Here is a 138,146-nt window from a genome sequence, read left to right on the forward strand (position 1 = left end):
CCTAAGTGTCTGTTGATGGGTGAATGGATAAAGAAATTATGATTACACAATGGAATATTATTCAGTCTTTAAAAAGAAAGTGATCCTGCGATTTGCAATAACATGGATGAACTTGAAGAACATTATGCTAAGTGGAAAAAGCCAAGCAGAAAGAAAAATTCTGTGTGATCTCATTCATATTGGGAATCTAAAGAAGTCGAATTCATAAAAATCATAGAGTAGAATGATGGTTACCAGGGCAAACAGTGGGGGACATGGGGACATGCTGGTCAAGGGTACAAAGTTGCAGTTAATTAGCCTGAATAGTTCTAAAGATCTAATGTATAGCATGGTGATTATCATCATCATATATATTAAAAGGAAAATATACAAATCGACCAAATGGTGGAAAGACCAGCCCCTACCCCACAGGGAGGGGGCCTAAGCCATCAGTCGGACATCCCCTGAGGGCTCCTGGACTGCAAAAGGCTGGGCTAAGGAAACTCCCCCTCCCCCAATGCATGAATGCTATGGAATAGTCCTCTAGTAGTTAATAATAGTATAGTGTATACTGGAAATTTGCTAAGAGAGTATATCTCATGTGCTCTTACCACACACACACACACACACACACACACTCACACACACACAAATGCCAATTATGTAGAGATGATTTTAAATTAGATTGACTCCAGTAATCATTTCACTATGTATATCAAAACATGTGTACACCTTAAATATATACCATTTTTATGTTACAAAAAAAGAACCAATTATGACATAATAGCACAGTCAAGTTGGCAGCCACTCTGTGATTCCATTTTGTAAGCTACAAAATTGTTTCTTTGAATTCCTTTTTAAACGGCTCCATTTCTTTGATGCAGCAAAGAGGCGAGAGAAAATAATTGCTTTCCAGTGGACTCGTGCCCATGACAACAAGCCCAAGTGTACTGCTGCTAAAAAGAACCCAGTCTGCCACACTTCCTATTTATTTGGCTTTGGAGAATTGGACAGAGCAGAGCTGGGGAAGGTGTGCCACCAGGCACTGACTCATCACCTAAGAGGCTTACCGTACTTCTTCACGAGCCCTCTGCGGGCGGCAGTGGGGGTCAGTGTTTGGGGTGGGGGCGGGGTGGTGAGGGTGTGTGCCCGACTCTCACACTTCCCCTTTAGTACACTTCCCCACAGAGGAAGGCGGTGTGATCACTTCCTCATTACATCGCCTGCCCACAAAGTTCATTTCTTGTTTAGGTTAGAAGCGAAAACAAAACCGGCCTCTGAATGCACAACCCTCGTTTGATTCCTGGCATTAAATCTGACTTCTCCTAAAAGGAATGTTTTGTTTGCCTGTCCAACTCCTCCTTCTTCCTTTCTTAACTGGGACAGCCCCTTACCTTCTTCCTTTAGAGATCTGCTCCTCCCGTTCTGTAGGAGTTGATTGAGGGGTTGGGGTGGGGTGGGGTGGCGAGAAAGGGCTGCCAATCACAGACTCCTGACCCCTGGCCACAAAGATGGTGCAGGACCTCCATCTGAACACTTGTAGAACCCCACCCCCCAGCCTTGGAGACTGAAAGAAGAACTGATAAAAGTTGAGCCCATCAGCTGAGACTTAAATCCAGTGAAGCTGGGGGAGGAGAGAGAAACCTCATTGCTCTGCTCAGCTGAGCTAAATAACGTAAGCCAGGAGCTTCTGGTGGCCATGCCTCATGGCGGCCAATAGGAGGACAGAGGAATTTGCTGCTCTGCCAGAGAAGTGAGTTTTTGCTGTCTCCGTCCAGTCATCTGGGGCGAGAACATGAGTGTGTTCACTAGGTGTCTCAACTATGACCTGATCAGACTATTGCTTTTCCAATGATTCAACGCATATTTATTGAGCACCTACAAAGTGACAGGTACTCTTCTAGATCCTAGGGATACAATTATGAAGAAAACCAACAACCAAAAACGACTTGTGACTTATAGAGTCATTCCCACACCAGGGAAATAGGACCACCATCCAGGCAACTGGCCAGGCCCCGAATCCCAGGAATCGTTCTCTCACAACTGAGGCCCTTCAGCAGGGCTCCTCCTAAAGTCTCACCAGGTCCCTGCCCCAGCCACAGCCCAGGGCATCAGCCCTTCTCAGCCAAATCCCCACAATCCTTCACTAGCTGGTCCACGCCGCCAGCATTGCCACCACAGCCCATTCAGCACAAAACAATAATCAGTCCATATACTTTTTGTCCTAACAGATCTGGAGAGAACAAACATGTAGACATTTGTACCTATCCCAGTAATAACATGAACCTTAGCAGTAGGAGGCGAGTTATGTGTTTGTGAGGCTCTCATTGTGTACAGGAAGAGTTAATGCTGGTTTTCTGTTTTCTGACAGTGAAAAATGTCATAATGATATATCCAATTATATAATTTGCTGCCTCAAAAATAAAACTAAACCAAAAATAGTTCATGTTTCTCTCCTGCCTAAACACCAGCCCCCCCCCCCCGCCCCCCAGGCATAAAATTCCGACCCCTTACTGTGGTCTAAAGAGGCCAGGTGATAAGCAGCTCTGCCCAGCCTTCCAGGTTTTCACCCCATTTACTCTTGCTCCAGCTCCTTTCTGCCACTTACACACACCAAGCAGCGTTGCACCTTGAGGCCTTTACATTTGCTGTTCCTCCTGCCTGGGATACTTTTCCCAGACCTGGCCAAGCCTCCCTGATTTAAAATTTTTATTTTTTATTTTTATTGATTTTAGAGAGGAAGGGAGAGGGGGAGAGGGGGAGAGAGGGAGTGAGGGAGAGAGGGAGTGAGGGAGAGAGAGAGAGAGAGAGAGAGAGAGAGAGAGAGAGAGAGAGAGAAATGTCAAAGATGAGAGAGAATCATTGATTGTCTGTCTCCTGCCCTCCTACATTGGGGCTCGAGCCCACAACCGAGCATGTACCCTTGACCAGAATCAAACCTGGGACCCTGCAGTCTACAGGCCGACACTCTATCCATTGAGCCAAACCGGCTATGGCGGCCTGCCTGATTTTCATTGTTCATAGGTAACAGGATGTTCAGTGGGGCTCTTCCTTGTTTGGGAATTCCAGCTAAAGCATGAGAGTTGTCCACCATGACACCAGAGTCCTCTCCTGGGGCCAATAAAAAAGTGTCAAAGTGTCCCTACCAGCCTCCCCTACCTCTTCTTCCTAATTTTCATGAGATGACTAAGAAAAAGAGGAAAGGGGGAGTTAGTCAAAATCATTTGCCTCGTGGGAGTGCAGTGTTCATGGTGAGAGGTGATCTTCTCCTTAAGTCAACTAGTGGGGAGGTTCTGAAGATTCAGACATAGAAAGGGGTCTCTGAGGGAAGGGGAATTTGGCATGCTGTCCCCAAGTTGGGTATCACTTTCCAATTTGTCTTGGACTTATCTGACTCAGGTAGAGGAGGATTGGCATCATTATTAGATGGGGATAGAGGCCCAAGGGGAGCTAGGTAAGTACATTCCTCCCCTTGCGTTGGCAAGAGTGGGAGAATTTCTAGTTAGGCTAAGTGGACATTCCTGAAGATAGTTGGGCTTGGGCCAGCTGCCTTCCATTGCCTTTGGCAGATGGGGGGTTGGGAAGCAGGAAAAATAAATGAATCAAGACATTTTTCTTTCACCTTCTTGGCCTCCAGGGCAGCTTCTGGCAGTGGGCTCTTCCCCCCTTATGTCTTCAGGTCCAGCACAGTCTAGTTGTTGTGGTTTGATCCTAGTCCCGGGCTCCGGTAACACAGCCTCTTTCATGTGCCCCTCTTTAGATAGTATCTGGAGAGTCTTACTGTGCCCTGTTCGGTTTCTCAGCTTTCCTAGCCCTGTGTAACTAATAGTCTGCATCCAATTCCCTCTGCTTGAAATACTCACAGTGTTTTTCGTCTTTTAGATGCATCTTAACTAATATAGTTCCTCACAGGATGATAAGGGTCTATGTTCCTAAGGGACTATGCTATAAATATAAGTATAGCATAGTCAGGGGTAGTATTTGTAAGAAATCAAATTGGTTTATGTTTATATTACATTAGTATATTAATATTAATGAAGACATCTCAATACAACAGTTTCAAATATCTCACTCCAAATGTCACCTTCTCAATAAAGTAGCTCAACGTTTCCCTCCACCAATCAAACCCCTTATTTTATGTTTGCCTTCTTTTAGCAATTTTCAATGTCCTAATTCACCTTACCTATTTATTTGTTTGCATGTTTATTATCCATTTCCCCTTCCACTAGAATATAAGATCCGTGAGGGCATTTGTTCTGTCTTTTTTTTTTTTTTTTGTACCCTTTTGTGCTCAAGAAATAACGACTGACTGACCAGCATCAGGCCCGTGAGGAATGGAATGCACACCATCCAGCAGCTGGATGTCCCTTTGGTTGACGAGTGCACTTTTATTGTATGTGAGTTAAATGAGTAGAATCTCCTTTCTGGGAAAATACAAGCAACCCAGGAAGGTAGAAGTATTGAAGAATATTGGAGGAAGAGAAGGACTGGATTTAGTGCTAATTTCACATCCAGGAGAGCAGGTTTGTAATTTATGTTTAAAGAAACAACAACCATGTGAGCCTATTTTATCAGCATAAGTTGGAAAAGTCTGGAACGTATTTTACAACCACATTATCAACAATTATTTAGTCAAATGTCCTCCCAAACTTATTCATTTGCCTACAATCTTAACCACATGCCATTTATACAATTAGTTATCTAATATTCCTCTTTAAACCAACATACTTTTAAAAACTTCAATATCTTCTTCAGCTTCAGATTGAATAAAAACAAATGTGAAGTTACTAATTTGGTGCTACCTCTATCTGAATATTTCTAGCACACATGAAAATAAGTATATAACTACTAGTGCCCCAGTGCATGGATTCATGCACATTAAAAGGAAATTAATTAGAAGGTGGCTGGTGGGGTGGGACTGGGTGAGAGGGGTGAGACATGCCTTGGAGCCAACCTTCTGTGGTCCCTCCCTGGCTGGCTGCACCTGGGGTGGTGCCACGGCTCAAAGGGTGTCTGCGGAGTGGGGTCCCTCCAACAGATGGAATCCCTTGGCCTGGCCAGTGGGGACCAGGCCGAAACCAACTCTCCAACATTCCGAGAGGGGTCCCAGATTGAGAGAGGGCAGTTCTTGGGTGACACACCCTGGAATTGGGCTCCCTCCTCTCTGGTTCCAGGGTGTGTCACTTAAGAATCTCTGCTGCCAAGTCATTGCAGCTTGGCAGCTCCTGCATTGAGTGTCTGCCCCCTGATGGAGAGTGTGTGTCATACCTACAGCCGCTTAGATAGTGGCTTAGCCTTTTATATATATAGATTAAAGCAAAAGCACCTCAAACCAAAAGTGGTACCTGTATTATACATTAGGAAACATTGATTAGACATAGCTATGTTATCCTGAATTATTTCTCATGAGATTTCTAAGATATTGCAAGCCCTCTACTCTGTAAGATATTAATTTTCTATTCACTTTTATTTGGTTATAATTATTTCACAAATTTTATTTCTCAGAAAGTGTACCTAATACTATAATTTGGAGTCTTGATATTTCTCTTTTGTTCTCAGTCTATCAGACTGAAAAATTTTAAGATTATAATTCTAAATCTATAAGATTATTTATACATTATCTTCTAATTTTTAATATTGCAAATGAGAATTCCAATGCTAGTCTGAATCTCCTTTTATATGAAAGTTTATAGGATTCTAACATCACTTGAAATGCAGAAATCTTACCTTTATGCTCTGGGGTAGATTTTTTTTTTTTTTTTTTTTTACAACAATTCTTCCCAGGATTATTTATAATCCATAGGTAATACTCTTTCAGCTCAGGAAATTTTCTTTCATTATTTTTTTAGTTGTTCACTTACATTCATTCTTTTTTTCCTATTCTGTGGTTCCTGTTAGATAAATATCAGGACATTATATATACCACCCTCTCTCTTTTTTTTTTAATCTCATGAATCTACTCTTTTGTCTGTGTTAGGAGAGGATCATATTAATTCTTATGAGTTTATCTGATAACTCACTATATCAGTTTTGAGAATATATATGCTGCAATTATATTTTATTTTGAGGTGCATAAAATCACATATTTCATTTTCAAGAATTGTTTCTTATTCTTCTCATATTTCAAGTCATGCTTCTTTGCCCTGACGTTTCACCAAAATACAAATTTGAACTTTTAAAAAGTTAGCTCTTGTTTTCTTCAATAATTCTTTTTAATACAAACCATTTGCTCAGATTGATCTGTTAGTTCCCTTTTTGAGACTGCTTAATCTCCTCAGATGACTGAGGAGGTTTGGCAAATCAAATGTTTGTTGATATTTATAAATATGAAAGTTTATACTGAAAAGGATTGATAGCTCCTTAGAGTGCTATTAGCATTGCATAAGTCACCACAAGCTTCCCCCAGTGTATCTCTGCCTCCAGTCCCTGCTGAGACAGTCATGTGGGTCCAGGAGATCTGATCCCATCTCTCACCTTTTAAAATCATCCCAGGTGCTACACCAATTGCAGGGTAAATTTCAAGCACCTTCTCCTAGACTTCAAGTCCAGTGTGCACCCACCTCTGTGTATCATTCCATCTCTAAACCTCCACACTCAGTCCTTTCCTGATACTGTGTGCTTGAATCCTTTTCTCTTTCTTTTTCAAGGGAAGAGAAAGAAAGGAAGAAAAGGAATGGAAGGGTAATGAGTAGGAAGAAGGATGAGGCGGAAGGCAGGAAGGAGGAAGGCGGCAGGAAGGAACGGAAGGATGGATAAGGAAGACGATCCGCGAGTGAGCAGGAGAGATGGAGAGGGAGTGGCTGAGGAGGAGGAGAGTGCGCGTATAGAGTGCGGAGGCGGGCCCTTCGGCCTGAGGACAAGCTAAACAATCATCCCTCCCGCCCCCTCCCTCCTCCCGACCTCCTACTCCTCCCCTCCGCCTCCTACTCCTCTTCTTCTTCTCTTTTCTTCTTTTTCTTCTTTCTCTCTCCTTTCTCTCTCTCTCCTCTCTCTCTCTCCTCTCCTCCTCCTCCCTCCCTCCCTCTCTCTCTCTCTTTTTCTTTCTTTCTTTCTTTCTTTCTTTCTTTCTTTCTTTCTTTCTTTCTTTCTTTCTTTCTTTCTTTCTTTCTTTCTTTCCTTTCTTTCTTTCTTTCTTTCTTTCGTGTTCTCAACCTCCTTAGGCCCCGTTTTCTGGTCATAGCAAACCTCGAATATTTTGAGTGGAGGAATTATTCCTTGTACACAATTTACCTTGGGAGGGGCTGCCAATCACTGTCATAGGCACACAACACATGTGAGACCAATTAGAGTCATTTCTAGGAATTAATGTAATCCCAGAGGGGAGAGGGAGTCTTCTCTCTTCTTTGTGGCTACTCTCTGGGGTGGTGGAGTAATGTAAGCCTGGAGCTGTCTGGGAAGAGGCCCTGCCACATGAAGGAATCTCGTACTCAGTTGGAGGGAAGGAAGCCACATACAGACAAAAGCAGAATCAAGATGAGAGAGAGAGAGAGAGAGAGAGAGAGAGAGAGAGAGAGAGAGAGAGAGAGAGAGAGAGAGAGAGAGAACACAAAGGGATGATGTCACTTGAGTCTCTTGCATCCTGCCCTTTAACTTGGTTTCATGAGCCAACATTTTTTTCTTCTTCTAATTTTTTTAATAAGCTGACTTGTGTTTTCCTTATTGACTAATATGCAGCTGTACTGGATTGCTGGCAGTTCCCTGAATTCCACACTGTTTCCTATTTGCACTCCCTACAGGTTCAAGCAACATAGTGCAAGCCCTATAAAACCCAGAGGGTGCAAGAAATCTGGGGTGGCTCTTGTCATTTTTCTTTAGGCACCACCACGTGGCCACATCCAGGTTGGCCGAAAGGATTGCCCTGGACCTTCTCCTTCAGTCCCTGTCTCCCCCACCCCCATCTCTCCTCAGTCCTTTGTGCCCTTTAAAGTTGGCCTCCTCCTGGGGCCTGGCTTTGATAGGGGCCATTACTTTTGTCCTTCTGATTCTGCCCTCGACAGGAGACCTTGGATGCTTCAGGCTTCAGACCTTGAGTTCCCACAATAAAGATTCAGCAAGGACCCAAAGACCATTCACACTGCAAAGACCAATTCCTTCTGGCATAGCTTTCCTCCCTTATTATGTCTGAGAGCACTCCTCTACTTCCCGGCCTTGAGGTCCGTCCATTCAGGAGGTGAGGGCCATTGTGTTTCAATAGTGTGACAAGATGCGGGTGTTACACACACAGCAGGTGATCAGAAGAGGAAGCATGACTAAAGCAGGCAGGTTCAGGGGAAAGGGTGAGGTCACAGATGAAGCAGAGTCTGCACTGGCTATCAACAAGAGAGCTAGGCTAGACTTAGAGTGGTTAGGGCTCTCCCAAGACAGGGCAGGGCATGAACAGCCCAGCAGAGGGGCCTATGTGGCTTGGGAAATGACAGGAAAGCAGAGTTCAGTGAAGGTCTTGAATGCCAGGCCCAGGACTTTAGCGGTCATTCTCGGAGTCTGAGCAGGGCTGGGATCGACACTGGGTCCCTTTTGGGAGGGCCATTGGTTATACCCTCCCTGGTGCACAAAGAGGACTGAGAAGTCAGGACATGAACATCACCACCACTTCCTGAGGTTAAAAAAGGGGTCTCTCTTAGTTTTGGCTCTCACAGACCCCCCAGCCTGCCTTGTCCCTCTGTGACCCAGGGCCATGTGGGCTCTGACCAAAATGGATGGCTTCCCTTCATGGCCTTGGAGCCTCATACTCTCCTTCCTCCACAGCTCCTGTCCATTCCGCACCCCAGCCCCCATCACTGCCTGGTCCTCAACAGTCCACCTCTTGGGCTTTCCAACCTATGTCTGTCTTCATTCCGTGACTCATTAGAGAGATTTGTATCACTCCTCTGTTTAGGAAGCCCCTAAGTGGAGGTTCTGGATATTTTTGGGGTCAATTTCCTTCCTATCTCAAGGACTATTCGTGTAGATTCACTTGGCTGAGTTTCTGAGCCAGGCCAGCTGAATGGGAGGAAATGTCCCGGCATGCCCTTTGCCCGATGATGCTGTTTCTTCTGCAGGGTCAAGGCAGGGAGTCCCAGTCTGGGAGCTGGGAAGGAGCGGATGGGCAGCTTTGTACGATGGCTCCTTGAAAAGATCTTGGCACTGGAATGAGACAGACTCTGAGTCTGAAACCAGCCCCATCCCTCAGCAGCTGTGTGACCTCCCGACCCTCAACCGTGTCTTTCTCATTTGTAAAGTGGAGATAGAAATGCCCACCTTACAGAGGTAATAGGAAAGGTAAACACCACTTTTAAGTCTGATGTATAACGACTGGCAGCTGATATTATGCTTATTTGATCCCAACCTTTTTGAGAGAAAAAAAACAAGCTTGTCCAAAGTTATGTGTTGAGACAGTCACAATTCATCCTGTTTCCCACACTGGGGTTCTTCAGCCCACCCTCACACTGCCCCCTCCAAGTGGGAGAGAATAAGCAGGAGCAGAAGAGCATGATGGGAAAATCTTCCTGTTTTCTGATCACCCCCGAGGACTACACAGGCGGCAGTGACAGGGTTAGTAGACCCACACGGGGGCTATTTCCACAACAGTGGTGGAGAATAAAGGAACTAGAGAGGGGGAAAATCAAACAAAAGAAAGCGCCTGGAAAAGATGTTTTTATGTTCACTTACATGGAAAAAAAGATCAAAGTATACAGCATGAAATATAGGTATCTCAGCAAATCCATCCTCATGAACCCATTTGTTCAATCGCAGTTATAATTCAAGAGTTGCCAAATGGAAATCATAAAATCAGGGTGTGGGGGGGGGGGGGGAAAGGACCACCAAGGGAAAGGTAGGAATTACGTGTTATTTCTTATCTAGTTTCAGATAACTGGGAGTTTAAACTTTTCCAGCAAGTCAGAGTGATATATAAACAGATGCCATACTAAAATATGATTGTAGCAAAAATATAAAACTCCTAAAGCATGAGGACAATATTTTAGAAAATAAAAACATTAAAATCTGATAATACCAGAAACTACAGATAGGATCATTTGAGCACTTCGGTATCTCAACCGAACAGCAGTTGCAAATGATGGGTGTATATTAAAGAATAAAGCACTGGGTCTGCACATAACTTAAAGAGGGGTAATATTTCTAAACACCGACTTTGTAAGAAAACATGAAGGACATCTTACACTCAACAACAATGGCTGAAAAGAGGAAATTACTTTCTGAAGGATGCAGTCGGGAGCATGCCAAGGCCTTTTGTCTACAACGTGCTCTCGGCCGCGTTGGGATGTGTTCGCACTGCCTGGGGTTTCCTGCGGAGTCTAGCACCAATATGTGGATCAGGTGTTTATCTTTGATCTGAGTTGTTGATGTCTTCAGTTTTGAGTGTGTTGAGGTATGTTTTCTTTGGTTGCTGTTGTGATGAATGTGTAATAACAAAAACCACCAATATTTACAACATTTAAAGGTTTTAGATTTCAGTGTCAACTCTTCACATAAGAAAAATTAGGGAACTCTTAAGGTCATGGGAAGGTCATTACTTCCTAGCGTCGGTCAAGAAACTGTTTTCGATACAGAGAACAATTAGCCTACTCGAGCAGCTATATGCTTTCTGGTCCAGAATCTTCCCCGTGCTCAGCGGGGAGGCCAATCCCGTGACTGCCGTGCTGGCGGTTCGCCATGCTTCACAGTACTGATCCTCCAGACGCACTCCGTGGGGGTTGGAGCCATGCCAAACAACCTTCTGGGGCCTGAAAAGTAATTTTGTCGTGTTATTTTTTTCTCTCTTCTTCATGGCATATTTCAGTGAACAAATTGGCATAAGTCTAGCAAATGAAGTCAAACCCCCTGAGCCCTCCCTGGATTGACCCCATGTCATCTCTCCATCCTCAATGCTCTTTCTAATTACTAGTAGCTGAACACGCTACGTTCCACCACACCCAGCTCATACATGTTCTCAAGTCATACCCTGTGCTATGTGAACCTGAACCTTCCCTCATGAGGTCCTTTTGTCTAAGCCAGCCTCTCTTTCATTCTCAGACCGGGTTTTCTTTCTCATCCTTCAAAGTCCATTAAATGCTTCCTCGTACAGAAGCCTTCTTGATTCTCACCCCCAAGTAATGGGTGAAATCCATTTTTCTACTGCGATGTTCTGGCTGGAATCACAGATAATCTGTGTCTCTCTTCCCCTGTAGGCTATGAGCCCTGTAAGGGTAGGGACCATGTAGATACTGTGCCTTCAGGCCTGGTATCAGGAGTGGCATAGAGTAGATGTTGAGGAAAGATTTGCTGAGTTGTTCTATTCTTTTTTTATTTTATATTTTATTGATTTTTTTACAGAGAGAAAGGGAGAGGGATAGAGAGTTAGAAACATCAACGAGAGAGAAACATTGATCAGCTGCCTCTTGCACACCCCCTACTGGGGATGTGCCCGCAACCAAGGACTGGAATCAAACCCAGGACCTTTCAGTCCACAGGCCAACACTCTGAGTTGTTCCATTCTTAATAGCATACATAGTTTTCAAAAGATTTGCGTGCAGCTCACAGCATAGGGTTGAAGGATCACCAAGAGTAGCATTGCTTACCACTTATTAAGTGCCTTACTATATTCTAGATGTTCTCACACTTATTCCATTTTCCCAACAACTCTATGGTATAGATATGATTACCTTGCCCATTCAACAGGTGAGGCAGCTGAGGCTCAGAGAGCAGAAGGGCCTTATCGAAGATCCCATATTAAGGTCTTGGACCCGGCTCCAAAGCCAGGACTCTCTCCATGGCCCTTAGCTACCTCCTTGAGGCTTTATGATGGCAAAGCCCCAGAGGGGCAGCTGACAAAAGCATCCCATGGTTAGAATGTCTCCTAAAACTGTCTATCATACCATATACTTTGAGGCTTCCACCCCTACTTACCAAGAAGGATCTGTCATCACGTCTCGGCCATCAAAGGAGTATATTGGAACATGTGTACTGAACTGACCTCCATGGCCAGAAAAAATTGAGTCCCAATTATTGAAAAGTACTTGGCCCTATGGAGACAAAAATGTCACATTAGAATCATTATACATCAGCCTGCAAGTGGACTAGTTATTTACTCATTCTTTTATTATTATTTTTTAATTTAAATATTTTTTATTGATTTTTTTTAAAGAGGGGAAAGAGGGAGAGAGAGAGAGAGACATCAATCGGCTGCCTCCTGAACACCCCCTAACAGGTAGTGAGCCTGCTACCTGGCCATGTTCCCTGACTAGAAATCAAACTGACAACCTTTCAGTGCAGGTATAATTCCCAACCAACTGAGCCACACTGGTTAGGACTATTTGCTCATTCTTTAAGGCCACATGTCACCTCACACTGAAAGCAACCTCAATCACAGAGGCAGAGTGGGGACTCAGGAAATATCTGTTGTTTGATTTTATCATCCATTCCTGAACCCTTTCAGTTTTACTATCTTATTTTTTTTAAACTATTTTTTCTTATGATATGTATACAAAGTCCTATCCTGTCAAAAGTATATTTTAGGTCTTTATTTCCTTATTGTTTTAAAGTATTTTATATGTATATGACAAGCTTCAAATTTGTGCCAATCCACATTATGGAGATAAATCTCTTACTCCTTTCTTCTGAAGGAGCCCTGCTCCCTTCAGCTATTTTTATTGCAAGCATACAAAAAATTTGGTCCCAAATTGAAGTACTAGGATCCCAAAGACCAAAGGGTGTCAAAGTACCTTTGAGATCTAGTGGGAGGTCAGGCCCCAGGGTGTGTGTGAGCAATAACAGAGGTGTACTTCTGCAGCTTTGAAAGAGTCAACTACTTCCGTGGTTAATTATATCACTGAAGGATCCTATGAGGCCCTCCCTTGCCTCCCAATGGGGGCAGAGAAATATCTCCCAGACTTTGGCAGCTTAGATGTGCCAAAGACTCAGAACCAGGTTGCAGGACAAGGTGTCTCTGCTCTGTGACCAGTGATTACCAACTATTCTCTGGTACCACTCAGCCGGTGCCCTACAGAAGGCATCTCAGGTGGAACCAAGAACCCCAGATTTGTGTGTTTGTGTGTGTGTGTGTTGGGGGAGGGGTGTCAAGGAAACTAATTCTAGATTGTAGTGACTTTGAGCAAACATCTTTCTCCTGAGCCTCAGTTTCCTCATCTGACAAAAGAATAACTTCCTTTTTTATTGAAGGTACGTATTAAAATAATGAATGTAAAGTACTCTGTAAACATTAGAAAACTATGTAAGTGAAAGAGGTCATTATTCCTGCCTCCTGTCTGCTCCATGAGTCATACCATCCAGGCAGGAAGGCTACTGTAAATATTAGAAAACTAAGGTTCTGAGAAAGAAAGGGACCCACCCAGAGTCACACAGCCAATCAGGGACAGGCTGGGCCTGGAACCAGCACACTTCAGATGATGTCAGAAAGTGGCAACTGCCTCCAGTCCCTGTGGAGACCAGTGCACCCAAGAGGCAATAGGGACAGTATTTATTTTTACCTTGAGATTTACTATTGGTAGGCTATATCGCTCTGCTTTCCTCACAATTGTGGAGAGATCTTGCAGATGGGTGGATAAGAATGCTCGGTAGGTGGACAACAGTCCTGCATCCCTGGCCTGCTGGAAGCACTGGAAATCAGCTCGAATGTCCCCAGAAAATGGCATGTTCAGAGCAATCAAATGCAGCTGCAAAAAAAGAAAAGAAAAGAAAAGAAAAGAAAAGAAAAGAGAGAGAGAGAGAGAGAGAGAGAGAGAGAGAGAGAGAGAGAGAGAGAGGAAGAATACAGTATGGTTAAAGAGTGAAAGGCAAACACCAAGTCCCATAACCATCTAATTTTCCTAATGAGATCGCAGACTTCTTAGAATGAGGGTGTCTTATTCATTCTCTACCTGGGGATCCTCAGGGTCCAATCTCTTCTCACTGTAGAGATTCTCTCTCAGGAATTCTACCACCCTGTCATCATTGCCATGGCTTGGCTAAAGACTCTAAGTCTAAATCTCCAGACCAGACCCACTGTGGTGTTTATATCTTCATATCCCTTTCCCTCCTGGAAGTCTCCACTCAGGTGTCCTTCAGGTGCCCAGGCTCACTAGGCCCACATGAACTCCTGCATGATGAAGACAGCATGATAGGGAACACGCTTCTGGTGTCTGCCAAACCCATCCCTTGTTCTTTGCTAAAATGTCCCCACAATTCTTGTTTTAAAAAGTGGTCTTAGGCCATGCATTCTTGGCTAGTTTTGATTTGTCTGGGAGTGGGCAATTGACCCAAGATGACCCATATAAACCGTCGCTCTCAAAACTCTGAATTGAGTCAGAAAGTATTGGGCTCTGCAGATGTAAGATCACATTGAACGAGGGCCAGGATCAGTGCATGGCCACCCAAAGTTGTGTGTAAGCTTTGAAGATATAACCTATGTCTATGTGTTGGGGTGGGGGATGGAAGGCAATTAGGAAGAAAGACCTTTGCAAAGCTTGATGATTTAGCCCATGCCCTTTGCAGACTGAATATCTCTTGAACTCTACTCCTTCAGCCAGACTGAAATGCTCAAAATTATGGAAATGTACAGCACCCTTGCCTCCTCTATTCCATATGCCCTCTGCCTGGAATTCCCACTCTCTTCCACACACCTCCACCTGGCTCTCTCCTGCTCTCAACTGCCGTTTAGGTCTTAGCTTAATAGGTCACCTCTTCTACAGAAGGCAGACTTCTTTGACCTTCCTTGCAAACCCCCCCAAACGACTTAGCACAATGTGCTGTAATTACCTATTTTTTTGATTGCCTCTCTTGCTAGTCTATTTGCACCTTGACAGTAGGAACTGTGGGCCCAGCATGGGACCTAGCACATAGCAAATACACATTCAGCATTTGCAGAGTAAGTGCATGAATTGTACTTACTTCAGGCTTCCCATAATTGACACTTGAAACAGGCATCAGTGGAGGTCGAAGCGGATGAGGCTATCATATAAAAAAAAAAAAAAAAAGAAAGAAAACAAACAGTTCTGACTATTTTCATTTCATTCAGTCTGTTCTTCAGAGGACATTGAGGTGCAAGTGCAAAGTTTCTGGAGAAGATACTTTAGTTTGTCATGGTCTTTGGGCCAGTCTTAATTGGGAATAAAAAAAATAATTCTCAGAAAGGAATGGAATATTCTCAGTCTTTAAGAAAGAGCACTAAGCCGATACTGGTTTGGCTCAGCGTATAGAGCATCGGCCTGCGGACTGAAAAGTCCCAGGTTCAATTCCGGTCAAGGGCATGTACCTTGGTTGTGGGCACATCCCCAGTAGGAGGTGTGCAAGAGGCAGCTGATCTATAATTCTCGCTCATCGATGTTTCTAACTTTCTATCCCTCTCTCTTCCTCTCTGTAAAAAATCAATAAAATATATATTCTTTTTTAAAAAAAGAGCACTGAGTCATGAGCAGAGGCCCATGTTTGACAGCTGACCCATTCCCTTAATAGAGCAAGTCACCTCTTCAGAGCCTGTTTCCTCATCTGCAAAATGGGATGATAGTACCTGTCTCGAAGGTGGCTGTAGGGTCAAGAAATGGACAATGTAAGTTGCCAATAAGTGTTAAATATTAAAGGGTTCTTTAAGATAACTTATGCCAATCATGATATCACAGATGAATAAACTGAGGCCAAGAGAGGGAAAGCCCCTTGCCCAGGAGGATTCAGCTATGACATGGACATCTCCAGCCTCTGGGTCCAGATCTCCTTCCTTTCGGTAGTGAGAACATTCCGTGGGCACCTGGTCATTCCTGGGCTTCCACCAGATGCCGAGCCATGCAGCACTGGCTGTCCAGAGTTTGGAGAGCTGGGTGTCAGGCACCAACGGGGACTCAGTAAATGCTGAGCAAGACGCAAGGCAGGAAAACCACTCACGTTGTTGCTGGAGAGCGCAGGGGGTGGAGGGCTGTCGGCAGGAATGGGGATCAGTTCTCCCAGCTTTAAGAAAAAACAGTACAGTGAAAATGAACCAACTGGAAACTGTTCACCTATTTTTAAAACAGAAAAAGAGCATTCACAGGAGTAGATGGTTACTTTTCAGGGGGTATTTGGAGGCAATTTATTTAAGAAAGTTGAAGAATTACCTGTAATTTTTTCCAACCATTTCTGACACGAATGAAAAACTCGGTGCTGTCCCTCAGGTAGATGAACGTCCCTTCTGTCACCAGATGTGCGTACTGCAGCATGTCAGCCATGCTGCTCAGGGCTGTAACCTGTCAGGCCGTTTAAAACCAAACACTGAGGTTATCCTGGGAGCAGTGGCACTCGGAAAGCTGGCCTCCTTGTCAATATAAACCCCCCCCCCCCCCCCGAATCAAGGAAAAAGCCTCTTGTGCCAGAGGGTGATACATAGCTTCCTCATAACCAAAGGACAATCTTTTTCATAAAACAAAAACATGAATTCCTTTGGAACACAACTCTAAGTTGCAATAGATGTATATGTTAAGAGAAAAGGCTGCAAGTATAAAGAATTTAAAAACTGGAGAGTTGCCTTTGTTGGGTGCTGGTATCAGCAAAGTGGTTGGTAAGCTTTGCCACTTCCATTTCTGTGAGCTGCTCAGTGGCACTGACGTGGCCACGTGTGTTGTCTCACCCTGCTGCATTCAGAACTTCAAATGTGTTTTCATTTGGAATAAGAAATGAAGCAAGCAAACAATTCTGCTTAGGCCTCGAATCTTTCTTCCGCACCAGGTAGTTACAATACTAACTACCTGGTAGAAAATGAGGCTCTGTCATTTCTCTGTCTAGAAAGCTGTCAAAGGGTTAAACCGTCATCTCGGCATATCCAAGAGCAGACAGAATGTCTGCAAATGTCTATCAAAAAGCACCAAGTCTCAAAGAAATATCAGCCAAGAGAGCTTTTACTTTTCATTTCCACTGAGCAGGATTATAAAAGATTAATTTTCACTTAGCCTTGAGGATAGTAACTGTGCCTCGAAATGGCTTAGAAATCCCCCAACGGCAGCAAATACCAACATTCCATTATCTGCTGGACTGTTCTTTCACTCGCAGCCCAATTTCCCAACTAAAAGCCTTCAAAGATCACAGAGCGTTCCTAGAACTCCTGACATCCTGGAGAGGTACCGCCCCCTGTTGGTGCATCATCAGAGCCCCTGGGCGCTCTGCCTGCTCCAGTGACCTGCAGCGCAATGATTGCACAAGAGACATCCTCTGGCGGAACAGAGGAGGCTAAGGAACCAGCACAGGGTCTGATGTGATATTGTTTACACTCTAGTGCTTCTGTTTTTGATGTCGTATGATTGGTTCTACTTAGTTTACTGAATTAAGGAATAAAAGGGCACAACTGAAATCATAGATGATTTTGTATTCAGAATCTTTTTCTTACAAAGTCATCTAAAGAGATAATGAATACCCTCTGTTTGTGGGATTGCACCAACACAACCGTCAGGTGTCATGGACACCTCATTCCAACATAATCGTGTCACAGCCCCTACATACTGTAGCCAAAGTGCTAAGTAAACCCATCGAAAGCAGAGGACGGATGCACACTGATCACTATACTGACCAGGTTTCTGGATCCGGGAAGCCCTGGCTGTCCTGGAGGACCAGGTGGGCCTGGCAGGGCCACAGCTATGACAAAGCAGAAGAGAGAAGTTAGAAAAAGTCACACTCTCTGGACAACACCTTGGTGTTAGCTGGTCATTAAGGGGAGCAGAACAAGCCCACCCACAGTGCTGCAAAGCATGGGCGCTTGCCTCTGGACCTTGGGCACTCTGGGCCCAGACCAGACTGAGCCACGTAGACTGGTTTGGGGAAGTTCTTGTTCCTCCTCCTTCCTCTTTTTACTGTCTAAAGTTTTACATATGTCTCCTTTTCCCCCTATTGACCTTCCCTGACCTCAGCCCTGTCTACCCTGGGCAAGCTGTCACTGCCCCAGTGTCTGTGTCCATTTGGGCTTCTTGATGATAGGCTGGATGAAGCCCTGCCCAGGACTTCTCCATTTTATACGTGAATACATCTTGGTTACTGTTGTTTGTATAAGTCAGTCTGGGTTGCATTTTCTGTCACTCACATTCAAAAACTACTGAACAGAGGAAGTGGGCTCTGAAAGAGGAAGAGAAGGTGCCAGGCTGCAGAAGGAGGGCAAATAGGTGAAGTGTCAGGAGCCTTGGGGCCAGAAGACTTGGCCGCAGGTCCCCGCTTTCAGCTGTGTGATCTTGGGGAAACAGCAAGCTCTCCCAACCCTAGTCTCTTTATCTGTGGAATGTAAGCAGGCATTTCTTCTTCACTGGGCTGCAATGAGAACTGAGAAAAATACAAACTAGACACATGCTTTGCAAATTGTACAGCATTCAATTTGCCAGAGGTTCTTGCTTCTGAAGAGTCACAGTGCACTTAATCAGATCAAGGCCATTGCCCTCTTCCCTAGAGAAATGCACTTGCACACACTCACGATTCTACATAAAATGTTAGTGGGATGACAGCTCCCTGGTGATCCTTGAATCCTCAAGGAGTTTATGGTTCTCCAACAAAACGGGCAAGCATAAAGAAATATTATGACAACTATTCTTTTCTTCTCTTTCTACCTTTCCAATCCCCATACTCCTCCCTCAAATCTGCAAGGCCCTTGCAGAGTTAAGGATGTTTTTACAAGACCCAGTAAAATTGCTGTATCGGGTTTTTCAGGTCATTGCCAGTAAAGTTTGCAGTTCTGACACAGGACTTGAAGATCCATACACAAGTGGTGAATGCCCAGTGGAAAGCAGGTAAGAGGACTGGGATTTAGCCATGCCTCTTACTAGTATTGCGACCTTGAGCAAATTTCTTAACCTCTCTGAATTTCAGTGTCTTCATGCATGGAATGAGTTTTATAGTAGTTTCCATTTCATCTCCCTCCCAAGGATGCTGTGAAAATTAAGTGGGATAATGAATCTGGGAGTGTTTTTTAAACTATGAATTGCTGTACATTATGTGAGTGACAATCTTTGTTCTATTGAGCAAGGAGTCCTGGAGCCCCAGATGTAGGGCTACTATGAACAACAGATTCTCTGCATCCTGTACTGTCCATGTAATGTCCCCCCTAGCGCCCCACCACCATCACCCTGCATCCTGACCTCCTATAATACCTGCTCATCACTCAAGACACTGATGGTTTTTCTATTCGGCACCTTCTTTCTTTGCAGGACCAGTACCTTCACCTTCTCTTGGGATCTTCCCCTTCACCTCTACAACCATTTGGTTCCAGAAGGAGCTGTCATATTCTCATGCAATCCTGCCTCCTGGCCACAGGTTGGGCACCTGGGTCCAAGTCAGGCCAATCAAAAGCCTTTCCCAAGACTTGCTCCGTCCCAAGACTTTTCAAACAAAAATTGAGGAGAAAGCCCAAAATCTCTAGCTGACAGTAGAAGCTGTAAGCTGTCAGTAACCTTATTTCCTTCCCACCACACAGAGGATGTGGTCTGTGGTGAAGAAGCATGAAGTGCGCATACAGAGAGGAGCTGAGACAAGAGACGCCAGAGGACCCTTGCAGGGGTTGGACCCCTGATTCTGGTTGGACCTGAGGTCCTGCTATACATCTGCCTCTCTCACACACCGACTGTTCGTCTCTCCTTCACAAGCTGTACGGTTCACTTCTGCTGGAACTAGTCTGAGTTAACCTTTCTGTCCCTTGTAGCCCAAAGACCCAAGACTCAGTCAAAGCCCCAGCCCCAGAGTCACCCATTATGTAAAGTTCTGCCTGGCACCCAGACACTGCAGATGTCTTCCTAGCTGTGCTTCTACCACACCTGGCTCATGCCAGCCCAAACCACAAAAAAACGATGCAGTCATGCTATTATTGCCACTACTATTATTTTTCCACCATGGACACAGCGAAAAGAACACAGGCTTTAGAGCTACACTGACCTGGGTCCTAACATGTTGGTGCCACTTATTAACTGTGTGATCTTGGAAAGGTTCCTAAATATCTCTGGCTCTCACTTTTCTCATCTGCTAGATGGGGATGCTGATACTTTCCTGGAAGGGCTTTGTGAGATTTTAATAAATTAATGTAGTGGAGTGACTAGCAGAGCTCCTGACATTTGGTAAATGGAGATTTTCTTCTGTTTCACCCATTTTCCATTTAAGGAAGTGAGGCACCAACAGGTGGAAGAATTTTTACAGAGAGAGTTAGAGTCAATGCTGGTCCTCAAGTTCAAGGCCCAGGGATAGGCAAAGCAGTCAAGAAGTTTCCACCCACACATGGAAAGACACCCAACACCAGTCATTTTTAGGGATATGCAAATCAGAACCACAGTGAGTATCACTTCACACACACTAGGATGACAAAAAAAAAAAATAATAATAATAACAAGCATTGATGAAGAGGAGATGTTGAAACGTTTTTAAAATCCTCATCCAAAGATATGTTTACTCTTTTGAAAGAGAGAGAGAGAGAGAGAGAGAGAGAGAGAGACAGAGACAGAGAGAGACAGAGAGAGAGACAGAGAGAGAGAGAGATGTGAGAGAGAAACATCCATTGGTTGCCTCATGTACATGCACTGGGATCAAATCTGCAACCTGGGAATGTTCCTTGACCAGGAATCAAACCTGCAACCTTTTGGTGCTCCAACTAACTGAGCCACCCAGCTAGGGCTGAAATGGAAACTTCTGTACACTGCTGGAGGGAATGCAAAATGGTGCAGCCACTTTGGAAAACACTGTGATAAGGTTCCTCAAAGAGTTAAATATGTATGACCCAACAATTCCACTCCTAGTTATATACCCAAGAGAGCTAAAAGCATACATCCACATAAAAACTTGTACACATATGTTCATGCAATACTATTCATAACAGTCAAAGAGTAGAAACAACTCAAATATCCATCAGCTTATGAATGGATAAACAAAACGTATCACTGGAATGTTAAGCAGCCATAAAAAGGAATGGAATTCTGGTACACACTGCAACGTGGACCCTTGAAAGCGCTGTGTTAAGTGAAAGAAGCGAAACACAAAAGGCCACATAATATGTGATTTCATTTATATGAAATGTCCAGAATAGGCAACTCTACAGTTATAGAAAGTATATCATGTTACCAGGTTTGGGGATGGGTGTAGAGGCGTGTTGCTAATTGGCACAGAGTTTCTTTTTGAGGTGATAAAACTGTACTGGAATTAGAGTGGAAATGGCTGCATAACCTTGTGAATATATGAATTGTACACGTTAAATGGGTGAATTTTATAAATTATCTCAATTTTTTTTAAAAAGGAAGGAAGAAAGGAAGGAAGGAAGGAAGGAAGGAAGGAAGGAAGGAAGGAAGGAAGGAAGCTAGTTCCATTCAGGAAGCAGTTCTTTGTCAGTGTAGTTGACATGCCATCAGATGGGGTGACCCTGAGCACAATAGCAGGGTACATGGGGCACCATCACAGTACTAACCTGCCCCTAGGATAGCTGGAGGTCCTGGTGGCCCTGGGGGTCCCGGTGGCCCAGGAGAACCAGGTCTTCCATAGCCAGGTGGCCCAGGGAGGCCAGGAACACCTGGGGGTCCCTGGGGCCCAACGATAGCCTCCCCTTTCTGACCCTGTGAAGGCAAGGGCAGAAGAACAGAAGAGAGAAAGCACCATTAATCACTAGGAATCCCCCTATTCTTTTTAAGGGACATTTGTAAGTAGTCAATAAATACTCTCTATTGTCATCATTATCCTTAATCTCGGGCACAACTCGAGTGGTGTACGCCCAGTCACTGTGCTGAATGACACTCCAAAGTACCCCAGAGAGCCCCAAACTAGAAGATCATCTAGTCTAGCCTTTTCAGTTCACAGATAAAGAAGCTGAGACCTAGACTTTACCAAAGCAAACGGAAGCAAATCTGGATGTGGAACCCTGGCCTCATGCCAAGTCCTGAGGGTCAGCGATCGCATCATACTCTGACTAGAGGCATAACTCGGTTTCCTCTCCTGTGACCTGGAGAAACGTGTCAGCCCAAGAAGATGAAGCCCATCTAAGAGCTTCCTCTCTGATGAGATTTCGAATGAATGAAATAGCCCCTCTGAAAAATGCCTCCCTCACCTCCCATTCTGTCTCCACTATCTGATGTGTTTGTTCACTATTAACATCTCTTCCTATTCAGCAGTTTCCCACCATTACCACGAACAAGGCAGCACAGTTAGAGAACTGGAAGTAACTTGAATGCTTATGGCCTTGGCTGACTCCCTGACCTCCGTGGGCCTCAGCCAAGGCCTCCTCAGTCAACAAGAGGCCGACGCCCAAGTCCCACCTCAGCCTGTGGCGAATGACTGACTCCTGACTCTCCAACTGCCCAGTCACATTGGGGGGTTTCAGGGAAAGTGGTGACTTGACAAGGAAGGTGGCGTGCAAGGGTCACTACTCACAGCCTGGCCTGGACTTCCTGGCCGGCCTGGAGGTCCTGACACAGAGAAGTCACTGATAGAGTCTCCTTTTTCTCCTTTAAACCCCCTGTCTCCGTTCTCTCCCTGGAAGCAGAGAGCATTCAAAGGACATTTAGTACGAGGAGGGTGAACCGGTCTCCGACATACACCTGAGAACGTGGAAACACAGGCCCAAATTTAGGAGACAAACACTCACCTTCATGCTGTTTATAAAATGTCTCAGGTACGCCGGGTCCATCGGAGGGCCTGGAAAAGAAATGCAATCACAATCTCAGAAATTTAAAAAGCAAAGGCTCCACGTTGACACCCATGATTATTTCCTAGTGGAGGTGACTCTGCATTGGTTTAGCTAACAGAGTGGGCACTGGGCCTGGAGGCAGAAACAGTCCTGGCCTGGACCCCCACCCCAGGCACTGTGGGATCTTGGCACATCCCTTTAGGCCTTGTTTGGCATAGGAAGCATGAACAATAGGAACTCCTGGTCTCTCCTGACAATGTTCCGTCTTGGGCATGTCACCCACGACTGGGTCTCTCTTGAACTCCGTGCAGCTTGCAGTCAGGGCGGTTATGTAATTAGTCTTACTTTCTGGCTCAGCTGGATTTCTCAGGGACAACAATCCAAGGCAAGATCTAGCCCAAGAGGTGAAATACCTGGCGGTCCCTGGGCCCCCTGGTCGCCTTTTTCTCCTTTGGAGCCGGGAAGACCCCAGGTTCCTTTTTCTCCTTTAACACCTGCAAAAAAATACACATACATAAAATAAAAAATAAAAAAAGTGGAAAGTTATCTTCATTTTATATAAAGCGTTTCTGAGACAAGTTTTTCAAATGGAGCCCCTTTCACAAAGTCCACACAATGAACAAAGGCCTATTAGAGTGTAAAATCTTCGCTGACTGATGGTGCAGACAGAGGTAGACGCAGCAGACCTTAAAAGGCTCGGTCTCGGGGAGACAGACACAGTGAAGGGTAATGGGCGGCAGGATGGGATGTGGCATCATCAAGATACCAGCAGTGCATCATGGGAGCCCAGCAGAAGCTAGTTAACTCACTCCCATAGCTTCACACACATGCCCGAGGCACACACATGCCTGCAGCCTCACCTCGTCTATGCCTGTGCCGCACGGTGGTGTCAGGGGCTTACAGAGCTGAGAGATGCCAACTGTGTGACCCCCCTACTCCCCGCAGGGCTTGTGAGGAGCACCCTTTCTGCAGAACTGGCTTCACTGGCAACCCCTTCCCCAACTCTTTAGAAGGGAGAGAGGCATGAGCTCCTACTGGGAGTTCAGCATTTAGGAAGAGAAGCGACCCCCCCAGCCTCGGTGAGTGGTGGACACTACATTGTTGAATTCCTGGTTCCCAAGAGGTCTGAGAGATCAACTGGCCTATGCCCTTGAACCTAGAGATGGGCATACAGCGTAGATGAAGTTGGGGCTTAGTTTTCCAGTGCGGGGGTGGGGGTAGGGGGGCAGGAAGAATGTATCAGGGGCAGGATGCTGCCAGCTGGGGGTCAGTGGGAGAGGCAATCACACCCGGCAATGCCTCACTGATTGGGGAGGGGGGCTGAGGCCAGGACCTGGGAGCCACCTCTGGATCACAGAGGGACCACAGACAGCGGCACAGCCCTGAGAAGAGGACAGCCAGCTCACCGCTGCCCATGTGGCCACTCATCGAGGGAGCAGTAGACCCGCAAGTAAGAGGGAGGACAACCGGCTCACTAGGGCCTGCATCCAGAAAAGTCTGCTCCCTCCTCCTCCCCCAGAGGAACCCTGAGAGGAAGGGGAAGCACTGGGGATCCGAGAAAGTAAATCCACATCCACCCCGTCCTCCCCAAGGCCCACCTTGAAGCAGGAGGAAGGGAAAGCCTGGAACTGGATCTGAGCAGGGAGTCTGAAAACAGCCTGGACTTTGTAACCAAACTTACAACTAACTGCAAAATGGGGCCAGCTATCACCAGGGAGACCACCACCTGTTGGGCTAAGGGTGACAGAGCCCAGCCAGAGGTCAGGATTGGAAAGAAAAAAAAGAAGGAAAAAAAAAGGCTTCCCCTGTTTAAGCTGCAAGTGTTCAGACTTCTCAATCAAAAGGGGGACACAGAGATATGTGGGGACAGAGGACCAGATTGAGCGCTCACCTGCGTGCTCAGTTTCCGGAACATTCCCACTCCCTGTGTGATAGATGAGCTCCCTCAGGCCTCAGACTTGCTAATCAAATGCTCAGAGCCAGGGCTTCTCACACTCTACTGTGCTGCGCCCCAGCAGAGTGCTTGTTAAAATGCAGCTTTGACTCAGCAGGTCTGCAGGGAGGTGGTGGGGTTCCTGCATTTCTAACAAGCTCCTAGGAGATGAAGATGCTGCTGGTCCAAGAACACTTTGCAGCAGAGGTTTTCCGGGCTCCCGTGGCCCTGCCCTGCACTAGCTCTTGATATGTTGCATCGTGGCAATTTTTATTTATTTTTTATTTATTTATTTTTAAAATATAATTTATTGATTTTGTACAGAGAGGAAAGGAGAGAGATACAGAGTTAGAAACATCGATGAGAGAGAGTCATCGATCAACTGCCTCTTGCACACCCTCCACTGGGGATGTGCCCACAACCAAGGTACATGCCTTTGACTGGAATCGAACCTGGGACCCTTCAGTCCCCAAGCCAACACTCTATCCATTGAGCCAAACCGGTTTCGGCAACATCGCAACAATTTTTAAAATACTCTCACCTAACAGTGCCTATGGGAGACTGATGGTGAAGACAGAGGTAGTGACAGGCATGGTGGAGGGTTCACCTGTCTCAGCCGGGTGCATGGGACAGCACCAAGCAAGGAGGAGGATTCAGTGGCTGCTTTATGAATAAACTAACAAATGGACAAATGGAGTGCTTCCCGCTAACTAGGAGGCTCAGCCAAGATGTGTAGGATAAACAGATGGGTGACAACACCAAACAGAAATGCCCCATCTCCCAGCCTTTGCTCAGCTGTGGGCCCCTCCTAACACATACTAGGCCAGCCAACTCTTCCTGACCACCGAGTCTATGCCCATGGGCACATAAAAACTACCCCAGCAGAGGCATGAGGGTCTGGAAATATCCCAGAGACATGTAAGGTGAAGGAGGGAGTGCGTACCATGAAAGGTGATGAGTTCTGAATTCCCAGGATGAGCGGCACCAACCTGGAGAGAGAAAGGCAAAGTCATACAGGTGAACTCTGTCCTGGTGTTTGCATGCACAGGTAGCCACTGTCCCCTGCTCTGGGGGAGTGTGTGGCAAGAGGAACAACGTCATGGAGTCAGGCCTCCTGGCCAAACAACTCTGCAAAGGGGAAGCCCGAAGATTTAAGACAATCAATGGTAGCAGGGTTGGTTTGGCCAACCGTGAGTATTGTTGGCGTTCTTTTTTTTAATCAATGGATTGATTCACATGAGAGGTCAAGCTAGTGATGTATCTAGCCATGACGCTGGAATGCCATTAGTTTGGCTACTGCATATGATCAGGAATGAGCACAATGAACAGGAACTGAGGGTAGTGGTAATCAATAACGGGAGGGTTATTATACTGCTCCAAGCATGAATCTAATATGGTTACGATAACAAAAGACACTGTTTTTTATTGGGCTGAAGAGACACTGTCAGCCTGTGTACCCTTAGAAGACCCTGTATGTTTCATTGCTGCACTTTGTTATCTAGAAGCTTCTGGTCACTTAAGGGTCTATGGGTAAGTGATACGAGACATCAAAGAGGACACTGATAGATAGAAAGGGCTCATGACAAAGACCAATCGTCTTCTCTGAGTTGCTTTCTGTGCAAAGCCTGCTCTTTACGACAGTGACCGTATGCTACTTACTGGCATCTTGCAGTGTGGCCGGGTTGGTATGGGGAAGACAGCCTGTGGGAAGCGAGGACAAGAGAAGTGAGGCCATCGGGACATTTGACTCGGGCTTAGGTCATTTTGGTACCAACTCTCCCCCCCACCCCAAGGTCTCTCCCCGCTTACTCCTTTGATGTTAATCACTGCTCCCGGCGGTCCAGGGGGGCCTGGAGGGCCAGGTAAGCCAGGTGGGCCCTGAGGAAGAAAGGCGGTTCCTGAGTTCAGGTGGTTGTGAGTGCAGAGGCAGCTGCAGGGTACTTTCCCCAGGTTTTGGGGACACAATGAGGAAAGCCAGCCCCGTCAACAGAGCATGTCTACATAGCTGACCTCATTGCATCTTCACAACAATCCATGGGGAAGATAGCAGAGCAATAAATATCATCTCTGGTTTACAGATGGATGGTGAGGTCCAGGGAGGAGAAGTGACCTGCTCAAGGCCACACAGCAACTTAGGGCAGAACTGAGATTCTGACTCCAAGGGCCATGCTCAGCTGATACTGAGTCCACCACCTCTCTATCAGCACATCCCTAGAGTGGAGCGACAAAGTCAGGTGGGGTGGGGGGAGAGGGTGGTCCTTCACGTGCTATGGCACTTCAGAGAATGCCTTATATCGTAAAATGCAAAAATAAATGCCAACCTCTTGCTGGGTAGCACAGTTATTTTCAAAGCCAGGTCATCCTGGCCTGAATACCATGCAGTGTTTGCTCCTCTAAGCCTGGGTCCCAAGCAGGATGCCCCAGCAGGAGGGCCGAGACTCCAACCCAGGCATGAGGCATCTAGCCCACTCTGAAGCTGCACTGATCACCCTAAGGGCAGGCATCAGTTCTGCTTTCCCTAGTAGCCCCGGCAGGCTTGATGGCTAGGAGTTACTTCCCCAATGCTTCAGTACCATTGTTTGTCTGGGTTTCTGGACGCACAGAGCAGAGGCAGAGTGGTGCAAACGGAAACAGCGACAGACTTAGGTTGGTGACCTTCAGTGAGTTACTTAACTTCCACAGGCCCCCGTTTCCTCTTGTGCAAAACAAGGACCCCACCTAGTGTCTCTTAGGACAGTTATTACCAAGACTAAGATAATATCCTTCAGAGCACCTGGTAATGTGTCTGGTACATAGTAGATGCTCAACGAACCTTGGCTTCCTTATTCTAGACCCTTGTTCCATGCTGATGCCTCCAGTGTCTGCCATCCTGTGAGGCCCCGCCTAAGTAGCTGATCTCGCTTTGTTATTCACTCCCTAGCATCTACGGAGCCCTTGGGGATGTGCAAAGCCCTGAGACCAGGTATCACTCAAATCAGAAGACCTGGGATTTGAAACCAGGTTTCCTGAGTATGTGCACTTGGTGGTCTCCCACCTCCCTCTGGGGTTTGGACCAGGAAGCTTATGCTCCATTTCACGAAGGGGCTTTGGTGGAAGGAACCCTGAGCGTGAGCTGGAGCCCAGAGCTAGGCTGGAGGACATTTGGAAGTGGCAGGGGAGGAAAAAGAAAAACTTTCCTGAATGTTATGCCCCCAGGTCTTGCTCCCTGGACCTGGCACTCTCTCCCCTGGACACTGGCCGAGGGGCTCTGGCCCCAGGGTGGTGTGGGGCTGGAGCGAGGGCTGTGGCACTCACCGGCATCATGACCCCGCGGTCTCCTTTGGCACCCTTGAAGCCATTCAGTCCTGGACGACCCTGAAACCCACAGAAGATGCCTTAGTAAAACCACTGCCCATCAGCCATCCTGGCCCACATGTCCTCTCTCACATCCAGTCCAATGGACACCGACACCTACAGGTCGTCCAGGGAGGCCAAATTCTCCTTTGTGTCCTGGCGGTCCTTTGGGCCCCTAGAGACAAAACAAATACCAACCAGATCAGAAAAGAACAGAAACTCAAGGGCCAGGGAGATGGTAAGATTTGGGGGGCACCCCACCTGCCATTGTGGGCAGTGGTGACAGTAAACCACCGACTGGAGGAAGGGGGGCAAGGAGCAAGTATGAGGTACCTACCTGCCTGGCTCCTTGCCGCCCAGCCTCTCTGTGCTCAGCTGGAAGCACATGCTCAACCCATCACTGCCTTGCACCTTCCTGTAAGCTCTACCCCACCCCAGACTCTGCATCCAACCCTCTCAGACAGTCAGGCTAATGAGGGAACCCAGGTAGCCAGACGCCGGCCAGCTCAAAACTCGGACCTTTGCCCTAGGCCTTATGTCCCAGGGCTCTCCATGGTCCCCATTGGAATAATGCAGCCCTGCCTTTCCCCTCATCATGGCCCAAACTGGTAACCCGTTCCAGTAACTGGTTTCTGCTTTGTTCCTACCTGTCCCTAGGACCAGAACCTTGGCCTGGCACCCCACTTCTCCTGCACCCCCTTTATTCCAGGGCTGGCTTTCTATGTCCACATGCTTCCAGAGCCACCGCCCTGTTCTAATCTCCTGCAGGAACCTTCATGCCTTCTGATATACGGGGTGCACGCAACGCACCACCTCTTCCCAGAACAAGCTCTACCTCCAGGCCACGCCTTCCCACTCCTGTAGCCAGTCTGCCCTGTCTCCCAGGAGAGTGACTGGCTTAAGCCTGGGGCCCATCTTCCTGTTGCCATTAACATAGACAAGTCATGCCCTGGAAAATAGCAATTACAGACTGAGTTGAAACAGGCCCTGCGTGTAAAGCACCCAGCCTAAGTTACTCTTAGGGAAAGAAAAGCAAGGACAGAGGAGTTAACAGGACATGGGACACCAGGTGGTATGTTCTAGTGCAGAGCCCCTCACACGTCCATGTGCATCGGGATCTTATAGAAATGCAGACCCTGTAGGTCTGGTGGGGCCTGAAGCTCTGCCTTTCTCCTGAGCTCCCAGCTGATGCTGGCGCAGCTGATCCAGGGGCCATGAGTAACAGGGCTCTAGTGAGTTTGTAAGGGAACTCTACGCTACCCTAGTCACAGGGGCCACAGTTGGCCCAAACGGCACCTTTATGTAAGTTAGAAGAAGAGGATACCCCTTAACTGTCTGTGCTTGGCAAGCTATGCATAAACTGGACTGTGGTGGGAACAACTTCCTTGGTCACCTGCTTGCTGCATACTGTGGCCAGCACTGCTAATAACTATAGGTGTTTCCCATAGTATTGGATGTTAGCTAAGTGGTTAATCATGACTCTCCAAGGCTGCCTTGGCCTTTAGCCTCTCCAGAGCGTCCATTCTGCCTGGACCAAGGCCTCAAAAGGTCCTGTGAAGAAATGCACTGTGGATGTTATGGGCTATTCATCAAGGACATGTGCCTGTTAGACTCATGAGGCTGGATCTGAGGCCTGTGGAGAAAGGACCTACATTGCTAGAGCTAGAGCAATGTAGGTCCTTTCTCCACAGGCCTCAGATCCAACTTCAACAACAACAACCTAGCCTAAAAGTCTCAGAAGAATGAAGGTATTGTAGATAGTGGGGTATAGTGGCCAAAACCTGGGTTCAGAGTCCAGCAGGCTGGGTTCAGATCCCTGTGTTGCTACTTATAAGCTGTGTGACAATGGGCAAATTACTTAACCTCCTTCACCTCCATTTCCTGCTCTATAAAACGGGGTTTCTGATCATCACCTCTGAAGGTGGTGAGGATGAAATAAATGAGCTGTGTGAAGCATCAGTATAGCATCTGACACACAGTGAATGTTCTAGCACACCTGAATTTTTTTTGTTTTTTGAGGAGGAGAAGAACAGGGAAGTTTAGTGTTCATCCTAGGGAACTGGTAGCTTACAAACTGTTCAGCAGCCCAAATGGATTATAGATTCCTGGAGTAGTAAGTAAAGAAAGGTGCTACCCTGTCATCTAGTACTAACTCAGTACTCTCCCTTACTGATGGGAAAAGGGAAGCCCAGACAGAGAAGAGGACTTGCTCAAGGCCTCACAGCAAATGAGCAGCAGATCCATATCCAGAACCCACAAAGCCCACAGCGACTTTCTGGCTTCCTTTGAGGGGTTCCCTGGGCAGTGGCAATCTTTAGCTGGCAAGACCTGTGACGTAACCGTGAGTGCTCACCACCATCCTGTTCTCCTCTCCTTCCTGGACACACGGCTAAGCCACCTTTCTGAGGCCCCACCCACCCAGACAACTGGGTTCTGGCCAGTAGAATGTGCTAGAAGTGATGTTCCTCATCTCCCATGATCTCTTTCCATCTCCTCAGCCTTGGCCTACCAGCTGGACTATGTCAGTGTGGCTCTGAATCCACAAGATGGCAGAGTCCCAGATCACAAGCATCCTGGGTCCCTGAGTCACTTCTTGGAGGGAACACGCCCAACTAGGAACAACCACAGTGGTTGTTTATGCAGCTGTTGTGTTAATCAACTGAGATCTTTATTTAATTGCAGTCAGCCTACCCTAACACACATATTTTGTCACATCCTTTTTATTTTCACAATTGGGACATCTCAGACTAATTAAACTAAAGAATGAGAATTGCCTCAAACCCCAGTCCAGACCCAGTGGAGAGACACTCTGGCTTACCATTGGTCCTGGGGCTCCGTGTGCTCCAGGTTCACCCTGAAATAGGGAGACACAGACCAGTCACTCAGAGGAACGTAGTTTGTGGCAGAAACAGAGGTGGGATTCCAAAGAGGATGGGTGCCTTCAGGGTCTAGTGACATAATTACCTTTTCCCCCCTCAGCCTTTCCAGAGGAACGTCTCCTGACAGGATGGCGCCTGCCTCTCCCTTCTCGCCCTGCAATTCAGAGAATTTCAATGAAGTTGGACTCCTCCTCGCTGCCTTATCCAGAGGCTCCCCAAGGCCTCTCAGTCCCACCGCCATAATTTCTGCTGCCTTCATCCCAGCCCTCCAACCCCACTGCTTGGCTCAGACATGACTCCCACAAAAGGCTGTAATAGCCTCCTAAGCAACTGACCGTTCTCTGCTCCATTCCCTCCCATCCATGCACTCTCACAGGCTGGGGTGCTGCTAGCCTTCCAGAGCTCACAGATCCACAGCCTCGCTCTCCAGCAACCAGCCCAACAAGGACCTCCCCACCTCTTGCTGCACAGCATCCCTGGGAACCTCTGGCTTGCTTTCCTAACATCTTGGCTCGAGATCTGTTCCCACCAAGAATCCTTATTCCTGTTAAAAGTTCTGAAATTGGGAAGGGGATGAAGGTATGGACACTAGAGGCCTCTCTCAACAAAGGGCCCTGTGTCTCCATGTGGAACTCAGGCTCCTGTGCAACTGGACCAGGCCAAGTTTCTCCGTTGTTAGGAAACGGGAGGTGGCAGGAACACAGTGTCCAGTCCTCATTTACTAAACCAGAAGGCTTCCAAGAAGATATGTGTCCCAAGCAAAGGCCAGGCAGATAAACCTTCTTTATCACTCCGAGGCTTTGGCCCCAGATTCCCATGCTGGCCCCTGGGGAGCTAGAGTGACCACGTCCAACTCTCCCTCCAACGGGCCAGAAGCAGCCAAAGCAAGCAGAGCAGCCTCTTCTCTCCGACCCCCAAGCCCACACCTGATATTAGGGTCTTACCACTCCGCAGGTGAGGAAAGGCAGTCCTGAGCACGCCAGCAGCAAGAAGAAGCAAGTACAAAAGCATTAGAGGCAGAGCAGGAGAAAGTGCGTTTTCTGTTAGGACGGGAGCAGAGCTGCCTGGGTGTCCAAGGTGGCAGGGGTTAGGGAAGGGTTCCTCGATCCATCTGACCATATCCCATAGAAGACGGAGTGTTTAAAGCAAGAGCTGCTATTCCTAAGCAGGCTGCCTTGGACCCATCCCATCTCCATAGCCCCTGGCAGCAACATATCCCAAGACATCACCCCATGTGGCACCAAGCTTATACTGCTTTCCCCTGCACAATGAACTCTCCACCTCTTGGAATTATGGTCCAAAGACACTGGAGGCTCCTCGTTGGGGCTGGTGTGGAATGGTGGTAGGAAGGAAGAGAGAGAGAAGCCTAACACTCCCTAGCCATCCCTCCTCTTAGGGGCACCCCACCTCCTCAACTCCCCAAGGAAGGCTCAGGAGTTGCTCCCACTGGCTTTCACGGACCTCCGTGACAGCAATGACCACACTTTCTATCAGCTCTTTGTATGTCTATTCCTCTTATCTTATTTCTATATCCCTAGTGCTCGATACAGGAATCTGGCTGGAATGGATAGAAGACGGGCGAGCTCATAAATGGATGGGTGAATAAATGCATCCACCCCAGGGTCCGTGCAATCTGTTTATGGACATCATTTCCACCCTCATCTATAAACACAACTGGGAAGCTAATTCTCAGAGGCACATGTGCAGGGTACAAAGGCCAGTGCAGTACTTTGGAAATTCCTAGGACATGTTCTGCGTATCAATATTTATTTCAAAGATTCCAGATCAAGACTGCCATTAATTACACATGCTTTCATCCAACAAGTCTTTCAATGTCATTGGTGTACCAGGCTGTGTGCTAAGAACTGGAACTACAGAAAAAGAACTGGCTGACGTCTGCCCTGAGGGAATGCACACTCTCATGGGAGTGCCCACCAGGCAGTTAAGACAAAGCACAGCACATGTGATGACACATTCAAGGGAGTGTTAGTTGAGTCTTTTCCCAAACTCGGATGAAAATCAATTTCTCCACCCACAACCCACCTTCACTCTGGAGGAACCTTGAGATTATGAAAGTTAACAGCTGGAAGAATGATTGCTAACAGAGAGGGAGCTTCCTTTGGGCGTGAGGAAAATGTCTGAAATCAGGCAGTGGTGATGGTTGCACAACCTTGTGACTATACTAAAAACATGAAGTTTACAATGTAAAGGGGTGGATTTTATGGCATGTGAATTATATTTCAAATTAAAAAAAAAAAAGTGAACCCCTACTTTCAGCCAATAGAAATATTTAGTGAATTCTGGAGCATGACCCCACCCAGACATCTGGGCCCCTCGTACCTGTTCTCCTTTGAGTCCTGGAAATCCAGGCACACCGGTGTCTCCTTTTGGTCCTCTAGGGCCCTAGAAGGAATCATTTGTTGTTTGTTAAGATTGAAGAGCTTTATCCAAACGAAAGTATTTTTTTCCAAAAAGTAGAAGAATTCTCCTGGTAGATATAAATCATGATATTTTCCTGGTCTAGAAATTGTGGTCTGGTGGAAAGAAGACAGCACTGAGCATTTGGAGGCCTGGCAGCCCTCTGCCTCTTTGAGCTTTGGGTTTCTCCATGGGGCACTATGGAAACAGCCCGTTCCTGCTGCCTCTGCCTCTGCTTGGGTCCTGCAGGCCATCCTGCAGCCCACCTCACCCCACCATTCAGCTTCCATGACTCCCCTCCCTGCTCTGGCTCCCTATTACCTGTGGGATGAAATCGCAGCTTGATACCCAAGCCCATCCCAGCCAGAATCTGGTCTTTCACTCTCCCTCCCCTACCCCCATCGCCCCTTAACACCGGAAGTGAGCCTTTTCCTCACCCTCTCCACACTCCCTACTGCCTTTGCACTTCTGCTCATGCCATTCCTCCTGCATGTAGAGCCAAATTCTGTACGCCCAAAGGTGACCTCTTCCCAACTCCTCAGATACTTACTATCTGTGACTATGACTTCTATGACTCCTATGACTTTTGTCCCCAAAGGCCTTTCAACACTATTGCTATCTGGCTTTTCAGAAGTCCCTGTCGTGTCTTCTGCGTTAAAGGGTGAGATACCCTGCAGAACACTTTCTACACAGAAATGCACTTTCACCTTCCGTGGTGGAAGCCCAAGAGTGTGGGGCACATGGATTTAATTACTGGATGTCTAGTCTATGCTTCCCATCTCCCAGCCCCGATTGCCACCATCCTCTCTCTGTAGGAACTTTCTCTATTGTATCGACTTGAAATGCTTGGCTTGCATAGGAAGCCAACATGCACAGGAAGCCAACCATTGGCTGGCTCTTGGGTAGAGAGATGAGTGACCCAACCCTCCATAAGATGGTTACAATGCAGTCGAGGAAGAAAAATAAGGATACAAATAACTGTAACTTGAGGCAGGAAAAGACCACAGCAAAGGTGAAAGTAAAGCCCCGTGGCACTGACCGGAGGGAAAGATCCCTCCAGGTGGGGGCCACCAGGAGAGGTTACATGAACAAGACGACACTAGAGCTTGGTCATGCAGATGGAGAAGAGCATTCCAGGTGGAAGGAATAGAATGAGCACAGCAAGGAGGCCCAGAGGGAAGACAGTTACTGTGGTACTTACTGGAAACCCTGGCAGCCCAGGCATGCCATCCGGGCCCTGTGATACAACAAAGACAAAGCAGGTGGTTGAGGGGCAGCATTCCAGAGCCAGCAGGAGTGCTGCATCTCCACAGCCCAGCCCTCTCAGCACCTCCCAAAGACTGAAGCATGTTCCCACACAGTGGGGCTCACGATCCATTTTTGCCCAAGAGGATGCTGAGGCCCAAGAGAGAATGGAACTGGACAGACACAGCTGGCCAGTGGCAGAGCCAGGAACTGTGCTCAGGTACCCAGGGCCCCTGCTCCCCAGAGCCAGAACTCCCTGCACTGTAGCTGGCTGCCTCCTTCTCCGTGAAATCGCTCAGCATCTGAAAGCTCTGGGGTGATGAATGCTTCACTGGACTGTGATAAACAGCCTCAGAAAACAGGTTCCTAAGCTGAGGAATGGGGCCAAAGGCTGTTCTGGGCTGTGTAAGGGTGGAAGTGGGGCATGTGAGTGAGACTCGGGTCTTTTCCCCAGGTAGGAGCGAAAATTTTAAAGGACCAGTCCTTTGGAAGGCCCTGGGATGCAGTGAGTTTGTGGTTCACTCCACATGGGGCCAGAGCTCTTCTTCCTGCCAGCCCAGATACCCATATACCTATTAAAGGCAGAATATACTATATAATAAAAGCGTAACATGCAAGTCGATTGAACAACCGAATGACCAGTGGATGGGAGGCAGGGCTGGTGAGCAGGTGGCGTCAGGCCAGCCAAGGTGCATGCCAGTGTGCAAAGGGAGGGGATAGTGATGGGGGGAGAGGGGCGTGGCAGCGATGTGGGGGGGCGTGCCCATTGGGTAGCTGCTCCCAGCCTGATCAGCCAGCCCGATTGTCTCCCACAGAACTGTCAGTTGGACATCCCCTTAGGGCTCTCAGACTGTGAGAGAGTGCAAGCTGGGCTGAGGGACCCCTCCTCTGAGCCTCTAGTATATGTATATGAATATGAATATGTCTATGTCTATGTCTATGTACTAGTTTATGTACACACACACACAGATATTCAGATGGCAACAAGTTTATCAATATACTGTATACACAGTGAGGTGGAAAAGTATGAGGGTGCTGGTTGGACTTGAGTCTTCCCAGGGAGGGAATTGCCCTGAGCAGTAAAATCCTGATCCTCCAATAGGGATGAAGGGGCCCTGTGGGCCTGGACTTGCTGAAAAGGAGAGGGGTTGGGGAGGAAGGAAGGTTCTAGGGGTGGGAGCAGGGCAATGCAGGCAGACAAGGCCCATCTTAGAATAGAGAGGCAGAATCTCCAATTTTAGTCTGTATTTTGCTTTAGTATCAACTCACTAACACCTAAACCTCCAATAGTCTGGGGAAAACCAAGACCTCTGTGAACTGACTTTTGCTTGTTAGCTCCTTTGCTTTAGGGTTTGATTATTGGGGTGCTCTGGATGATTTTAGTAGAAATCAGGGGAAGGAGGCCCCATTGGCTATAGCCCGAAAGAGACAGCATAATGACCTGCTAACAGGTCACTCAGCAGCAGGAGATACCAGCTCTAGAGGAACTTCCCAGATGTTTGCAGAGGGCACTGGATGGTGGGGTTCAGGCCACCCTCACTGGGGACTGCTGCAGTGGGTGGCCCCGCAGACATCTGGACTGCACAGCTGTGGAAGTATAAGCCTCAACCTCCGTGTCAGCTACACAGAGTGCCACAGTCTGCAAAGCAGCCTCTTATAAGCTGCCCCCAAACTAGTGAGGTGTTATCAGAGGCTCAGAGTGGTGTGTAGCAGAGATGGGGTTGGAACCCCAAGGCTTCTACACTAGGGCTCTCCCCTCTGTCCCCAGCTGCCATGAGCAGATGTGGAAGATGCAATGGGATTCATCACACAGGCTGTGGAGGAGGCTTCCTTCCTCTTAAGTCCTATTGTGCCATGGACCGAGCCCGTGGACTTGCAGAAAACTAATGTATAATAGCTGCTGTGTGTGTCCCTGGTGTCTCAAACGGGCCTGGGAAGACTAACGCGAGTCACATTCCCTCCTCTTGTGCCCGTTTGCCCATTAGCACAGATAGGCTTCTGTAATCTCTTCCTGTTCCATGAAATGAGATCTCGTAAATAAAAGCAGGTCCAAAGCACTGCACAGACGTCAATCGGGTTATTATCTGTGATCCTCTGATTTCCATCGCACACATTTGTGATGCCCGGGACTGGAAGCTTCCTCTGCACTGGACAACACTCCCTGCGTGATCAACCTAATGCTAATGCGATAGCAGCTTCTCAGAAATGCAAACTCCTTCTTTCACTCTACTTTATCAGTCTAGCTCTATGCTTCAGCTGCTAAAAGGGTTGCAAATCAACCCGACCTAGTTTCAACAGGGGTATCTGGGTAGGAACCTCGCTCTAGGGCAGCTGCGGATACATACCGGAGGCCCAGCGAGCTCGGGAATGTCGGAGAGGTTCATGGATCCATGGGTCATGTTGATCAGAGACTGGAAGGAGACAAACCAGACAATGAGACAGAGGGCGGCACATGTTCCACCATGTTCCTGGCAGCGAGGCTTTAATTAAACTCAGCCAGCATGGCAGAATGCGGGCAGGCTGGTGACACCCTAATCCCACTGCCGGTACACGCATCCCTCCCACTGCTTAGGAAACAGCCCGGAGCTGCCTTATCACTTTCCTCTTTCAGTTAATCTTAAAATTGCACAACACACGAATGCCTTCTCTCTTTTAAAAATTTACAGAAAGCTCGTAGTGCCATTTGTGTGTATATGCGTACGTGTGTGTCCATGTAGTTATTTTATTTTTAATTTTTCAGTTACAGTCGACATGCACTATTATATAATTTTAGGTGTACAACACAGTGATTAGATATTTATATAACTTATAAAGTGATCACCCCAATAAGTCTAGCACTTGCCTGGCACCATACATAGTTATTACAATGTTTTTGACTATATTCTCCATGCTGAATTGCCACATAGTTATTTTATACAATGGCATCAGGCTGTAAGTATTCCTCTTCACCTTGCTTCCCCCACCACCACCACCACTCAACCTTATAGCACGGAATTTTTTCCATGTGGAATTTGGGGGTATAGGCATTTTTAGTTTTAACAGATCGCCAAAGAGCTATTTAAAGGGGTCATATAATTTACATTTCCACAAAAGCAGGTGGGATTATCTATTTCATCCCACACTTGATATTTTAAATCATATAAATATAATACTTTTTTACTCTAGTCATTTTTTTCTAATTATTTGGGATGTTTTGACTTTCTGTCGATTACCATATAACGTAATTTCTCTCAGAAGGGCCACGATTTTTAACAAATGTGATATCCTAATAGTAAACGGACCGTGATCTGATCCAAGCCCACAGTCCAGTCACTCTCTACCCACTCTCATGCCGTGGACACACACATACACACACACGTAGTCTATTCTGTGTTTTGCCTCATAGTATCCCTGTCACCTGAATTCTGGAAGTCATGCCCTCTATGCTTATCTAGTAAAATCATCCTTAGCTTTTAAACCCCTGCACAAAGACACTTCCTCCAGAGAGTCTTCCTTGATTTATCATATCCCAAACCATCTTTCCTCCTTTGTGTCCCCTCTTATGTTCCTTTGCTTCTCTGTTAAAGCCATTCTCATGACTGCAACAACCAGCAGACAGTGTTCTAGAAGCACCAGGGGAGAGAATAGTGGTTCCAGGGTGGAAACAGACAGGAGGGGCATGCTGGCAGGAGGAAACTCCAATGCTAGATGCTGGCCAGGTGCCCCTTATATAACCAGCAACGCTGAAGTTGTGGACAATCTTTTTTTCCCTTAGCAAAGGCAGAAAACAGCCATGTTCTGACCTGGATGATACTCACACTAGGCAAGACCTCGATGCGCCCTGGTGGTCCCCTGGGCCCAGGAGGTCCCACAATGCTGGCTCCATCCATCCCTCTTTCACCCTGGATACAATGGCGAGAGCGGAGAAACAATTCACAGTGCATGAATAACGCTCCCAGATCAGGCGGGACAGTCCTCACACCCCACCTCAGACCTGTGACCTCACCTTGATTCCCGGGTCTCCTTTTTCTCCTTTGAGACCCTGGCAAAATAAAGAAACAAAGATCTTTGTGTGTTGTTGTTGTTGTTGTTGTTGTTTTTCTATTTATTTTGCTCACTCTCTATCTATCCTTGGATCTTGCCATCTCTCCATATTCACTAACATGAATTTTGTCTCAGGTAAGGGGAGCAAAAGATGAAGGGAAAATTCCCCATCCCAGAGTCACAAGGAATACCTCTCAGAGGGCGAGGAGACCAGTCCTCTCCCAGCACGGGAATGGGGCGGGGTGTGCGGCTCTTGACCCTGAGTCTCAGAGCCGGCATCTGGAGGATGGGGAAGGTGGACTTCTCCTGGGCTGAGTGCTCAGCTCTAGGTCCCATGTGATAAAGATAATGAGGTTCCTAAGGTTGGCCCTCTTAACAGCAGGTATCACAGCAGACAGACAACACTGCGGCCTCCCTGGGACTAGGTGCATCAGGGAGGGGCACCCTCAAGCACTGGCTTTGAAATGGGTCAAAGTATGAGTATTGAATTGGGCAGCAAGAAGGAGGCAGTAAAGCAGAGATGCTGAATGGCGAGGGACTGCAGAGAGGGTGGGAAAGATGAGAGAGAGAGAGAGAGAGAGAGAGAGAGAAACCAACCCCTCACAGGATGTTTTGTGCAAAACTTTTGTCCTGTTCCTCAAAGAAACACTTGGTCAAGAGCACCTAGGCTCCCATTGCACAGCTGGGAGTTGGAGGCACAGAGAGGGAGAGTTATTGAAAGTAGCAGAGCCAGTCCCCTCACTCCAGCATGACAGGCCTCCAAATGAAGTTTTCAAAAGCCCACCTTGCCCAGCCAGTGTGGCTCAATGGTTGAGCGTTGACCTATGAAACAGGAGGTCACAGTTTGATTCCTGCTCATTGCACATACCTGGGCTATGGGCTCGATCTCCAGTAGGGGGCATGCTGGAGGCAACCAATCAATGATTCTCTCTCATCATTGGTGTTTCTATCTCTCTCTCTCTCCCTCTCCATTCCTCTCTGAAATCAATAAAAAATATATTTTAAAAAGTATTTCAACCTACATTTGGTCCTGAGATTCTGGGTTCCTGCCGTGGCCTGATGTTTCCAGAGCCTTCGATATACTAAGGAAGGAAGAAGAATGAGAATATCAGGCCCAATTTCTGAGCACTTACTAGTGCCCAGTGTGGTTTGAGACTGGAGCTTGGTGGGAATCATTACAGCCCCTGCCCTCAAACTGGGGTTCAATCTACTGGCCTCCCCAGTAATCCTTAGGGCATATTGTTCTTCAACCACAGAGGGGGTGAACGTACCTCAAATTCAGGTTCCATTGTACACTCTGGGCCTGGGGGTCCTGGGGGTCCAGGAGGCCCTGGGGGTCCCATGATGCCAACTTGTCCATTTTTCCCTGGGGGTCCTGGTGAGCCTCTGTTGCCGGGGTCACCCTGTAGAGAAGACATCAGGCTGACTCCCCAGCCCTGGGTTATACACAGAAGGAACTACACAGACCCCGAGTCAGAAAACCATTCTTCAAGCTTAATTAGGCTGATGAACCTGACGGTTACTGCTTAATGGTACAGAAACAGCTGTCTGGCTAATTGACATTGTGCCCGATAGGCTGAGCACACGTGTGTACAAGGGCGAGGAAGGCGAAACACCGCAGGTGACTCGCTCCCTTCCAGCGCCAGCTGTCCTGTCTTCCCCTGCAGCCCCTCTGAGATGTTTCTCTCTGCCTCACGCACTGATGCCTTCAGTGCTCCAGCCCCACAGCCCGATCACAGTAAGCCCAGAGAAAGGGAAGGAAGGAGGGAAAACTTTTCTTTTCCTTTTTACCTTTTCACCGACTGAGCCATTAGGCCCTCTTGCTCCCTGGAAAACAAACAAACAAAACAGAGTCAACAGGTCCATTGATATCTCTTTAATGAAGTGTATTCAGAAGAGAATTTAGAACTATGGATGCTTAAGGCACAGGCTATTAAGACTCTTCCTCTCTAGGTTTGGGCCAATGTCTCAAAGCTGGGTGCAATATGAGAGTTGTCAGTTGCAGGCAAGCCATGCTGAAGGCTTGTGCGACCCATTTTTCACAATTAGCTCATCACCTACCTCAACAGTAAGGAGGAGTTGAAGTTGAACCATGGGAAATCACAGAGGAAGAATTCCCATGGGGAGCCGTCAGTGCACTGGGCGGTCCCTTTCCCCACCCCTCCCAGATGGAAGTGAAGGAGCACTTCCCCTGCTCGAAGCCAAAGGAAGGGGCTTCGAGAATTTGCTGCGTGTTCACTAGACTTTTGGAGATATGTAGAAGGAAGACTGACTCTATTTGGGAAAAAAAAAAAATCCAAAGACCAAAAGCTGGCTGACATGGCCCAAGAACGGGGGGTGAGGTGTTGCACTGAGCAGGTGACATGTCCACTCCCAGCAGACACTGTCCTACATTAGGGGACTGCAGTTGGGGTTCTCTCTGAGGACTCATGAGGAAACCTTGAAAGCCCCCTTAAGGGAAGGAGCCAGCAATTGTAGGACCCACAGAAGGCCCTGACACCTGATTATGATGCCCTTTGCCCCAGGCCCATTTCCCTGAGCTATTGTAGATTCCCTTTCTACACCCATCGCATAGAGATGGCGGAGTAGACAGTTCCAAAAGTCATGCTAAAAAATCAGAGGGAGAGTCACACTGAATCTGAAACAGCGAAGAATGCCAAAGGGAAAACAGGTGGAAAGCCAAGGCCAGAGGCTCCAGTCCCAGAGAGAAACCAGGGGAGAGAAGTGTCGGGCAAAGTGGTGCTGGAAGCCAGGAGGAGGGTGTGGCTCTGTCTGGGACATGGTTGAAATTCTGGAGCAAGGCACAGCCAAGGAGCCCTGCCCATCTCCCCTCGCCTCCCACTCCCACTGCCAGTCCAAGAACAATAGGAGTTATTTCCTGGAATCAAAGGATAGGGCAGAGGCCCCGGGGCTGGGGAACCCTGAGAAATCTAGGGGCACCCCAAACTCATAAGATCAGCTGCTGAGGCGTCTGCCTGATGGCACATCCTACCCCTCCCATCCCCTTCGTGAAACCCGGATGTCCCAACAGTAGCTACTGCCCAGCAACCCAACAATCTGTAAAAACAAGCACAGAAAACAGACCAAGAGGGAGTCTAACTTTGAAAGCAAACCCACAAACAAAAACACCACACATCTGAGGGAAGGCAACAATGCCAACAATGGAATGTATGCGCCTGAGGGGACAGAGTTAAGAACACAATCCAATCAGAGTTTAAAGGATCTGATATATAGTCTCAGGAGGATACTATGAAGTAAGAGTGGTTATGGAAAAGAATCAAGTAGAGATCTTGGAAATAAAAATATAAAACCGTTGGAAGAAAGAACAGGATAGAAGGCCTGAACAACAGAAGAGACACACCTGGAGAGAGAACGACATAAAGACTCAGGTGACAGAGGCCCTGTGTGTGGGGAGAGAGTATTTGGGCCCATTCCACCAGCTCGCAGATTCGGGGGCCACAGCTTTGGAATAGGAGCAGATCAGGTTGGGGACTGTCGAGCTCTTCCTATTCCATGAGCGGGTAGAGTGAAAAGTGGGAGCCCCAGGGAAAAGGGTCAGCAAAGACCTCAGACTCCCCAAATGGTGGCGGTAGAGCTGTACTCCATCGCTCTCTGAGAGAACCGTGCTAGGCTCTGCACTACCTTGGAATCCCAACAAGCATGACTGCAAGTCTAGTGGTGACGAGGAAATATGGCGAGATCAGTTACAACAGAAACCCGGGGACAGAACCAGGCGCAGGAAGGGGAGCTGTATATGGCAAAAGCATGGTTCAGGATGATTAGTCATATCAGCTCATTATGCTGACTGGATTTGCTAAGGTCGTTATTACATGTCCTCACACAGGAACATCAAAAAAACAATAAATTCATGGATTCATTTTTTTTTTTTCTGTTGTGGTTTCTGAGACAGCACAGCTTAGTGCCTGTGGGTGCCTGTTGGTTTTGCTCATGATGTTTGTTATAACGATAACTTCAACACACTACCGTGACAAGGGACTGCGGTTTATTTAGTTTCACGGAGGCCTGCAATCCTGATTTTGTACCAAACATGGCTGATGATGAAATAAGGTATAAATTGGGAACTCAGGCCAGTATCAGAATGTTTCACTGAAATGTGTCGTTACAAGCTCTAAACCCATGACTGGACCCTAGTCAAGAGCAGTACAGGGTCCGGAGCAGTAAGTACCCTCCCTGCTCTTTATTATACAAGACCCAGAGACTCGCTCAGAGCCACATTGGGATTACGTGGCAAAAGGTAAGGTAACGATGATTTACTGACACTTCTCTCACACTGTGGAAAAGATAATGCAGACACTGACATTTCAGCAGCTCAGTGAGATGACTCAAGGCCACTTTCTCGGAGCTTCACGTTCCTCAGCAATTCTGGGCACTGAAGAAAAGGTCAAAAGCACACACTCTTTTCTACCTGGTTGTCCTAGCATCTTTGGAGACTGAAGAAGACAATGAATGATTCAGATTATGAAAGAAATGCCCTAGCCAGTTTTGCTCAGTGGCTAGACCAGTGGTCCTCAACCTTTCTCATGCCGCGACCCTTTATTACAGTTCCTCATGTTGTGGTGACCCCCAACCATAAAATTATTTTCGTTGCTACTTCATAACTGTAATTTTGCTACTGGTGTGAATCATAATGTAAATATCTGTGTTTTTCCGATGGTCTTAGGCGACTCTGCTGGTAGTTCTCAACCTGTGGGTCACTGCTGTGGAGCTTCTGTTGTGGAAGAACTACTGCTGTAGAACCCTCCCCCTTCCTCTCCGAAATGTATTTTAAATATATACATTTAAATGTATTTTACATATATACATTTAGAAATGTATCATTGGATCTTTCGTTTGTTATATCCCTGAAATTATTTTCTTTAGCATGATTTGAATATTTTTATATCCAAACCATGCTCCTTGGTTTACCTTTTTTTGTTTGTTTTTTGGGTGGTTTTTTTTTTAAGGTAAACATCATGTGTAAGTTTCCCCTTGAGCTCTCTGAATGCAAATTTGCAAGTTCTTCTTGAGTTTGCTTCTGCTTTTACTTCACCAGGAAGCATCATATATATATATATATACACAGAGTGACAAAATTAGGACTCATAGCAAACTTCAGGGGGAAATGAGATTTGTCTTCAACAATTACATCTGAGCAAGCCTGCTGCTCTGGGCACGGCTGCTTCCCTGAGCAGCTGCTGAGCGCGCCCGCGATGTGTGTGCGCGGGTGTATGTGTGCGGATATGGGCGTGGGTATTTTTAAGTGCCAGACGAGTGTGTGGGGGTTTGGGCGGGGGTTGAGGGTGGAGGGAAGGAAGCTGGTAAGAACAGGGAAGATGAGTGTAGGTCTGTGATGTTTCCTGCAAAATTTAATTTCTTATGAAAAAGTCGGTACATGGAAAATGAGTTCTATAAAGCCTGGCAATTATTTCTTCTTTTTTTTTTCTGAGAAATGAGCTTTCCACGAAAATCCAGTTACTGATTCAATTAAAATAAACATACTTGAAAACTGACAGAAACTAGAAATGCAGCTCAGTGAGGGTGGTTGCATGGAGCAGTCAGGTAGAGCATACAGAAGCTCTTGCCCCGCTCCCAGCTGGGAGAGACCCTCCCTCTTCCAAACCCCAGAAAAACTCAAGGCTCGCCACTAGGAGGTGGTCTTATCTTTATTGCCCTCCTTGGTGGAACATAGCTGATCTCATCCACCAGCCCGGCCTGGGAACATTGGGGGAGCAGGAACCCCGCCCACAGAGAAGGAAGAGAGTGAAGGCAGGCAAGACTCTGGGAATGGAAGATGAAAATGGCGCCTGAAAGAAGTTGCATCCATTCATCCAAGGTGAACAAAGGCCTGTGCTAGATTTTAAGGATTCACAGACAATCCTGGGACTCTGTGTTTGTCAGGGAGAGGGTAGGAGCGGACAGATAAGCTAACAGCGGCAGTGTCATTGGCTAAGCGAGGTCCCAGCAGAATAAATACTGTGCCAATGGGAAGTGGAGGAAGGAGGGGTGCTTTCTGCTGGGAAGGAACCTGGGAGAGCTTCCCGGAGAACATATCTGAATGGGGCCATGGAGAACGAGGGAGGGAAAGACACCGGAAACAGAGAACACCATGGGCAAGGTCCAGGAGGCTGTGGGGAAGAGCATCAGTAAGGCTGGCTGGCTGCGGGCCATCTGAGGGCAGGTGGGGGGTGGAGGTCGGGAAGAGCCTTGAGGGTTCTGTACATAGTAACGGTTTTTTCTTGGGGGCAGTGGGGAGACAACGATATTTTCTCCTCGGAGAGGGCAGTGACGGAGGGGACCCCACTGTAGGAAATGGCCTGGGCAGGTGGGTGGGGCTAGGTTGCGGGTGGGAGCTTGGGGCACCAGTGAGGAGCCTGATGCCGCAGGAGAGATGACAGTGAGGCCAGGATGGACAGAGGGGCGAGAGAGTGGACATCAGATTGGCCAGTCCTGGCGCCGGACAGATCGTGGCCGAAAAGGGAGAGGAAGGGAGTCGGAGCGGACTCTGTTTCTGAGTCCGTGTAACTGGCACCTGGTAGTGCCCTTCACTGAAGCTGGGGATGTGCAGGAGTGGGCAGGGCAGATGCTGAGTTCAGGACTGGCATAAAGATCCCCAGGTGGCGACAGCAGCAGAGAGAACCAGGAAGGGGTGAGAGAGGGTCTTTCACAGAAGATACAAGGTCAGATTTAGAGGTCAGAGAGGGGCGGTGTGGGCCTGGTGGCTTCCACCTTCCTCTTACCTTCTCCCCTTTTGTCCCAGGGCGGCCAGAGGCTCCATCAAGTCCAGGCTGTCCCCTGGGGCCCTGGAAAACATCAGTGACAATCAACCTACAACATCATCCTCAAAAAGAATCAAATACAGAGTCTTCCTACAAAAGGAGGCCAGGGTTGGGAGGACCCCGCAGGTGAGGCTGGTGGCTCCAGAGCCTGTGCCTGGTCTACAGCGGGATGCCTGCCTGGCCAGCGGAGGATGAGCACCTACGGACGAGTGTCCAGTGTTGGCTTCTGCGGAGGAATCAGGGGCAGGGTGGGACTAGATGCTCTCTGAGGGGCTCCCACCCCAGGCCTTTACTTCAAGGATCCCACGTGAGTCTGCGTTTCCTACACTGACTAACTAAAGCAGCAAAACAATGTGTAGGATGATGCTTTTCTTAGCTGCTGCTTCTTGTGAGTCTGAGCAGTGACTTGCGGAGGACTTTTGTTTACAAACATTAGCTGGCTGCTCACTCCCCGTGGGGAGCTTAGAGAGCATGGGGGCCTGCCGTCTGCATGCCCCTCCCTGGCTGAGGAAGACCTGTGACCACGGGGAGGGGAGGGGAGGGGACTTCAGCAGCTTACCCGGGGCCCAGGTTCACCGGCAGCTCCATCCTCTCCAGGAGATCCAGGGGGGCCCATGAACACATCTGTTCCCGGTTTCCCTGGAGTCCCAGGTAAGCCAGGTGGGCCTGGGGGGCCCGGGGGGCCCTGAAACATAGGCAGTCTGTTAAGAAACATCAGAGGAGCCGAGACCGGTTTGGCTCAGTGGATAGAGCGTTGGCCTGCGGAATGAAAGGTCCCAGGTTCGATTCTGGTCAAGGGCATGTACCTTGGTTGCGGGCACATCCCCAGTAGGGGATGTGCAAGAGGCAGCTGATAGATGATTCTCTCTCATCGATGTTTCTAACTCTCTATCCCTCTCTCTTCCTCTCTGTGAAAAATCAATAAAATATATATTAAAAAAAGAAAAAAAGAAACATCAGAGGAGGGGATACAGGTGTACTGAGTACATACGTTCTCTCCATTCTCTCCATGGCTTACAACCACCCTACCAGTAGAGACGGGTGTGCCCACTTAGCAGGTGAGGAAACTGAGGCTCAGGGAGAGGATATCACTTGCTGAGGGGGTCACACACAGAGCTATTTTGTAGAAGAGCTGGGATTTGAACCCAGGTCTTGCTGAGCCCATTTTCTCATGCTTTCTCCTCAGGTGTATGCACACAATGGAAACCCAAATCACTGGAATCCTCACTTTCTGGTTAACCAAGAGGTCAGTCACTTTTCTGGTTCACCAAGAGGTCAGTCACACACTGCCTGTTGTGCGAGCAGCTCTTGTTGTTAAAAAGCCTCCTGCGATATGCTATCTCTTTAGCCTCTGTCTGGGCCGGCCGACCCCAACAGCCTGGAAGATCCCTGCAGCAAATCCTAAACCCTTACCACCCACGGCGCGTGGGCAGAGCTGAGTGGAGCCATCTGTGAGGGGATTCGGCACAGGAGCCCCAAGGAAGAGAGGGCGCTGAGGTTGAGGGCAGGGACAATGGTGTCCACTGTGGCTGTTAAAGGAAGGTGCTCCCTGGGGGGGCAACTTAGGGACAGACCAGTGGGGGGCCCAGCCTTGGGCTGGAGGCCAGAGAAGAGGAGTGGAGAGGAGAGAGGGGGTAGCCTCTGGGTAGGGAGGGTTTCAAGGAGAGTCTGGAAGCCAAAATGAGAAACTAGGGGAAAGGCCAGAAGGTCTCTAATGTAGAGGTGGGGTGGGGGCAGAGCCAATCTGTGGAGGTGACGGTCATGGACACACCTGCTGGAGAAGGCTGCCAGGGGAAGGAGGCAGGTGGAGAGGTGGGGTTCTGAATGTAAACCTAGGCTCTCACTCACTGAACAAAACTTTCGACGTGGAGAAATGTATACAAAGATATACAATATCATGAACTCCTGGGAGCCCACCGCCAGCCTCAACAATTATTGATGGTGGCCAATCTGTTCCGTCTGGTGTCTGCCCTCTCTCCCCTACCCCTCCCTCCCTCCCTCGGGAAGGCCACCCAGGCCGTGTCACCCCTCACACTCACTCTTAGCAGCTCCTCACTGGGCCCCAGGTCACCAGAGCCTGAGCCGACTTCTGGGTCCCAGCCCAGGCCAGAGCCCTCCGCCTCTGCTCCCACCTGCGGAGAAAAAAACTCTCACAACTTTGTTTCCACTGCCACTCCCCAAGGACAGCCATGTCTCCGAATGTTTTCCCACGTTCTGAAGCTCTGTTAACTTCTGCACCTGCCTTTCCTTCCAGCCCTTTCTCCCACTCTGCAGCTACCCTCCTCCTCACCACCTCCCAGCTGTGCAGTAACACGCAACTGTCCTCAAACATACTACATGCTTTCACATCTTCGCCCCAACCTCCTTTCTTGCTTTTCAAATCCCTACTCATTCTCCAAGGCCCATTTAGTGACCACTCCCCCACCCCATTTTCAGACAGAATTTCTCTCTCTCCTGTGTTGAGGTCTCGATTTCATGCCAGAACCGCCTGACTTGAAGTTCAGTTGTGTGTGGTCCATCAGCCACTCTAGACTAGGACTCCTCTGGGTCAGCCCAATCCCAAGACACCTCTGGATGCCCAGTGAGTTCTGGCACCAAGAAAGCATTCAGCACATACCTGTTGAATGCCTTCAGTTCCTCCAAAAAACAAAATAAAATCCCCTAAACGCCCTTCTGGTATCTACCTAACATCTAGCCGCTGCTATGTCACCAGCACCCAGCAGATAATAAGTTCTATTTGCCAAACTACCTGAGAAATGGAATGACCTCATGGGTACCACTGTGGAATTTGCTGTTCATCCCACAGTGGTACCCATGAGGTCATTCCACTTCTCAGGTGGAATGTCTGATCATGTCTGAAAAGGGGTGGTTATGGACAGTGCAGGAAGCAAAAGTAGAAAGCCCAAACACTAAAACTCATCTCTACTCAACTGCTGGGAGCTCTGACTTTGAGCAAACCCTTAACTCTCTCTGAGCCTCATTTGCTCAGTAACTCGATATAACTTATTTGTTGAGCATATACTATCGGGTCTAGTAATAATTAATGTCGATTTTTAACATTCGTTTAAAATCTTGCTTGGCGTTGACTTGTATTGACATAACCTTCAAACACGTGGTATCTACAGAACGTGTGAAGTGCAATTAACAAGTTTTGCTTGAAAAAGTTTGTGTTTGGTTTGGTTTTTGTTGCAAAACTAGGGCTAAGAAGATGGCGGATGAAGAGCATATTCGGCACTGCATGCTAAGTTCCAATTAGGAAGAAAAGCAAGTGAGGCTGCAAAAAACATCTGTAGTGCTCTTGGTCAAGATGCAGTTAGCGCCAGAAAATGCCAGCGTTGGTTTGAGAAATTTCGCGAGGGAAATTTTTCGTTAGATGACAAGAGTGGTCGAGGCCGTGTGTCCAATTTTGATCAAGAAGCTCTTCAAGCTCTTTTGGTGCAAAATCCTAAAATTACCCAACAAGAGCTTGCGACAACTTTAAATTGTTCACAAAAAACAATTTCCAATCAATTGCGTGCACTTGGCAAAGTCCAAAAGTTTGGAAAATGGGTTCCTCATGAGTTGACCAACAACAACCGTAATCAAAGAGTCACAATTTGCAGTTCGCTCCTCTCTCGTCAAAACCATTTGCCGTTTTTAGAGCAAATTGTTACCGGAGATGAAGAATGGGTGCTGTATGTTATTGATAATTTGAAAAGGCGGCCTCAATGCTTGGACAAAAATGAGGCTCCGCAGCCCACGCCAAAACCTGACTTGCATGCGAAAAAAGTGATGTTGTGTGTTTGGTGGAATTTTAAAGGAATTCTTCATTATGAACTTTTACCATCTAACCAAACCATTACAAGTGCAGTGTATAGTGCCCAATTGGAAAGGTTAGCCCAAGCTTTAAGAGAAAAAGAACCCACGCTGATTAATCGGAAGGGCGTAATTCTTCACCACGATAACGCATGACCGCATACTGCAAGAATCACTGCTGAAAAACTGCGCCAGTTGGAATGGGAAGTTCTCCCTCAACCTGCATATTCTCCTGATATTGCCCCTTCCGATTACCATTTGTTTCGTTCTTTGCAAAACTTTCTTCTTGGAAAAAAATTTAATAATGAAGAATGCCTCAAAAATGCATTGACCGAATTTTTTGCATCAAAATCACAAGAATTTTACAACAGAGGGATTAAAATGCTTCCTGAGCGTTGGGCACAAGAAGTAGAAAACAATGGCAACTGCATTGTTGATTAAATTTTGTTGTATTGTTTGAATAAATTTGATTTAAAAAAGTATTAGAAAACGACATTAATTATTACTAGACCTAATATATGCCAGGTAAAGTTTCCCATTTATTAACTTATGTCATCCTCACAACAATTCAAGGTATAGGTTCTATGATACCCACTTTATTCTTGAGCAAATACAGAGAGAGAAAGAGAGAGAGAGAGAGAGAGAGAGAGAGAGAGAGAGAGAGAGAGAGAGAGAGGAAATTTGCTACAGTTTTGTTGCACAACTAGTCTTAGATGCCTCTGTCACTCACTGCCTTGGGTAACAAAAGATTTAAAATTATCCTAAAGACTTTCCAGAGTGGATGCTCTCTTGACTGTCCTTAGCGTGCCTTTAAACCACATGTGTCAAACACAAGGCCCGCGGGCCAAATCCGTCCCGCCAGGCCTTGCAATGTGGCCCGCCCCGCGCTGTCATCACTGCACTCCGCTGCGTTTCCATCACAATGACAGTTTATGACTGTTCAGTAAACCATTTGGCCCGCGATTTAGGCTGGATTTTAGATTTTGGCCCCTTCTCTGATTGAGTTCGACACCCCTACTTTAAACCATTTGCTCAGGAATTAGGGCATCCATTTCCATGCATTGCAGACTCCTGCACTCAAGGGTGATCTCTCTCCATTAGTAATATGCCAGGATGAAGTACTGCGTGTTTGTGTCTCCTTTTCTCCTTTCTCTCTCACCCTCGCAAGTACCCAACCCACATTCCCACCCCCACCCACACACACATACCTCTCTTCTGAGAGCTTTCACAGATCCCACTGGAAAAGTCATAAGGGGATGGTGGAAACAACTCCCGTGGTTCTACCACTCTGCGGCAACAACTGCTCACATTTAGGGAGGGTATTTTCTTCCAGGGTTTTTGCGTGTGTCTATTTTTAAATAGTTAAGACCACACAATATGCTCAAGTTTATAACCAGCTTTTTTCCCACTTAACATTGTGTGGTATTTTCCCCCATCATAAAGTACTCTGAATAAATATAATTTTAATAGCTGCATATGTTCTGTTAGTTGAATATATTTTAATTCAACTAACCACGGTTAGGTAGGTAAACCATGTCCGATTTTTTTTTTTCTACTACAGACAACACACTGAAATCCTTGCACGTATCAAATGCTCCTTGACAATGGGTTCTTAGAAGTTTCTGGGTCAACAGTATGCAGTTTCATGGTTGCTAATATGTGCTGACAAGCTACTTCCCAGAAGGAATAAACCCAGCAGCCCTCCCACCAGCACAGCTGACCTCCCCACGCCCTCCCCACGTGCCAACTGCCCAAAGCAGAAAACACGGGGGCCTAAGGACAACTGACCCAGTTTCGTCAACATCTCAATGGCTCAGAGGAGAAGGGGGAAGGGGGAGGAGACAACCACAGTCGAAAAGAGACTTAAGAGACACGGCAACCGAGCGTCACACGTAGACCTTGTGTGGATCCAAGTTCAAACAAACGTCAGTAAGAAGATTTTTTTAAACTCTGGTATCAGACCACAGGAAAGAACCACTGTGAAATGGATAAGGGCATTGTGGGTAAGGAAAAAGCAAAAGGTCCAGATCAACTTATTAGCAATACACATGGACAGGTTGGTGAGTTAAATGAGACGATGTTTGGTATTTGTTTTCAAATACTCCAGCCTCCTCTCTGCTCTGCTCCAAAAGGTGGGGGTAGGAGGTGGAACGCATGAAGCACCACTGGTGCAATGACTGGACCTCCCAGCCACCCTCGTTCACAGGCAGAGAATGAGGCCCAAAGAAAAGAAAGGATGTGCGTGAGGTCACACAGGTGCAGCCAGAAACTCCTATTGGGAAGGGCGTGATCCCCTCCCCGAGCACACATCTTTGATGCTTCCATTCCCTCTGTAGCCCCAGCCCCAGGACCCATCTTTCAGGCTCCCCACCACCAACGTGGGGATCTCCTGACATTGGAGATGGGCCTTTGCATCTTTCGATGAGCTCTGCCTGTCAGAAAGCGCTCAATGCATGGGACATGAAGCCAGGTGCCCTAGATTTGTCACTCTTGCTTTTTCCTCTACAAACTTCCGCTTCCTTGTGTGTTCCCCAGGCTGTAGGCCCCTTGAGAGCCCAAACTGGGCGGTTTGCAAACCAGAAGGAAAACGCACCTGAGAAAGCCAGGGACAGGCTCCTCCCAGGATTTCAGTCTTTCCTGCTCTCCTCTGTAAACTTTCCCGCCTCTGCACCACTTACCGATGCCGTGACCGGAGGGACCGCTGTGGCAGGAGTGACCGTGGGTATGGGCAGCGGGCGCCCCTCGGGGGGAACGCTGCCCGGCTCCTCCGCGCCAGCCCCGGACAGGGGCTCCTCCGTGGTGGCTGCTGCCAAATCGTCCTCACTAGGACCCTGGAAGCGAAACCCACACAAGGAATCACTGTGGTGTGACGGGCACACTGCTGCCTGCCCGGGAGTTTGGGTGACTGTCATTTCTGTGGGACTAGCCCAACTTTAAAACCCTTTCTTACCGCCCCCTGTCATTCTCCCTGGCACATCCACAGAAGCACACACTCCCCTTCTGAAGGACGCATCTCCGCTAAGCCCCCGTGCCCAGTGATGGGGCAGCCACTGCCCCCTCCTCCCAGCTACCCCTTCCTGCTTTGGCCATTCGCCCTGAGAGGGTTCTTCCTGGACAAGCTAAGAGGCAGCAGGGTCGAGACAGATATCTGCTCCCCTGACGCCTCTGCCATGCTCCCTCCACGGAAGGAGCTGAAGTTAGTGCCTCCCCCCGCCACCCATTGGCGCTCTGAGAAGCTGAAGGGGCATTTGTGGCTGGGAAGGAGGTAGCTGCTCCTGTCTCAGAATGCTGCCCTCTCTGCCCCCTGTGAGACACAGAGAATCCGGGTGGGGGAGGCACTTACAAACGTGACTGCTTGCTCAGGGGCCGCTGTGCGTGTGCCAGGAGGGGGGCCACTGGTGGGAACCTTGCGGGCTTCTTCCTCTTCCTCATCCTCGCAGGTGCTAAGGGGCATTTCTGCTGCTGTTGTCAAACTCCCTTCACTGACCGGGCCCTGAAACAAAACTGGCGTGAGGGACCTGCCACCAGGTCCTCGCCTCTGGATGGTGGTGTGTGACCGCAGGGAGAACACTGCCAGGCCATCAGGGAACTGGCCTGGCCACAGCGCCCCTTCCCTTGCTCATCTAAGACCTCTCAGATGGTCCCTTCCATCTCCCAGGGTCCGCTCCAGGGGATCGAGCCTGCACATCTTCACTCACTGGACAGTCACCACCTCCACAGCCCTGCTGGGTAAGTTCGAGTTTTTACCGAGTCAAGGCTTGGCAGAACGGGGACCGGGTGCCTAGCAGTTTCTCCTTGTGATCAGGGCTTTACCTTAGAGAAGTGGGGCGGGGAGTGAGGGATGAGGGTCGAGAGAGGAAGGAGAAGAGGAAAGAAAAGAAGGTGACGGTGATCCTTTGGTTCATTAAAATCGGACACGTAACTGCCCAGGGGTGAGCAGACTGTCAGGTGGCGAGGACGTAGCCTCCCCACTGTAGAGTTTCAAGGCTGAGGTTAGGCCAGAGGTGAAAGGCTGGGAGCAAATTTGCAGACTGATTTCAAAGGCCAGTGCTGTGGCTGTGTGATGGCCTGACATCTCTCTCTCATAACCCCCTCAGCAAATACGCATCAAGTACCTGCCATGTGCAGGGATGAAAACAGACCGATGAAAGAGATGTATATAATCCTGCCTCTTGCAGCCTGGGAGTGAGCCAGAAATGAACTAGTCACCAAGTTCATTGTTCATTAGAGTGATGATGAGATCTTCCGAGAAGTGCAGGTATGAACGTGTCTGTGGGGAGACTTCACAAATCTGGGCAGGCATTTCCCAGACAAAGTGGTGTTTAAGCTGAACTCTGATGGATAAGCAGGCACTAAGGAGAGGGGAGGGAGGAAAAGGTTCCGGGCAGAGAGGAGATGGTATGGGAAGATTACGAGGCAAGAGGGGGCCGTGGAAAAGCTATAAGGTCAGCAAGGCTGAATAAGGCTGAGAGCTGGGAAGGGTGGCGTCCAAGACCTTGTCTGTGAGGCTGGCCAGGCCACACCCTGCTAGCCTTGTAGGTCAGGTCGGTAGTGGTGTCTGCAGGTCGGCTGCCCCCACCAGGAGGAATCAGGGAGGCTGATGGAGCTGGCCAGGCTGGAGCCTCAGCCATTGCCTGGGTGGGAACTGGGGATCTGACACTGGAGAAGGGTTGAAGGGTAGGTCCACCATGTGTTTAGGTAAAAAAAAAATCTTGTGGTTGATGGGATGTTGGAGGGAAGAAAGAGGGAAGAGGGTCTGGATTAGGATTGGATACGATGCTCCCATTCATTTGAGCTGGGAACTCAGGAGGAGCAGAATGAGTTTGGGTTTAAGTCTGCAGAGCTTGAAGAATTTGCAGGATACTCATTCTAGGGACATTCTAGGGATGTCCTTATGTCCTGACTTTAGGAGCTGGGATCAGAGTCCCCATGACCCCCAAGGAGACGGCTGAGAAGTCCTGGCTGTGCTCTTGTACCCTGTGGGGCCTGCCTGTACCCAACCCTCTACCACCCCTTCACAGCCTGTATGCATGCTCAGAAACAGGCCATGGCTGAGCCCTGTCACCTCTCCTACTCAGGGCCCAGCAGGACCTGACCTCTGCTGGTGGAGGTGGTGACCCTGTACCAGCTCTGGGACTCATCCCCATGTCCCTGACTCACCCCCCCAGCTGGCTCCCCAAGGACCTGCAGAGGCTTCACTACACACCCCCTCAGGAGGGAGTGTCTGGTCAGGAAGGTGCCCCCAACCCATTCAGGCTCCTCTGGATTTGCTGAACAGAATGAAGACTGGCCTTTTGAGAGCGCAAGGTCTGCTCCCAGCCATGACCTCAACTTTCCAGCCCCTTACCAGACTGACCCCTTCCTCAGGCTCCTGCGTGGACATGAAGAGGGCTGGTTCCCCGGTGGCCACTGTGCTGGCCTGTGCGTCCCCGTCAGTGCTGGTGGGCATCTCGGCCTCCTCCCCTGATATCTCTGCCGAGCCTTCTTCAGTCTCTGGACTCTGAAGAGAAGACACCACGGGGACCAGGTCAGTGATCCACAGCCTTCCGGCTGGAGGGAGCAGACAGCCAGGACCCCTCCTGCACGCGAGTCCTGTCGCTTCAAAGCATTTGCACATCCCAGACCTCACCTGATACCACTGCCCTGACTGGGGCACCCACACAGAAACCTTGACCTGCACACCACCCAAGGTGTGAGCACCCTGGCCAGTATGGTGCCTGGGTGTCCATCCCACTCCTCCCTGCCAACCTCAGTGGCTGGCACTCATCAGCTGCCATCTACCTTCCACTACCCCTGAGAGTGAAGCTTCCACCGAGCGCCCAAATCGTAGTGCTGGGACGAAACCCAGTCCCGGATGCACTGCTTCTGAGGGGGAGAGGCTCTCTGGCCTCACTGACCACTTGTTCTCCTCACTCTTCTGGCCCAGTGCCCTCTGCTTTCCATCCCTCATTATCCTCCCCAAGGTCATCAATAGTCCCTCTGGCAGACCCAGCTCATGCCCAGCTCTCCTATCCTTTACTCAGTGGGAATCCTGGCAGGGTCTCACATTGTTAACCAAACCCAGAGCGAGCCAACACCAGCTACCAACCATACTCTGCCTCCAGGCTTGCTTCCCCCATCCTTTCTCCACTCGGGCTCAGGTGATCTTTCTAAAACCTACTCTGACTACATCACCTCCTTCTATAATGCTCTCAGCAACTTTCCATTTCTTCAGAACATGCCTGGGCAGACTCAGAGGCCCCTTCAGCCACGTTTCCGGCTTTTCCTTGCTCACACCTGACCCAGCAGGTCTAGGTATGCTCGTGCTGATGCCTCCAGCCTTTGCTCCTGCTGATCCACTTCCTGGAACATCTGCCTCACTCATATCTGCTAGGCCACCTCTAAGCATCCCCTTGGTCCCACTTTCAGCATCCTCTCCCCAGGAAGGCTTCGAGTCTGGATTCTGGCCCCTTTGGGTGCTGCTTGAGCCCCATGTGCTTCTCTTACTGCACCTCTTGCCTTCGGCCCAAGGAAGCGGTCTACCCTATTCACCTGGTGCCTGGTGCCCAGCCCAGCGCAGCACCCACAATCTGCTGAATGAGTCAACAGACGACTCAGCCTCCAAATTACTGTCTCCTCAAACGTGGTCCCACAGGCTGTCACTCACATTTTGACAGTGACTGCTTCCACTGAGATGGCTCCCCCCTCTTACCATCCCCCCCCGAAAGAGGTGAAGTGCAGCATGTACTCCAAGCTACTTACTGGGGTGGCCCCTTCCCCAGGTTCCACGGTGGGCATGGAGAGGGTGGGGTCCCCGGTGGGCACCCTGCCCTCCTCGGCTTCCTCTGCAGTGCTGACGGTCACGTTAGCTTCCCCTGCAGTGCTGAAGGTCACTTCGGCTTCCCAGGCAGTGTCGATGGTCACGTTGGCTTCTCTGGTTGCTACTGTTGTTGCCAAATCTTCTACAGTGTGTGGACTCTGTAAAAAGACATCGCAAGGGACAGCGTCACTGGGCCCACGGCTCTGATCAATGTGCCTGTGGCTGGAGAGAACAGACTGTCTGCACCTCTTGGTCAACTTGCATTTCTGTAGCCTCTTTCCCTCTGAGCACTTTCTTTCTTTCTTTCTTTTTTTTAAAATATATTTTATTGATTTTTTACAGAGAGGAAGGGAGAGAGATAGAGAGCTAGAAACGTCAATGAGAGAGAAACATCGACCAGCTGCCTCTTGCACACCCCCCACCGGGGATGTGCCCACAACCAACGTACATGCCCCTGACCAGAATTGAACCTGGGACCTTTCAGTCCACAGACCGACGCTCTACCACTGAGCCAAACCGGTTTCGGCTGAGCACTTTCTTACCTGGACCTCACCCCAGCCCAACAATAGTCCCAGAAGCACAGCCTCCCAGGGACAGAAGGGACTGCACAGCACTTGTCTGCACGCACCAGTGGCTGGGAGATCACTGCCCCCTGAGCCAGCCTGCTCCAGCTCCGACACCTCTATCTGGACACGTCTGCTTCCCTGCGACCTTCCCACGTGCCCATCCAGAAGCCATAGGAACAAGAGAAAAGTCTTTGCCCACGACTGCTTCGAGACCTGCAGGCAATTCCACCCTCCTTGTCCTCTCAGCCTTGACACCTGCTTCCTCTCTTTCTCTGTGACTTAGCTTCCTTCAGGATGCACACCCTTCCTGGAAGGTTACGCGGCAGGTGCAGGGAATGGAAGTAGAGCAGCTTTGACTGCAGGTGCTACCAAACTGACTATGTTTGATCTCAGTTTCCCAAAGTGGTGGCTGTTTTTAATTGGGGATTGTTTTGTTTTGTTTGCAAAAGTGTAATTCTTTTGGATACTGAAAACTTATCAAAGTTAGATAGATTTCCTTGCTGCAGGATTTCTCAGAGCCTATAAGGAAGAAATCAGTGGAGCATTTCCTAAACATTTGACAACAGAACCTTTTTTTCATATAACATATTGAGTCCTTGCAGAATTATTGTAAAAAACAAACAACAACAACAACAAAAAACACACCACAAAACCACACACAAAAAAAGGAGAGAATAAATAGTTACAGATTTTACTAGTAAAATGAGACTCTTTCTGACAGAACTTCAGCTAAAGTCCCAAAGGACTTTATAATTAGGTACAGCTAACTAATTAATTGTACAAGGTAAGTACAATTCCACTGTCATCAGGTGCCTTCCACATACTAAAAAAAGGAACCAGGCCACTTATGTGGGATGCACTGAGAGACCATGAAGTGAAATTAGCCTCTCCCTCTGCCTCCGGGCTATGTAAGCAAAGGAAAATACCTCCTATTGGGAGAGTAAGAATTCCTTCGGAGAGAATTTTAAGCGGTTTCTCCCCTTTCTTCTGCTCACTACAAAGCATTTGGTGAGCTGGATACGTATTCCATGGAATTTGGGAGACAAAGGGACTGCGTTTTTTATATCACACTGAACTGGGCTTTGGAAATAGGCTGTTATCAGACAGTGACTTGGACAGTATGAGCATATCTGATTTTTCATCCTAGGACAATGGAAAGGATGAGCTGACCCTGCGGGCCATTGTGAGAAAAATACATTGGTTTAACTTTGGTATCCAACTGTGTCCAGCATCTTACAAATTGGTCTTGTGGGTATAAAAGCCAATTACCCAACCACAGAGTGGACACACATGTAGCTAATCTGATGCTGTCCAGCAAGGGTTCAAAGAACGGAAGAGGATGTGCATCTTCCCAATTGGGCGGGAGGGAGGCAGGTGCCATAGTGAGGACTCAGCACTCATCCCAGGCAGGTGTGAGCACCAGCTGCGTCCCCCTCCCTCTTCCCCTGGTGCATCCCTGGAGGCCTCTGGAGCCCTGGGACTCCTGCTGCCCCTGTCCCAGCAGGAGGGAGGCAGTCTCTACCATATTCAACTAAAACCCGAGTGGTCCCCTCGGGTGCCCAATACAAGTCACCATCAAGTCTAAAATACCACTGACGTAGCAAATGGAATTTACTATTCACTCACCTCTCCAGTGACATGAAGGAAGGCCCCATCCCCCGAGCCAGGGTCTGTAATGGGGACCCGGTTCATAGTATGGACTTCCTCCAGAGTGTCATTCAGGATGTCACCAGACCCTGGGGAGCAATTTTCTGTAATTAATAACTGCACTTTGTGGTCTTGAAAAAGAAGAGCTCCCTCTTCACCGACTGACTTGAAAAGATGCCCAGGATACAGGATTAAGAGAAAATAAGAAAAAATCCAAGGCAGTATTACATGTGCCCGAGACATGCACCTGTAATCGGCCTGCATTCTCTGCCCCTTTTCAGAGGGGTAACCATTTATTTCAGACAGAAGTTACAGCCAACGTCGGAGCACCAAGATTTGGGTACCAGGTAAAAAACCAGCCCATACGCCCACAGCAGGGGCTGGCTGAGCAAACGGAAGGCAGTATTACATGTGATTTCTATCGCAGTTTCTGCCACAACTGCAGGCCTAGAACCCAGCATTGGCGAGTCATTTAGCCTGTGCCTCAGGTTCCTCATCTGTAAACTAGGGATAATTCCCATCTTCTTATGTGCTATAAGGATGAAATGCATTAATACAAGGAAAGCATCAAGGACAGCACCTGGCATAGAGTCAGCAATGAATAAATGTTCATTCATTGTCAGTGTGATTCTATGTTTGTAAAGGGAAAGCAATTACATATGAGTATTCATGTTTTATCAACATTATATAATTCATATAGTCACTATATAACACATATAATATGTAAATATATATGAATATGTGTGTGTGTGTATAGATAAACAACACATGCGTGGCTAAACCTCAATATTTAATATTGGTTTCCTCCTGATGAAACTACTATTTTTTTGGTTCATGGACAATTCTTTTTTTCTTTTTCTTTTTTTAATATATTTTATTGATTTTTTTTTACAGAGAGAAAGGGAGAGGGATAGAGAGCTAGAAACATTTATGATGAGAGAAACATTGACCAGTTGTCTCCTGCACATCCCCCACCGGGGATGTGCCCACAACCAATGTACATGCCCTTGACCGGAATCGAACCTGGGACCTTTAAGTCCGCAGACCGATGCTCTATCCACTGAGCAAAACCGGTTTCAGCCATGCAATTCTTCATTGATTAAACTGTAACCACAAGTACACATTTCTTTTGCAATTAAAAAAACACTTGGAGTCCTAAAGCAAAGAAAAAGAAATTATATAACATACATACATGCATGTTACAGGCTGGACCCAGGGCTAAGCATGTCTCATTCCTTCCCTCATTTAATTTTCCCACTAGCCTATCTCAACTACAAGGACTTTCCCACCACCTCGAAGTTGGTGGACAGAGTCAGGACAGAACCCCACATTCTCAGTCCCCCCACTATCAATGCACTCCATGTGTGTCCTGCTCTGACCCACATGTTAGCACCTTATTTATGAACCCCCTTATGCAGAGGAGAAACAGGCCCCACAGAGAGGGAGTGGCTGGAAGAAGCCCTTGAAGCCAGGTTAATCTGTCCCATGCCCAGACATTTGCACACATGCTGTGTTCATGCATGCCCCATAGTATGAACAGTGTGTATGTGTGTGGAGGGAAGGGGGCAGGTTGGTGCTGCATTATTCAAGGCATCCATTGCACAGGCACATCCTGTAACTCTCATCATCCTTCCAGCTGCTACCACCGGGGGGTACTGTGCAAGCAGCTAGCCAGACCTCAGGCCTCAGAGTCCCCATCTCTTGGAGGATGGTGGTGAGGGTAGTGTGTGCCCTGGGACAAGATGGTGTCAGGGAAACCTGAATAAAGCTATCGGGTGGCATCCCCTAGGCTGGGACCGGGCTCTCCAGGCTCAGGCCCATTTCCTTCACCCTCTGAACACTCTACCCAACAAGAATGGGAACATTTCAGCCAGCCCCGTTGCTGTTGTTTGGCCTTTTGTTTGCCAGAGAAGGAGTCTGGCTGTTAACAGGGAACAGGCGAGTTGTGCTTGGATCTGGGTCCCCGTCTGGATTTGGCTCCCACCTCCTTTGAACTTACCCCTCAGTCTAGAAGAGGCCCTCATCCCAGGACTCCACAGCCTCTGGCCCCTCCTTTCCTGCCCTCAGAAATGCCAGTGCCACCCAGGAGAACAGCACTGCAGTCACGCCATGCACCACTTCCACATCCTCTCATCACGGGGGATTGTGGACAGACAGTCAAGAGACTCTGAAGCTCGGAAAAGTTAAGCAACTTGCCCGGGCCCGGCAGCCAAAAGGTGGCTGAGAGGGCTTCCGTCCAAACTGTCTGCTCCCGGCCAGCCCCGCAGTCTTTCCACAGAAACACCCTGGCTCCTTGGCTGTGTTATGACTTTATTAAATTATCAGACAATTTTTTTCTACTCAGTGCTGCATACCTTCTCTCACCCACAGATTTCCCAAGTTTAGTTATTAAAATAACATCCATTCACTGATGGCAGAAGTAAAAAGAACAATGATATGTAAGATGGTAAAAGGACATGTAAACTACTGGACTACAAACAAAAAAATTAAAGCCACCCACAATCCTACCACCCAGAAAATATTACTCATAGCATTTTGTTGTATATTAGTCTAGCACACACACATGTACATACACACACATTGTTTTATATGGATAGATGTAAATATAAATAACATGTTCAAATTGAGGGTCATAGCACACCTACAGCTTTTTAATGGAGTCCACCTTGAACATATCCCTGGATCACCAAGTTCAGGGCTGCACATTTGAATGAAATATCATTTGCTCAACCAGTCCCTCAACGGTGGGCATCTGGGATGATTTTAGACCTTGTACCTAGATCTCCGTGCTCTGGCGTTGGCTCTATCTTTGGTCTGAAACAGCTATCCCACTGATAAAGGGCGGAACACGCAGGCCGATCTCACGCCTTGAGCACACGACTAGCTGCTGCCTGGGGGTCACGTCAGAAGTCGTGTTTTTGCCAGTGCTCCTTCATATCGCTGGGCAGGGACCAGAGTCCTGGATGGGGAGCTAAGAGGCCGGACTGCCCCAGGGCCTGCTGCTGACCTCCTGGGCCTGCCCCTCTTTGGCCATCAGGTGGTTTTCCCATGTGTGCCTCACAGGAGGTCAGATGGCCCGACCCTCTGAGAATCGGGGAGTCTGTGGCCAAGGCTGGGAGGGGCAGGGATTCTGGAGGGAGGCCTGGGCACCGGCTCTGCCCCACCACTCATGAGCTGTGTGACTGGGGGCATGCCACTGACCTTTCCAAGCACTGGCTTTTCCATCTGTACAATACTGGCTGATAATAGCAACTCGGAGACGTGTGGTTGGGCTTTGAGATGACTTATGGACACTTGGCCCACAGAAGGCACTTAATAAGCAGCAACAGTGATTACGAGCTTTTCTGTTAAACCTCGGATCCTTCTGGAGGGATAGTCTGGGGACTGAAAGTCCAGCTACACAAAATTAAAAGCCATCTCTGCCGTTTACAAGCCACAGAGCGTCAGCCAGGCGACTTGATTTCCCCACCTTGTTTGTCAAAGGCAGAAGGAGAAATGAGGTGCTCCACGTTCCACGCGTCACCCAGGCGAATGCACCGTCCCCACTCAATAGAAAACCACCACGTGCAAAGGCACCCCCAGGACTTGCCTTGCTCAGCGCTGCTGTTCAGGATGGCACTCAGGTTGGGGGTTTTCAGGGTCCCCTCAGGTACAGGTTCCCTAGAAAGTTCTGAATCCTTGGAGGGAAAGGTTGGAGTTGGAGGTGTGTTAATGGGTTCAACTTTTGATTCTTTAGGCTGAAGGAAGAAAAAAAAAAAAAGAGAGAGAGAGAGACCTCAAAACATTTACTTGGCAGGAAAGCAGGAGAAAAGGGCAGTGAATAATATCCCTGGAGAAAATAATACATCCACAAAGTTCTGAAAGCTTAGACCTGCCTATTGAGCACCAAGGCCATCACTGATCTTGCCAGACCCTGAAAAAGGTGCCTCTAGGAGTCATTTAATTCTGTCCTGTGTACAGCAAGACTCTGCCAGACTTGCCTGAAGCTCTCTGAGCACAGAGACCACATTTCCGTATCCCAGGCTGGGAGAGAGGAGATGGTCAATAAAGATCTCTTAGACCAGGGAATGAATGAGTAAATGAACACACAAGTGAATGAAGTAGGCTGCATTTAGTGAACGCTGTATGAATCCAATCCCAGATGTGCGCTGGTCATGAATGCCTTCAAAAATAAGAGACGGGTGTGGCTTCCTTTCTTGGGCACTTCAGCTTCTGTGCAGTTTTTCCAAAGCCAGTTAATTCCTCAACCAACTAGGGTAAAAAGGGAACAAACAAAAAACCCCAACAGTGGGAAACAGAGCAGTTCAGAGATCTAGGCAGAAAACTTGTTTGGTGGTGGTGGTGGTGGTGGTGGTGGGGTGTCAGCAAAGGTTACGACATCCTCCCCAGACCCAGCTCTGGAGAGACAGGGCTTGCCAGTGTTCAAATAGTCTCATTCCTTTCTGAGCACAAGGGGCTGGGAGATGAAAGGAAGGATCCGGCTGACCATTATTGGACCTGTGATGTGGACCAGAAACAATTAAGACACTAAGACTTCTTGAATTAATTTATGACCACAGCCATCACTTACCTATCCTGACAAATAACAGAAAATTATTTCCTTAATGTCAGAATCTACTGTATAGACAATGAATCTCTGGTCCGACAGAACAAGGAGAGTTTTTCTGGATCTAATGGCTCTTAGAATCTAATGGTTCAGTTCTGACGATCAATCTTGGGACAAATCTCTCTACCTATTGCCTTTGTTATATTGGGCAAGTCATATAAACTCACTGAGCCTCATTTCCTCCTCTGTAAAAGAGAGCCAATGATAACTACTTACAGGGTATAAAGTGCCTGGAGGTGCTCAGAACAGGGCCATAGTATGAGCCCACTAATGTGTCAATATCACTAGAATCCTAAAGTCTGAGAAAGAACAATACCTCTATAGAGATTTTCTCTAGTATTAAAGATGCTCTTTTTTTTTTTTTTTTAGTTATCTGCAGTTATGGGTTTTTAAAAATAATGGATATGTAATATTTGTGTGCTAAAAAAAGAGTATCTTTTGTTGTATTGTAAAATCTCCAGAACAATAACTGAGGTGGGGCTAGAAGTCTTAAAGGAGTTGGGTCTTGAAGAATGAAAAGAGCTTCCAAAACCAAGGATGGAAGAAGGCATTGAAATGACAAAGGACACAGCATTGTGCTTGGTGAGGATTCCAGGACAGAAGCAGGGAGACAGAGCCAGGAGGCAGAGAGAGGGAGGGGAGCTGGATCTTTGGTGAGAAGTCTTGCCTCCAGCCTGGGCCATCTGTGGGGTGTTAGGCTGGGGCGTGGCATGGGCAGGTGTGTGCTTGGAGAGTTCACCGTGGTGCCAATGAGAGCATGGGTCTGGGGAGTTGAGGTTAGGCCAGAAGACAAGGAGGCTTCACTGAAGAAGCTCAGTGAGGCAGGAACCATGGTGCATTGTGGGAGCAGAGGGCAGGGACCACCACCAGAGGGGCTGTGAAGGCCTTTAGGACTTCCCCATTCCCCCCAGCTGCTTGGTGAACAAGTGGGGGCGTAAGGACCCTGTCTAGGCAGTTCCTCTCCTCTTCCTGCCGGCATCCCCTGATGGTCTCTGGAAATCCTGACTCCAGCCTGGAGCAAGGCCGGTGGCAGAAGTGAAGTCACTTTACCTGGGAACTGGGCTTTGGTACGAGGCGGGTAGGGCAGGTGAGGGTGCAGGAAATGCAGGACAATAAAGGAGGTGAGGGGTGGGTTGAGCTCTGTAACTCAAGGTGGCAAAGATCAAATCACTGACTACAGTCTGTCAACCAGAAACCTTCTTTGGAATCTCCTAAGAAGAGGGCCACAAATCCCCGCTCAAGGGCAGAGCGTAAATCTGGGGAGCTGACCCTTAGGTGGTTGGTTTTCGGGGGTTAGTGTGGGTGGAGACCAGTGTGGTCGGTGACAAAATAGGAATGCCAAGTCTTAAGACTTTTTTATTAAAAGTGTGGTGATTTGCTGAGCCCACACTCATATTCAACACATATTTCCGGAGGCCTTACGATGTGCCAGGTCCTTGGCTAATCGCTGGGATATGGAAATAAATAACTAAGAGGGTGGCTGTCCACAAACTGTTGAGCTACAGGGACACAGACCCAGACCCAGACACAACAAACGGCGACTGAATGCGACACATGGGACAGCGGAAATGAGAGCCAAGTGCGGGGAGGGAAGCTGGCCATGGCCTCGGGCGGACGGGGTCCTGAAGGACAAGTAGGAACCGGCCAGACACAGAGCGGGTGGAAAAGGGCTCTCTTTGCAGACAGAACCCAGGAGTGAAGGTGTGGACGAGGGGAAAGTGCTGAATGTGTTTCGGGAACTGTGAGGATTTGGGTGTGGCTAAAGGAGAGATCTTGGCTGTGGCTCAGAATCACCTGCAAAGCTTTTGGTAGGTGTAGCTTCTTGAACCCCATTTCAGACCTTCTATCAGCCTAGGCAAGAGTTTTTTTGAAGACATCCCCATCTCACTGTCTCTTGCTCCCTGCCCTCCTCCCCGAATACTCACACAACTTGGATGCACAGCCAGGGCTGAGGACTTACAGGGATATTAATTCTAAGTCGGCATATGATAGAACTTTCCAGAAATGGAAAGCTGTGTCAGCAGAAGCTGACTCAGCAGGGGGAAGCATAGGGTAGCAAGGGACTCCTGCCTTAAATGGGAAAGGGGGTGAGGAGGAAGGGGCTGGCTGCTTAAGGCCATGATTCAGTTCTCAGGCCATGGCTTGTGTCTTGAAGGTTGGCAGTTGGAAAGCGTGAGGACAGGGATGTAATATTCACTCCCAGAGAGAAGCCAGACAGAGAGGGAGGGGAACGTCTGAGAGCGAGAGGGAAATTCCCCCAAAGTAGAGGGAGGCAGCCCTGGATCCCTTCCAGGAGATGGTGAAAGGGGAAGTCCCAGCTCAGGGTGACATGACAGAGGGCACTCTGGGCCCTCCCTGTAGGACTCGCCCTGCCACTTCCCCACTGGGCAGTCTCGGACTAAACGCTACACTCTTCTCTGCCTCAGAACATCCTCTAGGGAATGAATGGAACAACCCGGTCCTGCAAAGGAGGCCGGAGGGAGGGAGGTCTCTGCGGGAGCGCAGGAGGTTCTGAGACCCAGCCTGAGCCTCAGGACCGCAGCTCCAGGACCTCCAGGTCTGGCGCCACAATTCTCTTCATGACTGAGGGTAGCACAAGGGTCCAACATGCACAGGGAGAGGGTCCCAAGAGAAACGGGCCCCTCTAACATAGCACCTCCACCCTCACAAATAGCCTGTAGTCAACAGGAGCATCCACAACGTTGGCTGAGAGCTGCCTGTGCCGGGACCAGCCCGTGAGTTTCCCACGGGTCAATTCATTCCTCTCTCACTAACCCTGTGAAGCCGCCCGCACCATTCTCACCAAGGAGGAAGCCGAGGCTCAGGAGGTGAAGTCACTGGCTCCCTGTCAGCAACCAGTGTTAGGTGGCAGGGTTGAACTCACACTTGGTGCGACTCCAATCTATACCGGTTCCCTTAAAACCACTGAGGAGAGTGGGGTTGGGGGATCTGGGAAGGGAAGTGTTTGGGGTGCCCCAGAGACCACCGAGCCCATCAAATGCCTTTTCCACCTCTCCAGACACTTTGGGGATTTATTCTGTTCTCATTCCCCACTGCAATGCACACCCACACCTGCCCTTCACCGCCTACCCAGGCCCAGGACAGGAGGCCCAGCGAGGGTCCTGACTTCACCACCCGTGACCCTGGCAAAGCCACCCTGTCCTTCTGAACATCCACCTCCCTTGCAGAGTTGTTGCAAGGACTCAGTTAAGCCATAGAGACAAAGCACCAGCCAAACTGCAAGTGTTGACAAATGCTGGTCCTCTTCCCTCCCTACCATTCCTCTACTTCTGTCCAAAGCTGCCCATCACCAATGCCCCTCCGTTAGAAAAATCTCCCTGACCAGCCCCTCCCCCTGATCACCTCATGCTCTCAAAGCCTGCTCCTCTCTCCCAAGGCCACCTTGGGTTACTGGTATCTTTGCCTGAGTTCACCCTAGCTGTGAATTGGTGCACTTGGGGGCAGCATTAGGCTAGAAGGCCCAAGAGACCACCATTCTGTGCCCTGGACATGCTGATGGAGTGGCCAAGGGCTGATGGGCACACAGGATTGCAACTCTGCTCAGAGCCAAGGTGGCCACTTTGGAGCCTTGACTTCCTGCATCAAAGCTGTCCAAGAACTAGCAACATCACCCAGGCCAGTAGCTCAAAGGCATGGCTGGAACCCTGGCTGAGACATAGGGAACCTGTGCTCTAGCCTCAGTTCTGCCCATGCACCTGAGAGCCAGTTTTCTTCCCCTTGCTGGGCCTCAGCTTGCCCATCTGTAGAAAGGGCACCTTTAAGAGGTGACAGTTAAATCCCTCCAGCACTGCCAGACTATGGTCCCATCCTTCCCCACCCTCACTTCTGTCGCCAGAAATCTATAATGTATAACCTCTGCCTTCTTTCCATCTCTCTGATCTCCGATCAGAGATGAGTTTATAGAGTGGCCAGACCAGTGGAGATTGCTGAGCTTCTGTGTTCAGTGACTCAGACCCTGCTGGCTGTTTTCATTAACGCGGGCTCCTTGGTGTCTCCCCAGACTGACTCAATGCTTTCGACACCACTTCCTCTAGGGTGCATTCCCAGGAGGGTGGAGGCCTGGCCTCCTGGAGGACGGCTGGCTTCGCCATGGGGTCAGAAGTTAGCTCCTGGGAGGACCTAGCAACTTGCAGGAGTGACTTCCTTCTCCTAGCCAGAGTCCCTAGTGAGTAGAGGTTACAATAGCCACCATTCAGGGACACATCCTTCCTGCCACACATGGGTCTGAGACCTGGCCTTGCACAATCTCATCTAACCCTCTCAACAACCCCACCAGATAGGCTTGTTTTATGGACGAGGAGCTGAGGCTCAGAGAGGCTGAGCAAGTTCCCCGAGGTCACAGAGCTGGGAGGCCGGAGAGCACAATGTCTGCCTCTGGACGGCCTTCTCATGCCGCAGCACAGGCAGCACTCAGGTCACTGGTGCTCCCATGCGCTGGGGTTTTGCAAAATGCCCTGCTGGCCGGTACCCTCCTGCTCTCCGCAGATGAGCTGACGATGGAAGTCACCCATCTGAGAACAGAGTGGTCAGACCCAGGCACTCTCTCTCCAGTAACTCAGGCCCCTACAAGCTGGCCCAGATGGCCTGGTGGCACCCCAGAACTCACCGGGGCTTGAGTGTAGGTGTCAGCGTCTAAGATCTCAGCGACTCCGTCTGTCTCCTGAAGCCCGCTGGCCTCTCCGGATGCCTGTGTGGAGGCAAAAGACACCGGGCGCAGTTTACAGCTGGAGAGTCAGGGAAACTGCCTCCTCCAGTGGAGGAGTGTGTGTGTGTGTGTGTGTGTGTGTGTGTGTGTCAGAGAGGGACACAGACAGAGAAAGAGAGAGTGAAATCCAGGAGAGCACGTGCATGGTACACATGCTTGGTTATTCTTTTTGTTTCCTTCCACATTTTACTGCTCAAACAAACAAACAACCCCACAGCAATCGATTTACAGTCTCTAACATAACTACTTGCATTTTGTCCAGGTTCCCTTCAATCTCCCTCAAAAGGCCTGCAATCTGAGAGCTGTCACGGGAATTTTTCATTGGGAGCAGTCACACTGGAAGCATGCCTTCCTGTTGCCACCTCATCTTCATAATTAGCCATCTGATGGCAGTCATGGAGCCTGGGTGCTGCAGACGCTTGTCTTGTGTAAGGTGATAAGATGTCCCGCTTTTTAACAATTTGTCCCGCATCCTGAGGCGTTTTTAAAAATCAGGACTGTTTTAAAATGCCTCAGGTCGTGGAACAAATTGTTAAAAATCGGGACTGCCCCGCCAAAAGCGGGATGTCTGGTCACCTTAGCCTCATGCCTACTTTTTCAATATCTCTCAGTAGTCACAGCAATGCATGGATGGAGGCACACGGACACGTGGGGCTTCCCTCCTCTTAGCTCACCGACATGCTGGGCCTGGACCCCGGCCTCGAGGAGTGCCGACATGCTCACAGAGCCAACCCCCACCTGGCAGGCTTTCCGGCTAAGGGCAGCCGTCTTTACTGCCTGAGTGAAACCAACTCGTGTTTTGTTTGAGAGTTGATACCCCCAAAGAGGAACAGACATTCTAGGGCTCTGCCACGCTCTGCGTCATGCTATGGAACTCCTGCATCACGTATGGCTTCTGCCTGGAAGGTCTTTTCCCCTTCCTCTCACCACTACTCGCCTGTCATTGGTCAGGCACGGACTCCTCCCTGACCTGCTCAGGCTCCTCCTCCCTCACCTTCTGGCACTGCCACCGGAGTTGGGTGGTAGGTGTGATTTATCCCTTTATCTCCGGCATCCCCCCCAGGTGTGTCACCTGGCAGGTGCTCAGTATCCCGTGCAGGCAGGGATGGAGGAACAGACGGAGGAAGGGGGGAAAGGACCTACGGTATCGTTTTCCTCCCCGGCCCACCACCCACTTCCATCTCAGGAACTGATTCGTTTGCCAAGCATAAACGCTAAATTTAGGTTCCCTCTTAGAGGAATTTACACCCAGGGTGTCTTAGAGTTTTAGCTTCGATTTTAGAATCCTGACACCCTGTCTTGGCAGGAAGTCTGGAAACCAGGCCACTGACTGCCTCAGCTGCAGAAACACCTAACACCTTAGAAAAAAAAAAAAAAAAAAAAAAAACACAACCCACCGCAAACACCGAAAAGATGGCTGAAGTTCTTACAAATAATCAAATAAAGCCCCAAAGCCCAAAATAGGACTTGAGGCAGCACTTGCCAAGATGAGGGATTTTAGAGGCTCCATGACGTTGGGGATGAAGAATGGCCTGGGCACCCAGCCTTTCCCTGGCAGATGGGCTGTTGGGGCTGCAGGGCCTACTGTATTGGGGGGTGGGGGGGGGGGAGGAAGCGGGGGATGGGAGCTCACCGAGGATTCCTCGACTTCACACCGTTTCTCCGGAGCCCTGGGGTCGGGGTGGATGGTGAGCTGCTGTATGGAACCCTGGGGAAAAGCAGAGGGGTCAGAAGCCACCGCTTGCACGTTTATAGTACAATCATCAGCGGAAACATGATTGTTTTTGTAAGGCAGAAGAACCAGTGACAGGGTGGTGCTGGCTGTGACAAGCAAACCAAGCCACCCGTAGGCCCGCGCTCATTTTTTTTTTTTTTGGGGGGGGGTCTTTGTTTGAGCCGATGTAAATCTGAGCCCCACTGTCTGGAGACCCCCTTGGGGAGTATTATGTTCAAAGCACAGACTAACACAGCGGCCTCCTAGCTGCTCCCAGGTCTCTAACTTGTCAGGGGCAGGTCCTCAATGCACATCTTCCTCTCCAGAGGGTCTTTCCCTGCGGCCGGAAGCTTGTTGGCTGGAAGCCTCGCCCCAAGAAGAGCTGCCAGCCTGCCTCCCTCCCTCCACACTCTCCTTCTGTCCCCACACCTGACACCTCATTCTCCACGACCCACCCAGCGCGAGGGTTTAAAAATGGTTCGTTGGATTTGAACTTCTTAGAAATCTCAGTCTTCGGGCACACCACAGAGAAACCCAAACTCCACCCCACGGTACTACTGTCTCATGTCAGTCCACGTGCTGCCTAAATAACATAGGGGTTTTCTTTAGCATGGCTTGTTCATAAAAGCTCATCCTGACAGTAAAGTCCGTTTTCTGGTATTTTTTCAGGGCACATTGTCCAAAAGGAGAGAGAGAAGCTCTCTCCCTCGGGCATTACGGCTTGTTGGAGCCTCCGCAGAAATCACTGCATCGGCCACCCTCTCCAAAGACACAAACACCGAAGGCTCTGACGACCCTCCTCTCTGCATAAATGAACAAAGTGCTTTCCCACGGGCCTTCCCGGTTGACTCTACAGCCCCATGACGTGGTTTGTCTTCTCCCCACTTACAGGTAAGAGAACACAGAGAGGCTCAGAGGACCCAGGACTGTCTAGCCCAGTGGTTGGCAAACTCATGAGTCAGCAGAGCCAAATACCAACAGTACAACGATTTGAAATTTCTTCTGAGAGCCGAAAACCGACTTAGGCGCATGGGCCACGAAGTTTCAATCGCACTGTACGCGCGCGCCCACTCGTGGTAATTTTGTGGGAGCGCCACACTCAAGGGGCCAAAGAGCCACCGTTTGCCGACCACGGGTCTAACATACCAGGCGACACTGAAAACTCAGGACTGGGATCCAAGTATTGGGTTCCAGCCTAGCGTTTTTCTCAACGTGCATGCAGGCCTCGTTGAGGACTCAAGGATAAAATAACAACAAGCATATTCGCTCATGTGAGCCACACTGTGTCCAGCGGCCTCCCCGGTCTGCAGGGTTTGGACTCACGATGAATTTCTCCAGCTGCTTGGCCCCGGCGCTGCCCACGAAGATCCCCGCTCGGGGCTCGAACACCAAGGCCCGGGAGGAGCGCTGGAAGGGGACGCGGCTGTGCTCCTCGCAGTCCAGCACGAGGGTCACTTCCTCGCCCTCCACGATCACATCGAAGCGGTTCCACCGGTGGGTCATGACGGGCACGGAGAAGGCGGCGGCCTCCTGGGACACGGCCGAGCCGGGCTCCGTGTAGTAGAGGATGACCCGCTGCTGGCCGTCCGCCACGGCCGAGAGCTGCAGGCCCAGGTGGACGACCGTCTGGAAGGTGTCCGTGACGGCGAAGAGCACGCCGCCGCGGTCGCTGCCGGGCTTCACGGTGACGCTGATGGCGAAGTCCCGGAAGAAGGCGGGCGGCAGGAGCACGCTGGCCGGGCGGCCCACGTTGGCGCCGGGCCCGAAGCTGTAGGCCGGGAAGCCCCCGTAGCCCGTGACGAAGGACACGGACGGCGACAGCGGGAGGCCGATGATCTCCATGAGGTCCAGGTGGGCCTGGGAAGGCGGTGCTGCAGGGAGGCAGAGAGAGGCCATGTCTCACACGTATGTTCAACTGTGCTTGGAAAGGAGGGAGGGACCGCAGAGGTCACCTGAGATGACCTGAGGCGTGTTAACCTGCACCATACAGTTTAACCGCTGCTAGCCACGTGTGGCCAGTGAGCTTCTGAAGGGGGTTGCCACCCGGAGATGTCTCGTAGTGTAAAATACCAATTTCCAGTACTTCGTCTTTAGACAAAGGAACACAAAACGCTTCATTAATAGTGCTTACATTGATCACATGTTGAAATGATAATGGGGGAAATACTGGGTAAAATAGGTGCACTTTTAATATCTTTTTAAAGAATACTATGAGAGCCGAAACCGGTTTGGCTCAGTGGATGGAGCGTCGGCCTGCGGACTGAAAGGTCCCAAGTTCGATTCCAGTCAAGCGCATGTACCTTGGTTGCGGGCACATCCCCAGAAAGTGTGCAGGAGGCAGCTGGTCGATGTTTCTCTCTCATTGATGTTTCTAAATCTCTATCCCTCTCTCTTCCTCTCTGTAAAAAATCAATAAAATATATTTAAAAAAAAAAAAAAGAAGATTATGAGAAACAAGCATGTGCTCCCTCCACGACCTCCTGGCTTAAGAAAGAAAATACCAGTTCAGCCAGAGCTCCATGACCTCTCCGGTCCTCTCTCCCTGCCACGCCCTGGGGCAGCCGCTGGGGGGACGCGGAGGGCACCATTCCCACGCAGACTCTGTGCTCATTAGGCCAGGATGTGTCTCTAACACAGTGTGGGACCACTGCGTGTCTCTAAACGCCACATACATGTTGGCAAGCCGCCTGTACTCTTCTGGCTCCTTTCCCCCTCTAATCGACTCTGTGTTTTTGAGGTTTGTCTGTGCTGATGAACAGGGCTCTGTGTGTTTTAACAACAGTACTCTATGGTGCAAACAGCCGTAATGGATTTCCGTGGATGGAAAGTAAAGTTTTCACCATATTACAAACATGACTGCTGTGGACTTCCCTATATATGTCTCCTCGTGTGTGTTTACCTGCACAGGTAATCCCACCATCTGGGGGTGGGCTTATTGGATGATAAGGAGATATACACTCACAACTTCACTGAATGTTGCTAAAATGTTCCCTGAACGCCCTCCCTAGCTGCTCAGTGGTTAGAGCGTTGGCTGCAGATGGATGGGTCCCGGTTTGATTCCGGTCAGGGCACATACCTGGATTTCAGGCTCAATCCCTGGGCCCTATTGGGGTGTGTATGGGAGGCAACCAATTGATGCATCTCTCTTACATTGATGTTTCTCTCCCTCTGTCTCTCCCCCTCCCTTCCACACTCTCTAAAAATCAATGGGGGGAAATATATCCTGGGGTGAGGATTAAAACATAAATAAATAATAAATAAAATGTTCCCTGAAGCAACTGTGCCATTATTTTTTATTGAGACATAATTGACATACAGCATTGTGCATCTTTAAGGTGTGTATAATGTGTTGACATGATACATTTATGTAGTGCAATATGATTTCCACCTAAGCTTTAGCTAACACCTAGGGCAGTGGTCGGCAAACTCATTAGTCAACAGAGCCAAATATCAACAGTACAACGATTGAAATTTCTTTTGAGAGCCAAATTTTTTAAACTTAAACTTCTTCTAACACCACTTCTTCAAAATAGACTCACCCAGGCCATGGTATTTTGTGGAAGAGCCACATTCAAGGGGCCAAAGAGCCGCATGTGGCTCTCGAGCCACAGTTTCCCGACCACAGACCTAGGGCATGCCAGGTAATCGTCATTCCTTTTTTTGTGGTGAGAACATTTAAGATGCACCTGTACCGCTTTACCCGCCACCAGCAGTGCGTTCTTCCAACCTTTAGGGGAGGCAGAGGGATGTGATTTGGGCGAGGCCCATGGGGCTTTCTCACTACGGAAACCATGTTGATTTCTTATTCCTTTCCAGTGCCTCATGCTGTTGCAGGTCCTCCTTCTACCCTGAGTGCTTTCCCTCTGTCACCCACCTACTCAGCCCAGCGCCACTCAGTGATTTTGCCAGGATAACTCCTCTCATCAAGACTCAGCCTGCTCTCACCTCCCTTGAACACGTTGTCTCACCTCCTATACCTACACCTCCTCCCCCCCTTCCTCAGGCTGCATTATATGTCCTCTCAGGGCACACTAGGGCCTCCACCACAGCCCCCAGCAACTGCATTTCACTCTTGGGGGTCGTGTCTCTCTCACCATTGGACCATGAAGACAAGGCCCACACCATGCATTTCTGTGTTCCCTGCACCTGGCCCAGTGCTGATGAATGAATGAATGAATGAATGAATGAATGAATGAAGTCCAACCTGCTCCTCTTACAGAAGGTGTGAGTGAGGTTCAAAGAAGGAAGGGGTTTGCTGGCTATGAACTCGGATCTGATTCTCAATCCAAAGCTTTCTCTCTCCAGTTTGCAACATGCACTAAAACCGGGATTAATTAAAGTATGACAGACCTCAGGAGGCATAAACAAAATGATTGATGAATCTGGTTAAATTTAACTACACAGAAATTTTTAAAATTCTGGAGAGCAAAATAAAAATCCCCATGATGTAAAATGAAATACCCAAATTGGGCGAAAATATTTGCTACATATATTACAAACCACAAAGTAATTAGCCAGATACATGAAGCCAACGAGTACGCAGGAGGGCAACAACCCAAGAGAAAAATGGGCAAAGAACAAGAAATTCTTTCCACAGCAAAAGAAGTAAAAATGGCTCTTAAACACAGGAAAAGACAGCCAGCCCCTCAGAACGAGAGAAACATACATTACAAAGACACACCCTTTCCCTATCAGTTCAATGAAGCTAGAATACTGGCTAACGTGGTGTTGGCAAGGGCTGGAGGGAACAGGCCGTCTCATGCCATGCTGGGGGGGAGAGAAATTGGTGTAACATCTGTGGGAGGCACTTTGCCAATATCTATCCAAATCACAAGTGCACAGGTACTCTCCGATCCAGTAATTACACCTCCATGAATGGCTTAACAGGTAAAGTTACATCTGTGAAATGTGAAGTGATTGAGCATCGATCTATGAACCAGGAGTCACGGTTTGGTTCCCGGTCAGGACCTGAGGTTGAGGACTCTATCCCCAGTGGGGGGTGGGCAGGAGGCAACAGATCAATAACTTCTCTCATCATAGATGTTCCTAAATCTCTCTCCCTCTCCCTTCCTCTCTAAAATCAATAAAAATATATTTTAAAAGAAGGTGTGATTCCAGCTATGGGCAGGCGGCTCCGTTGGCTGGAGCATCGTCCCATACAATAAAAGGATGAGGGTTCGATTTCCTATCAGGGCACATATCCAGGCTGGGCTTGATCCCCTATTGGGGAGTGTTTGGAAAGCAACCAATCAATGTTTATCTCTCTCTCCCCCTCCCTTCCTCTCTCTCTAAAATCAATAAACATATCTTAGGGTGAGAATAAAAGAAAAAGAAAAAGGCATGACTCCTTAGTTATTAACATGAAACAATCCACAAGATGTATTAAGTAAACAAGGCACAGGATAGAATCATTACCAGAGTCATCTTTTCACCGGATACTCCTTTCTACTTTTCCCACATGGTGTGAAAAACATAGATGCTGACATATTTTTTAAAGACATTCACTCCTTCCACCCCTCTGGGCACATTACAAACCCTTCCCTTCTTGCTTTCACTCACTCAGTATAGCCCATCTCTGTATAAGTGGGGGAGCAGGGCGAGGAGGGAGGAGAGTGAAAAGAAACAGAAATAAAAGCAAACACCCCATTGAGAGGTCTTTTCTCCCTCCACAGTTTAAAGATAAAAACTAAACAAAACCAGGAGCCCCTGCTGACAGCCCGCTTTCTGCTTCCTTTGACCAGTGAAAGCTTTTCCTCCGGTTCCCTCTCTCTCCCACTGAGAACAGGAGGGGGAGCTCCTCTGCAGGATGCTCCAGGCGTGGCCTCTCACACGGTCATTTATTCGCAGGTGGTGTCCAGGGTTTAGGGAGCAGGGGCAGGGGCTGAGACATCCCTACCGGGATGCCTGCTTAAGCAACACAGCCCAGGCTTCCACGTGGCAATTCTGGGAATTATTGGTCTCAGGCAGATTCTGCTTAAAAAAAAAACAAAAAAAAAAACCCACCAAATCTACCCTGGTTTAATAGACAGAGACGGCGGTCAGGAAGAGAGCTCCATCACCAGGAGATGCAGCGGGAAGCAGCAGGTGGGGCATCTGAAGGATGGACAGAGGGAGGTGTGGTTCTGCGTGGGGGGACATGCAGCCACAGGTCTCCTGAGCTGGTGCCCCTGCTGCCCAGGCCTGACATGCACGGGGAGACTTAGTGGGCAGGCGCCAGCCGCAAGGTCTTATTTCCACTGGGTCGGCCACAGAGGAAGCCAAGACACAAATCTAGAGGAAGCCCAAGTCAGCACAGCCCTGCTCTCAGCAGCCCCCACCTCCCTCCACACACATTGTCCCATGGCATTGTCCAGCGGCAGGGAGCAACCCCTGGCCTGGAGTGACCTGTGCTTAGGGCTGCACCTGGGCCTGCTGGCTCATTTACCCTTGGCCTCTGGCAGAAGGGCCACCTGCTCAGACAGCCACCAGGGAGGGGAAGGGAGAGGCGCCACAGCCAAGACAAACAGGCCTAGCAGTTTGGTCCATAGGCTTGTCCTTGAATGGCTCCTTGCTGGGCGGGATGGGGTGTGTGTGTGGGGGGGGGGGGAGGAAGGTCACAGCTGGTGGGAAGACAGCCTACCATACTCCAGGGGCAGACTGGGGGGGGGGGGCATGCTAATGGGGGGCTGATCATGGGACTCCGGCCTCAGGAACCTGGGGGCCCTTCCCGGGAAGGCACCACCCTTCTCCCCAGATAATAGTCCCTACCTCAGAAGACACTGTGTAACTTGAGTAAAATAATATTCCTAAGATGCATGGCTCATGGGAAGTGCCAGGCAGAGACTGAAGCCCTGATAAAGGTTAGTGAGATCAGGCTGGAGGTCCCACATCTAACAAGGACCTCACTGCATGCTCCAGGCTCCCTGCCACCTCCAGGGTGCTGGCCCATGGGCCCAGGAGGCTCTCAAGGATGCACACAGCCCTGGGGCAACAAGGGGGTCCAGGCAGGGAGGCAGGGCTCTTCGGGGGAGTCTCGGCTCTTCCATCGACTCTATTCGTGCTCTCTGGCAAATGCTTCCCCTCCCTGACCTCAGTTTCCCCATCTGTGTATCAAGGAGTCATACAGGTTAGGCTCAGGGCTTTATCCACTCTGACATAGTCTATGCATTTTCAGTGAAATACCTCCTGGGGTTGAATCTGACCTCAGTCTCAACCTCATGCTATTCATGGGTGGGGATAACTTTATTTGCAATGGGGTTCTTCAACATACTTTCCCAACTCATTCATTTGATAACATTTATAACGCCCCCACATCGTGCCTTGTGTGGTGCTGGGATACGGAGCTGAACCTAGAATGCAGGTGGTGAGGACGCTCACGGTCCAGGTGTCCAGGGAGCAGTCATCTTCTCACAAGTTCCGACAGCCTTCCCGGATGAGGTGGAAATTCCATTCGAGACACCCTCTGCTCCTCTCCTCATCCTCCCCCTTTCCCTGTCTCTGTCTGTGCTCACGCTGCTTCTTCTATTAGTAACAGCCTTCCCCATGCTCTCTCATTCTCACAGCTGATTCTTTCCAGGCTCACTCAGCTGCACCCCAAGCCACCAGAGTCCCACCCCTCCCCTACACACAGAGCACAGGCATGACCCTCATCAGGCATGACCCCCATCAGGGCTTGGTACAAAAGCAGGCGCTCAGCAAAGTGGGCGAAGGAGAGGGAACAGAGACGCCACGGGGCTTCATTCCCCTAAAGACTTCGGTTCCAGAGCACCTCTCTGGGGCGGCCCCTCCCAAGGGCACAGGGAGAGGAATGAGACTGCTTCAGAGATGGACCAGGAAGGGGAAAATCTGAGCAGTCACCGCAGGGTGTGACGTTCCTCCTCAGGGTCCCATGCCAGTTTCCATGGAAACTAGGACAAAATCCTAGCAATACAGAAACAAACAAGGCAGGGTTCGGGTCCTCCTTCCACACAGACAACAGCGACCCGCCCAAAGGAGGTGACAAACTGCGGGAAACATCCCCCTCTTTTCCTCCTCTATGGACTCCAAGATACCTGGCGCCTCTCCTCCCCAGTTGGGCCTCAGTTTCTCCTTCTGTGTAACGGGCTGATTCAGCTTGTCCATCTGTGGGGTCCTGGGCTTTGGAGTCTGACCTCCTAGGGAACTCTATCTGGCTTTGCAAAGCTCCAGCTCACAGATGGCTTCCGGGACCCACACCCAATGCTCCCACATGTTAGCATTTAAGGCCAGAAGGGGCTAAGAAGCGTTCCCTCTGGCTCTGGGTCAACAAGGGCTGTGGAGAAGCCAGACAAGCAGAACCTGAGGGGCTGAGAACATCCCAGGACTGTGCATGGCAGTGGCCCCTGGCGGCCATATGGAGAACTGCACCTTTAAGAAAACCAAGGAAGGGTTGGTCCCTGCAACAGATTCAGGAAGGAGAGGTCTGGAGTGCAAGTCTGAGGTCACGTGGGGCCAAGTCAGGACTTGAATCCAAGTGCCTCACATCCTGTCCCTTTCCTATCCCAGCTGCCTGGGGAAGCAAAAGGCGCCCCTCCCCACGTCTCACATTCCCACCTGTGGCTGTGACGACCCACAGGACCCTTCAGTCAGCTTTCATAGGGGCTGACTGCTTCACGCTGGCTGGTGTATTCCCTGGGGGCAGGATCAGGAGGCCCAAGGACCCCATGCTGCTATGGCCAGGGGCTGGATCCAACAGACTAAGGGTACACAGGCAACTTTGGGATGACTGCCCTGGGGACCCCAGCAGGGCCACTCTGGCCTGGGTTTCCCTAAACGCAGTCCCTGCGTAGAGAGGAGGTTCCCACTGCCAGCAGCATGAGCGAGGGAACCCACCTCCGTGTCCCTCCTCCTTGCTCCTCCTCAGGCTGTCCTGCCTGGGAGGGGACATTGTTGCATCTTCTCAGGACTGTTCTTTCCCTTCCCTTTGGCTACCCCTACAGGGAGGTGGCCCCTGAGACTCTAGTTGTGGCCCATGTCTCCCCTTCCTCACACCTCCCTGGAGAGTTCAGCAAGCCTCAGACTCTACACACAAAGAGCAGCTCACCATCTGAAAAGGAGCTTCCTCTGCCATTCACCCACTGAAAGGCCGTCTGCTTTATGCTTGCACAGCTCCACTGCTGGGGAGCTTACTACCCCACAGTAATGCTGACCCCTGCTGGACAGATCTTCTTCGGAGCTCTTTCTCCTGGTGAGCTCAGGCATTATCTCCCTGCAGCTCCCACCTTCCAGGCTGGGCCTAGCTCTGCCTTCTGGGACCGCACAAAAGTCAGCCTCAACTTCCACATCATGGGCTCTCAAATATTGCACAGCGCCAGGGGACCACCTGGGAGCCATGGTCCGGCTCCTCTCTGAGCCTCAGGTTCCTCATCTTTGAACCAAGAGGCTTGGACTAGATGGTGTTCAGGGGCCCTTGCTAGTTCAGAGAGCCTCCAGTTCTGCATTTTCCTCATCTCCCGTCTCATTTCTCTAACCACCCTTAATTGTGGTTCCTTCAGCCCACAGCCTCGGGCCTGGAAGGAATGACTCCAGCAGCCATCAGGACAAACCCAGCCCTCCCACTTGGCTTGGGACAGAGCAGTCTGGCCGGAGGCAGGGAGTGATGTGCCCAGGAAACTGTCACAGCTCCGCCTAGAAGGAGACATCACCCCGCCCAGGCTGGAGTCCTTGGGCTCTGGCTCTACCTGACTCCCTTCCCAAGTTTATGCTGCCTGGGGTCCGTCTGCACCCAGCAAAGCTGCAAGAGGTTCTTAGAAAAACCTACCACCGATGCATTTCTTAGAAAAAGAGCCGTTTCCCTGCCAGGGAAAAAACCCTGGATCGGCCTAGAAGGGAGACCTGGGCTTGCCAACAATGAAAGACCTCATTTTTCCAAACTACAGGAGAGTGTTTTTCTACGTGTAAACTTAGACCGCCTCCTTCCCTTTTCCGGTTTTCACATATAGCATAGGAATTTTCCTGCTCAATGAACTTACTGTGTGAGCTCCCCTCCCTCCTCTCTCTCTCTCTCTCTCTCTCTCTCTCTCTCTCTCTCTCTCTCTCTCTCTCTCTCCTAGCCTCTGGCCTAAGCTGAGAATAGGATGTTTTTGAAAGGAGCTGGAGGTGGGCAGAGCCTGGCCTGGCAAGGTGTGGGCCCTGCAGTTGGCTGCCCAGCCCGGCAGCTGGAAGAGCTGGGCCCAGCTGAGAGCCCCAGTAGGAAGGTCCCCACCCAACACCCTCTCCGGTTTCCAAAGCCTCCTTTCACCTGCTCCTTCCTCCAGGAGGCGGACAAGGCAGGGACCACGCTCTGGTTTCACAGCGGAAAGGATCAAGCCCCAGAGAGGGGAAGTCACTCACTCGAGGCCCCAGGGCAGGAGCCAGCACTGAAGACCCAACACAGGGCTCTGCCCAACACAGGGCTCTGCTTCCCCGGCTTCCCTGACGACCTGGGTCCCCCTAGTTCCTGACCATCCCTCCATGCAAACACCCCCACTTCAGTCTGGTGGTCCGTCCCCTTCCTTGTCCGTTATGATTAGAGATGGGATACTGGGTTCATCAATGCAGGCTCATCTCTCAGTCCCCAGCCAAGGGTGACCTATGAATGAATGAATGATAGGAAACAATGAACCCGCAGCCAAGATGGCTGTGGGCTTGCTATGCCACAGGCACCGCCCCAAGAGCTTTCTGCCAATCATGTCATCTTCCCTACTGATTCTCTACGAGGCAGATAACTTCATTATCCCCATTTCACAGGTTGGAATATTGAGGCTCAGAGAAGTTAATTTCTGCTCCAAGGTCATGAGGATGATAAGCAACTAGAATCTGGATTCGAATCTTAATCGGTAGTAGAGCCTGGCGAGCACATTCCAGACCCAGCCACACATCAGAGTCACCTGGGGAGCTTTTAAAAAGTCAGAGCTCCCCTCCCCCTGCCTGGCCCTATGGACACGGAGTCTCCCAGGGCCGGGCCGGAGTGAGTGTGATGCCCTCTCCAGTCGGCAGCCACCGGTAAGGTTAACCCCTCGGGCTTTGGTGTCAGACAGACCTAGGCTTGAGTCCTGGGTCTGACACTAACTGTGTATGACCTCGAACATGCCACTTCAGTTCTCTGTGCAGTGAGCTCACAGCATCATCGGGAGAATGGACAACGCCATGAGGGCTGTGCCCAGAACACTCAGGGCCGAGGGTGAGTCCTGGCCAACTGGACCCGGCTGGCTGTGGGCCAGGCACGCGCACACTCTTGCCAATTCCCCTCACAGCCGCCGAAAGATCTAATAATATCATTAGATAAGGAGTCCCGGCGACTAGGGGACTGCGGAGGTTAGCCTGGAGAGAGTGTGGTATGACACCCTCATTCTGAGACCCAGGTCTGCTCGCCACCACCCCCTAACTGGCTCCCATGCAAATCACATGAGCCCCAGGAAGCATGCGTGGGCCTTGCTGTCTTGCTGAGGGGAGGGTCTTCAGTGCCCTCCTGTGGCCCCTGCCCAAACCTCTGTTCTGAGGACCAGGGACCATGTGCACTGCCCCATGCGGCATGGCTAAAGCCGGCAGGTGTGGGCAGCCGTGAGCAGTCTCGGGCATCTGGGAAGAGCGCTGCAGACAACTGCTCTGGATTTATGGGCCTTCCTTTTCCATCTGGGAACAAGGACTCTTTGAGTGTGACGAGGGCCTTGAATCCCGAGGATGACATCAGCTGGAATGAGTCATTCCCGGGCAGGCGGCTCTGGAGGGCTGGCCGGGGCCCAGCGAGGAAAAGGGGCCTGGGGGAAAGGGGCCTGTCAGGGGCACACGAGGGGCACCAGACAGGAACCCTGGATGACCTGACGGAAGAGGGCATCCGATAACTCGCGGCTCCCGAAAACCGCCAGGCTGAGTGCTGGGAGGGGACAGGGAAGCCGGGCAGGCAGGGTCTGTGCAGACACTGGACCAGAGGGTTTCAAACTGCATTCCCCAGGGCCGGGGGAGGGGCAGTGAGAGGGCCATGGGCAAGAGGAGGGGATGCTGAGGAGAAGGCCTGCCCCCGAGCCCCCTAACACACACACACACACACACAGATTTACACTCATCAAAGCACTCTCATAGGATACTTTCGCCCATTCACAACACACACTCACACATTCACACATAACGCACATCTTCACCCACACTCATCCCACACTCTTGCACACTGACACTTTCACGTGCTCACACACACAATGACACACGCGTTCATGCATGGATACTCTCTCAAGCTCTCACACGTTCACACACACTCACCTGCCTTCATTCGCACACTCACACCAAACAATTCAGACTTAGCTTGTTTAATATAGTGGGTTCCGATTACAGCCTCATGTGAAGAAACAGACCTGCTGTTAAAATCAACCCACTGAACACCTTCCATGTAACGGATGCTGAATTGGGGGCACCGCGGGCCCCACAGAGAGTCTGCAGCCCACTCTTTCTTCCCCAGATGCCTCTTTAATGGTCTGGAGAGCGCTGATTGCACTTCCTACACACAGGGTTTCAGTCTTTCTGATGTGGGTACATTTTCTATGTTTTCTTCTTGTCAGTAAAACCTCCAAGTATCAAATCTGGCTCATGTCTTCACCAACTGCCCCCTTCATCAATTAACTCATTTTCTTGGAAGCAGTGCTACAGGTGGCCGATCCATAAATATGAACAGCTGACCCGGGCAGGGGATACCTGGGGCTTGGCACAGAAGCTGGCACAGGCAGGTGCCCAATAGATGTGAGTTTTATGGATGTGTGAGTAAACGCATATTGGTAGCTCCTGTGTACTGAGCCCTTCCTGTGTCCAGGGCACCACGTACTTTACTGACAGAGCAGTGGTCTCCACCTGGCTGCACAGACCAGGGGACGTTTAAACACACCAATGCCAGCCAGGCCCACCCCAAGAGATGCTGAGTCAGCTGGTCCAGGAGTGGCGTGAGCATGGCGAGTCTGCACAGCATCCTAGGTGATGCTAATGCACAGCCTACATTCTTTTTCTTTTTTTTAAAATCAATCTTTATTGTTCATATTGTTACAAAGGTTCCTCATTTCTTCCACCAGGTTCCCACCCCACCCTCCGCCCCCTCCCCATCCCCCATTGTCCTCATTTATAGGTGCAGTTTATGTTCAGTCTCTTCCTCCCTCCCTTTCCCCAATAGTAAATCCCTTTTCAGATAGTAAATCAGTTACTTAGCATTTTCTCATATCAATAATACCACCACATGCCCAATGATACATTTCACACAAAAGACATTTCCAAATAGGTCAACCAGCCTCATCCAGGCCCCACCCAAGGCACTCACAGATCAACACCCCAGCCCTATACTAACTCAACACATCCAGATCTAAGCCTTCATCACTTGATTCAGCAGACCCTCAAGTTCCCGCAAAAGTTTCCAGCCATGTCTGAGAGGCAGCCATGGGGCAGGGGCAGGCGAGAAGCGAGCTGTTCCAGGCCTGGCTGCTACAGGCCTGGCTGCTCCAGGCCTGGCCTCTGTTGCTCTGGTTCGTTCCACAACCAGCTGCTCCGGGTCTGGTCACCGCCGCTCCCAACCTAGTTGCTCTAGACCTGGCTGCTGCTGCTCCCAGCCTGGCCGCACCCGACCTGGCTGCTCTGGGCCCGGCTGCTCCGGGCCTGGCCGCTCCCAGCCTGGCAACCGCTGCTCTGGGCCTGGCCACACCAGACCCGGCTGCTCCAGGCCTGGCCGCTCCCAGCCTGGCAACCGCTGCTCCGGGCCTGGCCGCACCCGACCTGGCTGCTCCTGGCTTGGCCACTCCGGGCCTGGCCGCTCCCAGCCTGGCAACCGCTGCTCTGGGCCTGGCCACACCAGACCCGGCTGCTCCAGGCCTGGCCGCTCCCAGCCTGGCAACCGCTGCTCCGGGCCTGGCCGCACCAGACCCGGCTGCTCCGGGCCTGGCCGCTCCCAGCCTGGCAGCCGCTGCTCCGGGCCTGGCCGCACAAGACCCGGCTGCTCCGGGCCTGGCCGCTCCCAGCCTGGCAGCCGCTGCTCCGGGCCTGGCCGCTCCCAGCCTGGCAGCCGCTGCTCCGGGCCTGGCCGCTCCCAGCCTGGCAGCCGCTGCTCCGGGCCTGGCCGCTCCCAGCCTGGCAGCCGCTGCTCCGGGCCTGGCCGCTCCCAGTCTGGCAGCCGCTGCTCCGGGCCTGGCCGCACAAGACCCGGCTGCTCTGGGCCTGGCCGCTCCCAGCCTGGCAGCTGCTGCTCCGGGCCTGGCCGCACCCGACCCGGCTGCTCTGGGCCTGGCCGCTCCCAGCCTGGCAGCCGTTGCTCCAGGCTTGGCCGCTCCCAGCCTGGCAACCGCTGCTCCGGGCCTGGCCGCACAAGACCTGGCTGCTCCGGGCCTGGCCGCTTCCAGCCTGGCAGCTGCTGCTCCGGGCCTGGCCACACCAGACCTGGCTGCTCTGGGCCTGGCTGCCCCGGGCCCGGCCGCTCCGAGTCTGGCCGCTCCCAGCCTGGATGCTCCGGGCTTGGCTACTCACAGCCTACATTCTTTATAACAACCCTAGTCTTACTGTTCCCAACCTACAGGTGAGGGGACAGAGGCACAGAGAAGCTGAGTAGCTTGCCCACAGGAACATAGCTACTGGGTCCCAGAACTGGTGACTTAAACCCCCATCTGTCTGATGCAAGAAGTTGAGTGTCTCTCTGCTCCTCTCCAGGAATGTCACCTCGACCCAAGGCTGACCCACTCCAGGGAACACACCCTGACCATCGCAGCCACCCTGACCTTCAGCACATCCGCCTCTCTATTCCCACAGTCCTGACCACCTCACTCAGCACCGCCCTTCAGCTACAGGAACAGGGCTCTGCTGCCTCAAGAGATAGCCTGCCATGGCCTTCATCTTCTGAGCAGGGCTGGAAGGGTTGGGGCTTCTGGTCGTGCTGGCTACCTGGCAGCCACTGCTCTCATTTGGCAGACCTGACATGTTTTCAGAGCTGGGGAAAGGGTCTCCCAGCGGCATGGTGTTGGGGAGAAAGACTCAGCCAGCTCTAGTTTCAAATCCCAGCTCAGCACAGAAAAGCTGTGCAACTTTGGACAAGTCACTTCACCCATCTGAGGCTCAGTTTCTGTATCTGTAACACAGGAATAATGTCTCCTACTTCTGGAGAGAGTTTTGAAAATAACCTGAGACAGCAGACACAAAATACTGAGCAGAGGGCCTAGCAAAAGCATCCAGATAATAAAGGATAGTGGCTGTAGTTATTGTGGTTATTATCAATGACAAATTTTTCCCCTCTCTCCAGAACTATTGTCTATCATTGCCATGAATGGTGGTTTCCGGTAGTTTTCCCGCTCAGTCTCAGTTTTCTCACCTGCAAAATGGGCTAATGCAACCTCCTTCTCTAGGTTGCAGTGAGGGTCAAATGTGAAAATGCTTCCTCAGCGGTGCCTGCCCAGGTGTAAGAAACAACATGGACAGGGAGCTCCTAACAGTTACCTGGGGCCAAGAGTGCCTTTTTGTTTTTCTCAGATTAGTGAAATTTGAACATTAAAGTGCTATCATGTGGGCACTATAACCTCATAAGCAATAATGTTTATTATTTGCCAAGTAGGACCTAGATTGGGCCATTGAATACTCACAATAACCCAGTGAGGAAGGTGCTCTTATCTCTGTAAACAAGGAGCCTAAGCCCTGGCCAGTTTATATCAATGGATAGAGCATTGGCCCACAGGCTTAAGGGTCACAGGTTTGATTCCAGTCAAGGGCACATCCCTCAGTTTCAGGCTCAGTCCCTGGCCCTGGGACGCACGTGGGAGGCAACCAGTCGATGTGTCTCTTTCACATTGATGTTTCTCTCTCTCTCTCTTTCCCTCTCTCTTCCACCCTTTCTAAAAGTCAATGGGAAAATATCCACGGGTGAGGATTAACAAAAAATAAAAAGTTGCTGAAACCGGTTTGGCTCAGTGGATAGAGCGTCAGCCTGCGGACTAAAAGATCCCGGGTTCGATTCTGGTCAAGGGTATGTACCTTGGTTGTGGGCACATCCCAGTAGGGGGTGTGCAGGAAGCAGTTGGTCGATGACTCTCTCTCATTGATGTTGCTAACTCTCTATCTCCCTCCCTTCCTCTCTGTAAAAAATCAATCAATAATAAAAAAAAAGATATATAAAATCATTTGAAAGTTTTAAAAAAATAAAATAAAATAAAAAGTAAACAAGGAGACTGAGCTGCAGAGATATTAGGCCAGACAGCTAGGAAGTGGCAGCGAAAAGATTTGGACCCGGGCAGCCCGAGTTCAGGCTCCAAAGCCCATCTCCCCGTGAACCTGCTTCACCAGGTCACCCGTGGTTCGAAGATATGGTTCCTGAGCCAGCAGCATCGGTATCACCTGGAAAGTGATCAGAGATCCAAACCCATGGGCTCTCCTCCAGCCCTACTAAGTCAGAAACTATGCGGTGAGGGCCAGCACCTGGCCAAAGCCCTCCGGGTGATGGTCACAGTCACCGTCCTCTGCCCTGCACCGCGCTGCTACGGGGAGGTGGCCAGTGGGAATGTAGGCCGGCTATGGGGAATCACGGAGCAGGAGACACGAACAGGCAGAGAGCAGCAGGGCCGAGACTCTGGCACAGGACTGGGCAGAGTCAAACCGAGGGCCCCCGCCAGGATAGGGCTTCCTCCTAATCATAGCACAGCTCATGAGGGACATCCCAGTCCTACCGATGGGAGGCTGAGACCTCTGGTTAGTAGATGCCACTAACAAAAGGAAGGCCCCAGGGCTGGGGGTGAGGCAGACCCTCAGCCCCACACTGGAGGATGCAGAGAGGCTTGGGAGCGCCAGCCCACAGTCTGGGCATGCCGGGCAAGGGTTCTGAAGCTTGTGGTCTCAAGGGAGCTGGTCCCCTGGGAAAGCCTGTCTTAATGGGAGGAGCCACGCCTTCCAGGAGGGCAGCAACAGCGACTTCCCTTGTCTCCCCAGCTCTCCTGCCCCCACTAGGCTTAAGGTGCCTGAAGGCTTCCAGGGAAATCCACTCCGGCCACAAGAGAAGCCGGGCCTCACAGGGGCTCCTTCTAGCTGCCTCCACAGGAGTCACCACGTTGCCCCAGAAACCCTCCCCGGCTGAGATTTCTAGGAAGTTCTGTTCCTCCCTACTCTGTTATCTGTCCCACAGGATAGTGAGCCCTCCGGATAAGGATGCATCACCTTCTGTTTCATCTTTTTATCTTCCAACTTCCATCCCCTCCTCCCGGCTCTGTTATCTGTTTGCCCGCCTGTGTCTCCCACAGGATTGTGAGCCCTCCAGGTAAGGATGCATCACCTTCTGTTTTATCTCTACATCTCCCAACTTCCATCCCCTCCCCTCTAGCACAGGGCCTTGCTGGGATGAGCAAAAACTGAGCACACGGATGCATGGATGGATGAGTGAATGAATATTGCACATGTGAATGAATGAGCTTAATAGATTTGGACAAGAGTGATCATATGCTTATCTTATTATATAGTATTTATTATCATCAACCACAAAGAATTTTAACTATTGTCATAGTAATTCCACCAGCATCATTTAGCTCAATATGCATTTAATAGCCTCCTTCTTATCTGAGCCCCCTGGTTAAGGTACAGTAGAACCTCAGTTCTCGAACTTACTTTGTTCTGAAAAGCTGTTCAAGGAGCTCTCTGTTTGGAAACCAAATCATCTCCAACCCCCCCCCCCCCATTAGAAATCATGTAAATTGAATTAATCCATGCCAGACCCCTAAATGATTCCCTGTTTTAAGCTTTCTTGTATACAGTACATGTCTAATGTATTGTTTAATCTTCAAAAACAAAAAGGACATGAAATATATAGTAAGAAAATAAAAATTTTTGCACACATTAGAACTTACCTGTAATGTTGAGAGCTATTAATGACTGAATATGGAGAGAAGGAATGGAGGGATGGTGGGATGGATGGTGGGATGGAAGGATGGAGGAATGCTATTGTTGGGACGGGGAGTCCCCTTCCATAAAACTATTAGGTAGCTGTTCTTCTGGGGCTCTCTCTCGCTCTAGCATCTTGGTTCCACTAGAACTTGCTTCAGGCTCCCTGGCCTCTGTCTCACTAAAAGCCTATCCAATGATGTTTGGTTTTGTCTGCGTTTTAACACGTGCCTCAAATGAAACACTATCTTGTCAGTGGACAAGTTTATCGCATGGCTTGCTACTTCTTCGTCAGGGTGATATTTGTCCTCAAGTACTTACAGCACAATATCCAGAGATGCAGGAAACTGACTCATGCTTGCGCATTCTTTCCTTTGTTTGTTATCTGAAAGACTCATGACTCATCGTCCAGGTATCAGCATGAAGGATCGAGAACCAAAGATTTGCTCGAGAACCTAGACATATTTTTTCTGTGAGCAACGAGGTTGAGAACCAAATTATTTGAGATGGGAGAGATTTGGGAACTGAGGTTTGACTGTGTAATGGAGGAGAGGCACCCTCTGCTTTTCAGAAGTTTGTTTTACGCCACGACGCTGTTATGAAAGACCTACATTAATATCTGTGTACACTAACGGAAAGAAATCCAAAGAGGATTTTGCTTTTTCAAAAAAAGGTGAAAACAGCATCCAGTACTTGCTTTGCAGCAAGCACTATGGAAGCAGTGTTCACCCAAGCGGCACTGCCAAGCTCCTTCCCTGGGCAACTACACTCAGCATCGCAGGATCAAGCTTCCGTGGCTTTGAGCTGTGTCTGTGAACATCTGAACATTATCTCGATTTATTTCATGAACTCACCCGTTAGTTAGCAACACCATTTCAGCTTATGAAAGGTTTCATAGGAATGCCCTACTTTCAGACAGTGAGGGAAACCTGGATGTATAACCTCACAGAGGCCTGATGCTAACTTCTCTGAGGCTGAGATCTTTCTCCATCTTCTGGCTGACCCTTACGCAGAAGGGCTTTGAATGGCCAGCCTTCTGCAAAAGGCCTACCCTTGGCTCTCTCCCACCGACTGTGCTCGCAAACACACTGGCCTCTTAGACTTCAGACTCACTTCCAGCTGCGTCCATCTTCCCCCTCCCTGAAACAAGGATCTGGGTGGGGAATGTGAACAACATATGCTTCCCCTGCTCCATTATCTACTGTGAAGGATCTTGAGACTTGGCTGGAGGATTCAGGGAGGATGCTCGTAGCCTGTCTGGGTGCTAGAGTTGAACTGGGGCCACTAGGCAAGATCGGATGGGATGGGACAGTCCAGTCCTGGAGGTTCCAGGAATAGAACAATGCAATTCCTGCTCCTCATGCATTCCCCATCCAAGGGGTGGGAGGGCCATCATGGTGGGAGGACTCTGGAAGCATAATTCTGGCAATTTTTTAAAGTCTAAGTGAGGCATGTCCTTGGGTGTTTCTTGCATTCTTTGGTGTAGTTGACAACCACATGGTCAGTAAAATCTCTTAAAGAGCTGCTAACCACATGCTTCAATTCACCCATAATTTACATTATCCCGGCCCCAGAGAATGCAGCCACAAGGGGAGAGAGAATCCCTGAAGGGAAGGCAGAGTGGACCTCTCCATCTTTCACTCTATCCTAGTCTCAGCTGAGGGTCCGGACTTGATCACAACCAGCATCCAATGGCCGATCTTGTCTGGACGTGACCGTCGGCTGGACTCGGGGAGATTAAGAGGACTCAGACTCTGGTTCTCGAGAAGCTCTCAGCCTAGTAGTAGTCGGGACAGGACACCAACACACTCAGCCTGATACAGGAGGCCTGAACGAAGGACAGGGCACTAAGGATGGGCCTGTAAGGCTTTGCACAGGTGAACATGGTGGCGCCGGCAGAGCACAAGCAAACCCAAGGGGCTGGAGAAGAGGAGGTGGGAAAGCTAGTGGGAGATGCGTGATCCCAGGGGATGGAGCAATGGGACCTAGACAACCTCCAGCATTGGAACCGAAAGAAGTATGAATCCATGCAAATACAGATTTAGAAGTGTTAAACCCATATGCATTTGCTCACTTAACCTCAGTTTGATAAGGTGGGGACTATCGCTTTCCCACGCTGCAAATGAGTGGGCCGACGCTGAACGAGATCGAGGCCACAGAGCTGGTGACTGAGGTGGTTGGGACTCACATGTGGGTCATCTGAGGTGACTCTCCCAGCTCTCTCGCCTCTTCACCGCTTTTTCACTCAGAGACTGGAGTCAGGGTGTGGAGAGCCTCGACTGTCAAGCCCAGGAGACTAAAATGTATCCAACAGACAACAGGCGCCTCGGCAGGTTTCTGAGGAAGGCTGCGGCTGACCATTTTAGGAGGCATCACCACCTCACCTCGAGCTGCTGCCCCTGGCAGTCGGGCCCCTGCCTTCCCCCTGCCAAAGGAGAGGGTGGGATGGGCGACCTGGAATGTGGAGCGAAGGCGGCAGTTTGGCAACAGCAGGACACATACTTTCCCCGCAGCCTCTCAGCGCTTGGAATGCTATGCCCCGGGCAGAATCCAGCTGCCCCGGGAACCGCCCAGGGCGTCCCAACAGATGAGCTCCTGTGACTTCAGTCCCAGACAGAGAAGCGGGCCGGGGACAGGGTGAGCTCATGGCTTCAGCAGGCACCGTGAAATCTCGCCTACACTGGCCAAGGCTGATGGAGGCCTGGAGACTTTCAGAGCTGGGAAGGACCTCCGGAAGGGCCCAGTCCAATGTCCCCAAAATGAGAACACGGAGGCCCAGTCTGACGATGTGACTCGCTCGAGTGCCTACGTTATGTCGTGTCCCCCTAGCTATCTATGATCCAGACCACTCTCACCAGCTACTCTACAGAAGTCGAGGAGTGAGAAAGAGCTTGGTACACAGCAGGGAATGAGTGCGTTTGAGTCTGTGGTGGGGGCCTGTGGTCCACACGTCTAGGGTGGGGCAAAAGGAGGTTTACAGTTGTGAGTCCGTGAAACACCGTTTGTTCTTGTTTCGTTGCATACACACGACCTACTTTTGCCCCACCCTGTATAACGATTTGGATGCTATTGAGCAGGGGAACAGATGGCATAAAAAAATTTGTCCTACAGCTGTTACCAAACACACTGCTTCTTTCTACCAATTTTCCCATTCAATTGTGCCGAGACCTGCTCTCTGCAGGATGTTGGAGCCCTGTGTGGCTCTGAAATGGGATTTGAGTCTAAGGAACAGCCAGGACAGATGGTGACCCTGAAAGTCACATTTTGAAACAGGCTAACTCTTGTTTAATCTAGATGAAAGCACTTGACAGCCTCCAAATGTTTGCTGCAGGAGGAGTGTGTGCTCCAGAGCCATGGTCCTTCTAGAATAAGTACCCAGGAGACGCCCCTAACTGGAGACCTGATACTGAGGGTGACTTCCAGGGAACCTGAGGAGGATGAGCCTCACTCAGCAGGAGCGGGAGCAGGATGTGGGATTCAGCATCACAGAGGCCTGCCGGGAAGTCCTTGCTACACCACTTACTAGCTGGTGACCTTGGACCAGCTCTTTAGCTTCTCTGAGCCTTACTTTCCTTACCTGGACACAGAGAAGACAATGCCCAGCTCTCAGGGTGGTGGTGCAGGGTAATGTCAGGTGCCGAGCAGATGGTGTTCATCCGCTCATAATTCATTCACAAATATTATCAAGCACCAACCAGCATGTGCCTGGCACTGTTAGTATTAGAGGTTCGTGGGAGAATAGGACAGATGTGTCCCTGCCTTCATAGCATGCATGGTCTAATACTGAGCTCCTTGTCCCTGGCTGGGCTGGAGAGTTGCCAGGAGGTGGGGTGGTGGTGGGGAGGTGGTTTTAGAAGACTGATGCCTCGCTCCCAGCCCAATGAGAATCTCTGCGCATGAGGCTCAGGCCTCTGCATGTTTTAAAAGCTTCCAGGGATGCAGCTGTGCAGCAGGATGGGACCATGGTCTAGGGGAGAGCTCTCAGCCCCCGAATGCCTGCTGTCTCTGCTCTGCTCTGCGTGTTCCTCCAGCATCACCTGCCGAACCCCTCACACAGCCCAGGAGGGAGGACCTCTACCACCCCCGTCCAGATGAGGACACCACGTTGCTCTTTGGGGGCAATTTTCTGACGTCACACAGCCAATAAACGAAATAATTGGAATTAGAAATCCATCTGATGTTTCTAAAGCTCAGCCCTAAACACACACTTAAGAAACCCTCACCATAGGTGAACTTCTTCCCCCGTCGTTCCCCCCACATCCCTGAGACAGGAAAAGTCTGCAACACATCTAGGTCAAGCAGCACTCGGGAACCTCAGCGTGGTGCGATGCCACCACCTGGACATGGGAAGACCCAGTTCTTGTACATTTTAGGTGTGACTCTCACCATGTCCCTCTTCTCTCTGAGCCTCTATCTTCCCATCTGTAATTCAGGAGAGCTACTATTGATGGTCCTGAGAGTCCAGCGTTTTCTGGTTCCTCGGGGTTCCCAGCCAGGGGCTTTGATGGAACTGAGGTGTTGGAGGAATCTTTAAGCCCCAACTACTCAAGGCGCATGAATGGTAAACTGTGCCTTCTCTCACAAGGAGCCACTATGCGGTACAGACCACACTGGGTAGGAGGCTGCCTCCAAAGGGCGATTCTTAGAAACCTTGAACTTCAGTGGGACCAGCCAGTCTCCCACATGCATATGCATGAGCAGCATTTTTCACATTCCACCCAACCTCCCTATGCTAATGCAGCCCCACATACTTGTTCCTGAAAAGCTAAATGCGGATTGCCGGAGGAAAGCTTTTGCATTAGCGCACACACACACACATCTATTCAGTCAACGAGCAGTTATTGAGCACCTGCTGTATGGAAGGCACAGTTCTAGGTGCTGGGGACCCAGCAGTGACAGAGCTTTTCCCCTCCGAGAGTGGACACTTCTAGTACAAGAGCTTTGGAGAGCAATCTCTATCTCGTCAATGGCAAAAACCCACCAACCAAATAACAACAACAACAAAACATTAGTACCCCCTTTCACACACAAGTGCATTAGGTATTTGTAGACAGAGAAAATGCTTATAACAAGAATGGATTTTATCTTTGAAAGCACTTAATTTTGAGCCTCCCCTACAGATTGGGGACCGCAAATGTAAACATAACATAATCTCCACTGAAGCATCCTACTAGCCACAGAGCCCCCAGAGCTTAGAAATATAATTAAAACCTCCTGCTTTGCTGAAACCGGTTTGGCTCAGTGGATAGAGCGTCGGCCTGCAGACTCAAGGGTCCCAGGTTCGATTCCGGTCAAGGGCATGTACCTTGGTTGAGGGCACATCCCCAATAGGGGGTGTGCAAGAGGCAGCTGATCGATGATTCTCTCTCATCGATGTTTCTAACTCTCTATCCCTCTCCCTTCCTTTCTATAAAAAATCAATAAAAAATATATTTTAAAAAACCCTCCTGCTTTATCTTTGAAAGCACTTAAGTTGTGCACTCCACACTATAATATATGTGTGCTATTTTTAAAAATATAAAAATGTTCTAAATTATTCCCCACTTGTTACTGAACTCCCCCTAGCCCTCCCCCAAATTACCAACCGCTGAGTAAAATGGATGCAGGAAATAAAGAGTGTGGCTTTGCAGGGGGTCCTACACCACCCATGTCCCAGCACTTCTAAGAACTTGCTCTCCTCTGACAAGACATACAAAAACTTCCCAGCTGAGCTGTTCCCCAAAAGACCTCGTTTCTGTTCCTTGGTGGGAGAATATTGCACTGTGTTTACGGAGACACTGCTCCCTGTAATACAGAGATCCAGAGAGACAAATATCTAAAGAGATAACATCAGATCCAGACAAGCCTTAGAGCTGCTCCAACCTCTTTGCTGCACAGACAGGAAGAAGCTTTTCAAAGCCAAGGCTAACTGGAGTCTAACTGCAGAGGGCAATTCTTAGAATCCTTTCCCCATGTGACCTTCACAACCTCGCAGCCAGGCAGCTGTGATGGCCTGGAGGCCCTGGGTGGCCGAGGTAGGACCAGGGACTGCGTTGGCTGGGGGCTCTCTACAGATAAAGAAACTGAGGCTACGCCGGGACCGGTTTGGCTCAGTGGATAGAGCGTCGGCCTGTGGACTGAAAGGTCCCGGGTTCGATTCCGGTCAAGGGCATGTACCTTGGTTGCGGGCACATCCCCTGTGCAAGAGGTCGGGTGTGCAAGAGGCAGCTGGTCGATGTTTCTCTCTCATCGACGTTTCTAACTCTCTGTCCCTCTCAATTCCTCTCTGTGTAAAATCAATAAAATATATTAAAAAAAAAAAAAAAAAAAAAAAAGAAAGAAAGAAACTGAGGCTAGATGAGGATTAGTACATCATTCCAGGCCACCAGCTGATAAATGCAAAGCCTGGAACCAAACCAGCCCTGAGCCAAAGCCCGGCCACTTCACCGCCATGCCGCAAAGCCTGCATTTCCCTCTTCTGTGTGCACTTCACAGGGACCTGGGTTCTGATGCGGCAGGTTTGGGGCAGGACCTGGGCCTGCATTTCTAACAGACTCCTGAGAGATGCCGGTGCTGCTGGGGCAGGGACCACACTTTAAGGAGCAAGCCTCTAAAGGAGAGAAGGCGAAAGAGGATTTCAAGACAACAGGAAGAGTATTCCAGACTGTGGGAGGCACTAGCAAAGGCTGGGAGAAGGGGCTATACTCGTTAAATTCAGAGACCAGCGAGGAATCCGCGTGGCTAAAGCCAGAGCATAGGCAGAGATGTGAGGGGAGAAGAGGCCTCGAGCTCCAGCCCAGAGAGTGGCAGTTGTGCCCTGGAAGAGAAAGCACAGGAGGGCTTTAGGAGGGGACATGGCATGATGGCACCTGCGCTTTGACGAGCACTCTTCAATGAGAAGATGCGCTAGAGACGGAGAGAGGGCAAGTCCTGTTGGCAAGGGAGTTGCTATGACAATCCATTAGTGAGCATGACACAGGTGAGGCAATGGGTTGGAAGCGACAGACGGATGCCATAGACACAGCTGGAGCAGAATCTGTTTCTTCAAAACAAAGCTACAGTACTCTTTCCAGGTGCTAAGCATTTCTCAGCCACTCCACTGCAGTAGAGCAACAGTGCAGAGATGACAAAAGCTGATGGCAGAGACAATTCCAATGGCATCTGAGAATTGTGGACTCTTAGAAATAGGGCCAACCAACCACATCTCCCAGTCCAGCCACAGTCCCACGGTGAGCCAGCATTGCTTTCTTTGCAGATTAAGTATCTGGGTTCAAGAGTGGAAGTGACATGGTAAAGTTCCCATAGCCGAGCCCAGAACCAAGGAATCCTATCTGTGGTATACCAACCTAGGTGAGTGCTGTGCATTTTAGAGAATCTGCGCGCGCGCACACACACACACCCAGCACAGAGAAAATAAAGACAGCAGCTGTAATCTGGTATCAGCCACACTTGCAAATAGTAAACGCAGAAAACCATTCTATTAAACTGGAAGCTCATAGCCTAAAAGAGGGAGGGTAGCCCCTGAAATGGAGCCATGTACTCTAGACAGTTGAGCCTGAAGTAAAATTAGAAAATGTGTCACATGGAAAAACTCTGCAGTGAGAAATGGTGTATTTTCCTTCCTTTTTCTTTCTGTGGGAGAATGAGCAATTTGGCATTTTAACTAGAGACACACACTCACACACACACACACACACACACACACATCATCTGTGGTCTATTTTGTACCAAATACACAAAGTTGTAGGATACAGTTTTGAATCCTGACTCTTGGAATGGGATGTCAGTGCAGGATCTGATCAGGGCTGAGCATTGCTACACTGAATCACTTCTCCCAACTGTCACCAGGTTTGGCCAAATCGAACTCAGGATGTTCATGCTGACGGTGCTTTTACAGTTTACTTGGTCCAGTCTCTTCATTTCCCAGATGGGGAAGCTCAGGCCCAAAGAGAGATGGAGATTTGCCCAAGAAAGAAGAACAGGGGGGTGTCAAAGCTACACCTCCACCGGGTTATTCATTCCCTGCCAAGGCCAGGCACAGTGCTAGGTGCTGGGGATACTGGAAAAATAACTCCATTCTGGACTCTTGGGGTGGCTCACCCCATATTGCAGCCACTCAGAGCTGGGTGGTTTGAGATCAGACTCTGAGGAAGGATATTCTGTGAGATGAGGCCAGAGCAACACATTGGTGGTCGTCAGAGGGACTCAACCATCATGCTAAGGTGTGTTACAATCATTTTCTATAGTTGCTATCACAAATGGCCACACATTTAGTCACTTCCATCAACACAAATTTATTACCTTATAATTCTGCAGGTTAGAAGTGCAACACAGGTCTTCCTGTGCTCCTTTCTGGAAGCTTTAAGGGGGGGGGGGGGGGAATCCATTCTCTTATCTTTTCCAGCTTCTAGAGGCTGCCCACATTCCTTGGCTTGTGGCCCCTTTCTCTATCTTCAGCACCAGCAAAGAAGGCTGCTCAGGTCCTTCTCACACTGCATCACCCTAACTTCCTCTTCTGTTTCCCTCTTCCACTTTTAAAGACGCTTGTGATCACACTGAGCATACCAGGGTAATCTGAGGTCCTTATCCTTTTTTTTTTTTTTTTTATTGAGCTGATATCAATATTAAGTCCACTTGCAATCCCAATTCCCTTTTGCCACGTACTCTAATACAGTCAAGGTTCTAGGGATTAGGATATAGACACCTTTGAAGGTCTGCTACTCTGTTTACTACAGGTGGTAAGCATGGGAAGATGACAAAGAGTTCTAGGATGGGGTGCCATCATCAGAGTTGGTTTTACAGAGCTGCTCAAACTTTAATGTGCACGTGAATCACCAGGGATCTTGTTAAAATGCAGATTCTGATTTATTGGGTCTGTGGGTGTGAGTGGAGATTCTGCATTTCTGCTAAGTTCCCAGGTAGTGCTGATACTGCCGGTGGATGGACCATATTTGAGTAGCCCAAAGCTAGGAGATTGCCATGGCGGCCATATGGGGGATGAGTTATAGGGTGGTAAGAATGGAGGCCGGAGGACAAGCCTGTGTGCTGAAAATAAAGACAGAACTCACCACCACTAAGACCGTGTGGCTGGAAGGGGAGAAGCGGCTGGCAGATTCACCTTCAGACGGAGTTCTGTGGGTGACATTGTAGAAACTGCACGAATTTAGGTTCTGTTTGTCATCAGCTTTTGAACTCTGTTCTACAGGATGGAATTGTTATGCTTTTCTGGTTCCAACATCAGGAAAGCATACCTCCCTTTTTCTTCCATGACCTGCTATCCCTGACATGGATGTTATATCCAGCCCTGCTCTCACCCCCCTCTGACCTCTCCACCATCCATGGCAGTGATGGCTGCGGGTGGTCTTCCAGCAGGGCCGAGGCGCACCGACTTTGCTGTGGTCAAGAGTTCATAATGCTGGGTTTTCACTGAGATCTCCACAGTCTCAGGCTCTGAATGATTCATTCATTAATGTATTCAAATGCTCATTGTGTCCTTTCCAGGCCATGTCAGATGTTGAGAAAGCATGGATAAATAAAGCAGGGTTCCTGCCCTCAAGGAATCCACAGAGACGCGGGAGCAGGGAAGGAAGGATGTATTGAACGGGTCATCAAGTGCAGGCCTGATACTTATTCCGTTATTCCTCATGGTAGGAATGATTGTCCCATTATAGGTGGGAAGATATGGAAAAGAGAGGTAACTGGCCCCAGGCCACCCAATGGGAAGTAGCAGAGCTCATGTGCATGAGCTACACCTCCCTCTGGGGTCTAGGGTCAGACCTGCTAATCAGCTGATCTACAACCATGAGCAGGGACTTCCCTCTTTGGGACTCAGGGTTGCTACCTTTGAAAGGAAGCTATTGGTTCCTCACCCCTGGCTGCCCTTTAAAAGGCACACCAGGAGCTTTAAAGGCTTGCTGTCACCACGGGCGGATCAATTCAGACTCCTGGACTTGGGGGAGGACTGAGCATCAGGTCCCTTTTGAATCCCAAGGTGACTCGAAGGTGCAGTCAGGGTTGAGAACCACCAAGGTCCTTGTGACCTAAGCTCTTGCATTCTAATTTCCTGAAAAACCTCCTCTTCTTCTTCTCTGTTTTAATATATTTTTATTGATTTCAGAGAGGAAGGGATAAGAGAGAGAAGGAAAGAGAAACTAATTGCCTGCCTTCTGCACACTCCGCAATGGGGATCAAGCCTGCAATCTATGATTCATAACAGTAGAAAAATTACAGTAATGAAGTAGCAAAGAAAATAATTTTATGGTTGGTGGTCACCACAACATGAGGAATTGTATTGAAGGGTCGCAGCATTAGGAAGGTTGAGAACCACGGCCTAGATGGTTGTTAAAGGGGGGGGGGGGGGGAAGGGGAGAGCAGCAACAATGTGCAGAATGAATTATTATTATAATACACATGCATATTTAGGCATGAGAAAGAAACTTGAAGGCGAGCCCACCAAATATTAGCAGGGTTTATCTCTGAGTCGTGAGATAACATGATCTTTATAAACTTTTTTTTCCTCCTATGTTTTTACAATGACATTATTATTACCAAAATTTTTAAATATTGTTGAAAAAAATAAATCTCCTCTTTCAAAGCTTGCTTACCTCCCTTCCTGCCCCCATCCACCAGTGGAAATGGGTGCACTTTGGTACAGTGCAGATACTTGCCTGCACCTACATTAGGACACTCAGGATAAGCTCCTTGGCATGCAAGCCAGCTCTCCACTACCGATGGCTAGTCCCACCAGAGTGGGTAGCTCTTAAGCCACCCCACCACTCACCCCAGGGGACCTCAGAGAGTGCAGGCAGCCAAGAACTCTAGGAAGAGGACTAAAATCTACAATAGGACCCCAAACACACATGGCAGACAGATTTGAAGATTTCACCAGATGTGCACTTTGGAGGAAGCTAGTTACATAAGACCTCCTGCTGGTGGGAAGGGCTTTTAAGCTGGGCCCCATTTGCATCTCTCAGAGATGGGCTAAGTGACTTCTGGAGAGACCTAAGACAGGGCTGCTCCCTGCAAACCAGAGACTAGCCAAGCTCCCCAAACCCTGGAGGGGACTCCCCCAGTACCTGAGATCAGGGGTCCTGGTCACTTGAGGGAGACACCAGGACTCTCAGAAGTTTCCTATCCTGTCCAATCCTTTAAGTCTCCCATGGCATGCAAACAAGTATGGGATGATTTAAACTGTGTTGGGTTAAGTTGAAAGAATTGAGTTGAGTTCTGTTGGGGATTGAGTTGAGTTCTGTTGGGGATAAGGGTTGGGTTGTACCGACTAGGTAACCTTGATCACATGTCTCATTAGATCCTTCCCAGGAAGAGATCTGGACCTTCTTCCGGGTTCTGTTCTAACCCAACACTTTTCTCCCTAAAGTTGGAATGGAGCAGAGGAAGATGATCAGTCAGCAAACTGGCTGCTCCCAACGTTTCTGACTCATCTCAGCTGCCCTGTGTCTAGCTCAGACCCCACAGTCTGCTGCTCTTACTTAGAAGCTTTAACTGCTCATGTGTTCTCTTCACTGCACCTGAATGTCGTCAACTGAATCTTATTGTAAGATTGCCTCCCTTTTAATAACCCTCACCTGTCACTACCACTATGCCACTCCCAGTATCCAAGCATATTAGCAGGAGATTATGTGATAAATCAATCTATACTGAAAAATGTATGGCTTATAAAAGGGGTGAGTTCCCTTACCAGATTTTAAAACATTGCAAAGCAACAATTACCAAGACCACGTGGATTTAAAAAACAACAACACATATGCATGAGAAAGCAGCCAGCAATATAGAATTTCCAGGAAAAAAAGTTTCTATCAAATTAAAAGAAAAAAATGTACATGATAACCAGAAACAACAAAATGATGGCGAACCAGCTTATATTTTAATTACTATTTTGGGGAATCCAGTGTACTACTTTGGAAGTTACACCCCAATCTATAATCCATTTTAAATGGGGCAAGCTGTAGACATTAAAAGGCAGTGGGAAAGCAAGATCATCCACTTAGCTGGCAGAGAAAATATATACTTTTTATTTATTTATTTTTTTACAAAACAGAGGCTATCAGGAATAAGTGGGAATAAACTAAAAAAAACTGTTTATACAATTAGATGGGATAAAAAAAATAAAAGGTAAAGTAATAATAGTGTAAACTCACACTAGTTGTGAAGGTTATTAAAAGAAAAACTAAAAGCTCAATAATGTACCCTGACTTCACAGTCATGGTCGCCCCAGAGCTGGCAGAGCTGTAATAGAGTCGGGATGACTTACAAACTGCAGAGGACATGGTAAATTGGAGCACTCTCTCTAGACCACAGGCCAGACCTACCCATTCATTCCTTCTTTGATTCACTGAGAGGGTGTGCTGAGCACCCACTCAGCCAGGCCCTGTGCTGGGCCCTGGGATTCAGAGTTGGACAAGGCCCAGTCCTGCCTCACAGAACTTCCCATGTGGTAGGGGAGACAGACAGGTAACTAAGGCCACAATCTAGTCTGAAAAGCCCTGTGACTGGGAGATGGGTGAGTACAGTACTAGCCCTGAGGAGAGACCCAACATGTCTGGCAGAGCAGGAGGGCTTCCCAGAAAGGAAACCTAATGGATGAACTGAGTTTGCCAGGTGGACAAGGTGAAAGGCATTCTCAAAAAGGGACCAGCCTGTGCGAAGACTCAGAGGTGGGATATCACATACCTCATTCGGAAATCTACAGCAGTTTGGTGGGAGCCCGAGGGCTCCGTGTGAGTGGCCAGACCACAAAGGGCCTGCTGGGGTACGGAGCCTGACTCCATCCTAGGGATAATGAGAACCCAGCAAGAGCAATTGCACCAGGGAGTGGCATGATTTAATGTGTGTCTAAGAAAAAAAATCCATCTGACTACATAAGAACTATCCAACTAGTTTGGGAGAATCTAGTCAAAGAAAATAACCCAAAAAGAAAACAAAGGTCATTTATCTGGAGATGTTCTTAGCAGTGTGGTTTACTATAGTAACAAAATAATAAAAGCCTAATATGCAAATTGTCCTACCGGCAGTTCGACCTGGAGTTCGACTGCACGCTGACCACTAGAAGGTGGCTGGGAACATGGCATCGATGTGGTGCTGGCAGTAGGGGCTGTGGAGGTGCTACCAGCCTCAATGGGCCCCGACGAGAGTGGGAACGCTACAGGATGGTGGAGTAAGTGAGTGGGTGGCACCAGATCAAGACAGGTGCGAGATAGCCCCATGGATGGTGACCTGCGGTAGAGGCCGGGGGTCAGGGGGACAGGGCAGCCGCCTGGTTCCCGTGGATTCGCACAGGAGCCAGTCTGTGAGGCCAGCCGGGAGAGAGGGCGCTGCCCACCCAGCTTCCACTGGCACCGCTGGGCAGCCCAGAGGCCCATGCTGAGCCTGGCCCACAGTATCCGTCCATGCTCTCTGCATCTCCACGTGGGGACTCTCGTATTATGACTCAGGCAGAGGGACATGTGTAAGGGCTCAGGGACCCAGATGCTGCCAAGGGCCCAGAGGTCAGCTGGGACCTCCCTTCCATGCCAGACACTAACACTTTGATTGCTGGCCAGGCCTAGGGACTGAACCTGTGCACGAATTTCATGCACTGGGCCTCTAGGAGTAACAAAATGGCCAAAGTCCAAGTGACCAACTCTGGACAAATGAGGCATGACCCACACCTCAACGTGCTCCTATGGGAAATGAAGATGAATAAACATATTGATAGTACAGAGGGGGACAGTGGCTGGGTCCTGGAGAGAGAGAGGAAGGGCTGTAGAGATGTAGTGATTAGAAAAGTCCACTGGAGCCAAAACGGTTTGGCTCAGTGGATAGAGCATTGGCCTGCGGACTGAAGGGTCCCGGGTTCGATTCTGGTCAAGGTCATGTACCTTGGTTGTGGGCACATCCCCAGTAGGGGGTGTGCAAGAGGCAGCTGATGGATGTTTCTCTCTCAATAATGTTTCTAACTCTCTATCCCTCTTCCTTCCTCTCTGTAAAAAAAAAATCAATAAAATATATTTTAAAAAAAGAAAGAAAGAAAACTCCACTGGAGAGATACAGGGAAGGCACCCTGGAAGATGTACCATTTAGGTGTGTAGTTGAGATAGACCTTCAAGAGAAAGGGAATGTGAAAAAGCATGCTCGAGATCCATGGTCGGCAAACTGCGGCTCGCGAGCCACATGCAGCTCTTTGGCCCCTTGAGTGTGGTGGCTCTTCCACAAAATACCACGGCCTGGGGGAGTCTATTTTGAAGAAGTGGCATTAGAAGAAGTTTAAGTTTTAAAAATTTGGCTCTCAAAAGAAATTTCAATAGTTATACTGTTGATATTTGCCTCTGACGACTAAGGAGTTTGCCGACCACTGCACTGACGGAGATTAGTTCACACATGTGCAAAGTCAAGGAGACTGCACAATTCCAAGTATACATGGGAACTGTGAGTGGTTCAAATGGATAGACAATAATCTTGATATTAATAAGTGGAATATTATACAGCAACGAAGATGAATTAGGTACGGCCATATGCAACAGCATACATGAATCTCAAAAACTTAACATTCAGTTTAAAAAGGCAGACACCAAAGAAGACATCCTACATGTATAAAGTTCAAAATCAAGTAAAATGGAACTTTAGAATTTGGGGATACACGTTTAGGTACTGAGGTTATTTTTAAAAAGTAAGGAATGGTCACATGGATAGTCAAAGTGATAGTTGTCTCCGAGGGGAGGGAGGGAATCACATAGCCAAGGACACAAAGGAGCTTCCGGAGCTCTGCGATTTCTTCCCCTGGGCTATGTGACATTTGCACTGTGAGCAATCACTGAGCTGTACTTTTTAACTTATTCTCATCTGAGAATATGTTTATGGTTTTAGAGAGAGGAGAGGAGAAGAATGAGAGAAGAGGAGAGGGGAGGGGAGGGGAGAGAGAGAAAAACATCAATGTGAAAGAGAATGTTGATAGGTTCGCAAACACTTTAAAGACAAGTAAATAACTTGCACATATCAGCGTTTTATCTGGGACAAATTACTACTTGCGGCACTACCTTCCCTATCCCCACAACAACCTCATCATCTAAAATAGCGGGTATTCCAATGACACTGCAACTTTACTACTCAGCCACGACCCCTTAGGGACACAAGGATGGATCTGGGGCCAGAGTCCCTTTGACAAGGGTCTCTTTACACAGGGTGCGCCAGGAAACCCCGAGGGGCTGAGAAGCCTTGGGCGTTTCGGACTCACTTTCCTCATCGGAAGAACAGAGACAATGACAGTCTCTGTCCCCACCCGGTGGAGCCACTGTGAGGACTGGATGGATGAAGCATGAATGTGTCCACAGCTCTGCCTGAGCATATGAAGTGGTTTACAGATGTTAGACTAATTGAACTGCATGCAAAACCTGGTTTGCAGGAGCATATTTCATGCATCTAGAAGATTCTGAGCCTCAAAGGGACATCAAATACCCATCATTGCAAATGGCCCTCCCCAGGCCCTTTCCAGCTCCTGAGGGCTTCCTGGCACGCCCTTTTTACATTATGGATGAGAACGCTGCTTCCTCTGAGTTAGAAACCACAGCCCTGACCTGTCTTCCAGGGACCCAGCCTGCAAGCGCCAGGAGGAGGAAAGAAACACCCAAGTGTCTTCTCCCCAGGACCTTCTTCCTTTTGGGGGCGAGGGTTGCGGCCTCGGCCACGTTCAGCAAGGATCACAGAACCCGAAGCCGCCCTCTGCTGCTGAGTTGGCAAGAACCTATATCACATGCAAAATTGCAATGTTCCCACATGGGCCACGATGCTGAGAAGCCAAAAACTGGGCTCCAGCTGCCCTTTGATCTGCAAGAAATGCCAGGCTGGACGCTCTGGCAGGAAAGGCTGTCATCGCCTTTGGGTCTCCCTCCCAAGGAAACAATGGTCGGGGCTGTCCCGCGCCTCCTCCAGCACACAAAGAGTTAACCAAGGCCACCCGCTCAATCCCCACTTCCCTTGCTGGAGACACCTCTATAGAGACTGTGTTCTGCTCTCCTAACTCCAAAAGGGGTCAGAGACTACTGTTGGAGAGCACAGCTCTCCCTCAAAACTGCATGGAGACAGGGCGGAGCAAGGCACGACCGGAGCCTGCAAATCTGGGCTCCGCTCTGCCGTTGGACTGGCCACTGCCCAAACCTCTCTCATCCTCCGTGTCCTCTTGTATAAGAATGCCCGCGTTGCTTTCCAACACAGCTATTGCAAGCGTCAAGCCGCAGTATCTATCCCTTATTTTCTGCCTGGTATGCGCCAGCGTGTGGAAAGCGTATTATTTTTAATATCTCTCTTAATCTTCACAGCAGCCCTAGGAGGTCAAGTGATTTCATTATCGCCCCCCCCCCCGCTATTTATTTATTTATTTATTTATTTATTTATTTATTTATTTTTATGAGGAAACTGAAGCCCAGAGAGGAGAAATGAATCGCCCAAGGTCATCTAATTAGGCACAATTCAACCCACACTGCTTGGCACAACCTAACTGAAATATCTTTTAACTAACCCCCCACTCTTCATCCCACCGCCTCTGGATCCAGGTGGGGAAAGTGAGCTGAGCCTTGGGAAACAGAAAGGACTGGATCCCCTGCTTCCCAGCCCCTCCCATCACCCGTGGAACCATTGACCCAGGGATGTGACTCCCTGGGTAACTCAGCGCTAAGTTAGGTATCAGAGCAATTCAGTCCCGTTATTTCTTTCGAGGTGACGGAGCCAGGTGTCTCTGCTGCCGATCATGCTCCCGCACCTGTGTATAGGGCGGCCACCGGACCTGCCCTGGCAGTGAGCTTGGCAGCACGCACGACCTGGGCGCCGGCACTGGGTGCAGCTAACGGTCCCCGCGGCGCCTCTGGTGCCCTCCTGTGCTTCCAAAGGCTCCCTACGGCCAACACCGGCGGGGCCACGCCTGACTTTGACATCCTGGATGCCCAGACAGCGCTCCATCCGCCCCAGCTGCCCAGGATCCACCCCAGGAGCCCCCCGTACCGCCCCGGGAAGCCGCGGCAGGACCGCCAGGGCGCACGGCGCGGCGAGGACTCCCTTTTATGTCCAGGAATGAGGCGCGCACTGCAGCCGCGCCCGCCGCCAGCACCAGCTTCCCGGGGCGCGGAGGCGGCGGGTGCCCCCCTCCGGCGGCCCGGCGGCTTACCTGTCTCCGCGCGGGTCCGGTCGGCAGCGGAGAGAAGCGCGGAGACCCAAAGCAGCCGCGGCAGGAACCAACGCCGCTCGTTCCTCCTGCAAAAAGTGGCCGAGTGAGAGGAGGCTAGGCGGGCTGGAGGGGCGCGGAGGAGTCGGGGCGCGGGCCACGGGGCGCGAGTCTTACCTTGGCTCCATCTCGCGGCTCTGCCCGGCCCCGGAGGCGCTAAGCAAGCGGCCGAGCTCCGCGGAGGCGACGGGCGGCCGCGCGCGCTTCCTGCGGGAACAAAGGCGGCGCTGGAGCGGCCGGCGGGCAGGCTCCCGGCTCCCCGCGCCCTGAGTCACCCGCGCTCTGAAACCCGACTCCGCCGCGCCCAGCGCTCCCTCGCGCGCCGCGGTGGCGCACTCCCACCCCGGGACCTCCCCACGCCCCTTTCCCCCCGCGGCAGCCTAGCGCTTCCCGGCCGCCGGTGCCACCCCCAGCCGCATTGGGTAACCTTCGGGAAAAGCCCGGAGTCCCAGCTCCGTCTGGCAAAGCGGACGCGGCCCCCTCCCCACCCTCACGTCTGTCCCTGCCCGAGCAGCTCCACGGACTAAGCGCTCTCCGTTCGCGGGTCATTGGGATCCCTCCTCTCAATGGCCTAGGAGGCTGGAATCGCTGTGATTTGGGCTCGGAGAGGTGACGCCAATGTCCCAAGATCACACAGCAGGACTGAGCGCTTGCCTGCATAGGTGACCCCCGGAACCCGCTCCGGTGTGATCCAGTTTGGGTGGTATAATGGATACACATAACTAAAAGCTAGTCCTAATAAAAATTGTAAATATAGCCGAAACCGGTTTGGCTCAGTGGATAGAGGATCGGCCTGAGAACTGAAAGGTCCCAGGTTCCATTCTGGTCAAGAGCATGTACCTTGGTTGCAGGCACATCCCCAGTAGGGGGTGTGTGCAGGAGGCAGCTGATTGATGTTTCTCTCTCATCAATGTTTCTGACTCTACCCCTCTCCCTTCCTCTCTGTAAAAAAAAAAAAAAAAAAAAAAAAAAAAAAAAAAAATCAATAAAATATATTTTTTAAAATTGTAAATATATCTAATATTCTAATGTTTTCCTCTTTATGCCTTGCCTGTACCCCCACCCCCAAGAATAACCTCACAGGAGGGCAAGGGTTTATGTTTATTTTGTTCCCTGCCTAAAATAGTCCCTGATGGTGGGAGATGCCAATACATTGGAAGAACAAAGGGACACAGTCCTGTGTAAGACACCCACTCCAGGGGCCTTTCTTCCTGAATGCACTTGGCAGCCATAGAGGGCATTGGGGTCAGTTCCTGCTTTTCATCTGACACCCCTTCCTAGAGGGAGAGCCACCACCTGCCAAGTGAAAGGTAATTTGAATTAGCCCTGCAAAGGGGACGGGATGGGCATAGAGGCGGTGGCTCACACTTATTGAGCATGGTTATGTCCCAGGCCCCGTGGTAAGGCTCTGCCTGTGTTGTCTCATTTAATCCCCACAACTGCCCTGGGAAGGTGCCACTTAGTGATCCTCATTTCACAGAAGAGGAAGCTGAGGTTTAAAATGGGCTCAGATGAGTGCATGTCAGGCTCTTTGCCACTCGTACTACCCGTTCACCAACAAGAGGATTAGACCCACTGCCAGCCCCCAAGAACAGAATAGCACTGGAGACACAGAACACTGAGGCATGAAATGGTTAATGCCAGCCCTGGCGGTGGGGACTAGACAGGAGCTCTGGCCTGGGGGGGGAGGAGTCCGGATTCCAGTCCAGTTCTGGCGCTGGCTGTAGAGTGCAGGTGGGCAAATCCTGTCCTTGTCTGTTTTTTGTTGTTGTTTGTTTGTTTGTTTTTTAATTTCTTCTCCTACATAATGGACGTGATGATCCTGAAGTGGCCGGTCGCTGAGAGTCTCTATGAGGTAACTTGCATGCCACAGTGCTCTGTGAACTGCTGTGCGGATGTGAGCGGTCTGGTCTGGGGTTAATGCAAGCAGTCTTCGGGAAAGGAAGAAGTCAACGTGACCTGGAGAAGGCAGAAGAGGCTTCAAAATGGGAGTGAAGTTATCCGAGTTCTGGGGTCTGCTGAGAGCTTTGGGGCTAAGTGGGAAGGGGAAGGCAGTACTCAGAGGAGCACGCACCCAAGTGGTCAATGGATAAGAATTCCTTGGCTGGAGAGGAGACCAGTGGGTAGGGAGGTGCTGGAGTGCTAACATCTTGAAAGGCAGGCTCATTGGTGGGTATGCACGTGGTCATGAAGGCCATGTGAAATCATTGGTGTTCCTTGGGCAGTTTGGAACCCCACATACCATTTACTGTGGGCAAAGCTATCTCCTTTCTGTCTCCATTTTATTGATAAAGGAACAGACCCAGAGAGAACATGTAATTTACCAAGTCACCTACCCAGTGAGTATCAGATGGACAAGATCTCAGAGCAAAGGAGGGAGACACATAGGAGAAGGAGGGAACGAGCAAGGTCTTCAGATGTTGCCGAGTTCACATAGACCGGGAAGACCCTCAAGGTGGTGAATTCCTTGTCATTGTAGAGACAGGCCCTTTAACAAATAACAGGTCACAGAGAAGGTAGGAATAACGAGTGTGGACTGGGTGGTCACACTGAATCCTTATGAGCTATCTAAAATGAAGGGGAATCTGTAAAATGAAGATGACAATGGTCCCTTCCTTGCAGATTATTGGGAGGATGTAAGGTGTTACTGAGCTATAACGCATTGATCAGTGTCTGGTGCAAGACAATGCTCAATGGATGTTCCCTTCTGTTATTGTGATATTCTGCGATGGTGATATGCTGGCAGGGACATGACTGGCAAGAGAAAGGGAAGAAGCCAGCCCTGTGCCTCCAGGGGTTGAGGCACCAGCAGCCAAAGCAACCCTAGAGCTGGGATAGCCTCACGAGGAACTTCCACACAGGCAAAAGACATCCTGACAAAATCGTCCGCTTCAGGTGCCTTTGTTAATCTGTTCATACTCTCTGTGAGTATGAATTCTCTCCCACTTGCAGCCATTCTGTGCTGCATCTACTTTATTTTATTACAAATTACTGATCATAGGGAGTTTGCCTTCTTAATTCTGTATTTGCCTATTGCATATAAAGTAGCCTATCAACTGGGAATGTAATGACATTCTTAGAACGATATTTCCATGCTGCTTAGAAAGAGCCACATCAACCACAATGATATAAGAGTTCTACAACTGTGTTTGACAGCTAAAACCAGAGATTGTGAACTGGTGGCCATGGGTTCACTTCGGCCTATTGATATGTTTTGTTCAGCTTGCCAGGTGACAAGCCCCATATTAAATTGTTAGCAATATTTGATAATGAAGCTCTTTTACATCTAGATTTCTGGCTTTTTGAAAAATCTGGCAACGTGGGACCTATGTTCCCTGCGAAAACAATTGGTTGGCATTAAAAAGGAGCTGCTGCTTTCAGTTAAAGCAATGGCCTTGAATTTGCCATTGTCCCCACCACCCCTTATTGCTCCCCAACACCACGGCTAAGAATCATTTGCCATTTATCATCACACATGCATTCTGCCTTTTCATATATATTGAGAGAGAAGTAGAATAGATTGAGTGCTCATGTCTGTTAAAAATGGGTAAAAATTAGATCCGTGGTCAGCAATCTGCGGCTCGTGAGCCACATGTGGCTCTTTGGCCCCTTGAGTGTGGCTCTTCCACAAAATACCACAGCCTGGGCGAGTCTATTTTAAAGAAGTAGTGTTAGAAGACGTTAATGTTTTAAAAATTTGGCTCTCAAAAGAAATGTCAATCGTTGTACTGTTGATATTTGGCTCTGTTGTACTGTTGATATTTGCTGACCACTGAACTAGATGATAGCTAGATAGATAGATAGGCAGACGAGCTGGAGAGCCATGTTTTAAGAAAGAGTAAAGGACACATTTTTACATGTTTAATATACAAATAAAGCATATATATCTTGAAAAAAAATGAAACTAAGATGCCATTATGAAACTTACCTCATCACCTTCATTTGTATGTTATCTGAAGGATGAAGGCACAGCTTTGTTTTGATTAGTGGGCTTAATTGTGGTCTAGTTTATCAGTCCAAGATACATAAGCATAAGGCCACAGGCTCTGGCAGGGAGATCCTGTGAGCACATTTCATATTTTGTTGGTTCGCTGTAAGTATCTGATAATATCCAATTCGCTGAAATCAAAATATGAAAGTCCCCAAAGCACATTTCTCTCCTATAAAGTAGTGGAAATAGATGCACATTAATATTGTTTATTTTGTCCCAACTTCACCTGGGAAGTAAAGTCAGGTTCACAGGCAGTAATGCTCTCATTTTGGAGTTGGGCCTGGAGATGTTAACTGTGACCTCAGACTGATGGAGGCCAGAGCATGTGTCCAGCCTGTAAGCTGGAGGGGGTCCAAATGGTCCCAGTGCAGGTGTGGGAGGGATGGGGGCAAGACGCCAAACCAGGCATTTTGCCTTCAGCCAGACTGTGTTTTGACGGTTTAAGCGATTTCCTTCCATTCAATATGAAGCTGTAGAAATAGCCAAGAGGAAGCTTCATGTCATAGCCAAGCTGGTCTAAACTGTTTACCATGGCTTCGGTACAGTTCGTGAAAGTGGCACGTGTGGAGACATGAGGATTGTCTGTCCCCTCCCAGGACTCAGCTGAATTGGTGGGCTATTCCTTTTTCCTACAATTCATCCAAATATCCTAGAGAACGCAGTCTCCAAAAGCATTCTCCGGGCAGTCTCAGGCAGCTGGAAAGGGGCATACAAATGAGTGAGAAGCATTCCAAATTTTGGTTGGGGAACAAGTTACCAGGCACACGGTGCACATCTTTCCAAACTGTGTCTTTGGTACAGCTAGTTATAGCTGGTCTGCTTTTTCTGCTCTTGACATCAGATGAGGATTCAAGTTTTGGGTGCCTCCTGAGAAGCACCCTCTGGTCTACTCTCATCCACATTTCTTTTTTTCTTTTTCTTTTTTTAAAATAAATATATTTTTATTGATTTCAGAGAGGAAGGGAGAGGGAGGGAGAGAGAAACATCAATGATGAGAGAGAATCATTGATTGGCTGCCTCCTGTACGCCCCCTCCTGGGGATCTAGCCCTCAACCCAGGCATGTGTCTTTGACTTTCAGTCCGCAGGCCTATACTCTATACACTAGCCAAAACAACTAGGGCTCAGCCACACTTCTTGACTTAAAAACTCTCTGGGCTAAAGTGAAAGCTCCAATGACTTTGGATGCTAAACCGACTTGCTCTGTCTCCCAGAACCAGATGCCCAGGGAGAGACAAACAGTCGTCCATTGCTGAGGCCTTAGCTTTTACAGGGCCCTGCTCCGGGGCAGGCTGGTCATGTGCTTTGCATTTCTCCACACTGGAAACAGATGGATGTGACCCATTTAAGGCTTTTGCATCACAGTGGACAATGGAACTAGCCACCGTGGGAATAGGGTGAGGACCCTGAGTTAAGCCAAAAGGCCTTAAGCGAACAGTTCCCACATTCTCTGAAACACAGCTTGGTTCTCCAACCCGATGCAAACTTCCCTGCCACTATGTGAGCAGGTCAGATTCTAATGTGCAGAGGCACAAGAATAGGTGACACCCAGGAGGCCAAAGGCAGGCCCAGGCTTGAGGGATGGAATCTGTGACACTCGTTGGTGGGACAACTGGCCACCCTTTGACTACCTCCCAACCACTAAAGTCAGTCACAGACTGAATGATCTGATCCTTCTTCCTCTCATAGTTTTACCAGACTCTTAACAGCCATCACATCAACACATTACTTTAAATTATTGAAATGATACCACTTTTAGAAAATGTGATCTACCCCTGCCTTTTCATGGACAGTGCCTCCCTCTCTTGCTTTATGCTTTTCCTACTTCCTGGGTTTTGTAACTCAGTGTTCCCACAGGCAGAGCCCTCGTAGGACCTCAGGGCCACCAAGGAGAAGGCCACCCTTTCAAACACTCCAGCTCGGCCAGGGTTCCCAAAATTTGTTTTTAATTGATTTAGAGGAAAGAAAGGGGGGGGGGAGAGAGAGAGAGAGAGAGAGAGAGAGAGAGAGAGAGAGAGAGAGAGAGAAGAGAAGAGAAGAGAAGCGAAGCGAAGCGAAGAGAAGCGAAGCGAAGCGAAGAGATCGGTTGCCTTTTATGAGAAGTCATGGAAGTATTATGGGACCTCAGTGGGAAGTGCAAGTTTAAGGTGAGCCCAGGGAAATTCTCACACGCATATTTCATCACCTCAACATTTGTGATTCACAAATATTTTCCAGGAAGGACTATTGTTGAGGTGGGTGCCTTGCTGTTTGGTTGGGGTCAGTCCTTCAGACCCCCCACTTCTAATAGCTGCTTGTGGTCTGTGAATAGAGAAGAAAGATCAGAGCTGACATTGGCAGACAAGACTGTGCCTGAGAAGGAACAGCGTTCTAGAAGTAGCCAGCGACTCAGATGCAGAGCCATGACACTGGAGGCTGGGGTAGACCTCCATAGGAGCTCTCAGCCTGTGGCTGTTCTGTGAAGGAGCAGGTACCCCCTCTGCATCAGAAATTCCTGAAAGTAGGCAAGTATTAAGCCCAAGGAAATGGCTGATGGTAGACCTCAAGACAAGCTTGAATTGTGCTTTGTGGATTCTCTTTAGGAAAACTCAGAGGTGTAAAAAGAACTCTCAGAAAAGACACTCATAAAAAAAAGTAACTTTATTTTTTTTTTAAATTCAAAAGGTCAAGTTTTAATGGCTTTGAAAATTATCAGAACAGCTCTTTGCCCAAATTGTTACATACCTGTGTTACAAGGGATTTTTTTGAAGTCAAATTTCCTTTTATGTTTGTGAACCTCATGAAATGGAACACCTACCTTCTTCAAAAGATACTTTGAGGCCATAAAAATGTTCATACACTTTGACTCAATAATCCCCTTCTGGGAAGCTAGCCTAAGAAAATACCCTGGAATATGGAAAAAGCCATATGCAGAAAAATAGTCATCAAAGAGTTGCTCAGTGAAAGACTGGATGCAGCCCAACTATTCAAAAGGGGGAGGGAAGATAGTAAGATAAATTATGGTATAAGCCTTAAAGAAATATTCTATACCCATTAAAAATGGCGGGTATGAAGTTTATGAAGGAGCACAGAAAATGCTTGTGATAAAGTATGGGGTGAAAAAAAAGTCTGGGAAAAATTTAGCATGTACATGATTTATAAAAACAGGAAGGAAACATAAAAGCACGGTTGTCAAAGTAGAAGGCTTATGGATTTTAACCTTGTTTTCAAATGTCTCTAATATTATATTTCTACTTTTCAAATGTATTTATTGATTTAAAAGAGAGGAACATTGATTTGCTGTTCCATTTATTTATTCATTCATTGGTTGACTCTTCTATGTGCCTTGATCTGGGATCAAACCCACAACCTTGGCGTATTGGGATGATGCTCTAAGCAACTGAGCTACTCGGCTAAAGCCTATATCTACTTTTATTTTATTTGAAGTTCAATCCTGGATTCTAAGATAGCTGTAAGGGAGAATAGTATGAAGTTAGGAAAATTCCTTGGTAAGTGGAATGGGGAAACTGAGACAGATAGCGGAACAAACTGGCCCAGCAATGTACAGCCAGATACAAAAGGTCACAAGAGCAGAAAGTCCCAGAAAACCCCAGGGTTCAAAAGTGACCCAGGTTTCACCCTCAAGATGGCCTTTCCTCCCCTGGAATATCAGTGGTCATGCAGTTTAGACCCCCTGACCTTTCCTCTCTAAAGTCAGCATGTAGGTTTCAGCTGTATTTCAGCTCCAGGCCCAGAAAAGCAGCAAAACCAGGTGGGTGATGATGCCAGGACCATCTGCAATGATCCCCTGCCCTGGTACTGAGGGTAGAGGCCATGACCATGAAAGGGAACCTGGAAAAGCTGATGAATATTATATTGAGATCCTTCCCGAAAACCTCTAATAAATTTCCTGCCTTTAAAACATTCAAAACAAAGAGCCCTGCATACTCTTCCTCCCTCCCAGGAGCATGCCTGCACCTTCCCATTCTCCCTCTTCTTCCCCACAGGCATGCATCTCCCAAATTCTAAAGCTCCCCACAAGACTTGCAATCAGGGAGGAATGAACTGCCTTCAGAAGGAGAGGGATCCCACGATTGGGGGTAGCAAGCAGGAAACAAGCCTGACAGTTGGGTTTCCTTGGGAAAATCACTTTACCCCTTTGGCCAGCAGTGTGTCCTCTACAAAGTGAAGACAGTAATAGCTGTTTCATAGGGTTATTAAGCAGGTGGATGGAGGCTGGCCTGGGGAAGGCCTTTAACAGATAGGCATTCCCCGTCCTATGAGAACCTCAGGCTGCAGCTGTCTCTATATTCTAAGCAAAGGTCTCACTCCAAAGGAGATATTCAAGATTCAGAAGCATCATTATTTGGGGGAGGGGGAGACAGTGGAAATTCACCCAGAACTCTTCTCTCTAAAGCAGGGTTTTCTCAGACTTGGCTGCCACTGCCATCACCTGTGTGTAGGAAGTGGTTATAGGGTTAAGCCTCGGATTGACCTGCTGACAAAGTTGCAAATAAGTCCCAGCTTGGAGGGCACAGTCCTCTAAGCATAATTAAGCTTGATCTTGTAAACTGCCCCCTAGATCTTTCCTGGGTAGCTAGTGGGCTGTGGGAGGGGCACCAAGTGCTGCCAAAACAAGTGAAACTTACAAGAACATTGTAAACTACCTTGTTTGCCCCTGACTATAAATAAAGCAACAGCTTTGCAGCTTGGATCTGTTCTGTGGCCTCAGCCAGGCACAGGAGATCCACCTAGACCCAGCTTTTTCTCTCTGTCTATCATTTCTCCATCCTTCGTTGTCCCTGCTCAGGCTTGCCGAACCTAACCCTTGGCTATGCTGGGGTTTTTAAAAAATGCTCTAAAAATACCTGATCCCAGCCCAAGAGATTCTAGTATATTGGGTCTATATTGTGGTCAGGGGCTAAGAGATTTTTAGAAATTTCCCAGTGACTCCAACACGCAGTGAATTCCTGACAAGGGGCTTATGATACTCCTAATAAAGATAAAATCAAATTAGCTTTCTCCTTATTGCACTCTAGTACCAAGGGCAGCTAGATGGATGGGGGAAGGGATATCTTAGGGCCCAAAAATTGGGGAGGTAAAAGAAAAATTGAACCCTTCAGACACTAGAGTCAACTATGGAATGTTGTCACATGTTTAGAGCTTGGAGAAATTGCCAAGCCTAATTTAAATTTTGCCTTTTATATAACATGGTAAGCATCTCTGTGTTGGGTTTCTTTCCCCCATTCCGTTATTTTGCAATGACTTTTGTTCAAAGGCTTGAAAAACTTGATGCACCGTGTCCCTCTGATACAGAGTCTAAGAATAAATTAGAAAACATTTTTGAAATATATTGAAATATATTTAGAAAAAATTGCCATTTTGTACTACAAGGATTGAGGGTCTATAGAAAGAGGCCTTTCAGAATAAATGTCAGGCATTCTTTCCCGATGAATAAGTCTCCACAGAGATCCCATCACAGCTAGTCAGTTTATCCCTCAGGCCCCCTCCCCCCCTCAACACATAAACTGCTCATTGATTCTGCATGAGACACTCTGGAATGGCACTGGGGCTCCAACACATGCAGGGACGACATGGAAACTCTTGGTTCAGTCTTGGGAAATTGATGCTTTCTTTCCTTTCACAGGGATCAGAGGGATCTGGCAGCGTTTTCTCAGAATCTCTCTTTTACTCTTGGAATCTCCGTGTCTCTGAGAGGTGATGCTCAAGGGTTCCAGAGGAGGAAGGATGACATGGAACAGTGGTTCTCAAAGTGCAGTCTCCAGACTGACAGCATCAGTGTCACCTGGGAAAGTGTGAGAAATGCAAATTCTCCTGCCCACACAGCACACCTAAGGAATCAGAAATTCTGGGGTGGGGCCCAGCCATCACTGCTTTAACCAACCTTCCAAGAGATTCTGACCAACCAGCATTGAGAACTACTGGCTAAGAGCCCAGGCCAGCCCAGCCAGGGTGGCTCAGTGGTTGAGTGTCAATCCAGGAACCAAGAGGTTGAGATTGGATTCCCAGTCAGGGCACATGCCTGGGGTTGCTTGCTCAGTCCCCAGGAGGGGAAATGTAGGAGGCTGCTGATCAATGATGTTTCTCCCTCTTCGAGGTTTCTACTTCTCTATCCCTCTCCTTCCTCTCTCTCTAAAATAAATAAATAAATAAATAAATAAATAAATAACCCTTTTTTAAGAGCATAGACCAAACATGAATAGACTTTGTTTCAAATACCTGCTCTGCCATTTACAGTATTACTTGCGTAAATCACTTCATCTCTTCGATCCTCTGTTTCCTCTTTAAAATAAAAATGATAACAGCACTTACCACTCTAGGGTTGTTGGAGGATTAAGGGAGTGTTTGGCACTGTTCTTTGCAGGGTTGGGATGAGGTTAAGGCGTGTGAGGTGATTACAGTCCTGCAGGCATCACCTTAAATTCTGCCTCCATAGATGGTTCACTCGCCTCACCTAGTCCTGGCCCTGATACTCGGTATTCCAAAAGTGCTCAATAGATGGCTGCTATTATTTTATATTATTGAGGGATCTGAGGTTTCACCTATCTTCACGGCCTTATTCAGGCAGAGTTCCAAAGTCAAAGTCGTTAGGCAGTTTCAGAAAGAGCACTGGCTTTGGAGTTCACTGGCCAGGATTGAACTCTAGGAATGCCAGACAAGGAGAGAGGCGCAGAGCTAGAGGCAGGGCAAGCCCAGCTCCCCGAGACAGACTCCTTCACTGGACACAGCTCTTCCCAGCCCATTTCCTTTTTCCTGAGAGGAAGCAGAGGCCACTCTTGAGTTTGGGCTCTTCCCTCCATGTGTCCGTAGATACCGAAAAAGCATTTGACAAAATCCTAAATTCTGATTAAAAGCCTCAGCGTACTAAGAATAGAAAGGGCCTAGAAGGAGACTTCCTTTATCTGTCAAAGGGCTCTCATCTTACTAATTGTAAACATCTGTCCCGTAGGATCAGGAACAAGATAAAAATGTCTGCTCTCACTGCTGCTCGTGTGTCCCAGAGGTTCTAGTTAGTTCATTGGGGCAAGAAAAAGAAATCAAAGGCATCCAGATTGGAAAGAAGACGTAAGGCTGACTTTATACTCGGTGACATGATTATCTACAGAGAAAACCAATAGGATCTACAGCAAAGCAAACAGAACTAAGAAGTGAGTTTAGCAAAGTTGCAGGATAACATATTAGTATATAAAAATCAATTTTATTTCTTTACATGAGCAACAAAAATGTAGATATTGAAGTTAAAATGCAATGCCATTTACCATAGCATAAAAATATGACATGTTTAGGTATAAATCTGGGGAAATATATAAAAAATCTTTACTAAAAACTATAAAACATTGCTGAGAGAAATTAAATAAATGGAGAGATAGCTTGTTACCTAATCCAAGGTCACAAAGCTATAACCCTCATTTTCTTCAGAATTATATAGCTTTAGCTCCTACACTTGGGTCTTTGATTTATTTTGAGTTAGTTTTTGTACATGGTGTGAGGCAGGAGTCCAACTTCATTCCTTTGCATGTGAATATTCAGTTATCCCAACACCAATTGTGGAAGGTCTTCTTTTTTCCTCCATTGAATGGCATTGGCCCCATTGCAGAAAGTCAATTGTTCAGAGATGTGGGGGTCTGTCTTTGGACCCTCAAAGTCTATCCCAAAGCATATAAGTCTCTCTTTATGCCAGTTCCACACAGTCTTGCTTGCCACAGATTTGCAGTGAATTAATTTTGAAATAATGAAGTATGAGTCCTCAAACTTTATTCTCCTTTTTCAAAATTGTTTTGGTGATTCTAGGTTTGCACAACTGATTTTTGACAAACATCTAAAGGTTGTTTAGTGGAGAAAGCATAGTCTTGCAACAAAGAGAGTTCTGGAACAATTGGATAGTTATACATCCTTGATTTTATTTTTTTTTTTACTCTTTTCTGCCTGTGACCACTGCTCTTGGCTTGACCACTGTTTCCTGAAATGCTTCTATTTTTCTAGAAGTAATTTCCTTATCATTTTTTCTCTCAAAAACATAAATTTAATTAAGCTTAATTTTATACCTAATTAAGTTAATTAAGTTTAAATCTTCTTGGTCTGTGCGTTCTCTTTTCACAGGCTATGCATTCATAGGCTATTTCTGAAATTTGTGAGTGAGAACAGCTTAAAGGGGAAAAAAAAAAAAACTGATGGGAGCCAACGAGGCAGCTTTTGCATCTGTTCTCTGTGCCTTTCCCAGACAAATGGGCTTCCTTTCCCCTGGCCAGCTCTGGGGTCAGGCTGAGTAGCCATTGCTACAAGGATTCAGACACCTGCAGGGTCATCAAGAAATTTCTCTCACTTGGTTTCTGAGAGTAAGGGCCTCCTGGGCATCCCACCCACTTTTCCATTAGCCTAGCATATGTCTGCATGACACAAATCAAGGACCTGGAACACACGTCCAGCTCAGCTTCCGAGGGCCTGGATCTGCCCTCGCTGAGGCGGGAGACACCGGGAAAGCTCTGTGCTGCACAGAGTCCCACAGTGTGGCCAGAAGTCCAACAGCATCAGCAGCACCCGGGAACTTCTTAGAAATCAAAATCACTCACACCTATTGCATCAGAAACTCTGTGTGTGGCCCAGCAATTCGCCTTTTATCCAGCTCTTCAGATCATTCTGATGCACTGGGCAGTTTAAGCACTTACCAGCTGATACTAAATTATTAAGATTTGACATCCTGCTTCCTTAACCGGTTTGGCTCAGTGGATAGAGCATCAGCCTGTGGACTGAAGAGTCCTAGGTTCGATTCTGATCAAGGGCATGTACCTTGCTTGCAGGCACATCCCCAGTGGGGGTGTGCAGGAGCAGCTGATGGATGTTTCTCTTCCATCAATGTTTCTAACTCTCTATCCCTCTCCCTTCCTCTCTGTAAAAATCAATAAAATATATTTTAAAAAAAAAAAGATTTGACATCCTGCTTCTGCCATTTGCTATCTGTTACGTAAAGTCTCTGGGTCTCAGTCTCTATATCTATACAAGGAGATGATAATGCTATCAGCCTCCTAAAGGCTCTCAATCAAATTGTTGGAACAATCCATGTTAATTACTTGTAAAGCACTTAATGATCATTAGTTTATAAATGTGAATTTACCTTGCCTTCCTTGTTTATGGAAATTCGTTGTCACCTAAAACAGTTGTATAACACATCCTAAAACTTCTGAAAGAAATTTGTGTACGATGGCCTTACTCGTTTTTAAAAGAAGCAAGGTAGGTATGATCATCTTTTCATTGCCCACATATGGAAATGGAGGCTCAGATGGTGAACTGTCCCTTCAGGGGTCACAGTGAGAAAGTTATGATCTGAGACATAAACCTCTTCTGATTTGAACATCTGTGTCTATTTGTTACGTCACGAGTTCACAGGCCTACAATCTTAGTTGACACGTGTTAAAGTGTTTTAACTTCAGTACCTGTATCTCAATATAAGAATGTATTAAGGATGGTGCTCTTAGTTATATATAAATTTCTTTGTAAGACCCCACTTCGCACTTTACTCTTCACTGCTTCCTGAGAATCCTCAATTCCTAAAGGGATGAGGCTGTTTGACGGTGTAGAACAGGCTGATTCAGCTCCAACTTCTGATTTCTAATATTTCTTAGCTGAGCATATGACCTTGAATAAGGCATCTTACCCTTGGGAGCCTCCTTCTCCTCTTCTGGAATAGAAAGTATTATTTTACACTCTTCAGCGCACAGAACAGCCCTGTGTCTCAATGAAACAGATGTGGAAGCCCTTTGAAAACTGTAAAGTGCATGTACACCATGGAGTCAGAAGTGGCAGAGATGGTAAAGGAAGCATTTGCTGAAGACAAATACTGTCGGCCCCCTGCCAGCACTCCACAGCCTTGTGGTCTGGCAAGGCCAAAGCTCTGTGCAGCTGGTGGGAGGTAGGGTGGAGTCTGGCAGAGAATGAGTCAGGATGTGTGGTCTGACCCTTGTGGAGGAGCAGCCTGTTTGGACAAGGGGAGCTCAGAGACCCCACCAGGTAAAGCCACAGGCATATGCCATGGCAGGTGTAAGCCATCAGCTCGGACAAACCCTGCGTCTTGGCCAGTCGAAGACTTCTGAAGTCCACTTGAAGTAAAGTACGTTATCGTCCCAGTTGCTAGTTCACAAGATGGCCCTGGGTGAGACCTTTATCTCCCTGGGCCTTCATTCAACAGGATGGCTGGTTCTCAACTATTCCACCACCCCTTTATTTCCTCCCACATCTGGTCCTTGCATCCGAAAGAATCCCTACCAAGACCCTGCATTGAGAAATATTGAATGTGTTGGCCCTTTTGCAGTTTTCAAAGGCACATGCAAAAAACTTCTCTAGGAGACTATTTCCCAGGGGTTGAGGGTTGGAGCTGGGAAATCAGACTCCGGGATGGGAGTCCTGGCTGGCTGCCTGGCCTCAAGCAACTTACTGAACCCCTTTAATCCTCAGTGTCTCCATTTGCAATGTAGGAATCATAAACATTCCCATGTTCCCAGGTGGGAGATGAGTGAGATACTGTGTATAAAGGGCTTTGCCCCGCTACTGGCAGAGAAGCTCAGTGGGGACCTGTGATCATTCTCTTGTACAGCCACCCCGAATCGATGTCAAGGAAAAACAGAGACACCTGACACTGTGAGGAGCCTGTGAACTCTCACACGAGGATTCTATACTATTTTTTTAGGCTCTTAGAAGAACTGGAAATAGTCTAAGGACCCCCTCTCCCCCCATCAGCCAGGACACCCAGCCTGGGAACTATGGGCTGAGGGAGTCATAAAGCTTCTAGCTCTGACCACGCCTCAGCTCTGCTGAAGGTCAGCCAAACCTCTTAAAAGAAATCCACATGGTCAGCAGCGGCAGCTGGGCCTGCAGTGAGTCCGAGGCAGGTCCCAGGAGGAGTGCCGCAGCCCAGAGTCCTGTCTCCCAAGGCCAGGGCCCCGAAGAAGTACCACACATCAGAGGAAAGCTTGCAGCCTCCTAGTCAGCTTATCTGAGAACTGAACCTTCACGCCTCCTCCTACCTCTCTGATCCGAAAAGGCCAGGAGAGAAGGAAGTGGTTATTTCAAAGGCTGGGAGAGATCCCTTTTACAAAGAGGTCAGAGAGCCTGAGACTTGAGTCCCCCAAGGACCCACTTAGAGAGAGAACTTTGCCTGTTTCCTTTTGTTTATTCCCCCTTCCTTTCCTTGCAGGCTTGTTCTAAATATATATCTTAGAGGTCAAGATACAGGATGGCAAGGAGCAGAAACCCAGCCACCAAAAATAGAGATAAAACTCGGGAGCTGGGGGTGGGTGGGAGTGATTTGAAGGGTCATTCATGGTGGTGAGGTCTCCCCGGGCAAAAGCCACGCTTATGCAAATGACCCATCATCCTCCCCTCTGTGGACACTTTCACATCCATCCTCTCTCCAGCTCCTCACACTTACCCCCTGACATGTCCAAAGCAGGGGTCTTATACATATGTTTCCATTATACAGAGGAAGAGACTGAGAGCCAGGGAGAAGTGGGCAACCCTATAAATCATAGCTAAGTTTTATTGAGCACTTATTAATTTTGCCAAGAAGGTACTCATTATTTGGCATCCATTACTCATTTAATCCACATGAAAATCCTAGGGACAATGATCACTATCCCCAATTTACTGTTAAGGAAATTAAAGCCAGATGCCAAGTAACTTCAGCCCTGTCGCACACCGAGCCCACTCTTGCCATCACTGGCTACCCCAGCCCTGTGCAAGGACCACATGAGCCAGTGGCAGGACCAGGGACCAAGCCAAGTTCAGTGCTCTTTCCCTGTCACCCTCTGCTTTTGTTGGGTCAATGTAAGGATGGCTATTCTAAAAAATCAGATCTTTTCAAAAGGAGGACCGGCTGCATGGGAGGGAGTGAGCACCCAGCACTGAAGGGCATCCCAGTTAAAACTATACAATCCCTTGGTGGGGTGTTACGACATTGGTGGAGATTGGACTTAAGGTTCCTTCCAGGCTGGAAGGAAACCCAGTGTAGTTGCTACACTAACTTCCCACAAGACTTCTAGGTCCCAACTTTTCTTTGCCTTCTCATGCCATTCAGTCACTCTCTTCAGCTGCAATTCACTAGGTGCCTACTGTGTGCTAGATTTTGTGTCACCGTATGACAGACAAGACAGACCCAGCACCTGCCCTCTTGAAGCTTAGACTCATGACCGGCACAGCCCAGGTGGCCTTCCTGGTACTTCCTCCGCTAAGCCAAAATGTCCCACTCTGAATCTCGGCTCGTTCTGTTTCCCTTGTGCCCCCTTCTCATGCTGAAACCAAGCCCAGCTCAAATGCCATCTCTTCTGGGACTCCCTGGGATTCCCCTCGGCAGCCGCACCTTCTGCCTGGCTCCCATGACCACGGCAAGGGGTTTACGTGACCCATGGGCAGCTGCTGATCAGAGCTGTGGGTTTCAGATAGATGCTGGGGATTGGGGGTTGGGAGTTCTCCACGAGACCACAAGCTCATGGACAGCAGCGATGGTGTCCTACTCTGTCTTTCCAATGCCAGCCATCCTGGCAGGGAGAAGGTGCTCGTTCATTCAACAAATGTGCGCTGAGCACCTACAAGGGAGCGGGCACCATGCTCACAGCAGAGAATATACAGGCCCAAAGCTCTGCCCTCATCGTCATTCTAGAGGGAACCTCCAGGTGGACAAATCAATGACGGAATGAATATGCATTGGATCCTGAAAATTCTTCTTGAGTCCCTACACCTCGGAAAGGTACATTTGAGGGCTGTTTGGATAGCCACAGGGCCGAATATTTATTTAAACTAAGTGAGCTCTTGAAGGAAAGCCTACCTCCCTCTGGGGTGTGAGTGCTTAAAACATCACCGGAAAGGGATTGTGTTGGAATTGGTCTTTGCGAGACAACCCCGCTTTGGGAGATCCAAAGTCATTATTGAGGTATGAGTCTGTGGTTTGAATAAAATAAACTAAACATTAGAGTCACAGAAATGATTCAATTTGAGGAAACACTGGGCCGAGGGACAGTAATAACAAAAAAATAAACACTTGCAAACACTTACATAGCCCTGGCTCCTGGCAGATGACGAGGCTCTATCGGAAGGAAGGGGAGGCTCCGAGAGGGGTGACCCTGATGGGAGCTGTCCCTCGAGATCGGGCCATTGTTCGCTGGGGCTCCGACTGTCTGGTGATCCGCAGCACGCTTGTAGGCCCAGTGCCTTTGAAATTCCCAGAAATTCAATGGCAGAAAAGACAGGTTTTCCTAAGTGAAAGGAAATGTGATTCCCTAAAATAGCAGAACTGCTCAGGAGAGGAAATTCCTTGGAACTATAGAGGCAGGCATCTGTATTCCCTGAAAAGATTTAAAAAGCACATTTATTGAGTGCCTATTATATTCCAGGCAGCCAGATTGCCCCTATATAACTGTCCCACTTGTTAAAATATTTACAGGTTTCTATTCTAACTGGTACAAAGCAGCTGCCCTGAGCCCCAGAGTGCCCCCCTCCCTGACGCAGGCCCCTTCCCATCCTTCTCTCTGCCCCTGCCCCTCCTCCCCCCACTACTTCTCTATGGAGACACTCAAGATTGGTTCCTGCACAGCTGGGAACCCACACCTGGCTCCCACCACAGCCCAGCCTGATCTGTGCATCACCTCTTGCCTGGGCCTCTTGGAGATCCCAGGCCAGTGTGGATCTCACTTACACCCCAGCAGCCCTGTGGAAAGTAGCTTGACTTTCTCATACTCCTCCTTCCAGTTCCTGTGCACTGCCCCAAAGCTCCCATCCTCTGCCACTGCCCTCTCATTCCTCACTGTGTCCTATTGTGATCTGATCCCAGCCAGTGGTTTCATACCTTCCCCACCCACTCACACGCCTTGAGTTTGTCTCTCCGGCCTGGACCTCTCTCCTGAACTGGCCAGATGGCCAGCCATCTGCTGGCTCTCTGTCTCCCTGGGAAGTCCCACTGCCACTTCAAGCTCAAGGTCTCCCCAAATAACTGAGGTCAGCTTCTTCCAGACTTCTCCTTCTTCCCTTCCTCTTCTTTCTCCTTCCTCCGCTTCCTGTATTCCCCATTTCTCTCATTCATGCATCCACGTATTTATGCCACACCCACAGAGCATCTATTACATGCCAGGCACTGTGCCTGGCATTGAGGTTAGGGAAGGAAGCAAGATACACCCTCAAGGAGCTTACAGTCCTTCAGGTGCCCATGTTACCAAACAGAGCATCACCTCCAACTCCTCCCTCCCTCACCCTCTGCAGGGACGATGAACAACTCCTGCCATTGGCTGTTTTTCTTCCATCTCCACTGCTAAGGCCTGAGCCCAGACCCTCATCCTCTCTTACAAGGCAACTATCCGCTTCCTCCCCCTCCTTCCTGTTCTTTTTCTGCCGTACGGTCAGAGGGGCACCTCTAGCACACATCTACATCTGCCACCTCCAGAGCTTCTAGCATTCCATAGCTCCTAGGTGCCCTCCTGAGAAAGCCCAAGTTCCTGGCCTGGCATTCAGGGCCCAGGCTGACCTCTCTTGCTCCAGCAGGGTTGGCCTGGCAGGAAACGAGCTGTGGGTGGTGGAGCCATTTATTACCAATCACCTGCTAAGTCTTTATCAACCAGGATACTATGCACACAGACCCCCATACACACCCACAGACACACACACACACACACACACACACACACACACACACGCACACACACACTCACACTCAGGTACACCCTGAGACATAAACGAGAAAACCCATTTATATTTATATACTTGTAGATAGATATAGTTGCCAGATTTAGCCTAAATAAAATAAATAATAACATAAAGCATACTTACACTAAAAAATAATTGGTGGTTCATTTGAAATTTGAACTTAATTGGTTGGTTATCCTGTATTTTGTCTAGTGGCCCTACAAAACAAGAGAGGCTCACACAAACACTGACTCCACATAGAACACAGCTCACATGCCTACTAGTCCACACACTGCCCACTTACAGTTCCATTCATGTGTGAACATGCACTTCACCCTGTCATGGCTCCAAGACTAAAGGGCATCTCACCACTTGAGACCGAACCGTGGCAAGGCCATGGCGTTGGCCGACTGTGGAGAGCTCTTCAGGGAAACGTTTATTCCGAGAATAAATGTCTAATTGACAGGAATTCCTGGACGGCCAGCTTCTGGGATGTTGTGTGCCCAGAGTAATCCCCAATGGAAGCCAAGATTCCACTGAGCACAATGCCCTGGCTGGTAGGGATGACAGTGGGGAGCGGGTGTGTGGGACCTGAGTGTCCTGTTCCCGCTTGTGTTTTCCACAGGTTTCCAAAGCAAAGTTCAGTGCCCCTAAACTAAGGTGACCAGACGTCCCACTTTTGGCGGGACAGTCCCGATTTTTAATAATTTGCCCCGCGTCCTGCAGCGTTTTTTAAAAAGTCCCGATTTTTGGAAAGAATGCAAGACAAGCTAGGGAGCCGCGGGAGAACGGGAAGGGAATACGGTATATGGTTTTCGGTGGCCATGTGGCTATTTAGCCAGGATATGAGTTTTATATTATTTTTGTTAATTTTATAATGTTAAACTTTAATAACAAATAATTGTTGAGAACTGAGTATCGAGAACTGCTTATCAAAGTTCGCATTGTTGATCAGTTGTTAGAATTTACTCAAATGAGAATATGCCAAAGAATAAATAATACTATACATAATTTTTTGTTTATTATATTTGTAAATTGTACTTATGTTGAAATTTAAAAAAATGTATTACAATACTATTTTTGCATTCTATGAAAATTTTTGTTGTTCCATATAGACCAAATTTTTAATCCTTCTTCCCCCCCCACCCCCAATTCAATGGTGTCCATCTTTACCAATGTTCAAATATGGTCACCTTACCCTAAATCCCCTTTCCAAACAGGATCTCCTTGTCCAGATCAGAAGGTGACCTGGGATAATGGGAAAGCCACAGATCTGAAATTAGACAAAATTAGGTTCAAACACCTGACTTCAACACATCTGTACTGTGTGTCTTTAGGCAAGTCACTTCGCCTCTCTGAGTCTCCATTAGCCCGCTGGTGTGGCTCAGTGGTTGAGTGTCGACCTATGAACCAGAAGGTCACAGTTTGATTCCCTTTAGTGGCACATGCCCAGGTTGTGAGCTTGATCCCCAGTAGGGAGTTGTGCAGGGGGCAGTCAATCAATGATTCTCTCTCATTGATGTTTATATCTCACCCTTTCCCTTCCTCTCTGAAATCAAGAAAAAGTATTTTAAAGAAGAATAAAAAAAAAAAAAATCTACTCCTTAGGGTCATAGTGAACATTTCTAAGTGACATAATATATGTGCAAGACCTTTTTAGAGTTTGGCATAAAAATTAGTTATAAACTCTTATTATCAAGTACAAAATCAAACAAATGTTCATTGCAATTGGATTCAGAGATGGAATGGCCTCTCAGGTTGTAAGAGAAGGTGGTAAAGTATCGGTACAATTAAATTCAAGCAGTTAGAGAGGGTGGGAGGAAATGTTTAGAAGTGATGTATGTATTTACCGCATAGAGTGTGGTGAAGGTTTCATGGATGTATACTTATCTCCAAACGCATCAGATTGTATACATTAAATTTGGACAGCTTTTTGTGTGTCAGTCGTATCTCAATACAATGGTTTAAAAATAATGAAGTCAGACATTACTGTAGAGTCAAGTCTTAAATAACTTAAGTTTTAAATTCAGCACATACAGGGAAAACACTCTATGTTCAAAACATTTTGAAACCCTTAAGGAGTGTGCAATGTCAAAAGAGAATTTTTACATGTGCTGGAAATTGAAGACAAATGAAATAGAAAAGGCAGGGACAAAAGTAACTTCTCTATGCAAATGCTGGGCTTAATCTGCTTTTAAAATGTCCAGCAAATCCCTAGTGGTGAATGAGGATGGGGTGGTAAAGAATTCTAGTTTTTGCTTGCCTGCAGGGTTTCCTCTATTGTTTTGTTTGTTTGTTTGTTTGTTTGTTTTAATATTGCGTTTGTGTGATCAACAAGATGTTGCTCATTAATGTTTTGGGTTATTTTCCACATTTAAGCACAATCGGATTGGATATCTCTGCTTTTAGGTTGGGCATCATATGACTTGCCTTAGCCAATGAAATGTGAAATGATGTGTGTTACTACTGGGTAAAAGCATTAAAAGTGCTGGTCAGCAATTCTTTATGGGCTCTTTCCCTGCTGCAGTTCCAGATGGTGAACCCTGAGCACGTAGGAGGCCAGTGAAGAGCAGAGCTCCACCGGCATTCAGTGGATATGTACCATGAGTGAGAAAGCTGTTTTAAGCCATTCATCTTTGGGAGTTGTGTGTTACCGCAGCAAAATCCAGCCTATTGTGATGATCATACTTTATATTCTGATTATGTTAATAGTTTCACTTATTGTTATGAAGATTTTTTTTGAAAGTTCTAAGTAAGCTGGGAAGTTAAATGCTACCTGATACAACTTCACAGCAATTATATGCTAACTAGTTTCCTTCCAAACAGAATTTGTAGTAACTTAGCAAATTAAAATAAGTACTAGCAAACAGAGTAACTGACTTAATGATGGAGGGGAAACGGGAATCCATTTGGGGAAAAATGGAGAAGATTGTACCTGGAAACTCTGCCAGAAGCTAGGAATGAAATTTTGAATCATAAATCATTGAAGCATTTAGGAGTGGATAATAGAAGCAATTAGTACTGAAAGGCTCTGGAGCAGAGAGCTGGGAGGGAGGAAGCCAGTGTTTATTGAATGCCTGCTGTGTGCCAGATACTGTGCTGCATGCGTTGAAAATACAATTTCTTTATTTATTGGTTCCACTAAAACTCAACGAAGTAGAAACTGAGAATCAGAGAGGTCAAATAACTTGTCTAAGGTCACATAGTAACAGAGCCAGGATTCAAAGCCATACTGACCTTGCTTTTCACTTTTATTGGAGCCATACGGAGACTCAGGCTGGCAAGACACACTGGCCACCATTTGCTCCAGGCTTGGTCGCAATGTAACGTGGCCCCAAGCCAGCATTCAGTTTCCCAATAGCTGGGACATGAAAGTCTGTTGGCAAGGACTGAGGTGTCCAAAGCGCCTGCCCCACACAGGGCGGTCCTGCTTATGACTTCCTGCGCTGCACCCACAAGGGTCCCAGGCTTCTCGGTAGTGGCCTCCAAGGAGGAAGCGGCATTCCAGGCCCAGATGCAGACAGCTGTGTGCTTCCTCTGGGCCCGTGGTGACTCACGCTGGGACAAGCAAGTTGCTTCTTTGCCTGGATCCCCTGTCTCCAAATTCTAATCTGGGGAAAGCTGCCTTAAGCTCCCTGAGCGCAAGACTCCGGGTGGCTGGCGCGCAAGATGGGTGGGGGGACCGATGACGGCCAAAGAGCACGGGGTCCAGAACAAAGGGGAAATTCAGGGCGGGAGATCATGTTTTCTCCCTGGCAGGGCTCCTGTGGCCATCTGGCGGAGGGGGCTGTTATTCAGACCTCTGGACCGTGGTCTGTTTGTGTTTTTGGAGTTTGCAGCTGATTATTTTCATCAATTCTCTGCAACCAACTGCACTGCTCCCTTAGCAGCGAGCCTGTGCAGCCAGCGTGTCCTCTCTGCTGTTCCTTTGCAGGGGACAGGCAGCATTGCCCTTATCTTATCAAGGCCTTCACCACTGGAGGCATAAAATGTGCCAGCTGGAGAGAAGCAGGGACATTTGGAGAGCAGAAAGCCCCTGATGGCCAGCCCAGCTCCAGGGGCCTTTGGTGTTGTCATCACAGCTCTGAAAAGGCAGCGCCAACCTTTCCTGGATATCCCCACTGTGCAGAAGATGTAAAGACCTCCAAGCAGAGCTGGGAGTTCAGATCCAAACTCCATTACTCTTGCTGTGTGGCAACTAATTCTCCATTTCTTCCTCTGCTGACCAGGGATAGTTAAAAGTATTATGTCCCCAGGCAGCTGTGTGTAAATGTGTGTGCGTTTGCATATCATCCTATATAATAAAGAGCTAATGTGCTAATTAGACCGAACAGCAGAAGGGCCTTCCGGACGACCTTCTGGATGAAGCTGAAGCTGCGGGAGCCAGGGCTGTGAGGGCTGAGCCCCTTGCACGAATTTCATGTATTGGGTGTCTGGTTATCCACATAAAAGGCCTAAGACCAAATCTGTACATAGCAGATTCTCTATAAATACTACTAGTTTCCTTCTCTTATTTCTTCAAGTATGTGATACCCTGACCTTTCAGCTGCCCTGGCTCCAAGGACAGATAAGAAGGCTGGCACGCTCATTGCTCTGGGGGACAGATTGCAAAGACTAGGGACTTCCCTTCCAGAGGCCATGAGAATGGCCCACGCAGTGGCCATGACTGCTAACTTTTTACCTAGAAAGTAAAATCCAGATGGTTTGGTAAGATGAGAGCTTGGTTGCTCAGTGTGCCTCCTGGACGTCAGCCCATCGTCCATCCTTGCGGTGAGTGTGATGGACGAGGGCAGCTGGGCAGGAGCAGAAACGAAAGTGGTTCTGCATGGCATTCCTACTGTAGGAATCGCACAAAGATTCATGTGAACACGGGCATCCCCTAAGCTGAGAATCTGGGGTATACCAATTTCCAAACGGGACATCATTTTTTATTCTTTGTATTTCAACTTCTCCAAACTTTTCACTTTTGCCTTTTGGAAGTGAGGGAAATGAGAATTCTTAAAATGTCTTACCTGTTTTCCACTCCCAGCTCTTCTCTTCTCCCCACAGCTGGGGCGGCCCCAGATCCTATGACTCCCTTCCTTGAGGGGGGGTCAGAGGATTGGGCCAGCAGCTGGGCCTGCAGGAAAGGGCTTCAACTCCTTTCTGGTGCCAGATGCCACCTCAGTCCATTGCCTCAGATTACTCAAGTCACTATACCCTAACCCCAAAGACTTGAGTCCTAACCCCAGAACTTAGTCCTATGGCTCCTTGACTTTCTCAAAAGCTACCCACTGCCCTAGAACCTCCCACAGTGCCCATTCCTCAGCCCATGGCCACCACTCTAGCTGCTGCAGGGCCCTCCCTGGACTTCCAGATGCCACTGCCTGGAGCTCAGCCCTAGATGGGACCCTTTGCTGTGTGGCTGAGCTGGACAGCACTGGCTCCCTTGCAGCAACATCTCACTGCTGCAGTAGGGGGGCCCTGCCTTTGAGGAACCCACTGAACACAGGACAAACAGTTACATGAATGAGCAAATGTCAATAGAGTGTGAGAACTGCAGAAGAGACACAGAGAATATGGAAGGGTTGTGGACAAGAATTCACTCCATCGCAGGGAATGGGAAGGGGCTTAGGGAAGTGGGTCTAGGAAGGAAGTGGGGGAGGAAACATGGTCCAACTTGGGGTTTAAAGGGAGAACAGGAGGAGACGGGAGCAGACAGTCCATTTTTCAGTGATTCAATGGCCACTGCTATCTTAACCATAATTTGTCCCTTTTGTGACTTCCAATTCATTTAGTTTTTACCTCTGAGCTAAAAATTCAAGGCAAACTCTTGCCCTACATTCAACACTCTGAATTTCCTTCAGGAGACTTGTTAGTAAGGGAGACCTGGATGCAGTCAGAAACCCTTGGTTGAAACCTTGAGCCTTCCATTCTTTTGGGAAAACTCTGGCTTCTGAGCTTCGGTTTCCCCATCAGAAAAGCAGAGAAAGGAATTCCTCACACACCTCACAGGTCAGCCCTAAGATAGAAATAATGAGTGCAAACCTGCTTCATGAGGGGAAACCCCTCTGCCCACATGAGAGTTCATCACGGCAGCAAGACCTCCCCATGGGCTGACCCAATAGCTCTCCAGGAAATCAGGGTGGCTACGAGAAAAAATCCAAGTCTTCATTTTCCCCTCTGCAGGGCTATAATTCCTGGGTCTGTTGGTTAACATGTGCCTTACAAATGAGCTGTTACCAGGCCTAGCATTTCATATCTGATTTCTCTTGCAACTGTTTTTCAGTAGAGAAATCCCACCTGTGCAACCAGTGCACATACTCAAGGTCCCTTGGAATGAGCTTCCATGTGACCCAGAAGGGTGAGTCCAATGGCAATGAGTGTGTGGTTGGAATGTCATTTAAAAAAAAAAAAAAAAAAAAAGGAAGAAGGAAAGAAGAGAGGTGGGAGAGAGGGAGATTGTTTGAGGAAGAGGGAATGCCCTCACTTGTCTGATGCTGAAGAAACCTTGGTGGAGGTTTGCATGTGTGTGCACACTGCTGACCTGCTCCTGACCTCTCCAAGAGAGGCCCAAAGCAGGAAGGTTCTAGAAGGGAAACCAATGCTGAAAGTGACTTTTAATTACTTTTTCAACTGCCTGTAAGAAAACAGGAAGAGACCTTTCAATGTAGGGAGCTCTCAGAGGTAAGGCTCTCAGAGCTGGTGGGAGCCCCGCTGACTCTGAGGATAGTACTGTGAAGAAAAACCCAGTCACAGAGTGGGCTGGAGAGCTATGGCCTAAACTTGGACTAAACTGAGGGGATAGAGGGATCTGAATTGGGGAAGTTCATCCCTGATGATGCCTTGTGTAGCTCTGGACAAGTCACTTCCACCCTGTTAGCCTCAGTTTCCTCTTGTGTGAAGCGGGAAGGTTGGATGACACCCTCTGTAAGCATCTTTTCAGAACTGACCCATGAAGTCACTGATGTAGATGTCAGGTGAAGAAACTCAAGGAATGGAGGAGGGTGACTGGTCACTCCACTCACCCTCCTCTCTGTCCACTGGATTCATTTATTGACTTCCTAACAGAAATGACTGAGCACCAACGCAGTTTTATAGGTTCTGTCCACCGTATTATCCTGTTCACTCCTCCCAATATCCCTGTAGGAAAATAATAACTATGTTTGATTGAATGATACTATGTGCTGTGTATTATTATTGTAAGCCCTTTACGTATTGCATCTTACTTAATTCTCACCATAATCACATGAGGTATAAGTATTATTGCCTCTTTTTTACTGATGTCCCCTTGCCCTGCTATACCTGAGCTAGTCCACAGAAAATCTCCTCTAGACACCCAATGACCTAGAGGCTCTGAGCCTGACCTGTGAACTCTTCGCTAGGGCTCTAACCCCTGAGTCAGCTCCACTTGCTTGCACTTGGCCCCTATTTCTACCCACTGTCCTTGGCTGTTGTTGACCAAAGGGAGACCTTGGGAAAGTATCTTCCTAAGGCAGCAGGCAGAGGCCACTAGGGTGGGCTGGGTGCTGAGGGAGATGCTGAGTCATTTTCCAGGTGTCTGCTCCTCCTCAGAGAAGGTTTGGCCCACCCAAGTCTCCCAGGGAAGCCTGAACAAGTGTCTGTTCTAGAAACTTGGCGGAATGTCCTTCCTTCCTCGCCGGCCTAGGGATCCGAGGTCATGTCTGCTGGGCCAAGCTCTCCACCTGTGTCCTAGATCCCGAAGCTTCCCACTTCCGCACACCCTTCCCTCCCTGGCAGCCTCTCTCTCCCTCTCTGCTGGCTCCCTCCCATTAGCTGCAGCTGAAGTGCAGCAGAGAGAGCCCCCACATGGAGTTAGGAGACTGGGAATCAGATCTGACCCTGTCACCAAATGCCTGACTCTAGGCAAGGTCAACTACATGGCTGAGCCTTGGTTTCCTTATCTGGAAATCGGGGTTCCAAAGGTGATGAACAGCAATTTCTCTCCAGTCTGTTTTCCAACTGCTCCCCATCTTGTGACCTCTGCTCTGCCAGACCTGTTTCCTGTCTGTGGATTATTTAACAAACTCATTCACTAGATAGGCTGGGCACAGCACACAGTCCTGAAAGAAGCTCCACGTAGGCCCTACTATCAAGCAGTCTGCAGTTGGTGGAGCAGGGAGACAGTAATCAGGCAATTACAAGACAGTGTCTTGACAACTGTGAGGCCAGAACTCAAGAGTGCTGGGCAATGTGAGGAAAGTCATCTAGCTCAGGCTTGGGAGGCCTGCAAAGACTTCCCAGAGGGAAAAGCTTGCACCAAGGCCCGGACAAGAGAGGACAGGCAGATTAGGGGACACGAACATGGTTTGGTTTGGTTGGACCATAGAGTGTGTTCATGAATGTCTGCACGCGTGCATATGTTTATGTGTACATACTTGCATTTGGAGTAGGAGAGAACAAAGAGGTGAGCTTGGAGAGGTGACCATGGATTGGCTCATGCAAAGCAGGTGGGCCAAACAGGACTCGGGGGTTATAGAGAGCAGTAGGTACCTGTTGGAGCGGTTTTAAGCAGGGAAGGGACATGGTCATTGAAACTCCCATCCTCACATACACTGGGAAGTGTACATGTAACCTGGCACCACCACCATTGTAAAGGACCACTTGGCAGTGCCTAGGAAAGTTGAAGATCTGTGTATTCTTGACTGAGCAACTCCATTTCTTGGTTTCTACCCAGAGACATGTGTAAGGATACTCACCCCAGTACCATTTGTAGTAGTGAGGAAGTAGAAATGACCTAACCAGTTCTGTAAACTTCAGGCCATGTATACAATGCAATACTACATGATGGTTAAATGAATGAACTATATCTCCATGCATCAAGGACAAATCTGAAAGACAATGAGCAGTAGCGGGGGGGAAAAGTCAACTTGCAAAAGGATATGAACTTTATGTATATGTATAATACCAAATACCACATGGTTTGTGGATCATTCATAGAAAAGGCAGAAAAACACATTTGGGAATAAATTACTTCAACTTTAGGATAATGTTTGTGGAGGGAGAGCTAAGTGATAAGATAGGAGTTTAGATATAATTATGTTATGTTTCTGCAAAAGACAGAGAACTGAAGCAAATATGGTGATATGTTAATATCTATGGAATCAAAATGGTAGGGATCTTGGTGGCTCTTGCATTATCTGTTATCTGTTTTGATGTGATTGAAGTATTTTGCAATTGAATTTAAAATGGATTGGTGGATTACAAGACAAGAAGGAGACAGATCTGCTGAGGACACTTTGGCCTGGTGAGGAGTGCTATGACCTGGAGCAGGGGAGGGCCCACTAGAGTGGATATAAATTAATGCTACTCAAGTGGTAAGATCAACAACTTTCTGCCTGCTGTGATGTCTTCCTTTCTTCTTTTCTCTTCTCTCAGGTTCCTAATCAGAGTTCCACCTCCAAGGAGGCTTCCCCAACTAGTCCAGTCCTCTGAGGTCCTTCTTTTCTCACAACCTATAGCCCTCACAATATCAATGACTCCTGGAATCATTTCATGCAAGGATGCCTGAACTTGTGGTGTCTGTTTGTCTTATCTCTTCAATAAAACCATATCAGGAATCCTTGCTCAGGCTCTTGGTGGGTGTCCCTTCAGGCATGTCCATATCATGCCAGACTCGTGATTGGTGCAGGAGAAATTCTAGTTGAATGAATCAATAGATAAGTGGATGACTAAATGAGTTCCAGAAAGAATTTTTGAGGAAATGCAGAGGCAACGTGGCAGCCCTGGATTTGAAACATAACTTTGCTATTAGTAAGTAGTTACCACAGGAAAGTCACTTCACCCCTCTGAATCTGTTTTCCTAGTTATAATGTGGAAAGAACACCCATTTTTCATAAGTAGTGCTTATGGATATTATACATTGAGGGGCCAGATTATTATAATCTCTGAATGCATAATAATCTGGCTACTCAGTGTATATCTTATATAATAAAAGGCTAATATGCAAATTGTCCCCTCGACCAGGAGTTCAACCAGCAGGCAGGCCGGCCAACTGCCCATGTCCCCTCCCCTGGCCAGGCTGGCTAGACCCTACCCATACACAAATTCATGCACTGGACCTCTAATATATATATATTTGTAAATAATAATCTGGCCACTCAATATATATTGCATGTACAAACCTGTGGATATTATATTTTACGAGTATATCCCTTTTATATCTCTAAGATGACTATTATTTTTTTTTGTCAACCAATTTATGTTTCATAGAGCTTTTCTTGTTCCCAGCCCAGAAAGTGTGGCTTCCAATACCAGGTGATCCAGTCCCTTCTGCAGACATCTGATGGAGCCTGGTGCACCTGTGATCCAAGATGAGGCTGTCTCTCTCAGCAGTCTGGAATACGGAGACCTACTTAGTCCATTGACAGGCATTCATCAAACATTTGATGAACAGCCTATTCTAACCATGTCCTTGCACAGCGTATATTCTAATGTGCAATAATGCAAGATAAGAGTCTGGGAAGTTGGGGTTGAGGGTATAGAACACTGTCCCTTTCTCCTGCCTGTCTCACAGCCTGCCTTGTAGAGCTCTTGTGGACAAGCCTCTCTCTTACAAGGTCAAGGCTGACTTGTTCCTTCCTTTCCCTATAGCACCTAGCCTGTGCCTGACACTGAGAAGGTGTTCAGGCAACATGGGTTCAAAGGAATTGTGTTGGATTGAAATGGAAATGAACCGGGACTCATTGGGGAAAAAGAAAGCAAGCTGGTTGGGTGCTTGAAGCCAAATGAAGCCAAATCATTGGAGGCATGTGTTTTGTTTTGTTTTGTTATGTTTTGTTTTGCTTTGCTTTGTTTTGCTTTGTTTTGTTTATAGGAGGCATATTTTAAGCAATTACAGATGTCTAACTTGTTGCAGAAAAGGCTTGTGAGCAACAAATAAGAACAGGGATCTGGTGTTCTCTGGGAGTAGGAGTTACAGAGAAGCAGGTGTGGCTTCATACTAGGAAAATCTTTCTCATAAATAAATTGGGTCGTCTTACAAGGTTCCCTGTTTGGGGAGGTGTTCAAGCAGAAACTGAGTACCATTTAGCAGTTATTCAGGCACTGTATGTGGAGCTGCAAAATTCCTTTCCACTGGGAGTGTCTAAGTCTATGCTTTTATTTGCTGGTGAAATTGTTAGTCAAAGTTCTAGTTATTAATGCACCATCTCACAAACATTGGCTATGTATTCTGAAATAAATATCAGACAAGAGCAGCTAGGGGATAACTGTTATGATTTATAATTTGAGTTTTTATTATACAGTTTTATTAATGTTGGATGAAGTTTTAAGAAAAGCTTTTCTTTTTACCCCCAAAATGTTAATGGGTTGCCTGTTAGCTTCAAAAGAAGAGTAATTGCTAACAAGGAAATTATGGAGTTACAGTGTCGATCTAGTCGTGGAAAGAAGAAGCAGAGTTCCAGCAAAGGGCCTGACGTGCTCAGCCCAAAATCACTAAGAGGACAAATCATGATAAAGACCAGGCCAGCTTGCAGGATCCAGTGGGACTCTGTTGTCTGCGTGCTACCAGCTGACTGAAGAGGGATAGGCAATTTTCCAAAATTGTATATGGAATAGGAATTCCCCCTGCCCCATAACAATGCCTCCACTGGCCCCTTCCAATGTAATCCTCCTGTTATCATAATAATCTACTCCTTGAATAAGCAGGGCCATTCTCAGAAGAGGCAGAAAGGAGAAAGCTGGTGGGATTTTGGGAGCTCCGTCCTACTCTTATCTTCTTCTTGGCCTTTTTGGCATCTTGGTGCTTGCCAAGAAGCCATACTCAAGTAGACTCACCATCAGGCATGCATGGAAATCCATTAACCCAGTTGCTAGGCTCCGCACTTCCCAGTCAGGGGAGCACCTGCATGGCAAGCAAGATGACAGAGGATTCTATTACGAGGCAAATCCCTATGATTGTGGTTTTTAACTTTGGCTGTGGGAACTTCTAAAACCCAGAGGCTCATTCTAAAACCGTTAAAATCTGAATCTCTGGGGGTTTGACACAGACATTATCATTTTTACCTTTTAAAAATTAGGATATACTTTCCATACCACTGAAATGTCTAGAACTTAACTCCACATTTTAGTGTGTGTGTGTGTGTGTGTGTGTGTGTGTTAATGCACACACCCATGTAGCCTACACCCTTATCAAGATATGGAACATTTCCTTCTCTGTGTGGACAAAAGGAACCACAAGCTAACCTAACAAGCTCAGGGAAGGCCTGTGTGGCAGTCTTGCAAACTCAGAGACCTAAAATAACCACAAAAGATGGTCTGAAAATTAAATATTTAACTACAAACAGGTTACAATGGGTAGTCATGTCCTAGGCCCATATTTTCTCTGACAAAGATCATCTTAGATCTTTACTGAGCCAACTTGCCTTTTTGCCTCTAAGATAACATATCTGTGAGATGTCTGGGTAAGTTGTAACTTCCTTTTTACTCCAGACCCCTCAGGGCACAACAAATGGCACCGGAGACATTCCCTCATTGTTATTGTTATCAAGTTAATTGTCAACTGTAAATTACATTAAAGTATCCTGAATCCATCTCTGTAAGAGAAGCACATGTCCATCAGTTCACTTTTTATCTTATCCTGGAGGTTTCCCCGATTTGCTTTATCCCAGCTCCTTAATCTATCACCAATGAATTTCATGTAACTCATCTATGTCCCTTTCCTTTGATTGCAATGTATAAATACAGATGTAACCCTCCATTCTCCGGAGCATTATCTCAATTCATTGGGGTTTTGTTTCCCGGCATATGTCGATAGTTTGGCTCAAATAAACTCACAAAAATTCTTTATAGGTTTCAATGTGGTGTGTGTGTGTGTGTGTGTTTTGGTTTTTATTTTTTTATTTTTTATTTTTTTATGTTAACATCAGGAAGCTCCCTCCTGTCCCTTTTGATCAATGCCATCCTCAGAACTCAGAGTTCAAGATGCAACCATTGTTCTGATTTTTTTCTACCTTAAGTCAGTCTTGTTTGTTCTAGACTTGCATATAAATAGAATAATACAGTATGAACTTTTTTGTGTTTGGCTTCTTTTCCTTAGCATAATATTTTTTAAATTAATCCATGTTTTGTTTGTATCAGTAATCCATTCCTTTTTCATTGCTTAGTTCTACCTCACTTTATGGATGTATTCAATGTATTTCTGCATTCAGCAGTTGATTTTGGTTTTTCTCTGTTTGTGATAACTCTGAATAAAGCTTCTATAAGTATCCATATGCTAGATTTTGTGAGGAGATATGTTTTTATTTCACTTGATTAAATCCCAGAAGTGAGATTGCTTGGTTATTTCATCAATATTTTTACAGGTCCTTAAGTGATCCTAAGGTACAATCATGGTTGAGAGCTATTGAGCAGTAGTTCCCTAAATGTGAAGGAGCAGGCAGGGGGTGGAGAAGAATCCCAAAGAAAATGCAGAACCCCTCAAGGGGGAGTGGTCCTGAACAAAGTCATGAAGGATGTTGATAAAGGAGCTCTACTCTAAAATAGCTTTAACCTGCAAGACATAAAGGAATAAAACACGAGATAAGTCAGTGAGTCAAGTTTAGTCTATCTACTTTCTGCCCTTTAAAAAATGATCAGCTATGACAGTTTACTCTTACTCTGCTTGAGTGGTCCCTTTAAGACTTTCCTGACATCTAAATTGCAGAAACTAACGTGATATATGCTCAAAAAGAATTCCTGACTCACTGAAGCCATTAGGTGTAGGGAATTATTATAGTTCAGCTCTTGGTTAAATCTTGTCAGTGACCAGGTGCGAAGCCCAGAGGATATAAAAGAAGAAGAATGTGTTATTTCCACCCTAAAGTGGCTCCCAATCTAGTTGAAATCCCCGTATATATGGAGCTAAATGAAATACATTTCAGACTGTGATATGTCCGGGGGAGGCAGAGATAGAGTGAAAGTGCTTTTAGGACCACGGGTGTTTCTAACTTTGAGTCATGAAGGATTAGCTTTTGAGTTGGATAAGAAAGGTGAAAAAGATTGTGGGGGCGGGGTGAAGAAGGGAAGGGTATTCTAAGCAAAAAGAACATATGCAAGGGAAATAAGTGGAACATTAGGGGACATTTGGGGAGTTCTGTGTGGAAAGATGAGAAGGGGACGTTTATAGAACAGCAGAAATAAGATGCCTTCACCCTCCCCATCAGGTGAAATAAGACAAAGTTAGAAAATAAAAATAACTTCTAAGTAGTTCCCACTGATTTTTAATGAATGACCAGCTTATTTGGGGCTAGAGTAGGTCCTTCGCAGAAGTTTAACAGAAGTCTGGCACTACAGTGAGGGAAATCTATAAATAGCATGCAGGGAACCAGGGATGTCTGACCAGGGAAATCTCACCTGACGAATGGAACCTCACTAAAGTCACAGCGTCCATTTTTAGCATGAAGGTGTGGAGGAGAATCTTTCCAAATGGATGGGGTGATCCTTCTCATTGTCTCACATATGCTCAGGCCCTGCAGAGAGGCCAGGCAGTGGACTGGGAAGCTTATGGATCAAAGACACTCGGCCAAATGTGTTTTAGAAATCTATCTTCCCAGCAGCCAGAAAGCATGAGTCTGAGGCTATTTATTGATTGTACATTGTGCCCTTGAGAAAGTTCTTTGCTTCCTCAGCTCCCCCATCTCTGAGAGGAGCACATTAATGCTTGCTCACCCTGCTGTCTCATGGGTTGGGTAGGAAAGACCTAATGACCTACTTTGTGTGAAAAAGCCTTTATGGTTTAGAGCACTGACTGTGATGCAAAGGGTTATTATTACTAATAATAAACAAGAAGAATGTGTAACAATGACCAGAACTTCCTGTTGAGACAACAGCTTCTCGAAACCATTAGGAAAGATAGGATGTTTGGTCAATTCCACAATGAGAGTTATGTGCTGGTATTGTTTCAGCAATCTCCAGGGAATAAAGGATTTGGTAGCAAGAAAGCATGAGCCAATTTATCCTAAAGATTTTTGTTCTTTTTACTATCAGCTCAATAGTGTGTGTGTGTGTGTGTGTGTGTGTGTGTGTGTGTGTAAGTGTGTGTGTGTATGCCCTAGCCCTGCCATGATTGATGAGAAATGGGTATTATTGGATTGATTTTTTTCCCCCCTTAAATTCATAAAATTTAGGTCTGTGGTGAACAGGCCTCTCCTCCAAGGCAGCCCCAGGCATAATTCTGGGCCCCCGAAGAACATCTATTTCCTCTGAGACCTCCGAAGTTTGTTTCCTGTACTTGCTAAAAAAAAAAAAAAAAAAAAAAAAAAAAAAAAAAAAAGAGGGAAATGCCTGCCTGCCACCAAACCCGTCTCCCAGAACCCTTTCATTCTCCTTTTATCAGCCCAGGACAAGAAGCTTTCATGTGGTACCAGTTGGCATTTATAAATGTGTGTGGGCAAAGCCCTCTGCGGGTACACACTTAATGCAACAGAAGGATTCTTTCTTGTTGGTCTAAAGATGCCTGGTGGCGATTCTGATGACATTTG

At 48.4% G+C, this 138,146-nt stretch overlaps 1 protein-coding gene across 4 annotated transcripts; it reads right to left on the reverse strand.

Moving 5' to 3' along the window:
- Nucleotides 1-9,594: 9,594 nt before the first annotated feature.
- Nucleotides 9,595-104,352, reverse strand: COL15A1 (collagen type XV alpha 1 chain). 4 transcript variants are annotated; one of them, XM_045579965.1, is made up of 41 exons: nt 104,153-104,352; nt 103,979-104,064; nt 70,327-70,874; nt 68,923-68,997; nt 67,191-67,271; nt 61,547-61,694; nt 57,937-58,046; nt 55,687-55,902; nt 54,302-54,445; nt 52,289-52,438; nt 51,624-51,776; nt 47,190-47,282; nt 45,710-45,835; nt 45,112-45,174; nt 40,166-40,201; nt 39,646-39,777; nt 39,397-39,456; nt 38,337-38,372; nt 38,149-38,232; nt 36,697-36,762; nt 34,308-34,343; nt 33,029-33,091; nt 30,774-30,842; nt 30,628-30,663; nt 27,931-27,984; nt 27,771-27,830; nt 26,286-26,354; nt 26,136-26,177; nt 25,420-25,465; nt 22,957-23,037; nt 22,502-22,551; nt 22,288-22,389; nt 21,332-21,476; nt 17,480-17,544; nt 16,038-16,166; nt 15,829-15,891; nt 15,416-15,475; nt 14,842-14,901; nt 13,443-13,628; nt 11,863-11,978; nt 9,595-10,700 (listed from the first exon to the last, which is right to left on the reverse strand). In XM_045579965.1, exons 1-41 carry the CDS (start codon nt 104,161-104,163, stop codon nt 10,487-10,489), a joined length of 4,164 nt encoding a protein of 1,387 aa, XP_045435921.1. In that variant the 5' UTR covers nt 104,164-104,352; the 3' UTR covers nt 9,595-10,486. The 4 variants fall into 4 exon arrangements, with proteins under 4 accessions (XP_045435921.1, XP_045435920.1, XP_045435922.1 ...); XM_045579964.1 differs by having other exon boundaries at nt 54,293-54,445; XM_045579966.1 differs by lacking the exon at nt 39,397-39,456 and having other exon boundaries at nt 54,293-54,445.
- Nucleotides 104,353-138,146: the final 33,794 nt, after the last annotated feature.

Source organism: Pipistrellus kuhlii, unplaced genomic scaffold (genome assembly GCF_014108245.1).
Source record: "Pipistrellus kuhlii isolate mPipKuh1 unplaced genomic scaffold, mPipKuh1.p scaffold_m20_p_12, whole genome shotgun sequence".
NCBI lineage: Eukaryota > Metazoa > Chordata > Mammalia > Chiroptera > Vespertilionidae > Pipistrellus > Pipistrellus kuhlii.

Coding starts and splice junctions, on each gene's coding strand:
- COL15A1 (XM_045579964.1), bottom strand. Junction 45,175..45,709: donor CCGGTGAACCTGGGCCCCGG/GTAAGCTGCTGA, acceptor GATGTTTTCCAG/GGCCCCAGGGGACAGCCTGG. Junction 25,466..26,135: donor GGCCACACTGCAAGATGCCA/GTAAGTAGCATA, acceptor TTCTCTCTCCAG/GTTGGTGCCGCTCATCCTGG.